General features: G+C 42.7%; 8 protein-coding genes across 13 annotated transcripts in view; 4 read left to right on the plus strand and 4 right to left on the minus strand.

Moving 5' to 3' along the window:
• Nucleotides 1-2,371, plus strand: part of nudt9 (nudix (nucleoside diphosphate linked moiety X)-type motif 9) — a 5,663-nt gene extending 3,292 nt beyond the window's left edge. The window contains exons 6-8 of the mRNA XM_072369532.1: nucleotides 1-38; nucleotides 351-435; nucleotides 679-2,371. The exon at nucleotides 1-38 is cut by the window's left edge and continues 111 nt beyond it. Of these exons, the coding sequence (XP_072225633.1) occupies nucleotides 1-38; nucleotides 351-435; nucleotides 679-824 (269 nt within the window). The 3' untranslated portion in view covers nucleotides 825-2,371. The remainder of the gene's footprint in view (nucleotides 39-350; nucleotides 436-678) is intronic.
• A 469-nt stretch (nucleotides 2,372-2,840) lies between these two features.
• Nucleotides 2,841-8,513, plus strand: LOC140273684 (uncharacterized). The gene is made up of 12 exons (XM_072369327.1): nucleotides 2,841-3,103; nucleotides 3,731-3,842; nucleotides 4,061-4,154; nucleotides 4,417-4,471; nucleotides 4,719-4,859; nucleotides 5,127-5,287; nucleotides 5,522-5,620; nucleotides 5,756-5,901; nucleotides 6,280-6,451; nucleotides 6,541-6,653; nucleotides 7,629-7,713; nucleotides 7,795-8,513. The coding sequence occupies exons 1-12, from the start codon at nucleotides 2,986-2,988 to the stop codon at nucleotides 7,852-7,854; spliced, it is 1,356 nt and encodes a 451-aa protein (XP_072225428.1). The 5' UTR covers nucleotides 2,841-2,985; the 3' UTR covers nucleotides 7,855-8,513.
• A 1,296-nt stretch (nucleotides 8,514-9,809) lies between these two features.
• Nucleotides 9,810-17,257, plus strand: rabep2 (rabaptin, RAB GTPase binding effector protein 2). Of its 2 annotated transcripts, XM_072368634.1 has the most exons (12): nucleotides 9,810-10,076; nucleotides 11,585-11,740; nucleotides 12,627-12,709; nucleotides 12,808-13,182; nucleotides 13,366-13,461; nucleotides 13,547-13,645; nucleotides 14,122-14,235; nucleotides 14,818-14,896; nucleotides 15,015-15,026; nucleotides 15,312-15,466; nucleotides 16,371-16,487; nucleotides 16,596-17,257. In XM_072368634.1, the coding sequence occupies exons 1-12, from the start codon at nucleotides 10,031-10,033 to the stop codon at nucleotides 16,698-16,700; spliced, it is 1,437 nt and encodes a 478-aa protein (XP_072224735.1). In that variant the 5' UTR covers nucleotides 9,810-10,030; the 3' UTR covers nucleotides 16,701-17,257. The 2 variants fall into 2 exon arrangements, with proteins under 2 accessions (XP_072224735.1, XP_072224736.1); XM_072368635.1 differs by lacking the exon at nucleotides 15,015-15,026 and having other exon boundaries at nucleotides 9,811-10,076.
• Nucleotides 17,258-17,577: 320 nt separating this feature from the next.
• atp2a1 (ATPase sarcoplasmic/endoplasmic reticulum Ca2+ transporting 1) lies at nucleotides 17,578-32,992 on the minus strand. Of its 2 annotated transcripts, XM_072368362.1 has the most exons (26): nucleotides 32,860-32,992; nucleotides 32,617-32,753; nucleotides 31,971-31,988; nucleotides 31,038-31,120; nucleotides 28,934-29,038; nucleotides 27,365-27,503; nucleotides 25,787-25,867; nucleotides 25,609-25,694; nucleotides 25,081-25,236; nucleotides 24,295-24,436; nucleotides 23,064-23,230; nucleotides 22,880-22,968; nucleotides 22,659-22,761; nucleotides 22,412-22,543; nucleotides 21,923-22,048; nucleotides 21,413-21,631; nucleotides 21,217-21,328; nucleotides 20,888-21,111; nucleotides 20,508-20,728; nucleotides 20,187-20,389; nucleotides 19,731-19,816; nucleotides 19,464-19,597; nucleotides 19,152-19,269; nucleotides 18,864-18,981; nucleotides 18,589-18,632; nucleotides 17,578-17,782 (listed from the first exon to the last, which is right to left on the minus strand). In XM_072368362.1, the coding sequence occupies exons 2-25, from the start codon at nucleotides 32,732-32,734 to the stop codon at nucleotides 18,628-18,630; spliced, it is 2,985 nt and encodes a 994-aa protein (XP_072224463.1). In that variant the 5' UTR covers nucleotides 32,735-32,753; nucleotides 32,860-32,992; the 3' UTR covers nucleotides 17,578-17,782; nucleotides 18,589-18,627. The 2 variants fall into 2 exon arrangements, with proteins under 2 accessions (XP_072224463.1, XP_072224462.1); XM_072368361.1 differs by lacking the exon at nucleotides 18,589-18,632.
• Nucleotides 32,993-45,660: 12,668 nt separating this feature from the next.
• On the minus strand, nucleotides 45,661-67,580 carry nherf1b (NHERF family PDZ scaffold protein 1b). The gene is made up of 6 exons (XM_072368638.1): nucleotides 66,582-67,580; nucleotides 53,105-53,275; nucleotides 51,416-51,569; nucleotides 49,189-49,232; nucleotides 47,101-47,220; nucleotides 45,661-46,998 (listed from the first exon to the last, which is right to left on the minus strand). Exons 1-6 carry the CDS (start codon nucleotides 67,191-67,193, stop codon nucleotides 46,861-46,863), a joined length of 1,239 nt encoding a protein of 412 aa, XP_072224739.1. The 5' UTR covers nucleotides 67,194-67,580; the 3' UTR covers nucleotides 45,661-46,860.
• Nucleotides 67,581-69,147: 1,567 nt separating this feature from the next.
• LOC140273179 (ras-related protein Rab-26-like) lies at nucleotides 69,148-80,251 on the minus strand. 4 transcript variants are annotated; one of them, XM_072368693.1, is made up of 9 exons: nucleotides 79,439-80,241; nucleotides 78,504-78,614; nucleotides 75,866-75,907; nucleotides 74,453-74,519; nucleotides 74,196-74,248; nucleotides 73,723-73,788; nucleotides 72,972-73,028; nucleotides 72,817-72,893; nucleotides 69,148-70,251 (listed from the first exon to the last, which is right to left on the minus strand). In XM_072368693.1, exons 1-9 carry the CDS (start codon nucleotides 79,547-79,549, stop codon nucleotides 70,146-70,148), a joined length of 690 nt encoding a protein of 229 aa, XP_072224794.1. In that variant the 5' UTR covers nucleotides 79,550-80,241; the 3' UTR covers nucleotides 69,148-70,145. The 4 variants fall into 4 exon arrangements, with proteins under 4 accessions (XP_072224794.1, XP_072224796.1, XP_072224797.1 ...); XM_072368695.1 differs by having other exon boundaries at nucleotides 69,148-70,247; nucleotides 72,813-72,893; nucleotides 79,439-80,239; XM_072368696.1 differs by lacking the exon at nucleotides 78,504-78,614 and having other exon boundaries at nucleotides 79,439-80,251.
• A 5,553-nt stretch (nucleotides 80,252-85,804) lies between these two features.
• Nucleotides 85,805-97,767, minus strand: xylt2 (xylosyltransferase II). The gene is made up of 11 exons (XM_072368562.1): nucleotides 97,613-97,767; nucleotides 93,100-93,643; nucleotides 92,809-92,984; nucleotides 91,004-91,206; nucleotides 90,763-90,843; nucleotides 90,419-90,635; nucleotides 90,006-90,182; nucleotides 89,610-89,866; nucleotides 89,305-89,500; nucleotides 88,838-89,171; nucleotides 85,805-88,357 (listed from the first exon to the last, which is right to left on the minus strand). The coding sequence occupies exons 1-11, from the start codon at nucleotides 97,742-97,744 to the stop codon at nucleotides 88,035-88,037; spliced, it is 2,640 nt and encodes an 879-aa protein (XP_072224663.1). The 5' UTR covers nucleotides 97,745-97,767; the 3' UTR covers nucleotides 85,805-88,034.
• A 2,241-nt stretch (nucleotides 97,768-100,008) lies between these two features.
• Nucleotides 100,009-108,652, plus strand: LOC140273919 (uncharacterized). Its single transcript, XM_072369581.1, has 6 exons — nucleotides 100,009-100,261; nucleotides 100,324-100,440; nucleotides 100,911-101,020; nucleotides 103,052-103,144; nucleotides 103,397-103,567; nucleotides 107,753-108,652. The coding sequence occupies exons 1-6, from the start codon at nucleotides 100,009-100,011 to the stop codon at nucleotides 107,891-107,893; spliced, it is 885 nt and encodes a 294-aa protein (XP_072225682.1). The 3' UTR covers nucleotides 107,894-108,652.
• Nucleotides 108,653-113,221: the final 4,569 nt, after the last annotated feature.

The following is a 113,221-nucleotide window of genomic DNA, read 5'->3' on the forward strand; positions in this document are numbered from 1 at the left end:
AGCGCATCAAGGAACTGTTCAGATCTCGAGGGTTTGAGGTCAGTAATAGATACAATAGCTTTTTTTTTTTTTTTACCATCATGTTTCAGTCATTAGGTGTTTGCATCAAGCTAAGGCTGCATTCAGACTGCAGAGAGATGGAAGCAATGTAGCAAAACAGCATAGTTCCACTTGTGAGTTGTCATCCTAACAGTAAAATTCGTAAAACTTTTATTATAAAAGCAACATTTGCAAAAGTTGAGTTTCATGATTTTTAAAATTTTTTTATTTTTTTTAATCCAAATTTTCCTAAATCAATCTGGGTGCGCCAAAAATGTATACAATTACTTTTCTTCACTTTTCCAATCCAGGTCTATAAAGGCTACGTCGATGATCCTAGAAACACTGACAATGCTTGGATGGAGACAGTTGCTGTCAACTTTCATGACGAGTCAGGTGTCTTTAACTACACTACATTTTTCTTATTACCTGTCCCGTGCACATTTTCTAAACTCTTCATTATCAATATTTCATTAAGGCTTCAGGGTTGCAGTATTAGCCAATCCAGGGTAATTTAGAGACCATTCACATTAACTTCCACATTAACGGTTGGTTTTTCCTCTCTGAGGACAACTAAAAGCAAGGTAGAGATGCCAGATTTTTCCAGACCTCGATGGGTTATCGGTGCTCTTTTTGTAGGTAACAGTGTGAGTGAGCTACCCCTGCAAGCTGGTGATGACGCGGGACAAGTCCAGTGGATTGACATCGACTCGTCTTTGGCCCTCTATGCAAGTCACTCCCATTTCCTGGAGCTGGTTGCCAAAGAGAGGAAAGCTCACTGGTAAACGAGGACAAGAGACTCTTCTGATATTACGATGAAGGAAATAAGAGCCTTAAGAGTACTTGTCCATTTAGCAAGCACTACACCTGAAGTGAAGTTTCCCTCGTTAAATTAGTCATAATAATCAGTTTTAATAATGAAAACCTAATACGCACCATCATCAATTAACATGATCACATAGGAATCACACACTGGAGATAACAAATACCATCTTAACAAAAAGGAAGAGGTCAGAATAAAAAAGTGGTACCTGATTTGATCCCTGCATGAGAAAAGGAGATGACATACAAGCTTAGTGGTCCACAATGAGTAATCGAAGACCAAAGATGATTGCTCTTCCAAACATCATCACACTGCTGGGGATAATTGGACCAGCGATGAAGGTTTATGCATGAAAGGGCTTTTTGGATTCCTGCTGCAAACGCTCATACATGGACCCCTGCATGCATAGTGGCTTGTCATTGTTTTCTCTTTTTACAACAAAATGTTTCTCCTTACACCAAATTAACAGATTTCATGAGAGATTATGTAAATTCACCGTGTGCAGCAAAGTTAGTGTGAGCGACCAGTGAGCATTTACAGGAACAGAAGAAGAATCTAACCGTAATTGGGTTTATTAAGTCAGAACCTTTTACAAGAAAAGCTTAATAGTATTAGAACCAGTTCTAGGAGGCGCCACAAATCCAATTAGTTGTCTTTATCTGCTCTCTGCGCTACTGGGACCACAACTTTTGCCTGTATGACTCGATATTCAGCTGATGTAAAGCTTGATCGTAGCAGCACTGAACGGGGAGCTTCTAGTGTTTGGTACATTACAAAGCAGGAACGTGAAATTCCTTACACCCATACAGATGCTCTTTTAGCTCTAGTAGAGTGCACTCGGGCCACTTTCCAGCACCACTGCAGTACAGTAGGAGCACTAATAGCATTTGTTCTTGTGGGAAGAGAGAGCTTCTCCCATCCAGAATTCCCCACTTGCGCCATTTGAACTAGCAACCACATAGTCGTTTGGATTTTATTGTTGTTGGGTTTTTTTTCTCTGACTGAGCTTTATTGCTGAAATTCTGCACGATTAACAGTGTCAACCATCTGAAGTATTATGGCTTTACTCATTGCATTGAATTCCTTTTAAATGAGCTAGGATGTGAAAATAAATAATAAGTACTTGCACTGAATCTTTGTTTGTCACTAAAATGTCTGAAACACGTGTTCCTCGTGATTACATGAAATTGTTAACCAATCTAAGGTACTGAAGTGATAGTCCAGTGGTTCAGGATGCGTTAACGTCACACCATGTTTACTGTAGCGATTGCCTTGCAGTATGCATAACAAGCTGATGATTTTGATGATCTTAGAGCTATAGTTACAGCTGATGCATACATTTTAAGGTGTCCATGTGCCAATAAAGAAAATACAAATATATGTTTGATTTGGACTAAACAGCAGCAAGACAAGTCCATTGTGTTCTGTCTTTCCTTAATATCTCGTCATCAGCATATTACTGTCTCCTAACACTTTCTATTGCAATATTAAAACTGAGGATATCAAGTGCCATTTTTATCTGTTTTGTTTTATTTCTATTATTTTATCTTTGTATGGATTTAAGACAGTTTAGATTGCAGAGAGCTTGTGAACTTGTAATTTTAAGCAGAAGTAAGCACGGGCCTTACATCATGAAGCGAATGGTTATCTATAGATTTACTCTAGACACACTCACATCGGTTTTTCACTTTGTCTGAGCAAAACTGAAAAATATTAAATGTTCTCATTACATCATCATAAGGGGCTCCATAGTGAATTTAGTCAGTTTTGATTTAACTCTGAAATACAAGGGGTCAAACAGGAAACACCTTTATCCCATCTCAGTCTATGATGGTAATGATTAATTAGCAATTCGCTGAATTCAAAGTATTATCAGAAAACCATGTTCCTCAGTCATTTCTAGCTCCACTATTAAGGGAGGCGATTTTCAACGGACGAACTACGTTTCCCAGAAGCCCGTGCAGCAGAAGCCGCCCAAGCTGACGACGTGGCTGACATACGTCTCAACCCGGGGTTTCAGTGAACCGGTGTGATTCAAATTGGCTAACCGGCTGCGCTTGTGTAGTACTTCAGGAGGGTCTAACAGAGTTATACTGACACTTTGACCCACTCACTGTGCAACCATGTCGGGAAAAATCAAGAACCGAAGTGCCGCTAATGCCGACTCGATAGCTGGTGGTGTGTCCTGTGATGAGCGCATTTTGCGGGATATTCATCAGTTGTACACGGATCCCGACAGTGGTGAGTTGGCTGACTCGGGTGGTCCCTCGTAAAATGAATAAAAACATAACTGAAAGTACTGTTAAGATAGCTAGTCTTCTGTCGACCAGTGGTTAGCTAGCTAACCTACTAACCTTGTGGGGGACGCAGGACGAGGGGAGGGGGGGCTAAGCGTTAGCTAAGTTTGCTAATAAGGATTTGAGCTTTGGCTGACGTTGCATTTATTAAAGCGTATGCCATTTATATTGCCCATCTGCATGCACTGCGTCGGCAGACTTTATAACATGCTTATTAGTGATGAGTCAGCAGCAGCGTTTGCTGATGTAACTTGAAACTTACGGTGTGTGTTCAGCTTGAAATATGTGTATATCTACGCCGGGTGGGTCGCTTGGAATGCTTGGTCCTATAAAGAAAAGAAAAAAGATAGGAAAAACAAACATGTCCATCCCTCATCCAAAACTGAAGAGTAAATAAGTTATTAAGAGGTGCAAAGAAAACCCACTCTTCCTCCATCCGCTGCAGGTGCAACCACAGCACACTGATGGGGCCCCAGTTTTTCTTCATCAATACAGACTCCATTTCTTTTTACACCGAAGTCCCAGTTTAAAAAGAGAAACTTGTGACGATAGAGATGTATTGTTTTAACAGGGTTGATTACGGTCGCCGAATCTGTCGGTGTGAAGTTGCTGCCACCCAGGAAAAAAATCACAGTGATGCTCATGGGCAACCACTCTGCAGGGAAGAGCTCCTTCATCAACTGGTAAGGTTCTGTAGGCTACTGAAGAGAAAGGAAAGAAAATGGCAAGCAATGCAGCCACCATGTTATCGTAGAAGACCCTGTGCTAAACCTAAACCCGTCCATCTTAATGGGTCTGAATCCCTCAGTATACAACACTGGAAAAATGACTAAGCAACCATCAAAAGATGGTAGGTTTCTTTCCTCTTTTGATTGCTCAGCTGTCTCTCTACTTACTACAGGTATGTGGAGGAGCACATCCAGCGCACTGGAGTGGCTATTGAGACGCAGGGCTTCAGCTTTATTACAAGTGGACGCAAGAGAGAATCTCTCACAGTGAGTGCAACAGTGCATTGTCTTTTTGATATCAGCATCGATAGTCCAGAAGCAAACACAGACATTTAATTTATGCTTGTGTTAATCCCAACAGAGGCCTTTTTATTTTTTTATTTTAAGCCATCACAGCAGCCAGCTGCTTTCCCTCCAAGTCAAGCCTCATTGTAGAGATCAAGTGAACCGTGAAGAGCTCTCTGGAGTAGTTGACATCTGCTTTACCCACCATCTCTGACAATCTTTTATTTGTTTTTTCTGTCTCTAGGGAAACGCCACCTTTCATCTTTATCCACATTTCAAGCCTCTGCAAGCGTTTAAAGGTGAGTGCTTTTCTTAAAGGGTTAACGGATGATATTTTAATCCATAACAAAGCAGTAAACCAGTATTTGCTATGTGAAGTAATCTCAATGTAATGGTGATCTTACCAGAGCGTGCAGCTCGTCTCTAAATTATTCTCTTTGTCAAAACATGATGATTGTTTGGCTCTGACATTTTGGAGTGTATTATCCTAATCGCTGTTGAAACCCAAATCTGATAATCTCTGCCCCCCACTGAATTGTTTTCCAGGTGTTTCAGAGTACCTGAGCACAGAGATCTGCACATCGCGGCAGAAACGGTTCAGTCTGGTGACATTTGTAGACTCTCCAGGCTTGGTGGACGGTGATATGAAGTATCCTTTTGACGTGGACGAGGTTATTCTATACCTCGGTAGGTTTCCATGCTTTCCTCTCAGCTGTTCATGTTATGTCAAATGGGAGGTTCGTTTTAAGGCTTTGTGGCAGATGTTTATTGAATTCTGTCTAAATGAGAAGAAATTTAAAACCCTAAACTAAACCAAATCAGTCAAAAGCGTAATGCCATAGCTTAATAATTCATCACTTTGCAGTATAATGTGATGGGAATACGTTTAAGCAGTTTGATCTTTGTAAATATTTGTAGGTGGTAAATAATGACTCTTCTCACTGTCCCTTTCAGGTGATCTGTGTGATCTTATCATGGTCTTCTTTGATCCCATGGGTCAGGCTCTGTGCAAGCGCACCCTCAACATTGTCGAGAGCCTGAATGAAAAACACGGCGACCGGCTGCGCTTTTACCTGAGCAAGGCTGATGAAGCAGGGGGCGAGTCGGACAGACAGGTAAACGCAGCAGAGTGTACGTTTGCTAACTGAAAGCGTGCGTTGTCTCCTTGTGAACCCGTGCCAGCAGTGCAGTTGTGCCTTTTTTGCACTGAACAGAAAGTGCACCGATTGATTGTTGTGTACAAGTATAGAAATGTTTCCCGTAAGCAGATGGGCATTCACTGCTTGAAAGGAAAGACTTCCCTGCAGTCTCTTTCTGACTCATTTACGTTTGGTGACTGGCTCTTTCAGAGAGTGATGATGCAGATTGTCCAGGAGCTCTGCAAGCGGCCTGGACTCAACAAGTGTGGTTTTGACATGCCCACCATCTACATCTCTAATCCAAGCAAGGTAAGAGTTGATATCTCATGAGTTCCAGATGACTTGAGTTTTATAGTCCTATACCTCCGGCTCTCCCCAGGTTCTGTACATTAATATGAAGTCGGTGGTATTTATTCAGCTTTTTCTTTGTGTTCTTGTCTTCAGCCCAGTCGCTGCATCAACCAAATTGAGGAGACTTGCCGTACCATCGAGAAAACTATCAACCAGACAGTACAGAATACCCTCAACTCTCTGGAGAGGGACTGTGAGCTCATCAGTGAAGCCATCACAGAGACGCTCAGCAGTGACAGGTGAAACACACATGCCTTCATTCTAATTCATGCTGCAGTGCTGTCCCATTCCGTTGAGTTCTGCTCATGGATTCAGTGGGATTTATGCGAGGGTAAATGTCAGTTCCCATTTGTCCCACAAAGAGAACAATAGGTCCATTTCTTTCTTGCTCTGTGCTGAGGAGGTGTGTGGGTATAAAGGCTTGGATTATTTGGGACTCTGAACTGGAAACACCGCTTATTTCCTCTGAGAGATTTGTGTTTGTAAAACGGTTTTCATTGAGTCTTGTTCATTTCAGCTGACTGTGGCCTGCTGCAGAGCATGACTGTAATAAAGACATATAAGAGCATCAGTCAGTGAGGCCTTCCGAGTGTAACCCTGACTCTTTGGTCTCGCAGACAGACCAGTGTGGAGAACCGACGTGCGCGCTGTAAGAGCTGCTTCCTGACTCTCTTGGGTTTCTGTGTCCCTCTGGCTCTGCTGGCCTTGCTGGTGCTGGGTGCTTTGTCCAAGGATCTCCTGGAGGTGGCTCTGGGCCACCAGGGGACCGAGGCGCTCTCACTCTACCTGGTGAGTGTCTTTCACTGCTCTGTCGTATCATTGCAAATTGTACTTGAGAGGAAGTAAAGTGCAGTCATGGCTGCTCTTGTATTGGACAGAAACCCATTGTGAGAGTATTTGACTCCCTGTCGGGGGAGCAGCAGCTTTACAGCTGTGCTGGACTGGTCCTTCTCTCCTTCCTGCTGCTCATCATCGCGCGCTTCTCCTTCAGGTACGAGACCTCAGTGCCATCAGAACATTTAGTGTGTTGGTACTGCACTGTTCAGGTCACTGTTTTCATTTTTTTAACTCTGTCCTTGCTTACTCTCTAACCCAAATGGACTTTTATTTTGTTCTTTATTTTATCAGTCTGCATTTTCCTGTTTTACCATCTTAGTTGGGTTACAGCTTTTGTTCTCCAAAAGGCATAAAGTTAAAGATCAAGCACACTTTTGAACTTGTTTAGCACTAATGGTGTATTATTGTTATAAGGGGGGGGGGGGGGGGGGGGGGGGGGGTTGAGCGCTAACTTTTGCTAAGGTCTCAGACCTTCAGTTCCTAGCGTGGGCTGTGGCTTGTTTCTAATCATCACGGTACAAATTTCAAGTTTTATTCTTTGTCTCAACAATGCACAGCCATCAGCTTTTCTAAGCAGCTGGTCAGCAGGCTACGGACGAAATTTTTTAAGGTAGATGCTCCATGGTTCACAATTTAGAAATGGCAATTAAGAAATGGCCGTTTGCAGCAACAGTCGCGGCAGCTAAGCTAATCTCCTGAGAGATCCTCTTTTAGGCTTACTGGAAATGCAAATCAAAATCCTGAAGCATTTTGGATGCGGGTCCTGCAAACTGTTAAAGTTGAAATGGAATATTTCGACTTCACAGAGCAAAGAGTTTGAGAAAAGAGGTTTTTGAGTGAAATAAGGTCCAGAATATAATAAAAAGAACTTTTGTCCGACCGTGAAGCTCAGGGTTGATGTTCCTGGGAAGAAATCATGGAAGTAAATATCATGTCATTTGTGAAAAAAGTACGAGTTGGAAAGAATGACTCTAAACGCAAATTAAAGTGCACGATATACAAAATCAAGGGTTGCAAGTTGAAAGCCGCTCAAAGTTCCTGTGAGCTGAAGTTCATCAAAAGAGCAGTGCATTGTAAGTTAGATACAAATGGAATTGATCTCTTGGATTTCCCCTTCAACTTTTTGCAGAACTCGGTCGACTCTATCAGGCAAACAGAAACGGCAACTGCAGGAGAAGCTGGAGTACGTTCAGGAGGTGGTGAAGTCCAAAAAGGTAGCGTCCGTGACTCACTCTGAAACGGTCCCGGCGGTAAATAAACTCTTGGTGTTTAACGGTCTACTTCTCTCCCTGTAGAAAAAGCTCTATGAGGAGTATCTACGCCAGAGTGTCAGCGATCAGGACATGGACCTGTAAAGATGTGTGCGAAGGCAATAACTTTGGACCAAATTTAATACTTTCTTTGCCAAGGTTTCACACATTCCGTGTAACTCGGACTACGCAATCATGCATCTTTATTTCTGTTACAAGGTGCAACCAAGATCTGATGCTTTGAGTGCCATAAAACCTGTTTACCTGTTAGACGATGTCACCTCTGTACGAACCACGAAAAATCCCTATTTGCAGATGGGATAGGCTTGTTGATCACATATTTACTTTGAGTATCTTCCATACTTGTATCCTGTGCCTCTGCTCCGCTCAAAGAAATCCAGGTGTGTACCACTTTAAGACGTGGAAGAGGATCCAAACTATTTATAACAACATATAGCACTGATTTGCGAGTCACTTTGTACACGTTACAGTTTTTGAGGACCTTCACCAGCATTTTATACCCTGTTTTGACTTCTTATCATATAGAAACGGTTTTGTATCGATCCAGTACACATGAATGTCTTTGGATTAGCTTCTGTTTAGAGTATTCAGTTATCTGCACAGATCCTGCTGTGATGATTGGGAGCAGAGCAGTTGAAACTGTTGCTAGAGAATGAACGTTTTGTATTTTCTCTATACATTGTGACCGTGTTTTATTTACAGCTGATTAAAGGAAAAAAAAATTATTCAATATAGAAAATGAAGAGGCTTTTTCTTGATGAGTTTTGAGGAAACGGGGTGCTTTAAAAGTGCATGCTTCAATGGAGGGGCGACGCAGGAAAAGTAGCACAGTCACCGACCGGCTGAAGTCGCTGGGCAGGTGATATTCATGTCGGTTGAAGACTGGGGCTCTGTCCCATCTGAACACCCTTAAAACTGAAGTATGTAAGAGTTCCTGCTCTTCTTCAGCAGCGCCTCCGCAAACTACTTTGATGCTGGCCAAAATCTTAGTGTAAGGCAGTCGATGAAATGCAAGTAAATCTAAAAGAGAAAGATGGTTTCACTGAGACTCTCCCTGTCTGTGTTGGCATGGTCACCTTCAATCATTCTGAACACTGACAGTCGAAATGAAAATTCAAGAATTGTCATGGGAACAGAAATGTAAAATGGCCTCATTACCAACAAACAAGACTCCTTTACAATACTAGTATTTCTCCAGCAGAGGGTATCCTTATTTAAAGTAAACTATAAGTGATCCTTATAATTACACCAACCTTTATTTATATAAAATATGGTCACATTATAGATATAACTATACATAGTTAAAAAAGAAAACTATTACAAATTAAATGTCAGGGTTCTCCAAAAAAGGCTGAAATGTTACAAATTGTTTCCATCTTCCAGAACATTAGGACTGTCATGGAGATAATACCATTCAAGCATGAAAATAACTCTAAGCATTCAACTCGATCATCAGTGAAGTGGTTTAAGGGGAAACATTGAAATGCCTGTCAAAGCCCAACTGAAAATGGAAGATATGACTTGAAGACTGACTGTACACCAGCCAAAATCATCCAGTTTTGAAGGAGCTTGACAGGTTTTGTCTTAAATAAATTGCCCCATAACCCCAGTGCTGAAATCAATTTCTAGTCCACATTTTGAGGAAATAAAGTAAGAAAAAGACGACCAAAAGTGGTAAATGCTATTGCAGAAGCACCTTTTTAGGATACATAATCTCCAGGGCAAAGAGGCCCACTTGTGATGTTAACCAGCATTTAAAAAAAACGGGTTGAAACATAATACCGCACAGGATTCAGTTTTTTTGTTCCGCTACACTGTCTGTGGGTCAGTTATGCAAATGAGCACATTTCATTGCATCTTATTTCCACATTTAAGCCTAAAGACAAAAATGGATTTTTCTTGACATAGCCAACACGCCATTTAAAAACCTTTTATTTCAGTGCGTCAACAAAATGTAAAGGGAATGTTGACCTTTACTCAGAGTTTCTGTCCTGTGCTAATTCTAACAAGTTTGATGCCCGATAAGCTCTGCGTCTCCGAAACAAGGCTGTCGGGTTTCTAAGGCTCTGCTGGTATTTGTGAACAGGAAGGAGGTTGACGTGTTTTCCGCAGGCTTAGACCGGGGAAAGTTGTTTCCTGAAGTTGACACTGTGCGGATGATATCCACCCCTATCTCTTGTGCTTTCAGAAGATGACTGAAACGAGTTTTCACGACTTTTGAGAGTTGTTTTTATTTCACCGCGCGTGCCCCTTGCCTCAGATGGAGCTATCGGACGAGAGGATGAGCTCGAAGAATGAAGACACAGGTAGTAAAAACACAGCAGCTTAAACTTTAATCTGCTTTATAACTCGCCGTGAGGCGGACAGCGACAACTTTACAGGCTGGGTTTTCTTTTGTTGCGACTGTCGCTAACTTGTTGCTTGTGTTCGGTGGAACCTGTTGGAGTTATGGCGTCGCCGGTAGAAGATAAACGGCCTGTTAGCATCGTTGACCGCAGAAATGAACTGACGCTGCTAGCCGCTAGCTAACACGCCAACGCTAACTTAGTGTACACACAGGCTCCATGGAGCATCTCTATAACAAAGTGAGATTTAAAGCTGTTTAGCTGTCATTTCACATTCAATCATTAGGAGTCACTTCTACTTTATCGTAGCTCTCCAATTAAGTCCATCAGTTACTGGTGTGGCAGTCTATAACATTAAAAAGTGGTACTTAACGCTTTTATTGACGCCCAAACAACAGCAGAAATGTTGACATACTGTCTATATCACATGTAGACGCGCTGCTTGTAAATGAAACCGAAAGTATCCATAAAAGACCATTGAATACTGTTACTGAAACCTTATTATTGATGCATAAACATGTCAGCGACTCTCTCCTGTTGGGAAAGTGCAATGATAGATAGATTAGATAAATACTTTATTGATCCCAAGCTGGGAAATTACAGTTCATCATATCTTATGGGTTTCAGTGTTTTTTTTGTTTTTTTTTGTTTGTTTTCTTGTACCATCTCGGCCTTTTCCTGCCAAACAAATGCACATTTCATTGAAACTTTTCATTGTAGAAAAGTAAAGAATGGGTCCTAAAAAATATAAACATAAACATAAATGTCTCCATTGTCACCTCATGGGCTTGGACTTGTGTAAGTGTGCTGTAAAGGCCCTTAGACATGCTGATGTAAGCAGTATTTTTTAGTGATAGCAAAAGTAAAACTGTGGCACACTGTGTGTGTGAGAGAGTAAGCTTATTGAGAATGTGAAGATCACCACCAGCTGTTCTCAGGATCCTTTTCCTTAACTGCATGTCTTTAAGGTTTGGGTCGCTGGTCAGATGAATAAGCAAACTAAAGATATGATTTACTTGCTAGACTTTCATAAGGGAAGGGAGTGTTGATTTCCCTTTCTGTCCTTAGGGTATGCAGATTTATCTAAAAGTTTTTTGTAAAACTTCTACAGTTTGCCTTTATGACAACCGTGACAGTGGAAATTGCAGCCTAGAATCACTTTGGTGTCTTTTTATAGCCTTAGCTGCTCTGCAGGCATCAATTAGCCTCATTTTGAGATTTTGAGGTTGCTTACAGGAAACTCTTTGAGCTTTACCATGAAGTTTAAAACATCAGACCTGTTGCACACCTCATAATTGCAGTTTTCTTTTTAAGTCACAAAAAAAAACAAAAAACAGTAATAGTGCATCACCATTTTGGAGAATTAGCAGGGGTGTTAACACTTGTTGCATTACTACGCACCAACGGAGCAAATGTCATTGAAAGAGCATAATGAAGGAAAAGCACGGCAACCTGTTTGTTGTTTTCAGCGGCGAGCCTGCGGGCCCAGCTAGCCGAGTGCCAGGCTCAGATCGAACACTGGCAGGGCGTGGCGACGATCTGTGAGATGAGCAAACAGGAGGAACTCACAGAGCTGCAGAAACAATGTGATCAAGAGATCCAGTCTCTGCAGGAGGCTCTCAGAGGTCAGTGTTTGTGTCTATTTGGCGCTCGCATTCAGTTGTGCTATATCAGCATTTGCGCAGGTTTACACACTAAACGGGGTTTCTTTGCTAGTTTTTTTTTTGTCCTGAGAAAGAAATCAGTCTGTGGACAGTTTGAATTTGGCCTCATGTGTCCCATCTATACCTTCGGACACTTTATATTGCTCAGTTATTGTCCACAGGGCTTTGCAGGTAGTTGCTGGTAGACTCCAATTTTTGGGCAAACACAGGAGCTAAATACGAGCATACATGCTTGCGTATATATATATCACATATGAATAAGTATTGGTTACAGTTTGAAGGAGAGTGAAAAGATTTTTAAGGATTTTTCACTAAAACATGGGGCTTAAAAGCGAAAGGTGACCAGTTACAAGTGAGACATTCTGAGGGACGTTGGCTGTTTTTCACTGAAGTCGCATATGTTCTGAGCTGGCATGTTTTTATAAGCATCAAAGAAAAAGTACAATTAAAATGTGACTTTCATTGCTATGTGAAAACCCTTTCTATTCACTAAGTGCTTATTGAATGTAACATGAAAAACCCTCATAATTCTACTCTTACCTTACTTGCCATAAGTGCACGTGCCTTTCTAATTGCAAGTGAGAAACCCCTCATTTATCTAAACTGTAGCAAGCTTTGATATTTATAGTACTTATAGCACTTTGAATTGCCTTGTGTACAAATTGTGCTCTATAAATAAACTTGCCTTGGCTTACTTTCAAACTTAGAAATGAAAAGTTGTAGAGTTTTGTAATGTTTGTTCGTGATCCTCAGGCCAAACCTTGGCATGACAGTTGACGCTGTATGTGAATCAGAGCTTGGGATGAACGGTCTCATCGTTATTCTATCACCCTGTTATATTTTTCAGAGACGGCAGCACAGTATGAGGCCAGGATAGCTGTTCTTCAGTCTCAGCCTGTGGACTGGAGGAGAAGCAGCGGGCATACCGTGGTCAGTGCCCAACTGTTTTTCTTTCTCTCAGTTTCTCTCCCAATTTTATATTTTGGTCGATATGTTCAACCCCGTCTCTTGTTGCTTGCGCCTGTTAGATCGGCGGCAGAAAGGGCAGGGTGGAGGCCGAGGTCTCCGCTAATGAATCCCAGATATCGATGAACAACAGCGTGGCAGAGGACGAGGCAACGTCGCCTTACAGAGGACAGAGTCAGGCAGCGGAGCTGGAGGTGGCGGCGGAAGGAGAAGGAGCCCCACTTTCGACTGAGGCGTACTACTCGCTCCAGCACGGTGACTCGGCCTCGTTGTCCTCCTTCTCCTTAGACACACCTTCTCTGCCCAGAAAACTCCTCGCTCAGGAGGACACCGACTCGCTGGTCTCCACAGGAACTCTGGTGCCTGAAGCTATTTATCTGCCGCCAGCCGGACACCGGCTTGTCACGCACAGCGACTGGGATGCACTCAATGCACAGGTAGGGATTTAAACCTTTTATACCACTTAATCTACTCTGCTTCCATATCAAAGAAAAAGCAGTTACAGACACTGGCATCTGTACACGTCAAACTGTGCAGTTTTCATTCTCTGAGCTTTTTGGTCTAATCTAAAGTGTCCCTGTGGACTTTGCTTTGTGATAAAATGGTGGTGTGTTGAGCAGCTGTCGGAGCTGCGAGGGGAAGTGAGTCGGCTGCAGGCTGAGAAGGAGGAGCTGGAAAACGAACTGGATACGCAGACCAGCCACACACACAAACAGGTGGACGACACCGCTCTGAATACACGTCCTCTGAGGCGATGTTCTCCAGACTTACTCACATGTTGATGCGTTTGTGTGTGGTCAGGTGTCAGTGCTCCAGTCTCAGGTCCAGACTTCAGAGGCCCTCCTGCAGGATTTGCAGAAATCCTTTAGCCTATCGCAGACTGCAGTCCAGAGCCGACTGGTGAGTGATGTGATGAAAGAAGACATTTTGGTCAACACAAACGTATGTAATTGTCACAGATTAAACAGACTACAGACTGAGTTGATTAACGATTTGTGGATTTGCTGTTGGGTGGCTGTGGTTACAGATCCAGACCAGATGATGCTTACAGTTACAGGTGCTTGCTCTAACTATGCAGCATTAGCCTGTTTTTGATCGTTTCAACGAACTCGAGAAAGCAAAAACAAGCTGGAAACACGCGGATTGGTTTTTACTTTAGTCAGCCAAAAACATAGATAATAACACAGCATTTACAAATATAATGTCATGCGTGGAATCAATTTGTACAGTGACTCATTCAGTCATCCCACAGTGACTAAAGCCAACAGTGCCAACAAGTTTCCAGAATTTCCTCTTAGATTTGTCTGCTTTGCATGAATGTTTTCACTTTGTTCAAGTCAGAGGAGTAGCATGAGGTTTTGTCTTTTTTTTTGCAGGCAGAGTTGTCCCTTTCTCAGCGGAAGATGTGCAGTGAACTGTCCAGACTGAAAGGGGAAGAGGTCGAGGAGGATGTGCCGGACACCAGCTCATCATTCCCAGCATCGCTGCATGTACAGTTGCCGCTTTAGCTTTTCCATTTGCAGTATATCTCCCCCACAGGTCACCCACAGGTCACCCACAGGTCACCCACAGGTCACCCACAGGTCACGGGTCTAAAATCCATTCCCACGTAGGGCTTCAGTACAGATGGTGAAAGAGTTCACATTGTGCACCAAACAACTTGTGGCTTTTACATGCTACTGTAAAGAGAACAGAAACCTGCGAGCAGCTTGTTTGTGTGTTTTGATTTCCTCTTTGTGAAGAAGTGCTACTTCTTGTCTTTCTCTCTGGAAGTTGTTTGAACAGCGGGATATAAGATCAAGCCTCTCCTCTACTGACTTTCACACTTGTCCAGATTGATATTTTTGTGAAATTTCATTTTGCCAGACGTAAAATAACTTCATCTTTAGATCATAGGTGATCTTTTGTTCGCTTTAGCTACGGACTACGTAGCAGGTGATGCTGTGCTGTTTTTGCTTGGATAGCTTTTATGAGTCGTGCAGAAAAGGCCGTTGTGCCAGGAGCGCCTCATTCCTGCACAGCTGTGCGCCTGTGGCTTCAGAGGGAATTAACTTTTTGACTCAATCCTGCAGGGGGCGCATTGTGAGGAGCGCCTTCGTATTGAGATTGTCAACTTGAGGGAGCAGCTGGACACTCGGACGGAGGAGAACGGTCGGTGGATTATTTTGATCTGTGTGGAATTATCTGTGCCGACTGTCTTGACGCTGAAACTGTTCCTTTGTTCCCCCTCTTGCCTATTGGCTGATCCCGCTTGCAATTACGCCATCAGAAGTTTTAGAGGGTGAGTGAACAACTCATACTTTATTATTAGACTGTTAAGCCAATTAGTAAGTCTTCTGGTTGGTGTAGGGTATCAATCAGAGTTATTCAACCTTTAAAAATTGTCCCCTCTTTGGTAAGTACAGTGATATCATAGCTGATGAAATAGATGAGCAAGCTTAGAAAACTGCTGATAAATTGTAAATGTCCTTTACTTCTGTAAATGTCCTTTAAACTATGTAGAGTGTGCTGGGATCAGTCGTGTAAAGTAAATTCAAGGAGCTTTGTTTTGTGATGGTGTGCACAGTGCAGCTTTCCACTCTGAGGACGGAGACAGAGAGGATCCAGGCTCAGAAGGACCAGCTGCAGGCTGAGCTGCTGGCCTGCCGCACTGAGCTGGAGGCCCTGCGGGTGGCGCTCACTCATGTACAGAGCACCAACAAAGCCGTCAGCAGCGACAAAGTAAATCTAGTTTGCTTTCTTCGTTAAACCTTGTTCTAAACTGTTGATTGTTTCCCAGTTGTTTGTGTCAGTCCCTTGTGTGGTTATTTAGACTGACGTTCAGATGAGCACATCGGCATCTTGTGTGAAAATACTGAGGCGGCAATGGGGGAGGGGTGTTGATCTGCTGTTTTTACACCTCTGAGCTGGCAAAGGAAGTAGTAACAGGCGAAATGGGCTGTGTGTGTGTGTGTGTGTGTGTGTGAGACAACAGGTTCACATCAAGAGCATCGTGCGCTGAGAGCGTGATTCCATGAGCATCCATAGAGTTTCGGCATGGTGCATCAGGGAAGCGCCTCTGAGCAGAATGCACAGCAAAAACATTTGTTGGTTATCATATTGACCTCATATCAGCGATCTAATCCATCTTACCCGTTACGGGGATAATTGAGGGTGACGATGAGTCATTTTTTAAGTTAATTTTAGCAGTTGCGTGTCGCTGCTCTCGAGTTACAGCTGGGCAACTTTCATGCCTTCACTCTTTGATTCGTATCAGTTGCGGATTTCACTAAACTTTGTGTGTTTATGAATAAGAACATCCAGCTGCGCTTAAGGGGAAAGCATTAACTCTAACCAGCTCTAGCCACTCAGCTGAGTCTGCAATGCCGGCCTGATGAAAGTAAGCACACAAGGTGCAGAACTGAGCCCCCTTCAGTCTGGCAGGTGTGACTTACGAAGGAGGAACAGCAGCAGGTTCTTTTTAGCCGATAAGCCACAACTGATTTGTAAAAGTGTTAATATCTAAATGTGTCCTCGTGTCTTATTTGATGCTGTTGATCATGTTCACGCCAAACAAACAGGGGATTTAACATCTGTTTTCTGCTGTTCATATCAGTTAATATAATGTTGGCTCTTTGTCCCCCAGGCAGCTCTGCACCAACAGTGTCTGGAGCTGCGTAGCCAAGTGATCAGCCTGCGCTCTCAGGTCGACACCAGCCAGGCCGTACAGAGAGACTTTGTCCAGCTCTCCCAGTCGCTGCAGGTACAGTAAGACACTGTGTTCAGCTTCACCAGAGGAGTCTGTTATCGTCTGCAGAAACAAATTAAATCGCTAGATTCTTCATTAGGAAGTGTCACTCTCCATCTTCAGGTGAAGCTGGAGTTGATTCGGCAGGCGGAGAGTCTGGAACAAGTCAAGGAAATCATGGAGGACGGAGCCCTTGAAGCTGCCTCCCATCCCTCAGACTCCTCATGAGTTGTAGAAAATGACGTTGGAACCAAAGAACACAGGACCAATCTTAAACCCCCCCCCCCCGAGAGCGACCAAGAGAAGTCCACAGGAGCCTTCGCTGCTGCTACTAACCCTTGTTGCGTGACACTGGAACTATTCCTGAACAGAAACATTATGAGGATGATATCACATTATCACTGTTTCTTAGTGACCAAAAGGATCTTTGGTGAACCATAAAAACTTTGGTAGCTCTCACACTCTATTTTTTTATCATGTCTTGTAACAAGTGTTTCCCTGTACAGTACTAACTCCTGCGTAAACAACTTTATAAAACTGACACGACTCCAGCAAAACACTCAACTGTCCAATATTTAATGTTCACCGTGTCAGTAAGTAAGATGCAAATGATCCATATTTCTCTGCTTCCTTGTCAGCGAGGGCCTCTTAAAGCACTCGAGCACAGTGCAATAAGAAATTGTCATGAAGTGCTATGAAATGGACTCTCCTAATTGTTCTCAAATGTAATATTTTATGTGTCTTGTTGTAATAAGTGATTATGGAAATATTACGTGTACCAGCAACCGTATTCCTGTCTTCATTATAAGCATAACATCCTGTAGACGCCATGCCGATGTTCGACTGTGGGTTTTTAGTGTCGATACACAGAGCAAACGAATGATATGGTGTGGAGTCCTTTGCCTCAGCTGTTAGGGTCACAGAGGTTTTTCAGTGCCAGGTTTAGAGCTCAGAACAGATGGGCCGCTTGGAAAATGAAGGGCTGGAGTTCACAGCTTCTTTAATACATACCTTTTATTCTTTAAGAATAGAATAAACAGAAAAGCTTTCTCATCCCTTAACTATATATTATTTTCAGTACATACACAGAAAAATACTTTGCAGCTTCTTTTTTTTGTTTGTTTTAAATGTATTTTCAGATGGCTGATGCGTCTTCTTTTGTAGTCGCGCCACTTGAGATTTTGATCGAGTGGCTTTTTGGCGCGCTCTCCTTCAGCTGGAGCGCTGCGCCTCCTCTTTTTTCGTCCTCTGTGTCTTCGTGCTCTCTTCGCTTCCTACTGTCCTGGTCGCACTTTGCCTTTAGACCTTCCCTGCACGCACAAAACAAAATAAAGGCTGGTCAGATCCGAGGTAGAAGCCCCGAGGACGACCACTAGATTCATTTCAAGTGAGCGTTTGGTTAGTTTTAGAGAGGAAGCCGGACATTGTGGAGAACAATATCCGCTCTCCAGTGAACATCTATTGCATTTGTGTGATAAGTAATACTGTAAATTGAACTATTGGCAGCTAATATGAGGGGTCCAGTTGCTCCAAAATGTCCAACTACTTATTCCTTTTAAGGCATAAGTTAATTCTCTTAATTTTTAGTGCATTGTTATGCTTCACACCAGCTTAAGATCTTGCTAAACTTTTTCCCAGCTTGCGATTGTGCATGAGGATAAAAAAAAAAAATAAATTCATGGGGTTACTTTTTAGTTTTACTATGAACAGATTTAAGAGGCAGCACGGTTTATTTTGAGACACATTCCAGCATAATCCAAGAACATTCCGTTTATGCTTTACCTTGTTAGCAGAAAGTGAAGTATTAGTTTGTTTACTGTAAAAGCATCATCAAAGCGTGCTAAACGGGATCACCATTATTGTACTACTACTTTTATTTAACAGCTACTTTGAGCGACCCACACAAGTCACAATTTTTTTCTCACTTCCAGCAAGAAACGGCGAGTGTGCAGAACTTAATATGATGCTGGGAGCAATTATTAGATTTCTACTGGCTGCTCAACTGATCACACCTACACTCTGGATCCAGACAGATCCAGACTAGTAGACGGAAACTTTCTGTCTCTGGAGATGGGCACGATGCAGAGGAAACCTCAAACTTGAGTCAGGGGAATACCTTGTTTTGTTACAGGGGTATGAAGAAAGGGAAACAGGTTTAGGCTGGATTGTCAGAAAGGGAGCAGTGAAGAAGAGCATCCACAGAGGGGTAAATTAGATCAAAGGCAACAGATTAGAGGAAAGAGGGTGGGAGATGATTAAAACTATCAGGAATATTTTAAAGGGAGAGGTTAACAGGTAAAGTAGATTAAGTACATTTAATTGGGGAGTCAAGTAATTTTTAACATGAATGTGCTCAACTATACAAAATTAAACAGGTCACACTGAGCTTACCCTCCAGATATGTGCGAGCGACAAACTTAAGAAGCTCATCCAGAAGAATGACTGGGAAGGAAAGTTTCAGCACCATCAGCCACTGCTCCACATTCAAATGAGTGAGCTTGAAAATCATCTGTGGATGAGAGCAGAAGCATGTTGTTCAAACGACAAAGCCAGACAGTATCCATGTTGGTGCTTTTCCCATTGAAGTATCGCAATGACAGCCTATGAGAGAACATGCAAGTCGGACAGCCAGTGTGCGATGTGGAAGCTACGTGGAGGAAGAGTGGAAGCCAGACTCACGGGCAGGGGGTCGACGTAGATGATCATGAAGTGAAGGGACATGGAGAGGGTCATGGCAGCCATCAGCCAGCCATTGCTCCAGGGGGGCATACGCACCAGGGACTGGTTCTCAGACAAGCTAAGGAAGCAAGAATGTGAGGGTTTGATGGGAAGGTAAAGGAGTACGTTAATGGAAATCCTCCAGTAGAAGTCTGTGACTGTGACTATAATGCCCCACCATAATAAGCTTACAGTATTAATTTGCTGTTTGTGTATGTTGCTGCTCATACTAAAGTAATCTCAATGCCCTATAGGTTCACAGTGTAGTACTACCTATTGAGAGCGTTGCACATCTCGATGGTAACCAGCACAGACAGAGCCATGGTCATTGGTGGAGCGGACTCAAACACATCACAGCGGACGTCAGCAAAGTCCTCGTTGTCCGGGCTGCACTGCATGAAGTGACACTGACAGGGAAGAAAGAAACAGAAGTTCTAATGCCGGAAAGTTTGAGGCAGTAATATGCCATTAAAAAATGTATCTGTATTGAGGTGTTGGATTTGTCTTCTGTGTAATCAGTTACAGACATTCAATACTAACCAGCTGGTAGAAGGTGACCATTGGACCTTCATCACAGTACAAGAACCACCAGGCAGCAGCTGCAACTGTTGCAGCACCGACATAACCTGGAAGAGATGTTATTGTGTTTGAACAGAGGTTTAAACCACAAAACTACCGCACATGTACGATAAAACATTCCAAGGAGGTGAATGTGCTACCATGGGAACTGTGTCGTACAGATGTCACATTTCTATGCTAAATAACTCTTGGGAAGTACTTCTTCTTTTTTTTTTTTGAGTATTAGATTTTTATGATACCAATGACAGGTTTATCTGCAGTATGAGCAATGGAAGCAAATTAAAGACACAACGCTTGAAAAAAAAAAAAAAAAAAACAAGCAGCAGGAGCTAAAAATACAAACTCTTACGTCAGTAGTAGTTTAACGGCACCATAAATGTTTCAGTAAATGAGACCAAAGAAAGAGCAAAGACCCACTTCCAATGGCCAGATATCTGAAGAAGAGCCAGCCAGAGATGAGGGGCTCTTTGGGAGAACGGGGGGCTTTGCCCATGATGTCCAAGTCAGGGGGGTTGAAGCCCAGGGCGGTGGCAGGCAGACCGTCAGTTACAAGGTTGACCCAGAGAAGCTGGACTGGGATCAGAGCCTCAGGCAGACCCAGAGCAGCAGTTAGGAAGATACTGTAGGAGAAAGAAAATAAAAACTTACATTGTTTTCATAGCTATGACGTCTTGACTTATTAGAACAAAGTTGATTTCTTTTGAATCATGAAAACAAAGTGCAGTATAACGTCCTCACCAGACGACCTCGCCTACGTTGGAGGAGATGAGGTAGCGGATGAACTGCTTCATGTTGTTGTAAATGGCTCTGCCCTCTTCAACAGCAGACACAATGGAGGAGAAGTTGTCGTCAGCCAGGACCATCTCAGAGGCAGACTTGGCAACGGCAGTGCCAGAGCCCATGGCGATGCCAATCTCCGCCTTTTTCAAGGCAGGGGCATCGTTCACTCCATCACCGGTCTTGGTGAAAAGTAGAGCAAAATCAAAGTGAAATTATCTATCAGCCAATGAAAGATTATCATGTTTGACTGCCTTTTTTTCCTTTTTTTTTCAAATGAAACTGATTCAGTCCTCTTTTATGTGCAATAAAGTCATCAGAAGTTGTCCTTTTCTTCTCACCATGGCAGTAATCTCATCAAAGCCCTGCAGGAACTCAACGATCTTTGACTTGTGGGAAGGCTCCACCCTGGCAAAGCAGCAACCCTTTCGGACAGCATTCTTCTGTTCAAATGGAGAGAGGTCATCAAACTCACGTCCCGTAAACGCTTTGCCAGCTACATCCTCATCCTCAGCGAAGATGCCAATGCGACGGCAGATGGCCACAGCTGTGCCTTTGTTGTCACCTGGAAGGAATAGGCAGGAAGGAAGATTTTGTATCCTCTGTTTAAATCTCAGCTTGAGTTCCTCAACATTAAGACTGGCATGCTGGGTATTATGCAGAGACTGACCAGTGATCATGATGACACGGATGCCTGCGGCCTTGCACAGCTCAATGGAGCTCATGACCTCCTTGCGAGGAGGGTCGAGCATACCAACGCAGCCAACAAAGGTCAAGTCAGTCTGGAGATAAAAAAGAAAACGTTTTAATCATTATTTGGATTAAAGTGGCTCTACAACCATTGCTGTAGTATCTAACTGACCCACCTCATAGTCTGCAAACTGGTTGGAGTCCTCCAGGTTCATCTCCTCCTTCCTCAGAGGTGAGTCGCGGGTTGCGAGTGCCAAACAGCGGAGGGTGTCACGCCCGGTGCCCCATTCCTTGATGACCGTCATGATGTGGTCTTTGACCGGGCCAGTCAGTGGTACACGGCTGGTGCCCACACGAACGTATGCACAACGGTCAATGACACCTTCTGGAGCGCCCTGATGGCACAGTAAACACACATTACTCAAGTTTTCCCCTTGTTGCTCTGGTTGCAATCAAATCATTGAAAGTAAATTATTGATTTTGGTCTGTAGTATTTAGAATGGAAACTCTAAATGTTGAATGAATTAGAATCAGTCTGAGTGTAACTAGCACACCTATATGTATATATGTGTGTGTCTGTGTCAAATCTTACTTGGAAGATTCAACACCACTGTTTGCTCATTTAAAGTGATGCTACTACTTCTTTGTCTTCTTCTTTATGTTAATGCCCTGTACCACACACTCACTTTGACAAACATCTTATTCCCCACAGGAGCTTTGGCTGACTTGGCAGGCGAGCAGTAGACCGACATGGACTTTCTGTCTCTGGAGAACTCCAGGGTAAACTCCTTTCGCATCAGCTGCTTGATGACCTGTTGGACAGTGAAAAAAAACAACAGGAGGTTACCTGGAGAGGCAGCGTCGAACCCATAAATGGAGATATCTGCTAAGCAGCTGTTTACAGCTGGTAACTGCATATGGAAATCAAGTGGGTCAAAGCAATGAAGTTACAAAGTGTGAAATTCAAATAATGGCCTTAAAGAACTTTTACTTTGGAACATAAGGGAACTGTGCAGCTGGTGCTTTTCTTCAGCATGTTGGCCACAATTATTAATGGAAAGTATTAATAATTTTGTTCACATTTTCCATTCTAAACCATAAAGGATTAGGTCACACTTTTAATTTGAACACAAATGTGATTCGCTAACGCTGCATGAGATCTTTTGTGGACTTACTGCACAGCAAGCGTTTGCCCTTTCCACCTTGGACAAACCACGCACTTCAGTGTTGAACACGTTCATCTTCTCCACCAAACAGCTCAGGGCTGTCTCAGTGGCCTCACCCACTTTCTCGTAAATACCCTTGGACTGCGCAGAGAGAAAGAATGGACCCAGAAGTACATTTTAAGGTGATCCAAAAGTAACTGGTAGCACATGAATATATGTGTCATGCATCAATACAAGTCCTAAATGCTCTGCGGACCTCATTGTAGTCCAGGGATGAGTCATTGCACAGAGCGCAGATGGTTGCCAGCTCCACTAATCCATCAAACTGTCCGCACTTCACAAGCGCACCATTCCTTGTGCTGGTGGAAAACATTTGGAAAAAGAAACAAGTGGTTTTTTTAGTAAAGGTTTATTGTTCAGTGATCAGAATGGTGCTCATGAGTGTTTTTGGTCTGTTTACATCCATTTGTCACTTACACTTCTCCTTCAGGGGTGTACTTCGAGCCTGAAATTTCAAACTGACCAAGGGAAACACTGTCTCCATCGACTTTGTCGATGACGAACATCTGCTCGAAAACATAAGAAAACATTCCCATTTACTCGTTCGGGTTTTGATTGCAAATGCGAGCAGGTACAGTTGTATATGTGTGTATGAACACACCTTGGTCACACACATCTGGTTGGTGGTGAGAGTACCAGTCTTGTCAGAGCAGATGACAGAGGTACAGCCCAGGGTCTCCACAGAGGGCAGGCTTCTGACGATGGCGTTCTTCTTGGCCATACGACGTGTTCCCAATGCCAAGCATGTGGTGATGACAGCTGGCAGGCCTGTGACGGACAAAGTGACAGAATTTGGGTGAATGCACCATGAAACAGTAAAGAGAAAGCAGAAACTTCTGTTCAAAACCATCTAAACTTTATGCTCACTGCAGTGATGGTCCAGTGCATCCAAACTACTGTGTTCTCAAAACATATTCTTATGGGACTGGCGAGTGCAAGACATTCAGTCTTCCTGTGCTTGGACTAAGAACCGTGCTCAGATTCTTGGCAAATATCAATTCCTACACTGGCATGTAGAAGGTCTGGAGATCATCCAATTTAGCTTTATCGTGGCATCCATATTTGCAGATGATGTTGTCCTTTTGGCATCATCATGCTGTGATCTCATGATGAATGTTGACACAGTTTACAGCTGACTTCAATGTGACGGTGAGGGGTGTGAGCCAAATCCAAAACAGTTTAGTTCCAGAAAATGTATTCAGTCATATTGACAAGACACAAACTAGGTAGCCGCAAGTCGTTCTTCTGTTCAAGAAGACGTTTGGTACATTAGGCGAGGTTATGGCCCTGGGGATAAAACTACATTTAAATCTAACTGAAAGGCTTGAAAAAAACAGCTGTAGTGAGCGGTGTATTTGACCTTGATGAGGACATTTAGTGTAAGCTCTTGATTTACGGGCTAAATATCTAATTCTCCTCTTTTCTTTGGGTTGGCTAGTGACCAAAAGACTTTTACAAGCTTTCACAAGTTGGGAAAATCCTGATGATTCGGGCAGTGAGTAATTATGCAACTTTAGGAGTGTATTGGGGAAGCAGACAAGGCTAATCGCAGGACTGAAAAAGAGAGTATACGTCACAACCAATGTGAGCCACTCATATAAATAGTACCATCCACTGACTCTTCCAATGACGTTGGAGCTTTAGAGCCGACACAAACAAAATGATGAATAAAACTGGACAAACAGATCGTAACCAACTTCGAAGAAATTAACCTGACAAACACGCTTATATATAGACTGGAAGCAGCATCACATAGACAAGCAACACATCGTGAGTATTAGGTATGACAACCTTCTCGGTTTACCAAACAGAAATGAATCCCTGGGACTTACCTTCAGGGATGGCAGCCACAGCCAAAGCCACTGCAATTTTGAAATAGTAGATGGCACCACGGATCCAGGAACCCCCATGGACGGGGTCATTGAAATGGCCAATGTTGATTATCCACACGGCCACACAAATTAGGGAGATGACCTGGAGAGGAGACAGTTAGTGTGATGTGCGTTAGTCATTGTTTTGTTTTATTAGAAATGTTCTATCTTAAACATAAAAACTTTGAATCTTAAAGAGCCTGTAGGATGCCTATTTAGAGGTTTGGGTGTCTATCAAACTTCAGATTTATTTAGAATGCTTTAGAAATTCAAAAATTTCTATTGCTGCAGCACCTTTTGTTATCTACTGAAAGAGATGCTTTATTTGAACTCCTATCCCTTAAAGACCCGCCTCCTGAAAGGTCAGGTTTGCTCTGATTGGTCAAAAAAAGGCAAAGCGCAAGGCTGCCGCTTGTTCTTTGTGTTTTGGTTTGTCAAACTAGATGCAAGTCAAGGATTATGCACATGTTTTTCATGATGCTGTCCATAAGAAACATATCAAAAGCCTTGGACTTGTGGAAGAGATTTCAGATAGCACTGCAGCACCGAGGATAACTGTAACAGATGGTAAATACTTCCTTTGGTGTGGACTCTGCAGGCATTTCACATGCATAAAAATCTTTAAATCCCTCTTTAGGCAAAGGGAAAACCAATAAAGTGTTTGTCCTTTCTAAAATGGTCATGATTTTGATAAATAAAACCAGCACTGAGTTTCAGGGAGGTGTCATGTATGACTGCATCACTCACCTTGGAGAGCTGCTCGCCAAACTCATCCAGTTTCTGCTGCAGAGGGGTCTTCTCCTGCTCGGTGGCTGCCATCTGGTCACGAATCTTACCGATCTCAGTGGAGACACCAGTTGCAACAGCAACGCCAACGGCTCTGCCAGCAGCAATGTTGGTGCCCTGATCAAGAGCATCAGAAGAGAGCGAGACAACCATTAGAGAGTTGGCCGACCAGTTTTGACTAAGGTTACAAAACTATCTTCACTACTACAGTACAGACTTAGAGGATGCATTCTCTTTGCCTAGGTGATCCAGTAGACATTTATGTACTAAAAATCACCGCAAAACTTCCATACTGCGACATATTTTTCCAAACTTTTGCTAATAAAAGCAGCTGCTGTCATGATCAACAAACTGTTTGAAGAAGCCCAGTTAAAAGTGTATAGAAGAAAATATGAGCAAAGGAATCAGGCAGTGGGTTTGTCTGATTTGATGGAAATATAAAAGTCAAGAGACGGCAAATAGGGGTGGGGAGGCAGGAAAAAGACTCACAGAGAACAGCATGTTCTTCTTGTCCTGGTTGACGGCTCGGGGGTCTGGGACGGCGTCAGTGTGCTTGATCACACTGACAGACTCGCCTGCAGACACGGGTCAGGTGGAGTGGTCAGGAGAGGTAGTGGGCATTCAAAACAGATAAATATTTCCGTCTCCTATCTGTGATGAAACATACCAGTAAGAATGGACTGGTCCACACGCAGCGTTGTAGACTTGATGGAGATGAGCCTGATGTCAGCTGGCACTTTGTCACCAACTTGCGTTCGGACAATCACACGCGGAGAAAAGCACACACAGACACTTTATTAATACTTTTACAACAATGTGCACTATTAAGCTCCTTCTGAGGTGATCTATTTCTTTTGTTGCTTTACAGTTCGAAGAATCTTAACAATCTGACAAGCAGCATTACAACAGGATGGAGGGGAAAGGGCGCAGGGTTGATTGACTGGTTTTAACACTGGATGGATGGTGTTGTTGAAAACTGATACCACAGTAAGTGTCAGAGGGAGAGGGAGACCTTGGGGAGATCATGAAATGAAAAGAACAGGTGGACAGGGAGAGACAGAGGACTGAGTCGATATCAAGTGCATTCACACTCAAGCTTTTTTTTTTTTTTTTTCCCAGAAAGTTCCCTCTCCACCCCTTTTCCTTTGTGACTGCCTTAAAAGGCCGGTGCTAATTTTGAGGGACATAACCGCATACTCACTCACGTGCATGTGATGGTAACTGAACAATTGTGATGAGGAGGCCGTTGGCTTCTTTGAGTTAAAGTTCCCATGAAAGTACTTGCAAAGTGCTGTTTACTTTCTCGCATTTAAGCTTGGGAGGTCACCCACTCCCAAAAAACACTGTCTGCGCTCCACTGACCATTCTGCATCCTCTGTTTTTATTGAATTTTGGATTAAAAAAAAAAAAAGTAAAAAATGAATTGTAAAATATCAGTATATGTCCACCAGTGCAGGAAGAATCACGAACAGTGTAAAACTGTTTTCCAGGAGATTACAGAATGTCTAAGACTGCTGACTTATAATTTGCTGCATCTACGTGTTATGCATCTAGCTATGTGTAGTGCAACACAGATCATCTAAAAACATTTAAACATGATCAGTCATTTTCCGGGTTTCGAGTTTGTGTTGCAAAAGCCAGAAATTATCATTCTAGTATGGATTTGTCTTTACAAGTCTGTAAAGTCTTGTAAGGTTGCGAAAAACCACGACAGTGACTTATCAGCAGGTTTGTTCCTGACATCAATAAACTGTGGAATATCTATTGCATAAACTATAAAAATACTGTTTGACTTTAACACACAAGTTCAAGGGCTCAAAGTTCAAGAAAAATATGCTTAAGGTTACATTTCCTGATACTGGCTGCTGCTTACCTTACCTACTGATAGTAAAGCACAATGTATTAACTGTGCTAGACCATTGCATGTTTCCTTATACCTTTCCATGCTGACTTTGCACCAGGAAACTGCCCATGAACTATAGTGTGCATATTAATATTGTGCAGTATGGAGAGGTGTTGGGTCAGTTGAGATGAATATTGTGACCATCAACCCAATATAGCTACATCTTCCCTACTTATCGATTTCTTTGGGTTCATACAGGAGTGTTAGAAAACACTGTCATCTAAGGATTAATCGTAGTTGTGTCTTATACATTTGTTGCACTCATGGTTTTTCTGGATTAATGGACTACAGCTAAATGCGGATAAAGTGGAAAGAAATGTGTCCATAACTGGTGAATCTTACCAGAAACCTCCACCACATCACCAGGAACAATCTCCCTGGCCTTGATTCTCTGCACGCTCTTCCTGTCCGCCCGGTAAACTTTCCCCATCTCGGGCTCATACTCCTTCAGGGCCTCAATGGCGCTCTCTGCATTCCGCTCCTGTTGCAAAAATAATGCACACAAATGATTAATCATTCTAGCATGTAACTTGACATGCCAGCACTGTGACATTCAGTGTTTTTTCAGAGCTTGATTTGTATCTACACAAATCTCAATTTTGACTTAGAGCTCTCCAGAACATCCCCTTTTCACTTAAAGAAATGGGGGTAAACATCTGTCAGCAGGATAGGACTGAGAATGTACATAAACAGAAGTACAAGTCACGTTCCAACATCCCATTTTCCTAAACTTCCTGTAATTATATGTGTGTGACGATTCTAACAAAACAGCTTTTACATGTTAAATCTTTACAGTTCTGCATGACTTCAATCAAAATGATCAAAGCTTGTCATGGTTGAGGCCATTTTTTATCCATTTTGTGTTTGCTTTTCCTGATTTTTTTTTATGGGTTATCTACGAACAAATGATTTTTTAAAATGTTTTCTGGCACTTTTGGCCTTTATTTGAAAGTGGGCAGAAAGGAAAGTGAGCTGAGAGAGGGGGATGACCACACACATATCTGGACTCAGAATTAAGCCTGCTGCATTGAGGACCCTCAGCCTCTTTACAGGGGTTCACTGCTCAAACGGCTCTATCAAGCTCTAAATATTCTGAAGGAAATTTTAGTGTACTATAAAGCATACAGAGAAGAGAGCACTGGAGCTAATCTATTCACTCACGACCTCATAGGCTTGCTGGTTTAGCATGTTGAGTTCAATTTAAAAACAACAGTTTGACATCCAGTAAATCTTCAATAATCACTACTCTGCTCAGTGAAAGCAGCCTCTGCTTGGACAACAGATAAATGGGAGAAGTCAAACACACTGATGTACAGCTCAGGCTGTCATTTTCTTCCGAGGCTGCCCCCCGATCGCCTCAAAGTGTAAAGTCCAATTTATGCCAGCTGCCCTCCCTCTCTCCACTCTCCTCCATACTCCCCATGTGTGAATCCTTGTGCATAGTTTCCAAATGACTGCCACAGGGTTGATATGAACCCCCTCAGCTCACACACACCTCAGGCCTGTGGTAATGTGATCGTCCCTCTGTATTTTTACAGTGGATTGCACAGTGTGGACTATAACGAAGCACACAGCACTTTAAACCTTCAAGGCAGCATGGGCTCCAGTCCCCCCCCCCCCCCCTTCCACTTGCTTTGTTGGCTTAACCTTTCACCTTTTCACCTCCACTTGACGTCATCCCTCTTGTTCTGGCTTCCCTTGAACTTTGAGGGAGCGTGCACTCTTCAACAAGGACGCGAGGCCTGAACAGTTCGCCGACGTGTGTGATTTATTGCGCGTGACTGTTTCTAAGTTTAAGTGTCTATTTAGGTGTGTGTAAAAGACAGCATTGAGGCACAGGTATGTGTCCTTGTGGCTGCAATTGTTCCAATGTGTACATGTGTGTGTGTTTCGTGTCGCAAGCTCGCTTACCTGCCACACCCCAACGATGGCATTTGCGATGAGGATAAGGAGGATGACGAAGGGCTCAACAAAGGCAGTGACGGTCTCTTCACCTTCCTCAAACATAGCCAGCACCTGAGATGGACAGAGACACGGAGAGTTAGAATCAGAGTGGATGAAAAATTAATTATTCCTGTCATTTGCTTTCAAAGTGTTCAAGTGGGGAAAAAGAGTTTTACACACTGAGAATGCATTAAATACATGTCTGCATAAGGCTTGCTTTTCTCCTAATTATAAAACATGTAAACATGTATATTTCTCTCTATATATATATACATGTGAAAATATACATACATATATATATACATACATACGTAGTTGTTGGGGTGACTTTTTCAAATAACTATTAATATAATATATCACCGCTTCAGCTTACCTTCTGTAAGTTTATTTGCACCTGTTACTCAGGGTGACCGTATTATCTTTAACTGCTGACTAGCATAAAACACAAATTTGTCCTGATGAGCAGCTATTTATGACAGCTCTGATCCATTGGTGGATCAAATTACATTAACCATTGTTGCTCCTACATCTTATGTCATCCTATGTGTGAGATCTCTCCTCTACAGTGCATGTGACTCGTCTCCAAACCTACAGTTCAACACGTGTGGGCCCCTGTGAATGGGAGTCCCGCTGTTATCGAGGCAGGTCTGTTTCGGAAAGGCTCAGTGTTGACATTGACACAGATTAGTTGCAGGCCAGCGAAGCACAGGCCTAACCGGGAGAAAAGTCAAGTCCTGCCATCCTTCTCTTGAAGCATTTTCACTCTGCATCATAATCCTCCTTGTTTTCCATTTGCCTGCTCTTCATCTCACATCTCATCGCACCTTATTCTTTTTTTAGCATTAGGCTCCATTGCTTCCTGCCTCTAGTCTGTCTTCACACTGCTTCTCTTCAAAGACACAATCGATCTCCAGACCGGGAGTCAGAGCTTGTCAGCACGTTGCAGTGATAGAACATTCCTGTGTATGAATATGATGAGCATGTGTCTCTAGTATTTAGTGTTCTCTCTTTTAGAAACCTTATACCACTCCGAATCTATTGCTCTCGTTTGTCATTGCAGCAAACAATGCCATTGTGCAACCCAATCCCTGACGCCCCCTCCACATCCCTCCTGCTGCTGCAAGCCATGCCTCGTTCCTTCCATCCTTGACCTTTGTCCAAGGATACGGTTTCTCATCCTGGCTTGAGACTTTCTTAAAATAAAGCAAGTGCCATGCATATGCATGTGCAGACATACACTGTCGCTCACTTTCTGTCTTTCTCTTTGTCTTGCTGTCTCTTTTATTTCCACTCGCAGCCATCAGGCCTTCTAAGGCCATGGTGACAGCTGCTCAGGGAGGGCACAGGGCAGAAATGGAGGATTAAGACAATGTGAGCACCTCACTCTGCTTTATAAAACTGTCCACTGTTTAGAGAGCAGCGGTGACATGGAGAGGGATTCCTTGTGCAAATGAGAATGGTCCAAATTAAATTTTTTACCTCAGTGATGTACGTGCTGTGTTTGGCAGCCTGAGTGTGTGTGTATTTGTATTTAATCACAACGATAACGGGTTTCATCACTGTTGCTCGTACCATTGGTTTCTCTCTTGTCACTGAACATGCTGCTTTGTAATGGCGTGTCTTGTTCTCCTGAGTCATTTTCAGATGAGTTTCTGTTTGGTTTGCGTCGTACCTCAACAGTATTATAGCATCATTATTTGTATTATCAAATTGCTAACCTTACCAACCTCTAACTGCTGAGCGAAAGCGTGAAAAATGCAGGGTTGTTTCTGTGGATTTTATTGTAAAGCACCTTGCTGAATCAGAAATAAAAGATTAAACCCCATATTTTGGGGTAGACTGATCTATTCTTTCAGGGTTTTTTCTCAGTACATTTAGAGTTCTTTGATTTTGTGGTTTTGTTTTTACTTTGTTCCTGATTTCCTTTTTTTTGTCACCTCAGTAAATGTAAAATATGGTGAAAAATAATCAGTTATGAAGCACCTTTACCTGAATGAAAACAAACCTTTGCTTGCATGTTACAGATGCACGTGCATTGTATCACGTCAATAGAAAATGTGGAATAACTCACAAAGGAGATGCACGCCGCCAGCAGCAGGATTCTGACCAACAGGTCCTCAAACTGCTCCACCACCAACTCCCAGATAGTCTTTCCTGATTAAAAAAAAAACAAACAAACAAAGTCACTTTCAGTATTAAATATATGTGTTCATGTGTAGTTTTTATAGATACATTATAGCTGTCACAATATCAGATGTTCACGAAATGATTATCGTGGCCAAAGGCATCCAGGATAACAATATTAACGCAATACCTACAATAATTGGACTAATTCACAATTGGTTTCTTGAGGCTTTTTTTCTTTATTTGACAGTTTATTACACACATAATGGGAGATAAGCCCCAGTTGCAATCAGCAATGTTTTATTCATCCAGTTGAAATCAAATCCCCTATGATTTCAGCTGTATTATAACATGATATTGATAATTTCTTTCAATATAATAACGGTTATCTCAAATACTGATACATCACAGCATCTGTAATCTCTGTGTTAAAATGTTACTTACTGTTAAAAGAGTGTTGTTTGATTATACGTGCAAGAATGATGTGAAAAACAAGGCAAAATGTAGGAAAAGTGATACTCAGTTGGTGGTCTTGCACCTATCTGACCTGTGTTGTGTGCTATCTTACACCACTTATTTTCTCATTGTCTTGCTTGTCATGAATGACAATAACAATGACAACAGTCCATTTGTAGTTTAAAAACACCACAGATGAGCATGGATGGACTCATTTGTGTAGTGTGAGCAAATCATTGGTTGTGTGGGTCTGCTTAGCTCTCCAAGTCTGTAGCACAGCAAGAATCCAGTGCTGGGTGTTAAACAAACAACTGCATTACTTGTCACCACAGGAAGGGAGGGGAACAGGCATGTCTGGGTGGCACAACATAAAAAGATGCACTCTGATCTACAGGACATGCGATTCAGACACAAATGGACTCACCTTCCTCTGCTGGCAGCTCTGTTGGTGGAAAGAGACAGAGAACATTAATAGAGTGAACCATTCATTTACTGCATTTGTACATTTGACATGATTTATTGCAACAATAAATCAGTGGAAAGCTCGAGGGACCTTGGCTTACTGGGACACTCAGTGTCAACAGTTAAATGCATGTAATCACGGTTGTGGTTTCATACAAATGCTTCCTTTGCCACCTGTGAAAGGTTGATATTTGCTCTGTTTGACAAGAGCTTACTCAGAGTATGGATTTGTCAGGAAATTTCATTTGCTTTACACTCCCTCACTCTGGACTCAAATTGCCTCAGTTTCAAATACAAACTAATTATCCTTGATCTAAAACCAGTAGTAGGCGTCAGAAACCTGACACCATAATGCACCTGTTCCACAAACGTAATTCACCCTTTGACACACGGTGCAAAATCATCTGTCAAATCCCACCACTCTTCCATCTTCGTCCTCCTTCTCCCTTCCATACTGCCTGCACTTCACCCTTCTTCAAACTCAAAACTAAATCCAGTTTAGGATACTGGGATTCCCCATCATGCGACCACAGCATTTGTTACAACTCTCTCTTTGCTCTCTTCAATGCTCCATCCATCCATCCCTTCCATCTCTTTCTCTCCCTCACCGTTATGGCCATACTTGTCCAGATTCTTCTTCACCTGCTCGGGAGACAGGCCGGTCTCCTCAGTGACGCCAAAGTAGCTCAGAACATCGTCCGACTCTTTGATGTGTGCGTTCTCCATCCTCACTGAAACGGAGAGGCTTCAGGAGAAAGGGATAAAGAAAAAACACAGATACTCACATCAATCTGAGCGGCCCAGCCGGCCTAATACCGAGACTCAAAACAAATGAAGCTGTGTGCACCCACCACTTTCCTGAAGTGTGAGACTGGGAATAAAAACTGGCGACCCCCCCTTCACACTTGCTCTCTCTCTGGGCAGTTGCTCTCCTCTTGGAGCCCTGGACTGACAGAAAGTGCAACCCGGCAAACTGTCCTGAAAAGTTTTATACACATGAAAAAGTGGCCTCATTGGTGCTTGCTCAACATGCTCTCACCCCTCATTGGATGAAAAACATCACAAACAGGTGGGCAGGGTGGGGGGGCCCTGTGGTAAAGAATAGGCAGAGAGGGAGGTGAGGAGGGGGGGCGCGGGAGAGGGTAACAACTGCAGAGGGGTCCACTGTCCAGCAAGCTGGAAATAAGATGTGCTGAAGAGAGTGTGCCTGGTTAGGACAAAGAAGAGAGGCTTTCTGAATAAAGGGGTCTGAGACACTGATGGGCCCATGTGGGCTCACATGTCTGCAGACACATGGACACTGAGAGTATGAACACAAACTTGTAATTATGTGAACATCAACAGACTTTCACTTCATGGAAAGCAGAATTTACAAAAGGTACTGCTCTCATGCAGTACTTTGATTTCCAGTTTATCATTGTTCTATTCCACCACAGTTCAGAGGGAGACACTGGACTTGTTTACATTCTTGGATTTTACATATACATTTATTTAAAAATGAGAAAATATCAAACCAAGTCTAACAGAAGGATGAGAAAGCATCAAGACTTCCAAAGTGATACATTTCAATCATCTGGTATTTCAGACATTTGGCACAAAATGTCCACATGTCTTGTGTGTTTAGCTGAGGTGGCAGGACTTGACAGCCAGAAATCCAGAAATGTACATTTCAACGCCCTGCGTTGTTATAGTATTTATTTTATTTGAAAGTCAATTACCTTGTTTTTAAGACCTAATATTAACAATTAGCTCGTAAAGCATAAAACAATAAAACACCAACTGAAAGTAAAGGGAGATTTCGACTAGGTGCAAAAATGACAATTTGAATTTATCTTGTGTCCTTTCGTTGACTCAAACCTCTAGATGGGAACGTTTGGACTAAACTATCTGTATATTAAGTACATAAACTAACCCCTCTTTAACAGCTTCCAACGGTAAAGTTCTGCTTACTTGAAATGCCAATGACCATCAGGAAATTTGACTTAGTTCTAAGAATATTTCTTGAATCTTTTTTATGCATTTTCGTCACCATAATTCAGGGGCTTGAATGAAAACAGAGCAGGTCATTATTTGGGGTATTTTTCCCCACACTTGTGAGAAAAGTGTTTGAGTCCTTTGAAATGAACAATGCCAAGATTTGTCTTCATCTTAGTTACAATCATAGGCAAACAGTTTCACAGCAAAATCAGTTTATCTGGAGGAATAAGAGAAACTGCTCCCCCAAACCAAAACAGTGTAATAAATGTAAAGCAGGGCGGAGAGAGTTCCAAAAGTTGCATCCAACAAAGACATGAAAATCGCTTTTTTATTAAGTAGTTTTATCACTCAAGCTATGCAGCGATTTGAAGTAAAGGGGGAGGCTTGATTGATCGCACTTGCAGATGAAGGCAGAGCAGAGGAAGGAAAAGGGTGACGTTGGGTGAAGGAGACTTCCAGTCATGGAATTTAGTTTCCTCATTACCCCGCCTCTCTTACTGCTGAAGAGAGACTGTCAACTCCATAGACAGGCAGTGATTGTTGGCGCGTATCAACAAAGAACAATTATTAGCAGCTGCTAATTATAAGTTTGTCATCCAGTACAAACAGTGTGCACATAATACTGTGACCCTTATTGCATTTACTGGCTCTGTCTCAGGTATCTTACAAAACGTATTCTTCAGTTTTCATGATAAATGTCATCATTATCATGCAAGAAAAATAAAACAACCGGAAGCTGACAGGTCACAGATAACTTTGTGGCTGATATCAAAGCTGCTCCGCTGTGTGTTTCCTCTCTGACCCCCCGTGCTGTTGTGGGCTCTGCTGTGGCAGTGAAAATCTCAAGGTGGCTCACTGACATTTAGCTCAATCTCCTGTTGGGATCAGGTTGCCTCAGCTCATTCTAAGCGCTGTGCACACAGCGCACAGGCACACGTGCACACACCCAGTGTTCTTGCACAGTGAGATGGCAGCTCCCGAAACACATTTTGAGATGATGACTGAGAACAAAAGGTGAGATGCGTGACCTTGACATACAATAAATGACCCATTAACTCCCACTAATAAAGGATTGTCTGTACTTGACTGACTTCATTTGGACTTTAGTTGCGTGGTTATTTCATGCTGTAGCTGCTGATCCACCTGCTGATTGTTGGCAGCTCGAGCTGTAAGTTGATTTTTTAAGGTGCAGTTGCTCACTGTCGTCATGTTTTGTGTTGCTGTTGACTTAAGGATATTTAGGCCATTGGGTAGCATGTCAAAGAAGGAGGACATGGTAATCTCAAAGCAGGATGTCCTTCACTGTTGACACCTAATCACGGACCTAAATGACTTAAATCATATCATTCATGAATACAGTGGGTTATGTGTTAATATTGGTTACTCAGTATAAATTAAACTATTGTGTGAATTTTATTTGTTAGGAATCTTAACCCCACTCTTTGAATCATCGTGCATACACTTAGGGCATAATGAGCTGATTGCTTTCTCTGCAAAATATGGAACACAGTACTGAAAATGATATTTATGAAATATTTATCAAATGGGACACATGAAAGCATCAAATCTTGATACACTGTTTGAGAAATAAGATCAACAGACATTTGATATTATTAAAAGAGCTGCTTGATTGCTTTTCCATTCACTTGATTCACAGACTAAGTAACTGTTACACCTCTGACTGTTGACTAAAAGTCAACAAAGGTTTCCCATCAAAATTACTTGCAAGGAATACTAAAAAGCATGACTGTTGATGATACACATTATGGTGCGGGGGCAATGTGCTATTGTTTCCTTTAAATGCTATGTGAAGAGAAGGAAAACCGACAGCAGCGATAAACTGTACAATGCTTGCCGAAAGGTAAAAGCTTATTTGGAATTTTCAGCAAGCAGCATGTTTCCAAAAAGGCTTTGACATGTTTACCTCTGCGTTGCATCGTCTCTTCTTTTGATACTGCTATATGATGCTTAACAGTTAACTGCTTCCTCACACGCACACTAATGGGATTTGGAAATAACATTTCTCGGCCTCAACAGTTTCAACATTTGATACGTTGAGTTTGATACTGTTTTCAACCGAATTATTTGATCTGATTATTAGTTTGAACTATTTCCCACATACCACTTTCCCATGAAATGATTATGCGAATAATGATTTATAGCTTGAGGGAAACAGGCTCACTCATGATGTAACCAGTGCGAGCGAGTGAGAGCTCATTGGCAGAAGCTCAATGTGGGAGGTAAGTATGTCAGGGCAGCACAGGGCGGCTCATCAGTGTGATAGATACAGGAAACGCTTTAAAGGAGGATGATCAGGGCTAAGGTCAGCAGCAGTGCCAGTACGAGTGTGCTTGTGTGTGTATATAGTGCATATGTTTCATTGTATTATTAGCTGAGGCAGGGCAGCTGGGGTTTGAAGAGCCTCACTGTAACTGTACCTATAGGAGCAGTTGTGCTCTTCTGGTAAAAATAGTGTGGTGGGCGTGTAGGCAGGCAGCTATGACACAATGGCAAAATTTGGGTGTTCTTTTGGGAAGGTTTGAGAATGTGACACCCTGCAGGGAAGGACCATTGTCGACGCTACGCTGAAGCTTGAAGGTTACACCAAGGTGAAGATCAGTGTCAGAGCGGCCACTTTGTTTTCCTGTATTAACCAGTAACCTGGTCATGAATTAGTCATAAAAGACTTAAGCTTAAGCTTTTTTTTAGGGTTTATTGGTTTCCCTGCTGGGTGAAAATGTCAGTGTCAGCACCCACGACAGAAGCTCAGCCTGATCCGGAAATAGACGATGCCTGTTCTGCTGTATGTTGGATCAAAAACTTTTGATCCCTGTCAGTGCTATTATTTAACGAATGCAGACCTGTCTAATGCCAGTAGTGGTTTGCTTCTGACGGGAGTTTGTTAGGAAGCAGATGCTCCACGTACACAAAAGCAGACACACAGAAAAACAGAGCATGGTCTGCACAGATGTTCTGACAATTCCTTTCAATTCTCTTGTTGTGTACATTGTACAGAATTCATTGCTCCAACCCACCCAGGCCTCAATGCAGCTTAACAGCCTCAAACTATGACACTACCACCACCATGTTTCGCAGATAGAAAAAGGTTTCACTTAAAAGTTCTTGTTTTTACTTTGGTGCTGATGTCCATTTTGCGTGGCAGGAATATTTCACAAAAAGGGATTCATGAGATTGTTTTCCTTTCTTTTATTTTTTTCTTTTAAAACAGGACATTAACTCCCACTTGGTTGTTAACCCATTGACTGAAAACACCTGAATTAATCTTTGAATTCACTGCTAAACCTGGACTTTCACAAACCTTTGCCACTCACAATTGTGTCGTATTGGACAAGATAAAGTATAATATTGTTGTAATTCTATTTTCTTTCCTTTTAGGGACTTGGTTACTGCACTTAAACCAATGAGGCAAATGTGTTAACTATGGGTCTCACTAATCTGAGGGGTAATACTGTAATATGGTGATAATTTACTGCTATCCATTAAAATACATATTCAATCAAGAATCATTTTTAAAATACTGTTTTGGGCCAAACAGTGCTGCCCTCACTCAGGCTCACTCTCTCTTTAAAATCTTGATCTAGAAATGACAAACCAAGCTTTGGTAACTTTCACAGTAGTGACAGCTGCATCCCAGTTCATATGGGTGAATGTGCTCCCATCTCCTGCCATCTCAACAATCTCTCACCTCAGATCTCCCTATTCTCTGTTTCCCCATCTTATGATATGTACTTTGTCCCGCACCCACTTCAGCACTTTGCGGCCACGTGCCCTGAAAAACCACCTCTGGAAGTAAACCAAGGCCTATCCGCTCTCAGTGTGTCCCCGAGGACATGAGGCGAGGACACACTTTAGGTTCTTGTGTTGCTCTGTTATGTCACCAGATCTTTTGGTAAGCTCCCCCGTCATCCTGATCCAAGGTAATATTTAGAAATGACAAAAGAGATCTATCTGCGGTTTGCTTAAAACTTAAAACAGAAGACTCACACTAACACACAGTTATATATGCAAACTCTGCACTGCGCCTGAATGATCCGCGTTATCACTCAGAAGAGGCCTTTCCAATCTGTTACACTTTTTAGAGAGATCAATTAATAGAAACTGTGTTGTTGTCTTTATTCGTTATGCATCACATATCTTTGAATTATGATTTGGTGTGTCAGCTCAAGAACTTTGGAAACTTGTCTTGCGTTGACATCATTTCAGCCTCAGCAACTGTGATCAAACTGCTGATCTGAAGCGTGTGTCAGAATGGCTTTCAAACAATTCCATCTCCTCTTCAATCACACTGGGTCTTCGGGTAAAGCTTCACTTTGAACTGACAATGAGAAGACAAGTGCTGTTCACGCTTTGAGTCTTATTTTAAATTGCAGTCAAGATGCCAAGATTTCCTAAATAACATTAGCAGTAGGTACCGTCGAGCTGTTTTTTTTTCTTATTTATCCAAAGGTTTTCCACAGTTGTTATGTGGCACTGCTCTTTTTATGAACTCATTCTTCTGTCTTTAGAATTCACAAGTTCAAAATTTACAGCATTCTTATCGTGAATAAAAAATAGGTGTTTGTATGAACTCTTAAGTGTTTACATGGACACTGAATAAAGAGATCGCAAAGTGTTTACATGCTGCAAAGCAATTAATCAAAGTAAAACGCTTTTGACATGCAAAAATAATTTGTTTTCCCATCTTTATTCTGTGATAGACTGGCGACCTGTCTGGGTAGACTCCAGCCCCCGTGTGACCTGAGAAGGATGAAGCAGGTATAGAAAATGTATGTCTAGATTAACTTAACTCCTAACTAAAAACCCAAAAGGCCATTTCCCCTGCTGTCTACAAACAAGTGGAGAGTGAAAGTGGATCTTCATAATGTTGAGTTTTCTTCAAGTGGAGCACTGTGATTATGTTTAGTCATGAAAATCCATAGCTTTTCTGAGTCTATAACAAAAAGAAAGTTAGGTTTGGCTGCCACCATGTTTCTACCTCCCCAAAAACTCTTGGCCTCCTCTTACTTCCAGTTGTTTTGAGCCTGTGCAGAAAGAAATTATCAGATTAAGAGTACACAGCTCCTGTTGATCAGATTATCAATATTTTCGCGCCACCCTTCTTGATCTGATTGAAAATTAATTCTGATCAAGCCAGATTGAATCAGTCTGAGGTGTTTCTATGTGGCATTTATTTCCTGAAAGGACGGCTATACTGATACTTTTACCAAGCCACCACCAAACATGAAGTCCCACATGTTTGCATAATTAATTCACCTAAATCAATGCATTGTTCTCTTTTCAATATTTAATTTCAAGTCCAGATACTTACAAAATAATGTTATTCAGAGTAACTCAGGATCAAATCAAGAGGATTACCTTATCATAAGATGAGGTTCATCCGTCCGAGCAAAGTGAAGTAAAGTGAGTCATGAAAAAGCATTATTTTACTGAAAATAGTAGTTCTTTTGTTGCCAAAGATACCCTTTTAGATTAGGATATCACATGTTTTTTTCAAGTTCTCATAGTCTGCAACGTTGCACCACGTTTCTACAGTTTCTCTGAACAGAAAAACAAAACAGCGACTCCAGAACAGATGCTTTTACATTTTTGCCACATGCACCAAAGGAGAGTGAGATGAGGATTAAACAGTTGATTGCAGTCTGCAACTTCCGGTTATTAGTCTGAAACACAGCAAAATGTGAAAAACCTGAAAGGATCTTGCAGTTATCCAATCAGATGACTTGATTTCAGTTCCAAACATATGTAAAATGTTTCAGACTCATCATTGTGTTTCAAATGGGGCCTGACTTACTGTTGGATATATTGTACAATTGTCTTTTGCTGTGGAGTGTATCATCATATGCCATCGTGGTGTCTTTTTCGGAAAGTTCTTCTTTGTTTCATCTGAATAATGCCAAACCACACTCTACATGTGTTACAACAGCATAACTGTAGTAAAATAGTCAAGGTGTTAAACTGTCCTGCCTGCAGACCAGAACTGTCACCCACTGAAAACATTTGGTGCATTACGTAACAAAGGAAGCCTGTAGAACAGCTGAAATCCTATATCGAAAACAAGAATGGGAAACTTTTTACATTCAGTGCTGGACCCCAATGCTTACAGAGTTTTGTTTGAAGAAGAGGTGATGTGACACAGTATAAAACTGTTTTTGTTTCTAAAAAGTTATGTTGACAAGGTATGAAATCCTACATCATACAGGCTTTTACCTGGATTTTTCTATTTGATGTGTGAAGCCACCATATGAAATATGGAATTGTTTCGAATCTTTCATGTTAGAAGTGCTTGTTAAAGATCACTGCAACACTGTGAAAATGCTTATGCTAATGAGACAATGGGCAAATGTGCACATTGTGTGTCCCTCTGCGCCTCGGTGCAACACCCTCTGACAGGTTAGCTGTGTTTGGCATTCTTGGAGCTTCAGAGTATATTTAACCCTGAGGTTCCCCTGCTGAATGGCTCCTCCATATACGGGCCGGAGCACTGGCAGACTGAGAATGTCTGTGTACAGAGGGTTGGAGAAACAGCAGCGATGACAGGGTGATGGATGAGTTTCAAGCAAGATGGAGGGAAGAAGCTGAAAGAGGGCAACAGAGGTTAAACAATAGAGCACAGCGATTTCCAGAGTTATCACTGTCATTGCTTGTTTTTTTTTTATTGACCAGCTGAGGAAGAAACTTGCCAGGCCTTTTCATTTCTTGAGGCAGACACACAGAGAAAGCAAAAAGCAGGAAAAGAAACTCAAAGCTCAAACAAGCAAACCTCAGAATATTTTTAGTCAATCTCTAAGCCATCAAACACACAAATGCAAAGTTTGACAGAAGCTGCCTGTCAGCGTGGATTCAGACTGCAGTCAGAGGACGGTAAGCATAAAAACGGCCATGTGAGAGAATATATAAATATGACCTTGCAAACACAAGTGTCAACATTTCTGAGCATGTCACAATGTGTTCAAGAGAGAGTGAGACAGACAGACAGAAAGACAGACAGAGAGAGCGTATGGTATGCATCAGGCAAGTGTGTGCGTGAACATGAAAGTGTAAGTCCACATGCATGTGTGTATGTGTGTGTCTTTGTGTGTGTGTGACAGGTGTTTTGGTGGAATGGTGCTAAGCTGTAAGTGCTGTCCCAACCCAAGCCCTATTCCTGGTGTGCGCAGATGCACAATCACACACAGACAAACACCATCATGTTAAAGTTTCAATTGACTGTTTGCTATACCCATCAGGCGTGCCAAGGTTTCTCTGTCATAACAGTGGTGTGTATTTTGCTGTGGTCAGACTGAGAGATGAAGTTTTTGGAAGCTGGGGTTCTTTTGTTTATATATACGTATATATATACATATGCAAGCATAAGCATATTTAATTGATTCAAAGCTTTCTTTTTTAATATCTAATTTACCCTTCACAAAAGTGATATATGAGTGTATCACTGGTTCCGAATATTATAGTGTCACCTACTGTTGAGGCTTGGTCCAGCTCAACTGGATCTATCGACGCACAACGCTGCAAAGTCATTATCTGGGATAGCAAAAATGTTTGCCAAGGAGATTAGTTAGCTGGTATCCTAAATGTTTTTTTTTATATTATTATCAAATGAAACAGAGATGAAGTGTTTGAAATCGGAAAAATTAGTTGAATGTAGCACCATACAGCTTTGTCACGACATTGTCATACATAATCCAGTACAAGAATATAGTCGACACTGGCATGCAGACGTCTGCACACCTCGGCTCAAAAACATCTGTTAAAAATGTTTTAGTTATGTTGTTAAACTGAGCTAAAGTTTAGTTTTATGTTCCATCAGAATGATTTTTTACTTTCTTGTGGATTATCTAGTAATGATACATTTTAGAAACTGATGTAATTTGGAAAGTTTTGCTCATTGTGCAGAATTTGACGAGAACAGCTCTCCGGCAGTGAAGGACAATAGTCGAGCTGGTCATTTAAAAAGGTGAGGTAAGGGGAACATGCCCTCCATGTGAATCCATTGTCCTTGTCTGAATTATCTTTCCATCATTTAATTTTACAAATAACAGAAGGACCCAGACATTTACATGCAACTGTATAATGCCAACTTCTTCAGTACCTTTTAAACATGAACATAGCAGTTCACTCACTTGTGTCACAGTTGACTCAGAATCATAGTTCCTCTCATTGATAGTGGATGCCAGTGGTGTATTTATGCAGTCAGACTTAGGGGAGAGGTGAGGCCAGGACCACTGGATGTTGAACCCGAGGCCTATAAATCAGCTGCAGTATGCGTGGAGTTTGATTACTGCACCAGAGTTGGAACCAAAAGGGCCCAGTGTTGAAAGAGGAGCCAAGTAAATAGTATAACAGCGTGTCCATCACTGCAGCTCTGCAACAATCCGCTGCGGGTGTTCATAAAGGACAGAGAACACTGGCCTCAGCCTTTTATCAAAAGAAGTCATAGACAGAGATTAATCAATTCGGTGCATGTTTGAATGTACTTTTTGGAATAGAAACGAATACTCTGTGTTTAAATATTTCATTTAATTCACAATGATTTGACCTATAATCATGTTGAAATCTTATGTGCAAGTATGTGTCCGCAGCATTCAGGAAACCTGTTTTATTGCTCTTAATAGTCTGGAAATTAGTTGCAATTGACAGTGTGAGGGGTCATGAGTACAAAGAACTGCAAAAATAGTTAGCTGACCAGAAGGTCCCATTTCTCCAGAGCCAGTTGACAACACTTCCTATTAATAGGGAGGATTGTCCTTGGGTATCTTTATAAAAGGAGTGTGCACGTGTGTGCATGAGGGAAATAAGGCAGAAATGGATAAGGATTTCTCAGAGAAGACAGACATGAAAAAGCTTGAATTACAGCAGCCACACGCACTGCTTGGCTCCTGCGTCAGACTTTGCCCTCACTCACTGGCTTGCATTACCATCCCAAACCTTCACCTCCGTCTCCCTCCATACAGTTGATATCACATATCCCATGTAGCTTTGTTTTTGTCCGTGATTTTCCTCGCTGTGGCTCGACACGCATGCACACACCCTGGGCCTATTTTTAGCATGCGGTGGAGTTTGAAGGTGGAGTTGTGTCGACCCCTTGTCTCACCCTAGCTCCAGTCCTTACAAGGACCCCCACAGTGGACACTGTTGCCCAGCAACCAGCGATGTTTGTGCCTAAGCTGTGAGGGTCCAGCGCACGACCCACACCTGCCCTTCATCATCTTAATCATCCGTGTCACCATCCTCCATCTTCTTCATGTTCTTACTGCTGATGTGTTAAATAAGCAGTTGTGTTATTATTATTATGCATTGAGATGTTCTGAGAAATCGATTAATATGGAGTCGACGGAGGGGTCAAAGCATTTACATGACAGCTGTAAAAAAAACAGTATGAAAAATGTATGTATGCTATCTCACGTCATTTAGCTGATTATGCAGTGTGAACACAAAGATTAGATTTTTTTAGCACGTCTCATCCTTCTCAGCACAACACAACAGCAGAAACTGTTTCCCACAGTTGATCGGATCTAGCAAACCCATAGCTTTAAACTGTGCAATCTTTAAACAAACAACAATCTTTTGCATTATTCCAACTCAGAAATGTTATATAATTTTTTTCTATATGACTCAAGTTGTCTATTTTCACATGTGAACTCCACACGTTTAGTAAAAGGCTCCTGAGAACAAGAGAAAGAATTTTTGCATGCTTTCTTCTTCTTTACAACAAGGTGCCTACTCTACCCACAAGGCAACTAAACAAGGAGCAGTACAACAGGAGATTCGGGTGTGCAATAAAAGGAGCTGATGCAAAGATCAGTACAATGTCACTTGTACTGTATGCAGCATTTATGTATCTTTGAAAAGGGGAGTTACATCATCAGTTACATAATCTTCAACTTCCGTGTTCTATGCATAAAGGGGGAAAATGCAATGTCTGCTCTCAGGTGTGTTGTGTCGCCTTTCAACAAATAAGAAAAGCACAATACCAGCCCACATTTAAAACGTGGATGTAGTCATCATGACATCACCCACTGGTTTGTCAGCTATCATTTCAAAGCTTCAACTTTGTGACTTGGCCATCACCTTTGGTGGGCTAAATGATCCAAGCTTGACCAGCTGTGACTTTGCTATAAGTTAGTTAAAGAGATGACCACAGCTCTTATCTTGTATAAAGCCACATATCAGTGCCTTGCCTTAACTCCAAACAAAAAAATCTATTTTATATTCAATGTCTCTCTTTCTTAAGTTTTTCCAATGATTTGTAACCATATTCTTGCAGTTATCGTCATAATGGCACTGCTGCTGCTTTCTTTGCTAACTTGATCATAATAAGCTATTATAGAAGCTATATCCGCAATACTAGAATTCTCCTCTGACAGTAACCATTTTACCTAATTTCACCCCTAATGCACCTCAGTGTCATAAAGTCCAATTAGAATAAAATTTCCCCAGAGATGAACACTGGGGAGCACAGGGTGTGACAGTGATTTGAGATAATGATGGCATTGCTGGAAGGAGAGTGGAGGAACGGATATGCCGAGGCTATTAATGAGAGACGTTTGCTGAAAATACAGCAACGTGCTGGAAGATCAGCACAGATGACACTGCTGTCCTGAGTTGTGTGGTAAATAAGACACAGTCTTAGGGCTAACAGAGGGAACTGATGAACACATTACGACAGTTACACATGACTGGTCAATCAAGTGTTCAGCTGGACGTTGTGTATAAATGAAGCTTTTACTTAAATCCTATAAGGAAGACCCCCCCAATTTCCCCCTTATTTTCTGGTGTATGAGCCTTTTATCCATCTAGTTTGTCACTTCTGATTTGTCACCTGTCATTTCTTATAATTTCTCACGCTGTCAAACTCACCTCATTCCAAATTCTGTTTTCACAACTCTGATCCAACAGCCTTCTTGCCTGCAACTTTTTGGAGCCAGTCAGTCTGATTGCCGTTCTTTATAAATGTCATCTGCTCCGTCGTTTCCCCTTCAGGCTGACATTCGCACGACCTATCTCTTTCCCATCACCACCTCTTCCTGATACCAGAGGAGCCTCATCAGAAGTATCTGCCACCTTCTATCTCTGCTCACCCACTTCCAGCATCTAGACTCCTTCCTTCAAGCATGTCACTGCTCCACAGACGTGATGCACCGATGTCTAGTTGCCCAACAAAATTGTCTCAAATTCAACTCTTGCACGTCAGTAAATTATGTTGCATCTTTTCATTTGATCCCGCAGTATTGAACACAATGTGGGAACTACTAAGTGGGAATTGTGTAGCTTTTCTGAACAAAGCAAGTTAATATTTCAGTTAATATTGTAAGTCAGTGTCCTGTCACAGAATCACAGCTGGTGATTCAAAGTGTCGAAACGCCCATCGGCAAGAAACTGAACCCCACATAGCTGATGATGGGGTATGGTTGGTGTGTGAGCGTAAGAAGTGTAAGAAGTTATGTGTGAGTGTGTCTGAACGGATGAATGTGGCTTGTGGTGTACAAGTGCTTCAATAGGTATGCAAGATAAGACCTGAAATGTAAAGCTTTGAAAATCTGATGTTTTAGCTTGTATTTTTGCAGAAATATAGAAAGTTGTTAAGTTTGAGAAATTTGCAAGCAGCACTGAAGGCCTCTCGTCTAAAGTTTCTGTAACACACAAGCAAACGCACCAGCTTCATTGGAGAATACTTTATTTATTCTCGGATGACAGGATAAAGTCAGGATGACTGACACATCACAGAATGGAAATTGCTCCTCGCTTACACAAACTACAAAACCTTTTTTCTCTTAATTCAATCGTTCACTTTTAAAATCACTTTTACTTTTCCCGGCACACGTATGATGCCGACAACCTACTGAGGCGTTCCCTGTGATGAACACAATCCAAAAAGACAGTTTTCAAAACATCGATCGAAACATAAGATCATCATATCTTTTGGAGCAATAAAAAATTCAGAGTGCTAAAACTTATTAACTGAGAAGCCAGTCAAAGTTATGGCTAATAAGGGTAACGTAAGCAATTCGTAATACACTATATTTCCCACGAATGGTATCAGTGGAATTTAAGTCGAAAGTGTAAAAAATAGACATGATACGAGGATGCACTTTAAAATATAGTTATTTCCAGTTTAAAGCCAGTGACTCTTTCAAGAGGTTCATGTCAAAAAACAGATTTCAGGAAAATGTTACAATATTTACCTTATTCTGGAATCATTTTCAAAATAGGACAAAGTAAGGCTCAAACAACATATCTATACAGATATGAGAGTAAAACTGCTCAAATAAATGTAATGGGGGGGGGCACGAAAGAGAATTCAAATCAATCCTCGCTCAGACACAAAAACTAAAAAAGGTAAACCAACTGATTGTCAGGCTGCTTTTAAGCTGTTCTGTTCGCTGTGTTTTAACTGAGGGCGGGCCACTGAATTCAGCGCGACGGTCAGCTCCTTTTTCAGGTTTCAACAGGCACCAAATGCAGCACGGACAGCCAGGGTCAGACACGGTCACACAGAAGCACTCACATACAAACGGAATCCATGCCCACTTAAAACTAACGCATGCACACAATTTCAACGTAGTCCAGTCACCTTGCATTGGCATATGCATCTCTGTGGTTAGTAGCACATTATACATAAACAGTATAATCAGTATAATTTTTGGGATAAAATAACATGAGGATTAATAATAAGAGGAATACTATATCTTACACAACAGCTTTAAGTTTGTCTGGTGTCTTTTTACGTCATAATAATAATAATAATAATAATAATAACGATTTAGAGACAAAAACTCTTTGTGATGTCTCTAGGAAAGAATCCTGATCATAAAAATCGGTATGTGTGTGTGTGTGTGTGTTAGTTGGCGTGAGGTGCCCTATAGATTGCTGAAGAGCTCATTTTTCTTGGTCCAGTCCATGGGTGGTGCTCGTTTGTTGGAGCGCTTCCTGTGGGCGAGCTCTTTGACCTGCTGCAGGCTGAGGCTGAGCGCCGGGATGGTGTCTGTGATCAAACCCTGAATAAGAAAACAAAACAGAGCAAATAATTCACCACGTTTTCAACGAGAACCCTTTTTTTTCAGATCAGGTAATGACATCGACTCTTCTCCGCCATGTACCTCGGGCGGTGTGCTCGCTGTCGGGGTTGTGAGTGAGGTGTTGGATGAAGCGTTGGATGGTGAAGGACTGACTGACAGCTTAGAGTCTCTCTCTGCCTCTTTGGCCACTTTGCCATTCACCTGTGAACACAAACACTCATCAGTATCCCTTCCTTACAATGACAAACACATGTATCGAATACCATCAAAGCTTCAGTTAAGAAACTGGGAAGCTTTCAAAGCCTCTTCAAGCACCAGATTTCACCACTTGGGGGCAGTCTTGGATTTGAGGTGTTCTGTTTTCTATTGTGGCTTAGTGCACTTCTCTCATACCCATCTTTCAAACATTTCAAGGAAAAGACTATGGATATGAATAAAGATAAGTTTCTAGGACTTAACATTAAAAACTGGGACTAATAGAGGGTTCTAAGCTCCATTTTTTGTTGTGTTTTGTAACTTAATGATAAAATAGCCACAGGTGCAGTGACCTCAGAAGTATTTAGTAAATGTGTGGGCTTAAAAAAGGAGTAAAATATTGAAGAATCAGTATAGGAGGTTTACCATAGACGTCAAACAAGAATTCTTTTGATAGAGACACTTCTTTCTTTCTGCCAGAATAACTTCGTCCAGCACCACATTCGGCATTAACATGAAACGTCTCCGGCTCAGTGATCAGAAGCCTGTAAAACCTGTCTGCAGTTTTTTAATCCAAAAAAAAGCACGTCTTTCACCTGACAGCCGACTTCTCCCTGACCTCCCTCTCCAACCCCTCCCTCTCAGCTCTTCAGCGCCTGTTGCACAACAATACATGGAACAAGTAACCCCTCTGCTGCACATACAGTTCCTGAGTAAACGGGAAGTGCCGGTCAGGCTTCGCTTTGCATATCTGGCCTAAAGCCCAATTCAAGGCTGCCAGCATTAACACTGAAGTGTCTTCTGATTTGTGTTCCTGAAAATCTGTCTTCATCTGTAATTCTAAACAACAATTTACAAGCAAGTGCATTTACATGGGAACACGACACTCTGGTGACATGAGAGGCATTAAAAATGCATTCTAATAATGTAAAAAAAACTACTTCTGACACTAATACAGAGTTTGAACTTTGCTGGAATATACAACCCCGAATATCAAAAAGAATACTCATTTTTGGAAAGCCAGTTTATTGCAGAGAATATCATATAAGGTAAATGAGGTGCAAATGAGTAAGGTAAATGAGTCATTTCATAGGTTTTCTTGACAAAGTTTCGGCCGGCAGATCTCAGCGTCTCACCTTTCTGCGCCTCATTCATTGCTAATTTTTCACTGGATTGGGTTGAAACTTATACTGCACTTCTTTAAAAATGCAAGGATCATTTACAATTAATGTTTTATGGCAATAGATTTCACTATCTTGCAAAAAACTTTGGATTCTGTGCAGTATTAATGTGGTTTTATTGTGTCCTCAGTTTTTCACAATCTGATCCTGAGAGCCCTCTGATTACTGACTATCTGCAGTCTGCTACTGCAGATAAAAAACACTGAGTGCTCCCAAGTAATTCACCTAATTACTGTCCAAATTTTGACAAAGCCTCACAAACTCTGTTCTGATTTTCACTTTACAAGCATGAAAGAATTACATTTTGTCCCAACTTTCCGCCACAGCATGAATGATTTTTTTTTTTTCAAACCCTTTCAATTCATTAAAGTGTAATGGAGAACTAGCTGGGTGGAGCTTTTGTTCACAACACCAAACAATGAGCACCTTCATTGTCGGACAATAACAGGAAAGTCAGTTCAGTGCACGTCTCTGATTTATAACCCACTTCACCAGCATCTCAATTCTCTGCTCCCCACGCCTGAAGAAAAATAAATAAAAAATTTGCTGTGCGTTGCTTTCGAATACTGTCCGACCTTGGCCTGTTGGGTTGTAGTGTGCCACAACAGAAGTATTTGAAGCAGGAGGGGGAACTATTATTGTCTCCTCCCTGGCAGGAAGGAGAGGAAGTTGCCTCTATCGGAGACTCACAATCTTTTCAAGTTCAAGTCTTACTCTTGGCTTTGCTCTAAAGCAGATTTTCAAGCTCCCAAGTCTGTCTCAGTGCAACATATCTTTTGTCTGTGTGTCTTACCTTCTCCTCCATTCCTCCATTGATGACAGGCACTGGCAGTGGACCTGCGGACAAGAAAACCACACAACAATCACTAATGGACTCCAAAACAGCCGTTTCTGTGTCTGTCAGGACGATAAAAGTAGTACGTCGTGTCGCTCAGTCTGACAGCAGCAGAGCAGAGAGCTGCACTGCAATCAACTGTCAACAGTCTGCAGCTCACCTTTCATTCCACTGACACCTATTCTATTACACAGCACAGGTATGAGCAAATGATCTATTATTCGTCTTATCTGAGATGGTCCTCCTCTTCCAGTGAATCAGCAGAACTTTGAACATTCAGGTAGCTTTTTTTTTTCGCCATAAAACTGCACTGACGCTGCCGCATAATCCCAATTTGAGACGCTTTAACCGAAGACCGACATCATACCGCTACCCTTACCTTCCATCCCTCTGATGCTCGGCACAGCCTGAGGGGTTTCAAGCCAATGTTAACCTATTATTTTAGACAGCAGCTGGTCCTTCAGATTTAATCTGAGGTCTTCGCTTTGTGTTAGTGTGTGTTTGTGCCTCCCAACTCTGAGAGTAGCCTCCTCGAGCCCCAACACAGCTTCAGTTCCAGGCTGAGAGGCCACTTAGAGTGGGCACCTTGGAAACCAAACAAAGGTGCTGGCCTACAAGGCTGCTTGGAGAGATGCAGCGGAGTGTGTCGATGTGAGCAGTGAGTGTAGGCAGGTGCCCTCTGAGTGGGCAGCATGTGAAGAGCAGGCAGTTACCTGGGAAACACCTCGCTGGAATCTCTCCCCTGTAGAGTTATTATTTCTAATCCTGGACTGAAGGGTGAGTGGATCTCACCACTGAGATGGAGAAAATTAAGCACACCACATTGCATTTTAGTGTTTTTCAGATGGAAAGTTCGTCCTTAAAAACACTGGACAGATGAGATGGAACCTCGTGTCACAGTTCAGCTCTTTTGAAGGTTCGCTGTCAAGACACTGACCCTCAAAGGTTTTGAGAAGCTTCAGTCTTGTTCTCCTTTTCTCCTCTTCCTTTAACACACTGATCCAGATGAGCCCTTTAAGAGAGACATGGCCCTTGAACTGAGAACCCCTAAACTAAAGTATCTCCTATAAAACATTTAAAAAGTTTAAAAACTGCAATGATTGACTTGTTTCTCATACAGCAACTGTTTTGAAAAATCAAGTCTTTTTTAGCAATTTTTTCCAGGAAAATACTCAAAACCAAACCTTGAATGCAGACATTTTTGTGACCCAATTATCTATCAATTTTTGAGCAATAGGAATGTAAATGCAGTGTTTTCACTATAGGCCTAATCTTTACTGACAAAACTACAAGCGTTTCCTTGTTTTAACTTGCCTTGAACATCTCTGCCTTGATGCAGAGTGCACATAATCCTTTTGTTTCCTGGTTGTTGCCATGCCAACTCTCTTATGGCAGGGTGACACTCAAACGCCCCACCAAACTCAGGAACATAGACATCCTACTCAACTGTGGGCAAGCTGCCACTCAGACATAGAAACCAGGACGTGGACTGTACTAGAGCTCCCCCTAGGGGTGTTTGTTGGTGTAGCGAGACCAGCACTGAGAGTCAGAATTATCGAGAAGGAAAATTGATCATTCTTTTAATCACATATTTCGGTTAAACGGGTTTGACGTTACATCACCGATTTTTGTCTGATGCAAAAATACATTGATACAAGGTCCCTGTTGTTTTCACTATCAGATTGAGTCATGTTAGTTTGACCACTTATCCCTACTGATGAGGCCTTCGGATGTGGACCTTGTTCTGTCAAACTATCCAATAACTGATTCATAAATAATTTTGCAGATCAAGTTGCAGTGTTAGAATAAATTCCAGGCTGAAAAAGCCCCACGTTAAATCCTTCAAACTCTACAAACAACCATCCGATCCGTCTGATCTGATGTATTTATGTCTAAAAGATTAAGTTTCTCTGCAGGGCATCAACAGTATGGTGGTGGGGCAGGAAGTGGCTTAGTGTCTCTGTCTATGATCCTTGGCAGGGAAAGAAAGAAAGAAAGGAGGGAGTGAGTAAGAGGAAAAAAGGCAAATAAAAGGAGGTGAGAGAAAATCAGAGGCATGACAGATTGTGTAGAGTCTGTAACGTGTCCATAGATGCAAGTGACAATGAACTTGTCATGAAACATCATGAGAGGTTGACAAGAAGCTTGTGCTGCCACACTTAGATGGGAGAAATCGTTCTCTCACCAGTTAGGTGCTCGGTGCTGGGGGTCACTCTGCACCTCTTGAAAAACACGTCTGTGTCGGGGTCCACCACCAGCAGCCGGGTCTCATGACCGCCGGCTCTAATGGCAGCCACCACATCTGAATGTGTCCTCCCCTCCACCGGCATGTTATTCACCTGAGGAGGAGAGAAGATGGATTTTGCAGCATGAATAGAAGTCCTTCAAAATTAAACGAAAACATCTCTTTGTGTTGTTTTCTTCTATGAGCTTTTGTGTGGATTTTCTCACAAAGAAGTGCGCTCTCAGGATTTCTTTCTCAACATTATCACTGCGTCTGCCGGAGGCTGCCGGGCAGGAAATCCTGTGTGTCCACACAGAAATCTGCATTCTTTTAACAATTTCTGCCCTTTTTACTAACTATTGTCCCTCATATTTACACCAAACTCAACTCATCACTAGTGTGACACTGGGACAGCGGCTCTTCTACTCTCTGGGTTGCGGTAACTCAAAACGTCAAACGGTGGCTGACTTGAGACCAGCTGAGTCCAGCGGTATGATATCTCCATGGGAAAGCATGTGAGAAATGTCTCGAAGGGTGTGTGACTGTGTGTGCGTGTGTTTAGGTCATAGGGTGGACCTGCACGTCTAAGCCAGGCCTACAGAGGAAGCTGGACAATAGATGCCTGGCCAGTAACAGCAGTAACAATGGCCGTCTGCTCCTTACAAAGCCCCCACTTCTCAGTGGGTGGTGTGGCTGTCTGGGGCCCTAAAAGGGACTGGAAATCCTATTCAAGACTCTATTACAGACTCTTTAGTCATTTAAGTCCATGGTTATCTTTTTTTTAATTCCATTTCTTGCTTTCATTTGAGAAGATTGCTAAGATTCAACCGCATTTAAACAAAAACCACACTGAAAGAGTCAGAGTTTGTGGCTTTCTTCTGTTTGCTGCCTGCTTTCATCATGTTCTCAGTCCACACTTTACATTGCAATTTCTACATATGTTGTTCAAAAATGAATCCATCTCTGCAGACCAGTAAACACTTGTCAGAGCTGTTAAGAAGCCAGGATGAGGGTGTTTCAGCAGGGGGGGATTGAGGACCCCACACAGACCCTGTTAGTTCACATCATATCCGCCTTAACACACTGTTGACTTTAGGAAAAGACTCGACCACAGCTTCAGCTCCGAGTACGATACCCATAAGACCTCACTGAAACACAACTGGAGATCGGTTCTCCCTCAGTAGAGGCAAAGAGTTTTGCATTACAGCCATGAAAAGGATCCTCAATCACACCCTGACTTGTAGCTGGACCACGAATCACTGGATCACATGAAAGTCATGAACATAAAACGTGAAAAGCTTCCTATCCCAAAACTCATTTCACGGGAGACCTGATCACATACCTAACTGTTGTTTTCTATTTTCATCCAAGTTTAAGAAAAAGAAAAAAAAAAGGGAGAAGAAAAGAAAATCACTCCAGGCTGTGTGGAGCGGAAGTACTGCAGACTAATCAGGATATGCCTACAGGGATAATGATAGTTTGTTTCTCATGAATATTGCGGCTTCTCTGTTTAAGGATAGCAGAACATCTCTTTATCCTACCAGACTAAGAATTCTTAATCATGCTAAATAATGTCCCATTTCATCTACCATATTGAATTACAGTCATGCATGACCTCACAGCACGCCAGCCTTCATTTTTTCAAAGTACCTGTACAATCCTGTCCTTGGGCAACAGGCCTGATCTCTCTGCTGGGGAATCTTCATCCACAGCTCTGATGTACTGGCCCGGCCGCGAACGCTCGCTGTGCAGGTTGAAGCCATACCCGTCATGACCTCGCTGAATCACGCAGAGACGTGGCCGCAGTTCAGTGCACACCTCCTGGAAGAGGCCACGGAGGAGAGAGAAGATATGTTAGCAACCTGAATGGGACACGATCAAAGTAAAATGTCAGCTTGCTCAAAAATACCTCCACCATGGGTTTCTCCTCAGGAAGAACAAGAGGAACAAAGATTACGGAGAGCTCCTGTGAGTCGTTTACCATGAATATAAAGCCGAGGTTGAACATGCAGATGGCTGCGGCATGCTGATGTGTTGTGCACTGTGTTTTTGACAATCACTGTAAACTGTAGCTGATATTTGAGTCCATGTGACTCCAGATGCTCAACAGGAAGGAAGGGGGTCTTGGAAGCATGGGATTGGTGGTCTGTTGGGAGAGTTTGTGGAGTATTTGTGGAGGGGTAGGTGGGGGCTCTAAAGGAAAGGACCGGTTCCCGTGTAGGCCGCAGCCCAACTCGGCTCCACGAAGGACAATGGAAGCTGGGCGTTGACCTCTGACCGCCTCCCCTTACTCTGTCCCATCAAGTCCTGCTCTGGGATGGCAGGAAGTGTTCGAGCTGTATTGTCATCCAGGAAAAAACTCAAGCCCGATCCCAGAACCTCCCTTCCGTAGTTTGGATGAAGCCGTTTCTTTATTTAGCCAAAGGGGGCTTTAACGGCTTTGTCATCAAAGAGTTATAAAAATTTTTAAAAAATATGGGGCCACATGCAAGACCTTCGGTCAGCGTGATCTTTGCCACCGTGACTAAATCTGACTTGAAGCTTCCTCCACATCAGAGCAGCTAAGTGCTCCCACCCTCCATCAACTGAACACACAAAGACAGTGACGTACCTGTATAAATATGCTGGTGGGAATGACTCGCTTTTCACAGAAATGATTGTCAGCAGCCCCACTGATTAAAAGCACTTAAAAGCATAAATGAACTGTGGACATTAAAATAACTGAGGCAGTCTGACTCAACATTTTCTCTCATAACACACAGAACCATGAGTGATTGTCGCTTCACTGTATTATCTAAGCCAAACTAACACCCCTCCCACTTCCATCAAAAGTGAACTGCTCCATTTCCCTCTGCGGAAAGCAGCTGAAACAGAGAATTTACCTTTGGTCTTATATGCAGGTTCAACAGATGGACATGTTAAGAGGAAGATACATTTGAAACATTTTAGATGATCTTATTAAATAACGTGCAAATAGTTAGGGAAATCTTTTAAAGGAAGCTTTCTAAACTCATGACTGCAAAACTGGGAACTTAATTTCTTAGAAATCATGTGCCGTGACAGACAAAACTGCCAGTGCTCGTGTTTTTATCATATACAGAGGGTTGTGACCTCCCTCTGCTCTTAAATGTCTGCTTTAGGAGCTGTAAACACTCTCTAAGCGTTCGCAAATTCATTCAATTCATATGACAGCGAAAATCTCATCATGTTAAACTAATTCACTGAGAAACTGTGTTCATTTTGCTCAATTTTATGCACGTTACAGTGAGAGAAACTAATGGTTACAAAGCTCGTAAGCTCTGACAGATGAGACGGGAAGCAAAGGCTGCAAGGTGCACAGACCTAAAGGTTGATATGGGGTTCGGTATTTTCAAACCAAAGATAAGATAAGGTTCCTAAAGTTTGTTTGGATTGGCTTCCAAACAAACTTTAGGAAAAACAGGGAAATAATCCCATTTTATCTTCTTCATACTTTAAGATTAACATGTTTTCGTTACACAGGCCCTGAGCAACAAAAGAGGAACAGGAATAACAGCTCCAATATTGGAGAGACCAATCACTCTTACACTGGAGGTTTGACTTTATCTCCTGCCAATTGAGTTTAAATGTGAGTGAACAATGAATTAAATATTCCTCCTCTCACAAGGCATTTGTGTATCAAGAAAGAGAAGCTTAACTTTAGCAAAACTGTCGGATCAAGCTCTAAAGGCAGTTTTGTAATCAATTCTCATCTGGGATGCAGGCCGACCATCTTTGTCCGTCTCAAGAACCTGTTGACCTGTAGCACTGAACACGTAATCAGTTGAACAATGTAGTCCTGATAGGAGTAGTTTCGTCACTCTGTTAAGTGATTATACAAAAAAAATGCTGTTTTTTTTTTTTTTTAAGCTCGCACTTTATCTTCTCCAGTAAAACCTTCCTTTATGAGTCCTTTAAACTTTAAAGATGCAGCAAAACAACAAAAAAAAGGAGGCTACCTTTTATTATACTTTGATGGTTTGAAATTAGCTAAGAGAGCACTTTTAGCTGTTCTGTTTAAAGCAGTTAAGCATTATCTGCCCGAAGGCTGATGCTATGCATAGATGTAATTCTTTTGACACAACAAAATACAAGAGTAACTCAGCCTATAACAGCAAGGTTCACTCAATGATTTACCACATGCCCAGTTTTGAAACCACAAAGGCAGATGGAGCTGTACTGAGTGTCATGAAGACACCTTGGCTTGGCACTGGACTTTCTGACACTTTCTGGCTGCCCGGCTGACGTTAGGCGTCCCTGGGCAGGGAGACGGGGTGCGAGAGGCCCTGGCAGAGGCAACAGAGAAGGGTTTGTGTCAGAGAGGAGTGGAGGGCCAAAGAATCTCCACGAGGGTCTGAAATCTGTGGAATCTGCTGAACACACATAACCAGGAGGGCAATCCAAGATGCAGCACTTGCCAAACATGTCTCTAAGAATGATTGTATTTCTGCTCGTACTTACTTACAACAACAACAAACTGAGAGTGAAACACAATGAATGCTGATGTTCAAGAGAAAATCTGATGATCAAGGTTAGACTGGACGTATCGGAAAGAACATTTTTGGAACGGAATGAAAAGTAATCTCAGAAACCACAGTCATCCGACATACAATCAGCTGGACTCAAACAGTGATATACTGGACTGTCTTATCTGTGCAGTGACACACAATTATGTACACTGAACTAAGCATTTGTTTCAAGCTGTCTCCATTTTGGCCCGGAGGTTAGCTTGCTTCAGGAACATTAATATACTCACTCTGACATTTTATTTGTTTTAAAGTGCTTCCCAGACCCTAAAGCATGTGAAATTGTATGTAAAGGGAAAACAGATTAATTCATCTACTTATGATGCTTCCTCAGATTTTGCCTACAAATGGGCTGCTGCAATCCTGAGTTTCCCTCTGTAAAACATGATAGTGCAACATCATCTCACCCATTTAAAGCTTTTAATCTTTGAAGGGATTTTTCAGAATTCGCAAAAATAAGCTCCCTTTTTGTGTCAACATCTTGAGTTCAAACACCCTCAAATCCCTATTATCAACATTTCTGTCACTATCCGTTTCGAAGTCACATGCTATCATTTTCTGTCGTCAGAAATGTTCCTCGGGGCTCTCATAGAAAAAAAAAAAAAGTTCTCAGATGAACACACACTCTCGATGACACAAACTTTCCTTTTGAGGAGGGAAGTGAAGCACAGGAACTGTTGACACATCTTCCCTCAATATGCTTCCCACTGTGTTGGCTCAACTTCCTAAAACGGACGACAAACTAATACACAAACAAGTAAATGCGCAAAAACACCAAACTTGTGCACACTGCTGTGAGACAAGAGAGTGCGTCATGACTTTTTATTGTGATTTCAAGCAAGAAAAACTGTGGCACCGTTTCTGGTAAAAAAAAAAAAGAAGGTCTGATTGGTCAAACCTACAGCAGCTGCTATTACTAAAGCATTACCACCACTGGCTTGGGTGGGTACAAAGTTAAGAAACACTGGGCAGTCCAAATAAAGCAAAAACTGTTTTGTCCTGTAGCTACAGAGCAGAGTTGCATAACATTTGTTTCCACAGACAAAAGAAATATCCACGGCATCAACTTTTCTCAGAGCTTTTCGCCCAGATATACCTTCTTTCAGGAAAGAGTTTATCTCCACTTCACAGAAAACCAACCGCAACCAGCTAATTAACGTCCTGCTTTATTATTCCACACACATTTTAAGGTAACACACAAGAAAACCACTACATCTGACACTCGGTGTCTCGCAGCATGGTGTCCTGCACTGTGTCTCAAAGATGCGCTGTTTACAGTCCTCAGGTTTACAGGGTGATGTGACCCTGTTTAAAACCTGTGCCTTGCTTTCCTCAGGAAGCTCTGATAACCAGGAGATGAGACACTGAGACAAAGTTCAGATCTCTGGCCTCTGACCAAGCAGCTGCTATAAGAATCAACTTGTCTGTTGCTCTAAATGTTTTGTCTATTTTGTGCTTCATGAAATGAGTCGGACAGAAAGTTATGTTCCAAAGTGTCTGAACAGGTCGCAATCCTCATATCACATCATGAGTCATTATCTATTTGTACTACAGCAAGTAGCTAACCTGATCAGTTTTGTTAGTTGGAATGCAGAGAAAATGCACAACACATAAACACCATAGGGTAATAATCTAGAGCAGGAGAACATAAAACCCTCGGCTGTGCTAAGATTGTGCGTCATATAAATTTAAGGAACACAGGAGCGCCCACGCTTTTTTTTTTTTTTTTAACATTTCACACTTCAGTTCATCATTTTTTGGTGATGATATATTTGGCCCTTAATTATTGATTAAGTTGCTGATTCTTCATCTGTGTCCTCTTCTTTTACAGTTTGAAATTATAGCCAATGTGTTGTGTGCATATGTGTGAAAAATGTTGTGTCTATGAATCCGTATATGCACATTTTATTGTTTGTATTGTATTTTCATTGTGAGAAGGACCTCGATATACATGTAGCATGTCAGCATTTGCTTACTAACACAAAACATAGCTGAGGCTGGGAGCATTTCCCTTTTTGTGGTGTGTTATGTCATCAAGGGCTTGACAAACTAAAATGTTCACCTCACGAATTGAAGTCAGTGGATCGTTACAGTTAAAAACTGAGGGAATTTAATGAAAATCCATCTGATAGTTGGATAAATAGTTCAGTCTGGACAAAAGTAGTTGGCCACCCAACCGATATTACCATACAAAGTCTTATTAGTCACCGTAGTGATTCAATTGGATTATATTTCAACAACAATTTTTGCTTTGGATATCCTACCAGGATAGTGACAAGCCAGATTGCCAAATGGGAATCTTACAAATGCAACATCCACCACAATTATAATAACTATCCATCATATTTATTACCCTATGATTTAGCCAGCTTTTCCGGCTGACACTGTCCAGCAGAGGAGAGTGGAGATGCGAGCCGTTCAGTCTGGCATGGATGAAGCAATCTGTGCGTGGGAGAGACGCCAGAGGCTGCAGCTCTGCCACTCAACCTGCCAGTCACTTCAGATGTTCTGTAACACTTGGCCGGCGGTTTGACGTGGAACTAAAGGCCGTAATGAAGGAGAACACACATGAAGGACATCCGTTACCGCAGGCTTTTGACATGCTTGCGCTGCTTCAGGTTCTTGTTCTGGACCGAGTAACATCAGCATGTGACAAGGAAAAAAATAAGTGAATACACAAACAAATAAAAAGGTGACGTGCTAACATTTCCTATATCACCACAATGATCTCCTTCTTTATCCAAACAGCCGCTGATGGCATGCACAGAACTCACAAGTTCTGCAAATCCTCAGCAACCTGTCACACTCAGCTGAGCTCTGAGCGCAGATATGTCATCTAATGTAGTCTCTCTTTCATCTCCCTACATCACTCTATTCACCCCCCCACGACGGCCCCCCTGTCGTTTTCATGCGAGACAGCACCTCTCCCTTCAGTTCTGCCTCTTTGATCAGCTTAACCAATAACCACTAAAGTCAGGCCGTGGTTACTCAGTGACATGGCAAACTATCGGCCTCTCGCTCCTCGTGATTGTCATGTGTAGCTGATGCAGATTAACAGCCTCAAGGTCAGAGTCAATAAAGCACAGGTTCTGTGCTGTTGAGTGTGGAGAGCACACCACTCTCTTGGGTAGTACAGGGGTGTTGGATTTCAAGCTGGACCATTGAACCAGCTGCAAAGCAACAAAAGGGGGAACAAAGCACCCTACTGTCCCCCCTTCTATTTGAGGATGGGACAAGCTGGCTCTTCAAAAGACAACAAAGTAAGGTTCTGCAGGGTTCTTATTACAATAGACTCTTTAGGGGAAAGGTCTGGAGATTAAAAAGTAATGTCACTCATCACAGCAGGGGCACTAACTCTGATAAGACCAAATGGAGCGGACTTGATTAGCAAAGAGGCAGAGCTAGCTGCTCAGTCTTCATTTTTAAAATAGCGATTGCATAAGATCAGCCCAGTGCTACCTGACAGTTTCATCCTCTCATAAGCCAAAAAGTCAACAACTTTTATCTCCTCAGCCAGTCTTCCTGTTCTTGACTCTCCCCCCTTGTAGGCCTGAACGCTGAATGAGTCCAACAAAACCCAAGTTCCTCTCTCATCTACAGAAAAAAAAACTGCATGAATCAATGTGGGAATAAGTTATGAACTCATTATGAAAAAGAAAGGAAAGCAAAGAAGAAGAAAAAAGAAGAAGTGAGTACATGACTTGGTCACACCCTTCACCCTTCACTACATTTGTGGCCTAATCTAACAACGAGATGCGAGCCGGAGGAGGCCAGGCGTTGGTGCACTCAACTGTGTGCTGGCATTAGCTCATATTTGGTGAGCAAATGGCTTCATTTGCTCAGGTTTTATTTGGGCTGAGAACTGGAAGCAACAGCAACAGCTGAATCTGGCTAAGATACAGACCTGCTTCAGTTTTCACTAAATATTGATGAAGCAAAGCCTGATGTCATCATTGAAAACATGTCAATCTTCAGTTTGTTCTGGCTGGGTGAGCAAGGACTAGTCACATGAAGCAGTTTAAAATTCCAGTTCCCTGAGCTGTGGGCAAAATGTGCTCTCAGCTCAACTGCACCAACATTGGTCATACAAAGGCCGTCAGGTTTATCATAAAGGAAATGTGCTCATTTATTACCTCATTTATGTTAGTGTTCATATCCACGCGTCATTGAGACTGAAGCCAAGTTGTTCTTGTTTTGTGGAAGACCAAAGACATCGAAGACTTGTAAAAGGCTCATCACACATCTTCACATCTAGACTCTCGTGGTGTTTGATCTGGTTTTGTGCTCAAGTCAGTCTTAACCCGGTTTACGTGACTAGCTCTTGCTCACTCGTGCAAAACAGCGGAAGACTGGCATGTTGGTTGTCAAAAGCACGAAATCTTGCTTCATCAACATTTTGTTTAACAAAAAAAAACACAGAAAAAGACAGCTTTTTTTTTATTTTTCATTACCTCCGCGCAATTTTATTAATTTCCAAGTAAAGTTCATCTAGGCTTGTTGCGTATAGATAATCTTAGGAGCTCCAGCGGTCAGATTCACTGGTCAAACATCAGAAACTTTAATCAAATTCCCCAAATTTCCTAATTGAATCATAGAAATCTGAGCAAACATGGATGTGAACTTAAATAGAACGGTTTGTGGGAGCCTACAACAGAAATATGGGAATTCTAGACAAAAAAAAAGATAATTCTACACAAACTCCAGTGTAAGACTGGTATAATTTACTCGTTCTTGGTGGGAAGGTCGTTAGACAGTAGGGGAGGGGGCGTTGATCTATTTCAGGGTGAGCAGCGACTCATTTCCCACTCCACCCCCGGCAGGGCGCGGTGGCGCTCCGGCTCATTGTCCGGCTGGGGTGGTGAACCTTTGACAAAATAAAGAGGGGGACATGGAATGCGGCATTGTGGAGTCTCCATCCAGTATCCCGTGAGACCCGATCACCAGCAACCCCACACACCCATGCACTGAGGGTTCAGGTTGTGGCCCTGGACTGGGCCACAGAGACCTCGGCTGAGGGGACAGTGGCCCTGTTGTTTGAACAAGTGTCATAAAGGTTTCAGTTGAGGGGGGCAATGGAAATCGCTCTGAGAAACTATCAAGATACGCTCTCGACATGAATTATTGATCACAAACCCTGATCGATACAACAGAGCACTGTTCTCCGGCAACACGACTGGATCCATCCTTTAGAGCGGACATTTAAACTGGTGCGCCTCCCAGCCGTTTACGACTGTTTGACATTTAAACAAAGGTTCACGAGTGCATGTGCTGATACAAAGAACGCTTTTGGAGACTCGTCTCGGGGTCCTAAGGGTTAAAAGCACTGACCACGACAGCTTCCCCGGTTGAAGGCCAGCTTCAGACTCTCTTCCTCCTCTCATTTCCTCTCATCCCTTTGCTGTTTGCAAAAAAATAAAAATGATATCCTAAAAATGTTAAAAAGACTAAAACTCTATGATGCTTCAAACATGTTGGCACGTATTGCTTTTGTGATGCTCCCTTCAAAATGTCGGTCTGTGTTTTCAGTGCTTTTATGTCCTCCTCACCTATTTCTTTGGCAAATATTGTAATGAGTTGTGCGTGAGTGTCTTGCAAAACATTGCTGATACTGATCTTACTTGATAATATTATCCTCCGAGTTCCCCTCTGATCCCCCCCCCCCATTTGGCACACATCAGCCGCTCTACATAAAAGCAGCAAAGTGTGCGCAAAGTGTTTCAGACGTCAGTTCTGGTGGCGTTTCATAACGAACCAACTCCACACATGTTGCACTGCATGTGCCTTTAAACACTATTCATAGAACTGCAATACTAGATATTTTGGATCTTCAAATAAACCTTTTATTGTTTGCTGTCAAACATCATTCTCGTGAGTTATTTCAACTTAGAATTGAACTTTTCATGTAAAACCATTTCAATGCGAGTTCTTCTAGCCTTTTACATCAGAGCGGCAGACAACTCCCAAACGTACTCACGCACACATGGAAGCACAAACACAGCCACACCAAGATATGCACACGCATTAATGTGAAAACACCCACACTAAACAAATAGATTTCAATGCACATCCAAGCGTATGACAAGCGAGACTTTGCACAGCCGTCCGGAATGAATCATGGATCTAATCCCGTCGGGCATAAACAATGACATGCACTTCATTTCCAAAACCAGACATGAATAATACCAAGCTTTGTCACAGCGGCTTTGATAATTACCAGATTGACAAACACAGTAAACCATCAGATGGACATACGGTTTACTTTGAACCACAACTGAGAATCTGCTGCTGGAACAACACGCTATTTAACCAAGTGTCCAATAAAGCTTGTGTTGCTATAGAAGCTGATTTATTGGCACACAAAAAAACCCCAACAACAACAACAAAACAAACAGCCAAACTGATTCCCCATCACCGAAACCTTAGTTTATTATCCTGGTTCGAGCTGCTGGGTCTATCCTGGGAAGATGGGTTAGATAGGGATCAAAACAAAGGAGGTGGGAGAATCCTCCATCGACAACAATGACAGGAAACCAGCACAAACGTCCTGAGGTCTGAGCACACAGGCCGAGCCTCTCCTGACCATCCTGGCTGGAATAGTTACTGTAGGTGTGGCCATTTCTGCCTCTAATGCAAATAATCACCGCAAGCTGACATCTGTTCTATTAACAGAGTCTTATCCGCAAGCGACTTCTTGACATCACATCAGATGTGTCACACGAATGTGAAGTTCCAACAAACACGAGAAGCATGCAAACTCCCATAACAAGGAAGTAAGCCTTCAAAGTCTTTGCTGATAAAAACGCATGCTTAACTTGACCGGCCCATACAAGTGAGGGCGCACACAGTGGTGCGTCTAAAAATATAGACAGAATCCTCCCACGCGACAGCGTGAGGATGATTTGTTTAGTGAAAACATGCCACTCTATCCAGCTTTCTATGTAAAGCGAGTGTAAAAAGTCAAGGGTGTGTGGGGATACAGCGGAGGTTTGGAGCTCTTTAATAAGCAGCGTTTATAGAAACGTGCAGATTACAGGAGAGAGGCGGCAAACACCGGGTGCTTTGTCATAAAGTCTGCTTCACGGCTCACTTTAGCCTTCTGCAATATGTGCTTTCCATGCGTTGGAGCGTCATTCGAGGTTGGTGGCTTACAGCACGCACTGACTGAGAGTTTATACTCATCTAGAGCTCATCTTAATTTTATTTGACACGTGCTCTCCTCCCAACCTGTAATTAGTGTTTAACGACAGGCTTATGGGAGCTGCCAGGAGTGAGGAAGGAAGATTCCCAAGACTTTCTCAACCCTCTCTTTCTGCCCTGTGAAGCAGAGACACTTCTAAACAAATCAAAAGAGGACTTTGGTTCTTTAAAAAAAAAAAAACGGAAAAAACCCAACTTTTTTTAACAATCATTTGGTATTTGTGCTGACAAAAGCTACTCACCGAGTTAACCAATCATCAAATTCCTGTTGATTCAACACTAACCGACTTCTTGTTTTGCTCCAATTTTTTTTCTTTTCATTTCATTTTTATTTCACCACCAAAAAACATGCAAAAGGCACACATCAGCACAAACCTCTTCCCACAGGTGTCGTTCAACTTCATTTCCAAAAAATCTGGGACACAATGATCTGAAAATGATTGCAGTTCTATATTTGACTGGATAATGGCTTCCTCTTGTTTGCAGGTGAGTAGGTTACCTGAACCGTGGTCACTAATACTCCCTCACACCATCTGGGACGCTTGTTTTTTTTAACTGTGTGCAGCGCTCTTCAGCCCAGAGGTCAAAGCATCCACGATTCTCCAAAGGAATTTGACAGTTTGATTCACATTGTCCAAAGTTTTATTTTCTCTTTTAAAACACGTTGCTGAAAAATAAATTCTAAACTAATGTTCAAACATCTAATAGGTCACTTGTTTCTTCTGTTTCTAATTTGAAAGAAAGGGAGTTAAAATTATCTGGAAGCAACGGTGTTCTGCTTTGAATTCCATTCCGCATGTCGCACGGCACCTTTTCGGTAATGGGAGGGTGTTCTGAGCTCAGAGGTAATGAGCATCCTCGGCACACTTCAGCACACAACTGCAAGGTAAAACTTTTACTGCCCGGTAAACAAAACAACGACCTTTGGAACCGATGAAGTGTTTCTTTTGTGCGTGTTTTGCGCCACAGTGACGACACTGGGTTTTTATTCGTCTCCCGGGGAGCGCTGAATGTTTTGACCTTAATCACTGCTCATCCATTTTTCGCACCTCCCTTGCGCTTTCCCACCTTCGCCTACCTTCATCCTCACACATATACTCGCTCCACATGGACTGCAAAGAGACACACACGTGCCTTCAACGTAACCATGGAAACCGTGAGCAGGGCTCCTCAGTTTCCGGAGAGGGCGTCGCCATTCGTACCCTCTTTTGTGTCTCTTTAAAGGTGAAGCCTGACAAGTGGAGAGCGGACGTCAGTGCGACTGCTAAACCAAATCTGTGCGCTGTCTATAAGTGTGGTTGGGCTGTCCGAGGGGTTTGTGTGCGTGTCATTGGCTGGGTGACAGGGCTCGGGCACAGGAATGCCGGACAGGATGTAGGAAGAAAATTCCAGAAACAGTGGAGTGGAAGCAGAAAAAAACAAAGAAACAACCTGAGGTTTCTCTGACTGCAGCACAGAGACACAGCTAAAATCATCCCCTGAGTCCAATTTACACTCCTGTATGCTCTGCTGTATCTTCTCTCTTTAAGTTACTTCCTCATCTTGGGGGAAAAAAAATCCCAACTGGGTTCATTACTCAGGATGATTTTTCCCATGGATCTCTTGCTTCGCATGTTTAACTCAGAGAAGTTGCCGAATGAAACAGAAAATGCAAGCACTGAACGTGTCCTGTTTTAATGCCGTTGTTTGTCTCGACTCCACTCCCTTGGTGCCCGCGTGAGCTGAACTGCCACGGCACCATTAGGCCATCTGTGGAGAGTATAGCGAGCAAACATAGGAACAATTGCTGTATATTCCTAGGACAAACAACACAACCCTGCAGTGCGTGAGTGCTGAGCAGAAGCAAGTGTGGGCTGCTGCTATTTTCATAATAGCTGTGAGAAAGAAAAAAAAAAAGAAACGAAATCCCTTAAAATAGCAGGAACATGATTCTAAACTGACTTGCCTGTATTGGAAATGCCAAAGCTTTCATTACACTGGCGTTATGAGAAAAGATGGATGCGAGGAAGCGTTGAGGCCTCTACTTTTAGAGTCTATTTAATCAAGATGAATGGTTGCGTTAAACCCTCCAAACTCAGAGCTTTCTTGGAATCTCAGAGTTTTGAACACTATGGATTCTCAGAACATATAATCACATATATCCCAGGGTACATATCGCATTCAAAATATCTAAACATGTCCACATCTTCCACACCATATTTGCCTATCACACCCAATTTGAGCCTGCTGATCTCTTATCAGCTCCAGGACAGCATGGCAAAGTGGGAAACCTTGTTTTGTGGTCCAGCCGGTATCGAATCAAACAAAAGAAGCTCAGCTGGTTACTCTCCTGCTTTTTTGTGAGAGCTGCCGGCTGCGCATTGTACGAGCCTTCCTCCCATCATGTGCTGGGGATGAGTGTCAGACACAGACAGAAACAGCCTCGGGGGTAAACACGCCACAGCGAGGGGGACAGATGTTCCAGACTGGAGGGACCCTCATCTCCTCCAGTGCTTTGAGTAAATTCACAGACAAAATAATAGTATAATATGACCACAATGTTCCACAGACAAAGCTAAAAGAATGAACAACAATAATAATAAAATAAATAAATCACTTAGTGGGATTCATTTTGTGGAGATAAAAAAAAAAAAGAAACCAAAGTATTTCCTGCTGTTTGTTGTGGAGGGTTTAGCAATGCCAGTTATTTGTTGTAGCTGTTTTCTACAGTGTGCAACATGGAGGCACAGGCTTTTCCCTTTGTCCTCGCAGATGGCTTTGGCCTCAACCTGCGGCCTGTTTCCTGCTGATTCAATGATTAACCTTCACGTATCAGATGCCACGATAGGCCTCGTATTTTCGATTGATTGCTCTTTGAGAGGGGGCATGAGAAACCAGTTATTCTAAAGGAGGAGGCTGAGCAACAGTTTGACAGAGGGGGTGCCTGTTTTCATGATCCCCAAGCCTGAACCTGATTTGTCCTCTCACACCCACAGCAAATGTCCAGCCAGCTGACCCTGCCCACAGCCTGGAAGCCACTGCTGCAGGAGCCTGCGGGGGCAGCTGCTCATGTTAACCATGCTGCTGACACAGAGCACCTATTCTCTGGAGGAACATTCCCTGACAGAGTCTGTCAATCACTCTATTTTTCTTGCAGAGCCCTTGTTCACAATGTTTTCAGATGTTTGTCTGCACCATCACCTGATTCTTCATGAATGGGTCCGCTTGTCATCAAGCTCTGCAACAAGTCAAATAACGAGCCATTCATTGGAATCAGGTGTGTTGGAACAGCAAAAAAAATCTTAAAAATGTAGGGCAAGAGGACTGAGCAGGATTGAATGAACGCGCTGAAACGTCAGCGTCCAGCTGGAGGCAGAAACTTTCCACTTGCACCTACTTTAACTCACCTTCTCTGAGTTGATGCTCAGCTTCTTCTCCACATGCTCGTGGATTTCTCCGTTACTCTCGGGCACCGGCGTGGACTCCCTGAGTGTCCCTTCGTGCTCCTCCACCATCACCACCACCACGTCCTCCTCTGCATCCTCCACCTCCTCCCGCTTCTCATGCCCGTTTGCTGTCCCGTGCGCCTGCTCGTTCTCGTCCTCCTCCTCCTCCTCCTCCACTACCACCTCCTCTTCCTCCTCTTCCACTGCCTCCTCCTCGTCGTCAAAGGGTAATGGGAGACCCTCGGAGACATACTCTTTCAGGCACTTCAAGTTGTGTTTCTTCAGCAGCTGCTCCGTCTCCGGGTCCACCACTATGAGCTCCAGCGAGCCCGCGGTGGCGCGTATCCGGGACACGACCTGCTGGTGGCTCTCGCTCTCCACGTCCTCCCCGTTGACGAACACCAGTCGGTCTCCGGAGCGGAGCCCCGAGGACTCGGCCGGGCTGTCGGGTTCCACTAGCCGGATGAATTGTCCCGTCTTGCCCTTCTCCCCGTGGAGGTGGAAGCCGTAGCCGTTGTCCCCCTTCTGCAGCGTGCAGAGTCGGGGGCGCAGATACTGGCTTTTGCTCGGCATGTTAGGCTTCACTCGCCTTCACAGTGCTGCTCAACCTGTTGCTCGCGCACACTGGAAATGACTAGAAAACCCACTCAGGATGCTGCTGAGGAGGATGTGTGTGGTGCAAATGAGTGGTAACCCTTAAAAAAAAACACACCCAACCCCCGCCCTGCTGGGGAAATAGGTCCTCAGGGAACGGTGCTGGTAACTGTCCCACTCTCTGCTCCACTTTCACACACAAGTTGATGGCTGTTTTGATCCTCACACCTGATGTAATCCAGCGTGGCTCCTGTGTGCAGTGAGGGTCCTGACTGGGTTGATGCTGATCAAACTCTTTACAGTCGCTGCCTTTTAGTGTTGCTGCAAAAGTGGAAAAGCCACTCAGGAAGGGGAGGTGCGTTCAAGGAACAGCCCAGCTGGCTACTCCATGCAAAGCAGGGAAGAGTGAACACAAACTGTAGCTATCCAGGAACGTGGGAATGAGATGTGTGGTGATTGGATGGATCTTTCATTCTTTTTTTGTTTTGTTTATCTTTTTTTTTTTTTTTAAATTTAGATTAGAGCAACAGCATTTATTCACGTCTCACAGTTCTGCCGTCAAATCTGGATTTATTCAAGTAGGGTTTGCATGCAATGGCCCAATCCAAAATCCTCCACGTGGCCTTACCCCTCCGTTTTTTCAGTCTTGTCGGTAGTTTAGATGCCACTTTTGGAAACCAAAGAGTATAGTAATCTAGACATTTAAACGTGTCACAAGGCCCCAGCTGAAATGCTGGATAAACCCTCTTGATCCCTAAAAGAAAAGGGGGACCTTACCCCTGCTAAATGGAAGAGCATGTGTAGGTGTGGGGATTGAAAGGAGGATTGGATGATTGAGTCGGCTGAACGACTGGTATTGTATAAAGGTACCCAGGTGAATCAGGCTGGTTGAAGGTACACAAGGCAGCTGTATTCTTATAGTGGCTCACTTGTTGAGCCAACTCTGGTCTGGGTTGCAATAATTTCTTATGCTTGTAGTGTGCGGACCTTGCTCAGTTTGAGTTTTTTGCACATTTAGCCTAATTTGGACCCATGTAGGCATGTTAAACTGGATGTAAACAAGAAAAAAAGAGAGAGAAAAAAACAGCCAGTTTGCTGGAGTTATTTCTTCTGGAGTTTTAGGCCATTATCAGATCTATACATTTCATGTACCTGGAAAGAAAGCTAGAGTTCCCGTTGCCAGAATATGTTGTGTTTTAATGATCTTAGCTTTACCAATTAAGTACGTTTTATATGTCTGATTAAGCAAATTGGGCATTTTTGGAGCTCCCCTCAGCTCAAATGTCACTTGCGCTTTTCTGCTTGTCAGTAATGCTAATCAGCATGAGCTTTAATCTCTACAGACCCTGGAGTATTTGAGTAAAACAGTTGTGAGAAGATGCTGAACTAAAACCACAGGCACATTATGACTTCAGCAGTAGGGGAAACGTTCATTCATAACTGTCACGGAAAGTCACACAAATTAAATTTTTTTAAACTTTTTTTACTGTGATGGACAGTAAACACACAGATTTCTTGGTTTGTGTGCAGTGTGACTCATACTGCATATGGATGTGAGTGGATCATGAGGATGTACCATGTAACTTCACACAATGCACTAGATTCAACCTCACTGCAAGCACAGCATTCACACAAACATCAAGATAAAAACACTAAGCACAGCTGTCCTGTCCACAGCAGTTTGCCTGTATAATGGCATAAAACAGTGTAGAATTCTGCCTCAACATACATATTGTTTTACTCTCTAATGGAAAAAAAAAGCTTTATTTTTTTTGTAGTTGTGCACAGTGGAGGATAAACAGGGAAGCTGCTGCCACACTGTGGCTCATTAACTTCAGTGCACCCTTTCTTTCACGAGAGGCTCCCAATCCTTTTCCGCAGCACACACACAAAGCAACAAGGACGAGACAGACTTCAATAAAACAACACCACATACATTACAAAATATACCTTTTATATATAGTATGATAACAAAGCACTTTAATGGCACTTTGTGATCAACGTGACGCCTCAGAAGAGGAACCAATTTGAACAAGCAAACATTCATAATGAACAGTGTACAAAGAAACGTGTTACACGATGTGGTGTATGAACAAATACAGCTTTGGCACCGTCTCAGCAACAACATCCATCTGTAAATGAAACAACAACGTGTGGGAATGCTGTGCTGTGTGCATCTGTGTGGAAAAGAGTCGAAATAAGCTATTTGTATGTCACAGGGTGCAACACGAACATGTATATTACTTTGGATGAACTTTTGATAAGCCCTGAATTGAATGTACAGACAGACACACAGTGAAGGAGCGCCCTTAAAACGTTGGCTTTATTCTATCTAACAGCAGTACAGATGTGAACAGATGGGATCATTTAGCGACAATCTGATTGTGAGACTGAAGTCCACTTCTCAAACGCACTAAACTCTCAAAGGTCAAAGATGAAGACTGTAAGGCCAAGAGGGGTTCAGATCACAGCCTGGTAAAACTGGGATGAAGCAAACTCAAAGCTGGATGGCAAAATGCTATATCCACATCAACAGTATGAACGCTTCATATAAAACTGCCAAGATGAGGATGACAAATGCGTTTTCCTTTTCGTCCCTTCAGATGGATATAGCATTTCAGACTGTTACTCCTGATTTGTATTTTGATACCGTCACCACAAAGATCACAAACATTTCTACACATGACACAAAACGATTTAAAATTCACATTTTAGATAAGGGGTGGCAGCGAATCCAGATTCACTTTCATTCAACCAAAAGCTCTATGGAGAAATCGAGTGCATCTGCTTCCCCGGGGTTTGGCGCTGGGATTGGCTTTTATAATAGAAAGCTGACATTTTTACCTCCTTCCCATCCTCCATCCCACCCTTCCTCCCCTCCATCTTTCATTAATCTGCGTGTGTCTTTCTCTGCCTGGTGTTCAGCTTCAGCTACACGAGGCCACAGCAGGCAGACTTGTGCTTCTTAGACTCGATGTAGTCGTGAATCTTGAACTTGGGGTCGTTAGGCTGCTGCGTCGCTCTGTGCTTCAGCTCCCTGGCAGAGAGAGAGAGAGAGAGAGAGAGGGACACACACAGGAAGTTAGATTCAGAGGGGGTGGATGTGTGGGATGAAGCACAGACTCGGTGAGCAAATCAAGAATATGAGAACGGGGGAGAGAGAAAAAGAGACCGAGCACAGTGTACTGAGATTTAATCAAAATGCCTCAGGCGTCATATCTTTTTATGCAGCTTCCACTTAAAACTGCTCTCACACGGAGAAAGCAAATCACCTACACTTAAGCCCAAAGGTATGTTTCATACCTATGCCTGATTTTGAGTCATGAAATGAAAATTAAATGAAAAAATGCTATATTATTCTCAATAGGAAATGATAATGTTTCAGTATATGTTTTTCCTCATAAGCTCTCATTGTGTACGGTTATTGCTGTGGATAGCTTCCCGTACTGTTCTGTGTTGTGCAGAGCTGAAGAAGCCTCTGACTGAACACACTTTGTTGTTTCATGACTGTGCAGTGGAGAGGGTTGGTAATTTAGTCCATTATGTTCATCAACTTGTGCAGCACTCCTCTTTGCACAATCATTTGCATGAACTCCAGAGCAGTCAACAGCACAGAGCCTGATGTCTTTAACAGTTTGTTCACTTTCTTTGACTCATTCACTCTGATGCTGCTGCCTCAACAGATGGCTGCAAAGCAGACTGCACTCTCCACCACAGATTTATAGAAGATATTCAGCATTTTGGTGTAGAAATGTAAGGACCTAAGTTTGCTTAACAAGTACAGTTTGGTGTCTGTAGTACTCAACTACCTCCACCTCTTCTCTCAGGATGGAGATAGTGTTTGACTTATTCCTGGTCCTCCAGAAATTTACAATCACATCTTATGTTTTCTTCATGTTTAAGATTTAATTACGGTTTCGTTTCCACACCATGCTACAAAGTGGTTGACCAGTTCCCTGTATTCAGATCCCTGTTTCGGTAGAAGGTGCAGTGTTTTGTGATACTTTCCAGAATCTTAATGTGGTCTTCGTTTTTTTGGGATGTCATTTACTCTACCAGAGTTGCCGGGCCCATTGGCAGGGAATTATCGTTTTTTGGGCTCTCCTTTCTTTGCTAAACAAACTCCTGTGTCTAAACGACTCAACTCAAAAAAGCTCTCGTGTCTCGGTCTTGGAAAAGTAAGTCCTTCCTTTTAAATGTCGATGGAGAACAGGCTTGTGCAGTATCCACTAGTGTATCTGCATAAAGGGAGGGCCTTTTTAACAATCCTTGGATTCAAACTCCCACTCTTGACTTACAGTGCAAGAGTTACTTTTGGCCTCATCCTTTAAATGTTTTTTTTCCCTTTTAAATGGATATATGTAAAATAATGTTTTAGTATGTTTTGTCATTTATTTATGTAATGTCCACCTAGAAGGAACCTGATTGAATAAAGATCACTATAAAACTAAAGCAGACATGAACGTGAATGGTTTCATACCAAACTGGACAGTCTGTTCTTCTGCAGCTCTGTGGACATGCTTAAAAAAAAAGCTATTTCAATGAGGCAGAACAGTCTTTTCTTATTTCCTGCCAAACAGCATTAAAGGCGCGCACACGTGGAAGACAGTTGCAAGCAGAAATTACACAGTAAATGACTGACATCCACAGGGAGCCTCAAACACATGCAATTCCATTATATGAAGACAACAGGAGCAGACACCAAATTAACCAAAAACTATTAGATGCAGGAGTCAGAGAAAGGATTAATAGGGTCAGTGCACAAAATATAACAATACACAACCCAGAGGAGAACACCATAGAACTCAAATGAGTCCGACTGCGTGCACGAAGATTAAAATACAATCCCCTAGCATGGAGCCATGGAGTGTTTATTAATATCGAAGCGTGACCTTCGTTAGATCAATTTAGCGTTCGTTTTTCTTTTGCAGGAGGACCAAGGTGGACAATCAAGTGCAATTTACAGGTAAATTAACTTTTGTCACTGCAGATGATTCTTTCTGTAAGAACAGATGGAGCTCTTCCATTCTAACACATGTAACAAGCTATTACTTGTGGGAGCCACTAGAAATTAAAAATGAGAAAATGTTACCTCAAATAAATCATGTTTATGTTACAGTTTTTCTTCAAATTATTTTTCAAAGCATAATTTGTGTTTTTTTTTTATTACGTATCTGATAACATCTGGCATATGGTCTGTTCTGTATTTCAAGCCTTGAATAAAGATATGACTGATTTTCAACTCATGTCCCTACAGAGTGTTCGAGTGTACAAGTTTGAATGTCAAAGACATATTAATTTGAGACACATTTGAGATTCTTTTTGGAAACCATGGGCGCTGCATCCTCCAGACTAAAGAGGAGAGAAACCAATCAGTTCAAAAGCCTGCAACTTGCAACTCTGATGGCACGGAGATGCACCGGTGCCGATGGAACTGATAGTTTGGTCATCTGGAACAAAAACATGCGTGTTAAGTTAATTGGTAACTCTAAACTGACCTGCCCGGGGTGTACCTTGCCTCTCGCCCAATAATAGCTGGGATAGGCTCCAGCGCCTCACCCCTGAATTGGGTTAAGTGGGTAACAGAAGCTTTTATACTTACTTTGCTATAGCGAGAAAAGCCAGCTCCACATTGACTCCTGTCTTCGCGCTGGTCTCCATAAATGGAACTCCATATTCCTAAGATGGAAAAACATTAGTGGAAAATGGGGGAGTCTGGTGATGGAAATGGGAGCACTTAAAGACATCCTACGTTACCTTCGCCAGCCTCTCTCCGTCCTCTTTCTTCACGACCCTCTCTGCAGTCATGTCTGACTGTAAGACAGCAGCGGGAAAAGAAAACAAGTCAACACAGAGAAGGGTCACAGTTTCACCATGCCATCAGCGACAGTGATGCACCATCCTGTCAGCCGGCGCGTCATCTTATCAGGCCGCCAGCTGCTGAGACAGAGCTCCCTCAGACTGATGAGATGTCAGAAACTCCACCTCTAGCAGAGGAGCCAAGCGCACACAGACTGATGCTACCAGTCCTGCTGCTTTCACAGCAAATGATCTAAGCTGCTGCTACGTGACATCCGCGACCCTCCAGAAAAGTGAGTCTTCTCTAAACCACCAGAGGGAGCTTTCAGATATATTTACAGTGACTGCTGGTGGCAATGAGACATGAGATTTTCTTTTCATCCCCAGCAGCACTGTACATAAATTGGCTTGTGCATCAGAGGTTTGAAGCAAATGAATAGAAGTCAGTCACAGTGCTGGGATAACATTGAGTGGGGGGATAGAATATAATAAAACACAAATCGGTAAGAACAAACAGACACCATTCAGGGAAGATTTCACTTTTAAGTGAAGAGTTGGCCTTCCTGCATCTGTGTCACACTGAAAGCCTTTTCTGGCTTTCAAAGCGTTCACGTCTGTCTGAGTGTGATAAGAGTGAGTTAAAATTGCACGAAAGAAACAGTTATCCTCCCCATCTTTTTATGCAACACTAAAAGGAAGCCATGCTCACCTTGTTGCCGAGCAACATGATGACCACATCCTTCTGGGCATACTCGTGTATTTCAGTCAGCCAAGCCTTCAAAAGTATAGAGGACAGACAAAAAAGAAGAGAAGAGATTGTTCTATAAGCAAAACAAATATCAGCACTCAAACGCTGCATGTCCTCTCTTTTGCAGAGCTATGTATTATAAATCATCTTCTAATCATTCATGGTGACACTGAATTACTCTCATCCTTGAACCCTTCTGTTGCTTTTTATTACTAAAACTGGGGACTGCGTGGCCACACAGATGATAACATCATGTAATTTTTAAATAGGTTTGTGGAGAAATGTTAAAGACCTCTGCAGTGCTTTGCATGTAAAGAGACAGAGAGAAGCGTTCGGCTTGAGAGGATTTAGGAACAGGAAGTTAAAATAAAGAGAGAGCGAGCAGAGTGACAGATAATGAAAGTGGGAGGAAAAGTAATTTAAGACAGTCTTACCCTGATATTGTCAAACGATGGCTTGCTGGTGATATCATAAAGCAGAAGTAGCGCTGTGAGAGCAAAGAGAAGAGCAGTTTGATTGTGCCTTTATTATCTTTACATACACGAAGAGAAGCTTTGTTTGCACAGTAATAAAAAGTACATATTTAATCAGGTTAATCCATCACCTTTCATTTGGGCTTTCCCCCACACACATACACACTCACATGCTCACACAAGGTATGAGGAAGTAAGATTCATATAAAGCAAATCACCTTGGGCATCTCTGTAGTAGGCGTGCGTTACGCTGCGGAATCTCTCCTGGCCGGCTGTATCCCAGATCTGACAACAAACCACACAATTACACAGCAGCCAATGTGGGTCGACATCCTGATGACATATTTGAGTACCTAATAGGTTACAACCACTTTCACATATCTGGTTGAAATAAGAATTCTCAACTAAATTATTGCGGACGTTGAGGTTTGCCTAATGCCACAAACATGTGCTTGGTATACAAGTCTGGGAAATTTCTTATACCTTAGAGTAATCATACCGGTTATAATAATCTCCTAATACTTTAATGACTTCAAGATTTGCTTTACAGAACATGTTCCTTCAGACAGATGGGACATCTACATTACACATTCATGTTTTTATCTTTTTAATTAAACTTTGTCAATTGGACTTTTATGTAGTTCAGGGCATATGTAATGAGCGAATAACTCATTTGCATATTTTGATTCAAAAGTCAAGAAAAATTGTCATGGAAAAAGTAAGTGTCAGTGTCTTTCATATCATATGTTTTTTCCTCCATATTTTCAAGAACAAAACGTTTATGCAATTAATGAAATAATTTCAAGGTAAAAGGTGATGATCTATGCATCTATGTGAAATTGAGACAAATCACAGTGTCATTTTAGCCATGCAAATACATTTTCAACCTGAATAACTATTTCTCTCCCATTTCTTTTCAAATGTGAAAAAATAAGACATTTTTCATACTTAACCTATCTATTCAGCTCGTGCTAAATCAAACCACCTGTGACCTTTAAAAAGCACAGATTCATTATAAAGTAAGAATATTATGACATATAGCAGCTGGACACTGCCAATGCTTTTTTTAAAAAAAAGAGCAGTGGGGTTTAAAATCTGACATGACAAGATAAATGAAAGCATCCCCTCTCACAGGTTTTTGCACTTTGTTCTGTCCAATTTTTGGGTGTCCGTGTCGGATAAAAGTCCCGAGGGACAGTGCAGATTCATCGTGGCACAATCTATTCTGTAATGCATCACAGAATTTTATCCTGCAGAAAGCTCGTGCAAGAGAGTAAAAGCTGAGGATTTACTCAAGCTACCGGAGGGATCTAATTTTGTCACCTCCCACTCAGTGTTGAATGAACAGGTCGTGGTACGAGACGGGTATGTGCCTTAGATTAGCAGCACGCTGCTGGCACACAATACAGCCGAGTCTCTGATAATATAAAATCACAACACAAGAATTTGATTGGATTTGACTGGAAATGAGAACAACAAGCAATTTTAAGCATACTGGTGTCAACCATTTTTGAATGACTTTATAGATAATTTCTAATTCTGCACAACCAACCAAAAATATTCAGTTGAATATTTAGTTTAGGATGAGCTGATATGATTTGAGAGGTGAGGAAAAAGGTGCACGTCCTCACCTGGAGCTTGACTTTCAGGTTGTCCACATCTACCACTTTATTCTGCAGAGACAAGAAGAAGCGTGAGAGACCATTCACCATATGTTTTGGAGACTGGAGTGCTGTGAGAATAGCACAGAAACAAACGATGAACCTCACAGCAGACTAAAAAAGCACAGAGGCTCAGCATGTGGCAAAAGAAACAAGGCAACTAAAAGTGGCTTTGAATGCTGGCAGAGAAAGTAATTTGCAACACCCACACAACAACAAGGTCCAAGGATTAGACTTAATTACACCACAGTGAGAAAGACGACTGGCAGCATAACAACCAACTCCCCCGTTAATTTCCTGCAGCCCTGTTGGGGTGCCCTCTGATTTCCTGTAGAGCAAAGACAGGCCTGAAAAAGTTTAGGCACCCAGGCTAAAAAAAAAAGTGTTGTGGCTGCATGTGCTGTGAGGGCTGGAAATAAAGGTGATGGCACACATCCAGCATTCTAAGACACATGTTATTTCATGCAATACCTTTATAATTCCCAGGTACCGTGACCTGCTGCAGCAGCAAACCAAGCCACAGCCATGTCTAAACTTTGCAGAGCGAAAACCGCAAAACAGAAACATGGCTGAGATGAAGGAAATGCGACTAGCAAATGCACTTCCTTAATCACACGGTATCAGTGACAGGTCATCACAAACAGCCCCTGTCTTTCCTGTGAACGCTGAACAAAAGCCCGAACACGTACTTCAAAAAATGCACACCAACTAACACGATAACAAAAGAAACCTGTGCGGTGTGTTGCAAAGCCGGCAGCCTGAGTCGCCACCTGCTGAATCCTCTGCCTTGGCAGAATGGACATGGTTCAACCCTTGCATTAGTTGCCATGGGTTTCCATTTTTCCCCCCCAATTATGACGTGAGAAGAGCCTGCATGCTGAGTAACTGCTACAAGGAAGCATGCCGAAAATAGACCAGCCATGTTACAAGCTGCCACAACAGCCTGCCTGCCTGCCTAACCAAGCACAGAGGACATCCTCAGCATATTGACTCAACTGTTTATCTCAGATTACTCTGTCACTAAGTGGCTTTTGCCCCCCTACTCATAAACAAACAGGTAATTACTTACATAATCAGCCATTTTTTTCTGAATGAGTACTCTAGATCTATTGTTTTCTTTTTTGTTTAAAAGAATGCTCGTTTCAACAAGTGTCGCTTTACTTTTTGATGTATTTTAGTCAAATCCTCCCCCCCGAAAAACCTGTTGCTGGAATGAGAGCAAAGTGACATGCTCAGGCTGCTGAATAGAAAGTGTCCATATATCTGTCAGACGTCCATTATGTTCCCACATGTCTACACTGCCATACAAAGAAGACAATACATCACTTTGGCTAATGCAACACAATTTCCTCTCAAACCGTGTTCCCCTACACTTGACTTGCCATTAGTGTGCGTGTTTTGCTTTGACAGGAGGAAAGCAGGAGGCAGTGGGGGGTGGGTGGTGGGGGTTAGTTCACTTGGGCCAAACAGCCTATTTTTGCTGTTTGCGCGCATAGAAGAAGATGTACAGCAGCCACAGTGTGGGTCTGTGTATGCGCGTGCAAGAGGTGCGTGTCACTGGGTAGGAGCTTGTCTGACAGCAGGGTGACTCCTCCAGGGCCGAGCTGAGCCGAAGCCAATCTTTCCAGGAGACAGGGACGTGGGCAGGCATCTGCCAAGACATTTATGAAGCCATCCAAAGCGCCTAGCAGCACAAGTGGTCTGCGAACTTGACTGATTGGCGAGAGGATTTGTACAATTGGTGCTATCATCGCAGAATGATAAAGTGTTCCGTGTGGAAATAGGTGATAATTGGGCCCATTTTACTCCTACCAACGGATCACGTGTTGTTTTGTAAATACCAGTAGGCTGTTTTTCAGATTAAAAACACTTCCTCATACCGTACTGTGCAAACACTTCTATCCACTCCTCATATCTTTATGCTGTGCTTCCAATGAACCAGACTGTTTTGGAATCTTTTTAAGCGGTCTTCAGGATTAGTTCTCTGGGCCTTCTGAGGGTTTTTCTTTGGCTGATTTTTCATTCAACTTCAGTTCAGCCTTTTTATCTAACCATTCTCAGAGAAATATGATTTGTTAAGCCATTTAACACAGAATCTGAAAAATTGTATTGTGATAAAAGCATTACAGACAACTTAGCAAGAAATTCTAAATTGTATTGTTAGATACTTTTTAAGCAGCCTGTCACACAGGCATACATTTTGTTTCCATTTCTTGAGTTGAATCTGTGAATCAATGTTCTCTGAAGCCTCATTAGAAATGGTTTCTGTGGAACGGTGGCTGTCAAGCAACTATTCTTAAGGAAGGGAAAAAAGGCAAAGGTGTGCCAAATGACACACAAACTGGACTGAAAATCAGTGGCAACAGGTCTTACAGAGGGATGAAACTCTGTTTCTGTCTTATACACTGACTACATTTACATGCATGTTTGCACTTTTTACAATAAATCATTGCACTTATTACTGTTTTCCTTTGACACAGAAAAACAAGACTTTTGCACAGCACTGTAAATATAAAATACAGTATAAAAACACAAACTATGGATGGTTGAATTCAGATATAACTGGTCCCTCTGTAAGTGCTGGACTTGTCTGCAGCATCTCTCTCACCCTAAAGTCTATTCCAACGGTGGCTATAAAGTTGCCTCCCAGAAATGCCCCATCTTTAAAGCGCACCAAGATGCACGTCTTCCCCACCGCCGAATCTCCAAGCAGCATCACCTAGAGCAAAGCCACCATCAGAGAAGAAGGACAACATGTCAGGTTACAGCTGGTCAAAGACATGGCTGACAGCCTACAGCAAACAAGACGGCACCGTCTTCCCTAAAGCTGGTAGATATTATTTTTCAACTGAGAAAGGGTTTGGATTTCACAAATGGGATCCTAATATTTAACTCAAATGCCATTATTGTGAAATACCCCATCTTGGGGAAGTGTAAGCATGTGTAAGCTTGTTAAAAAGAATGTGGCAGAGGCAGTTGTTCAAAGTGTTGTAATCTACTGACAGTATTGGAAAGAGGGATTTAAGATGAGTGCAAACAACTCTGTCATTTAAACCCTCACCATAAATATAATGACAACAGAGGAATGTGCAATTATACAATAATTAGCTGCAATTGATTAAAATATGTCTCCGGCACTGCGCTGATGAAGTCAGAGCAGATGGAAGTGGTGACAGTATTACATGTAACTTTTCCACTTGTCTTAGAAAGCAGTTTGGAGCCCGTGCCCCTTTGACAAATATTTAGAGATTGTTGGTAGCAACAAGTACACTGCAAATATTTGGAGCAGTTAGGGCAGCCAAAAAGGTTCCCCCACAACGAGGATGGGCAGTCTCACAGGGAGAATTATTAAAGACACATCCGTCAGCTGGCATTTAATGGTTAGATTACCAGAGAGCACTGAACATTGTCCAGATGTGCAGAGTCAATATGCTGCTGCAGTTACACCCAGTTGTTACAATGCACATCTACACTTGTTCGATCTGCAGCAGCCACACAGAAAAAAAATAATAATCACACACATGCCAAAACGGAAATACACACCTTGAAGGCAATATCATAATACTCGTTAATAGAGGCGCATCTCTCCAACACATATTTTGACGTGCCGTTTTTAGCCTGCTTGTCCGTCAACGATGTCTTTCTTGTGGACATCGCACTGCCAGCAAAATAGTAAAGGCTGGAGAGCCAAAAGCACAGTTATCTCCAAGATGTGTCCAAGAAAGACGCGCACGCTGTCTTGAGGGATCAGACCCAGGCTCCGCCGACCTCCAGCCCCTCTGCTCGCATACTGCGCGCTGCCACCAAATGATCACCGGGCGCTTCCCGTGGGGAAAAAAAAAAATCACACCTTAACAATCACTCTGTCAGGGAAAGAAAAAGAAAAAAAGAAAAGGATAAAAACAAAGACGGAAGCCACAATGAAAACTTGGGCAACAATCAGCTGGATATGAGACGGTGGTGCTGTTGGTGGTCGCGCGTCGGCGTCTACATCCAACATTCAAGGAAGCGGTAATGACAAACAGGCGGAAACATTTCTGCGATTTTGCAGAGCGGAGCCGTGCATCCTCGCGTGGGCAGATGATTAACTGGGCAGCTACGCGAGGACGTCGACAGCTACGACGAGGATTTTCTTATGGGTGACACTTGGCTCCAAAAAAACGCTGCAGGGGTCAGACTGGCCGATGGCTGATTTATCTGCCACAGGTGGTGCGCGACCACTGGGACGGTCAGTCACACACACGGAGAGGAGACGGGAAGGTGACCCGAGTTAACACCTCATCTACGATCATTCACTTTAACTATGGAAAAACTGTCCTTCAAAGTGTTCTTATATCAACACAAAGTGGTTGCGATCCATTTTAGCCCCTCCCAAATTATGCTTCCTCGGAGCAGGCAAATGATCAATTACCCCTGTCTCCTTCAGACGTGTCTAAAATGGTTTCACAGACTCAAATTCATAATAAAGCCTATGAATGAATCTCTAGTGGCAGTGTTTGTCTCCCCCTAGTGTCTCCACTTTGTGCCGTGAAAGCAGGAGTGACGGCACATCAAGCGGGGATGGGGGGGGTGGGGCATTTATGTTATAGAACTGACAATCAAACACTCCTTCATATATGCAATCATCCCTCCAGGCAGCTAGAGGTGACATCTCCAACATGTATTCACGTATGGCGCCGAATGAGTGGTGGTTCCATCCTGACCAGCATGGCAGGGATGGGGTAGTTATTTTAAGTCAGTACTTTACATCGCACCTGAAGTGCCATTCATAACAGATTGCAATGTTATCTCCCAGATAGACTCCCAGGTTTTACATATATTATCTTTGCAATCGCCACACACTGTGTGTATCATTTACAAATGTTTTCACGTTATGTCAGTCATAAAACCCAAAAGTTCTACAATACTGTGTAGGTATCTTCAGCTCCCCATTTATTTATATACTGGCTGGAAAACAGACAAATAGGTTTAGTGTCTTTTTTTCCTGCCTTAAGGTCATCGCTTTGAGATACTGTTAATCTGATAGTTTTAAGACTAAGTTTTTTTTTTATGCCTGTCAGACTGTTATCAATTAAGAGCCAAGAGATTTGAAAAAGGTTTTTATGCTAAGTTGTCTGTTATGTGCAGACACAGCATTGGTTTATCCCCTGAGCTTGGTTAATGGTTGCATGGTTCAAAGATCAGTGTCAAGTAGCTTAACGAACAAACAAACTAACAAAAAAACAACCACAGTCCTCTGAAAATTATTAGGCACACAAGCAGCCAATGTCCAAACAAAAACTTTGAGAGAACTGCAAAGAAGTCTGGAGAAGTATTGCCACTATTTATCACTTTGAAAGATCCCACAGAAAGTCTGGCTCCTTGGGGCAATCAAGAAAATAGGTTAAGCTGTTTCCAAGAAATCTCTAAAGATGAGAGAAGACCGAAATGCCTCGGAATGAGCAAAGAGACCAAAAAAAGCCTTTTTACATTCAAGGTAGAAAATGAATTCCAGCCATCAGAGCGCAACTCAAGACACAGTAGCGTCTAACGCGGGATGAATTTTCATGTTGTGTGTCTTGATAATCTCCACCGGGCCTTATCAAAACTGACTACACACCAAGAGAAACCTTGTCAAGGTATTTTTGCAGGCGCCGTCTCACCCCCTGACTTTAAATCCAGTGCACAGACGCAGCAAAGTGACTCATTTTTTATCTGTGCTGCATTTTTCTGCGGGATATTTTTAACCCTGAAATACATGCTCATGCACTCAGTGTAGGCAAACGTATGCTAAAGTGAAGTGGCAAACCCAATTTCATACTTTCTCGCTGGTTCCTGTCCCCTCGGCTTGTGATGGCAGCTTCACAAATCCAAAGTTATCAGTGCCACTGCAGAGAAATCACTCACTAAATAAGCTGGGGATCTCTTCTGCTTGCCTCCTTTTGCCTCTGCATGTCATAGTGTGCCACCACCACCACCCCCCACCCCACCCCACACACAAGCTTGTCACAAAGCATAAAATCAGTCCCATTCAGAGCAGCTTTGTTACACGTATTCGGGAGCAAAAGACATTCATTAGCTGTGGTCTCTTCCCAGTAATTTAATCGCAGCATTGGCATCGTTAACCACATTGATGCCCTTCAACAAAGTGTTAAGAATCGTAATGACTGCGGTGAGAAAATGCAACATCCCACACTGGAGAGCACCATTGATCCATGCTGCACCTCACTGACACACTGAGGGAGCCAAACACTCCTCGGCACACAAACAGACAGGATCCTGTTGTCATGTCACGACTTGAGAACAAACAGCCCATCAGAGCGAAATGTCCTTCTCACTTGGGTGAAGTCAACAACATAACAGGGAGGAGGGAAAACACCGACAGGACTGAGCATGAGAGAAACACTGAGTGAGGCAGAGCTGAGGCAGTGTGGGAGGGTGTGTGGAGGAGAGGAAGCGCTGGACTCACTGTGAAGCCGATGCCAACGGTGGAAGTAAAGGACCCCGGGATGAACTTGCCCTGGTCGTACTGAACCAACAGAGAGGTCTTGCCCACTCCGCTGTCTCCTACGAGGATCGTCTGCAGAGAGAGTCACACAGAGGAAAGTCATGATGTATCCAGGCTCCACTGCCTCTGCTTCACTCGTCGCCCGAGGCCGCTGCAGGCTATTACACTTCATGTTCATCTGTTGCTCAGCGTGGAGCTCTGTGATCTGTGATGCTTTGTGACAGCTGGAGGTTGTCTTAATGTCTCCATGAGGGAAGGACAGTGTGACAATGAAAGTTGGACCATGACTGGCTTCCAGATAAATTATTATGTCACAGAAGCTCCTCAAACACACACATTTTGCTCAGTCTCCACCTTCAGTGTCTTAACCTGTGCACAGACATCACAAACAATCTGTTTTTTTTTTTTGTTTGTTTGTTTTTTACAGAGTCTACGTAAATGATCTGGGCTACAAGGCAGTCCTCTTCGACAGGAATATGAACACTAACAACCATCGTCTCTCACCGTTGAGCATCACCTTCTGCTAATTTGTCACTGCAGCTTTGGATGTGGAGCACCAACTGGCTTTTTTCCCCACTGGGGGCTAGAATACCGATCCTGGAGCTCCTTGGCAGATGCTTGCCTCTTTTGTGGAAATTCATCACCTCACAGCCACCATCCTCGCTCTCACACACACACACACACACACACACACGCAACTCCTCCTCTTGCTTCTCCAGCAGACCTGAGCCTGCTGCCTGCTTCTTATCTGCAGTCTACAAGAGCCCACATGCAGCTCAGAGTGACAGCATGCAGGGCTCTGCAGCTTGTAATGCGCTTGCTTTAATCACTGACATTCGTGTCCTTTACTTTCACTTTGGTGTTCCATTAAGAACACGACTTGGCGACAGTTTGAGCAGATATACGGGCTGAAAATCAGAGACAATGGTAAATTGTTCACTTGCTCTTTTGGAGATGTTGTGTTCTAAAAATGCAGAGTAAAGCAACAGCACACATAGAACAAGCTTTTAAAGATCCAGCAAGTACACTGTGACATTTTCAGAGAAAAAAAAATACTATTACAAAAGGACACAAAGGCATCCAACGCACAGCAGCCAAACAACCCCAACAAAAAGTAAAGTAGCCAAAATGAGATAAACCTTTGCATGATATACAGCTTAAAATTCACAGTGACATCGGCTGTGATGTTTGGGTCTTTGGAGGGGCACGTTTGTGCCTGTGGGCCCAATTTTTACGCCGTCCATGTTGACCCAGGATGCTTTGGGTTTTTTTTTGTTGCTAAAACACATTCTGTTTTCTGCGGCAGATCGCAGACATCAGACAACCGTAGGAGCAGCTGCTGTACAAACTGTACTGGAAGTACAAATGATACAGAGCAGAATGGGAGTTGCGATGACTCAGTGTGAGGGACGCACTGTGCAGGGTTCAGGTGGCCCACGTGAAATCAACATATTACTATTTCATGCCTCCTACATCAAAATTTGATGCAGGCGTGTAAACATCCTCTGGACCGACGATGAAGAAGAAGAAGAAGAGAGCAGCAGTACTTTAGAGGTCTGCGTCCACAGCGCACTTGGTAGCGGAAGGTGTGCAGAGTCAGGATGGAGGAAGAGGTTTTTTTATGGCAAGGGCCCCAAAGCAGGGGTGGAAATGATGAATATGTCTCCATGGCAACATCAGATTTCTTTTGGCTTGTCAGTGATGTGTCATAACCCTGTCACCGAGGAAACCCAAGGCTCTCTCACAATGTAACAGACCATGGATCCAGCAGATGATAACAACTCACCCTCTGGCACGTCTTTGTTGGCCAGTAAATAACTCCCACATGGCTCAGTCTCCTTAGATAATCAGTGGTTTTTTTGTCGTTTTTCCTAAACAGATGTGATTTATTCAAACACTTACAGGTGAAGAAAAAACCCAGGTTTGCCTTTCAATATGAGCAACAATGCGTGGAACCTCTGAGAGGCTGGATTTTTCCTTTTGACACTGTAATTCCAGTGCAGGCGACTTTACCCGCTGAAAACTTGACATTGAACGGTCACATTTTATGTGTTTTATTGGCAATATGAAATTCAACAGAGAACGTCCTCCTGTGATCCTTCTTGTTTACCAATGAGCTGCTTTAAAAAGGGATGGTTTTACTATTCTTTTAGATTTTCATAAAGCTGTATTCACCCCAAATTTCCATTTCAGGACTTGAAAGTCTCCTCAACACTCAAGGAGCTGAGGGCAAACAAGCCAGCAAAAAGCTGGAAAAAGCCATCAGTATCAAGTGCACTCTGCCTGGCGGGGCTGCAACAGGCCAAAACAGCATATACAACCACAAATTTAATCAGTGAAGAAGCAGGGGCTTGATCCCGTCTCACCACAACACTTGTTTCACAAATATTCACTAATCTTGTTACTAGGCCCTTGAGGCATATAGAGGGATCAAACCATTAGGATAGCAGCAGTGTCAGAGCAATAAAATCCAGTCTGTGAGCGTTCCAAGAGGAAAGCTTCGACCCGCAGTCCTATTCATTTGAAGATGTGCAAGCGCGACATGAAGAAAAACAGATTGAGAAACAGCTGCCATTCTTGATGATCACTGCACATCAGTCTGGTTCCAGTGTTTAGTTAAATGAGTGTAAACTCTCCGCCTCACAACTTACGAGTGGAGGGATTTAGGCCAGAGACGCTGCGAGATTATCAGTGCTTTTTAGTTATTCAGAGCAAATTCCACTTCTTAGGAATTGGATGTGTTTAAAACTTGATAATTAACACCAGAACAGCGCCAAGTGAGTAACCTACCTTATGTGTCAGCTGTTCATTATAAGGGAAAGGGATGGATGGGGGTGTCTGTCCATCGTCTGTGTCTGAGTCAACAACAGATGACCCGTACGCGCTGTCCGAGGAAACCATCCTCACCTCCTCCTCCTTCATCTGTCTCTCGCAGAAATCATCCATCCTGCTCCACAGATCCACAGACTTCTGCTCAAAACCAACCGCAATCCTGCAGGTGAACTAAACATGCAAACTTCCTCCTCTCCCTTTTTGACAAGTTCCTTTCTCCCCGGTCACCACCACTCTGCCCCTCCTTCTCTGCAGGTGTCTTTTACTTCCGAGTGGTTTTTTTTTTTCCTTCTTTTAATCCAGTGTCGAGATGTAAAATGACCCGAATGTTGTGGGCGAGCAGGCGTAAACCTTAACATTTGTATATATGAGAGAGTTTGTTTTGGACAACGATGGATATGTCGCTTGCAGTATTTATGAGGTGAACCATGTTGAGGCTTTTCTTTAAGGAAGTGACAAGAAAGCGTTCAGCACCCTGGAGAACGCTTCTCCTCCTCGTAAATAAACCACGACCTTCCTTTTAGTAAAATAAACTGAAATGAACTGTCCATCCTAGTTTAGAAGAAACACTCCAGTATTACACCACAAGCTTTAACCTAAGGTGTTTATTGAATAGTCTCTCCTGTGAGCTCCTCCAACAGCATACAGTTACAGGCTCGAGTTCCCAACTCAGATAAGACCCACAGAGTGGAAGATGACTCACCAGCCAGACTGCTGCTGGCTATCACAGCAGCACGGACGGAAAAGCTCCCCCTCCCACCCCCACAGAAAACACGTGACACTGAACAGGTAGTGTCAGACATGACCCAACTTCAGAGCAGATGGAGGAGTGCTGAGAGAAGAACATACAACACACAGATTCTCTCAAACAGGATAGAAAAATAACATTTGCTCGACGCCGATTACTCTGCTCTTATTTCCATAAAACCAGTGCTTCACTGAAGCAAGTGTGTACTCTGCGAGGTAAACAAGGTCACTTGAACTCATGTGGCGGCCAATTATTATTCAAGAACACGCACGTTTGCATAAAACCATGTAAAAATCCAAATCAAGAGACGGACAGTGGGGGGGTCTCACAGGTCACACACTGGAAGCCGTTAGCTTACAGTAAACAATTCATCTTTTTTTTGACAAAGGCAGCTTTGATTCTCCCGATCACACTTAAATTAAAATCACTAGCGCACAGTGTATCGTTCACCATTTTTTTTGGTTTGGCGGACACAGAAAGTCGAAAACGAAGCCCACGTTAAGAACGGAACCATCCTGGGAGGCGAACGGACACACGAGTGTGATAAATACTGCATATACACGGGTACACAGGAGGTATAACGGTCTGCATTTTCCATGCCTTGCATTCGGAGGACATTTTGTGAATTTTGTACATTTGCCGTTTCGTTGCCACCTTCATTTACAGCAAAGTATGTAAAGAAACCAACTCAAACTGCTTGTTAGCTCAGCTCAGCTCAGCCTGGAGGAACAGAAAAAGAAGACGCTCGACTGTCTCGTAAAGGTCAAATCTACCCTGGACAGCATCTAAAGCTCACCAATGCACCACGTTTTAGTTTTCTGTATAAAAACATCTTCTCACAGTTAACTCCAGGTGAAATTGGTGTTCTTCATTTACATCATATTTTGCCAAGTGGCAGGTGCCAGGTGTAGAAAACAGATGGATGGAATCAAACAAGTGAGCCTTAAATGAGCTGGTGGATGGATTTGGTTTCATTTTCTGTCTGCTACCAGGCCACATGCTAAGCTAAGCTAAGCTAAGCTAACATACAAACAGGAGAGTTGGGTCAAGCTTACCGTCTCGCTCTGTAAAAATGTTCATTTTGTACATACTGTTGTGTTAAAACTGTTGAATGCAGCCTGCTTTGTTAATACAAAGCAGTCTAGGCACTTCCTTTGCCCAGAAAAACAACTCAGAGATATTTTTGCAACAATGGAGGGACTAATTAACACAAACACACACGACACACACATAAAAAAAAACAATTTCAGAAAACTTATTAGAAAAAAACCCTAAAAACTGCTTGTCACAGAAAACTCAATAAAAAAAAAAAAAAAACTCTTTAAAAACTCGCTCCTCGTTCTCGAACCGGAGTTACAGCCCGAGTGTGTGTAACTGATGTGTCGGTGCTAAAGGTGGTGTCTGTGCGGGTGTTTGAAAAAAGAGGAGGCGTGAGCTTTCACATGACCTACCGAGGTCTGCTTGCAACACTGTAACTGAGTGACCAATGTATAACATCATAATCTAATAGTAAAGTGCACTTCATCCATCTGTTCCATGTGCCGACACAATAATGCTTCAAAATAAGCACAATAATAAGACTCAGAGGTTCCACTCTCCCTTGAAATGAAGATAGAGCACAGCATGGAGCCTGAACAGTTCTCACAACTCCCTCCCGTTTCCTTCAAAGTGGAGGAAAACTGGAAGATGTACACTCAAAATTCTAACTTTTAACATATCCCTGCCAGGTAGTTGTGTGCCGGCTAAAAACACAACGACTCATCTGGCGTCCGTGTGCACACTTATCAAAAGAAGAACCAAAACATTTAAAAAATGATGTGATCGGTTTTTTTTTTTTGCTCTTGCAATCTTCAATGTGCAAATTTCCAGCAGTCATTCCCATGTCTCTCAAGTCTGTATCAACATTTCACTTCAAATGCTGTGACGCAGGACCATCGCTGCGTATGTGCTCTTAAGCTCTTGACTGACCTTCGGAGACAATGCTAAGTTCGTTCAGGTTCTCCTTGAAGTCTCCGATGTAGGCTCAACTGTCCCGCAGTCTTCCCAAGTCTGTAGTTTATGTTCTCTCTGGGCTACCTAATCCGCCCGTCACTTTTGACCGGGGCCAGTTCAGACTTTGGGTCTGGGGACAGGGTGCTCCAGGAAGTCTTAGAACAAGATCCCAAAGCTGGGCAAGCGGAAGTCTGCGTGGTACACAGGTCGCCTATAACCCAGAAGGTCCCCATGTTGCTGTCCACCCACGCCTCAAGGGGCTCTCCCACCAGCTGAGCGTTCCGCTGGGCTGCCTGCATGGCCGGCTCCTGGGGAGGCAGCTTCAGCACCGAGCTCAGCTGCTCGAAGCTCTGGTCCAGGTACAAGTTACCTGGAGGTCCTGAATGGAGCCAGCTGTCCTCCTCTGGAGCGGAGAAACAACAAGAAGAAATTAGCTCAACACAACACAAATTGCATGAAACATTCTAGCTTTATTTGAAAAGAAGTAGGAGGACGTTTACTATTGAAAATCTTTCAGTGTCACTAAATTCCCGTGAAAGACCTAAACTAAATGGAAAAAAAATCTCAGTTTTCTGTGCTTGAGAGCATATATTTGGGTGTCCAAAGTCACTCAAAACTCAAAGGTGTGTCATTAAGTGAGTCGTTCAGATGACTCATAATAAAGCTGTGCCGAAAAGAGGGATGGGTAGTGGTCCGGGGCGGGCTATTTACTGTATGCTCTCTCATACTGTATAATAACCTGCTCTAAGAGTCATGAAGGACTACAGACATCAAAAGAGGCCGATCCTGAGGAACAAAGGGGCGGAGTAGAGTCCAGTGGCTCAGGTATTAAGGTTTTGAGAGATGCAGTGGATGTGTTAAGTGCCATTTATCCACGTCTCACCTTTGCGCAGAGGCTCCTTATTATTAAAGGTTAACGGCATGACGAGGAAGCGAACTTCCGCCATGTGCTCCCATTGTTTTAGCACCCGTACTCTCCAGGTGCCGGGCCGCAGGGGGTGCTGCAGAGGCGGTTTGTACTGCGTGTACTCGGCGTCCACATCTACCGTAATGTCATAAGATGCTGCCACCACCAGAGCTGGGTCGATCCAAACAATGGTGGCTGTGAGATTAGGGCCACGCGCCCACTTCTGGACCGCCAGAGGTTCGTCGAAGGGGCCGACCACCCCACCGAAGTTACGGAAGATCCTTTCTTTGGGATCCCACTCTGTTCCGATCTGTTTGGGAGAAAGAAATTAAATTGGAATGAAAATGCTTTTCTTCCAATATCAAAATATAACAAAATGCTCCCAAAAACTTTTTAATTGGGGTGAAAAAAAGATTAATATCTCCCTCTCAAAGAGTGCTTACCTCCAGGTTCTTGAGCCTCTCGAACTCTCTCAGGTTTGTCTCAAGGACGAGCGTGGCCTGCGGAACGGCCCACACCTCTATCGTCTCCTTGTCCTTTGACCCCAGAGCCTGGACTTCCTGACGAACCAAGTACCCTTGGAAGCGGTCATCATAAAAGTACAAATGCACAGAGAGAGGGTAGCCTACCGCTTCAAACCTGCAACGGCAAGAAAAAAGGAAACAGCTCACCCACGAAGAATTCAAAGAGACCTGTATTTAACGTCATGTTCAGTCCAAGTATCAAGAAAATTAAGCAGACGGTCCACCTGCAGGCCTGCGTGTTGCTCTGAGAAGTCACCAGACTCTTCAGGCCCAAACGGGAGAAAGCAGAGTAGGCAGTGAGGGCCACGTCACTGAGGGAGCCCACACCGTCCAGCTGCTCGAACAAGCTCTCCCAGTATGCCTTAATGGCAGCAGTTCCAGGAGCATACTGCCCATACAGGTGGGTGTCCAGGATGTCTATGGCCTCCTGGTTCACTGTCGACTCAAACTTTCGGGCAAAGAATGTTGGACGGGTCAATTGCTGTGGGTGAAGAAAAAAATATATATATAATTTTATTAACACGAGACTGAGAAACAACGAGCCAAAGTGGGGAAAAAAAAAAAAAAAGAGAGAAATGACAAGTTTCTGGCTCTACGCTGCCCTCCTCTGGTGCACTCACCTGAATCCGAATGAGGTCTTGTGGTTTGAAATCGTTGGGAGAGCAGCCGCACCAGTCAACGATGTGCTTGTACTGGCATTTGCAACCCAGCTTACGATTCCAGTTGGTGACGCGCAAGTTGTTGTCCACCAGGGAGTCACACATATGACTGTTCCCAAGCACCGTGTGGAAGAAGGACTGGGAAGAAGGGGCAGAAGCAAATACAAGGTTTCTGCGAGGCTGCGCAAGGAAATAAACCGTAAGCTCTGTCATAATGAAGTTACTAAACTATCGAACAGACGCACGACCCGTCTCCAACCTCAAACTCTCAGTTACAAAAGGTCCCAACTCTACAGCAGTGCTGACTGCAGCTCCTCTTCAGAGACTAAACTACACGGTGGAGTAAGCCCGTGTCTCATCTGGCACCTTCTTACCTCAGCGGGGAGCAGAGCGTAGGTGTAGAACTGCTTCAGCCCTGAAACCAGCTCATCCTGGGAGTTCATGACATACTCCACAAAGTGACGGGTGAGAGCAAACCAGTCGGAGCCACCCGAGACCTCCAGGCCTTTTGGGATACTGCGTTCGCCCAGACGCCACATGTGGTTGTCGCACTCATGGAAGAGGCGGTCCAGGCCCTGCTTCTTAATAAACCTTGAACAAAGAGCAGAGTTGGATATGATGAATAGCAAAGATGAGGCAATTCTATTTGGAGCAGTTTCCAAAGTCAGTATTCGAGCCAACTTTTAGCAGGTGACTATTTTAGTGCTCCAATCCTCACCTTGCGTTCTCCCTCCCGTGGGACTTGAGGAAGTTCTTGTCTCTGTGCAGCGACAGGAACGCCACCAGTTCATCGTTGGTCCTGCATTACGGCGAGAGTTGAGGTGAGGAAAGGTTAAACCAGGCAAATGGCTGTCTGCCACTTTCTAATACTGCTAAAGTAACAGTTGAGCATAGAGCCCCATTTAATAGCTGGAAAGTGTATTATTAACCCTTCTGCTCCGTGCACGCATCCCACTAACCTAGTTGGGAAGTCTGTGGCGCTGAGATTGATGAAAAAATCCCACTTCCAGTCCAGCATGGACAGCAGGTCCTGCATGCTGCGCAGGTAGGCCTTCAGAAGGCTGGCTCCTCCCCAGATGGTGACCATGCGCCAGGGCGTGGCTCGTATGTTTGGGTACTGCAGAGCGATCTGCAGGACCTCCCGATGCATGTAGCCAGACCGCTGGAAGATTTGACAGCAAAAGATCAGTTCGGGAGTTCAATGACAGAAAACTGGTTCTGCAACAAACCGGAATCTAGTTGAAGCCTGCGATGGTTCCCTCAAATCTGCAGCTGCTGCTCCTAAGCAATCAGACAAAACTGGCTCACGTTGAAAGGGAATTTTGTCTGAGAAGACTACCAACCATGTGGGGCTGTGAGTCATCATGATAACCGAGGGTGAAAAATCTGAATCTGGTTATTTATGCCAGCTTTTCCTCCTTTAAATGTCTACTGTTGACAGAAACAGATTAATCAGCTAAGCCCGAGGTATAATTTGGAGCAACATCTGGAGCAGAGAAAAAGCTTTAGGAGGGAATAAAGGACAAGATCAAACAAGTTGAGGAGACGCAAATTTCCAGCTATATGCAGAGGCTCCGCAGAGGCTGATAAGATTAATTAATAGCTGATTAAGGAGCCGTCCAATATCCAACTAAACACAGCTACTAATGGTTCTGCAGCAATTAATGGGCAATTACGAGAAATAGGCAACTGAAAACGAATTGTTCAGGGTAAAAAAAAAGTCTAATCGTATTTGGTGAAGAACAAACAAGTTGTAATTAATCTGCCGTGAATGTTTAATAGAGGTCAGAGAGCGTTGACAATCGCAACAAGAACTTAAGGTACAGGCATGGTGGAGAACTTTTTTAACCCAAAATAAAGATAAAACTGAGATTCTGGTGTTCGGAACAAAGTAATCCCCTGCATGGACATGACAGTGTGATTGGTCCTCCGTCATATTTTGAAAACACGTAAACCATGTCCTTCCGGTAATTCTATTTGGGATTATTTTATCTGTGATGCAGTTATTTGTATTATGGAATGCAGTTGCTATTGTGAAGCACTTTGGTCAGCTGAGGTTCTTTTAATGTGCTATATAAATTCATTTGAACGTAAGATTCTGTCTGATCTGTGCGCACCTTTGCTGCATTCAGAAAATGAGGAAACGGGGAAGAAAAGGGAAGAGGGCGACTCTAAACTCAGTCCTCATGTGTAGAAAGTGGGACACAATAGAGGCTTGGGTGATAAATTACTGAGCAGCCTGTTGACAGACTCCAATACAAACTGACCTGTATTCTCTCCTCATTTCTCAAACCGAGTTTTGCCACAGAGATGGATGAGGTAAGGCCTGCAAAGAGTCTAATATGGCATCTGTGGTGCGACTGTCCCACTGACTTATTGTTACTGCCTCCAGTGAGCCGCTCCATTGTCACTTGGCAGCAGAACAGAGCGACTTCCTACGACACCGCGACCTCTCCAACTACAACAGGTGCGCCGACTACAGGAACCACGTATCCCACGTCTCTGCTCAACACATCCGCGCAACTGTCTTTTGCCGTCCACCGACACACACACGTTAGCAACCTTTCCTCCGCTAAATCCAACCCCCAAGAATAACCACAGGTAACTTTATCCAGGCTAATCCCCTTGACCACACTGCGAGAACAGCGGGATGAACTCAACCCACCGCAGTGCTCAGAGATCTAACCACATTTGGGCCTTAAATGTTGCCTAAACATGAAGCTATGACTATTGATTACAGAGCCGTGTGGTAAATCCACCGTACCTTGTCCACGTGGATGTAGTAATAGTGGTCTCTGTGGTATATGGCTTTGATGAGACGCTTGAGCTGCCGCACGGCGCGGCCATGGACCATCAGAACAAAAGCCACTCGGACAGGGTTTTCCACCTTGGACAGACTGAGGTCCAGTTCGGTAGCAGCCTGAACCGACTGCGATACACCTGGCCCAAGAGGACAGAGACATAAAGGACTGATTTAACGGTGTCTGGGGAAATGAGAAAACGAAAACTTTAGCGTGAATAGCCAAACATCTGAGTATTTTTAAAGCATTCTCACCTAGCTGGGGGCAGAACTGAGGGAGGGCAGAGGGCATGAGCTGGCCGGCTTGATGCTGGCACACGATGTTGGCGATCTCCTGCCTGCACTGCTGTGACATGGCGCGGTGGAGAGCAGACAGCGCATCCTTGCCTGTGATGTCACATTTCGGCAAAAAGTCATTGTTAAGGGCTTGGTGTGCGCCGTCCACACTGCCTGGCTCCCCTGGTAAGGCAGCAGCTGGTAGTTTAGCCGCTCCTTCCACCCCACCGCGGTTCTCGCTGAAGTTGCGGCTGCTGGATAGGTCGTGAGCGACTACGCCATCTAAACCAGCCGCCGCCATCCCTCGCTCCTGGAGAGCCTTCTGCTTGGTGTTGGGCTTTCCTGCTCGGCGGCTGCTCCCCTTCCTCTGCGTGCTGGCTGCTGTGCCCCCCGTCCTCTCGAACCTGGCACTCCATCTGCCCCTGCTCCTCCCAGATATAGAATTCGGTTTCTCCCAAAGTGCGCCGTCTCTCTTTGGGTCCTGGCTGTTGTGGTCGGGCAGCTTAGACCGTCTGGTTTTTCTCTGCAGAGAGCAGAGAAAGAGATGACACACATTTCAAATCTGGATCTATCGTCGGTAATTGCGTGAGAACGTCTTGGCTGAACATTACCAAGAGGAGGAGTTGAATCATAATTCAGAAAATGACATCAGATAAACAAAGCAGAAAGAGTCCCAGAGGGAAGGATGTGTTTACTTGTTATTTTGATTTATCTCATCAGGGTTATTTTTAGCCGAGCCTCTGTCTTTTTTGTGGAGCTGCAAAGCTGGATAGTCGCACACTCCACAGCCAATCCAGTGATTCAGCTGCAGACCTCAACAAACACCAGTCTGCTGGCAAAAAACTGCAGAGAAAACGCGTGTAAATGTGGGACTTTAAGATGTGCGTCTCACTTTTTGCACCGCAGTGGGAAAATAATCTCGTACAACTCACAGTTACTCTGAACGCTGAAACTTTTCATTCTTAATTACTCAACAAAAAAAAGTAATCCCTGCAAAGTGGACAAGTGCGAAGGATAAATAGGATTAATGCAGACATACATCACTTCTGCCGGGTACCACCTTGCTTTTCTTTATCATCGTTATGGGATTTAAAACTCAACATCGCACTGTATCATCTTCACTTTGTGTTTCGAGTGGAAGGATATGAAAAGCTGCATTTTAGAACTTTTTAAAGGCTCCTTAAAACTTACAGACATCGTCTTCTTCAATCACAAGGCTTAAAATCCAGTAACCTAAACATTGTGTAGTCCGGGCTCATTTTCCCCAGTGCTGTGTGAGACTTGGCCTCAAAGCAGAGCTGTGAGGAGGATCAGTCACAGCAGAGCACAAAATCACACATCCACAAGCGAAAAGCAAAAAAAAAAAAAAAAACTTAATTCAAGACACTTTTAAGCCTTCTTGCCAGATAGCATCACAGCGCTGGCACACTAGATTACCGGATGGCACTAAAGCGTCTTGAGAATATACACATCGGGAAGAGGGAGGGTGAACAGTGAGTGGGCTGAGAGATCTGAGCCTCTTTACAGCAATGTGGCAGAATGTGGGTTTACTCGCCTCACACCGCTGGCACGCCGACAGCCCAGAGATGGGTGGGAACGCGAGACGAACCGGGCCTGTGCAGTGAGAACCGGAGCCAGATGATACGCTGCCAACCAATACAGCACAGTCAGAGCCGCTGATTGTAGCGGTACAGTAAGAGGCACTGGGAAGCAGCTACATTTCTTTGCTGCAGACCCAGCAAACTGCAGTTTACATGCACAGAAGTAAGAGGTTGCTTTCTGCAGAGGAAGCCCAGTTTCTCTGGTTCTGTACACATGAAGTTGGGTCATTTCATGGACAAGAACAGCAACTCCGGGGTTAGGACTGTGCAGGTTCTGCGTGGACAGGAAAGGTTTTTGGCTAGTGACGTCAGACTGGGCGTCGCTATCTCTTTGGTCCGACATCAGAGTGTGCACCAAATTCCCCGCCGTTGACATGGCAACAGGAGACGCCTGCAAGATAATGCTGACCTTGTTAACTAGGAGGAGATCAAGTTACACGGCAAAGACCGCACCGCGACTTTTACTTTCCCCCACATGTGTGTAAATGGTTTTTCCGTTTTGAACAGCATGTCTTACAACTCGTTTTATGAGATTCTCAACAACTTTTGTTGGAAACAAAGACTTTGTTTCACACGAGAGCAAAGGAGGAGCATCAACTATCAGGACAACCGTTTGCTGAGGATCATTTGAATTCAGTGCCAATTCTAATCTTGGTCTCAGTGTCAAATTGGCAGGCAGTTTCTCTTTTGAGAAATGTTTATCTTAAGATAGCTGTTTTGTTTCACATTTCCAAACAATAGCGCCACATTATCTGTCAGTTATGACTGCAAACGGTATAAAAAAAGTTCTTGTACATGAGCTGAGCATGCTGCAGAGGCCAATATTTCAATTTCCCTTATCGCTCCCTTTCACGGATTTTAATTAAGACCATAATGTCAAAAACGTACTGATTCAAAGACAAGCTCTTTAGTGTCCAATTCAAAGTCAAGTGAAATCACATCAGCCTCCCCATCTGCTGAAGTGCGACTCAGCAGCAAGCACTCAGCTCTGCGGGAGGAGGCGCGTAAGCGCGACAGACTCATCTTCTTCTGTCCTCGCAAGATTCCCTTCGCTTTTTCCACACAAGGAGCTTAAAATATAATGCCCACGATGGCACTCGCATACGCAAAGCAGCCCGCTGATTAGAGCAGATGCAAGATAACACAGAGACTGCTGAGCACGAAGGAAGCGTTCGGTTGCAGCGATGATGAATATCCACTCTCAAGACTGAAATTTGAGTCTGCTCCTCCGAGTCCAGCGACATCCAATGACCTCGTGCTGACATTTGCATAGATGTCTGCCAACACAGGTGAATAAAAGGCATTGACACATGCGATGAGGAACGGTGACACATGTCTGAGGCCATGATTCACAGGAAATCATGGGAATCATGGGAAATCTGATTACTGGTATTCAAATAATCTGTCCCCCCACTACTAATCATTCCAACTAGTATTCCTTTGTCCAAACTACCAACCAGGAAGACATTTATGCCCCCCCCACAAAATTCTACATGGACTACGATCAACCACCGCGCCTAAAAGACATTTCTTTGCTGAGGCATGTTCAAGCTTGAATACATCTGATAAGGCAGCAGAAAGCCTGAGGGGTTATTGTGCAAACAGGTGGCAAAAGTCAAAAAGACTCTCAGCAATATGATGAAAAACAAGTCATGTTTCTTCAGTGGCACATTCGAAGGAAATGGATTGCTTCATCCATGCTGGCATCATTTTTATTAGGCGAGGCACCTGAGAATGAAGCTCTGGCTTCACCGATTAGCTCACGGTTTAAACTGGAGTGATCCCCAACTAATAATCCCTCTTAGTGGTCATGGGGAGGCTGCTATCTACCAAGTACTGATCCTTATTTTCCCTCGTCTGTGGCAAAGGTTGCACATCTCTTCCCAGGTAAAGCCACTGTAACATTTGCTGCCCGTCACAAGAATATCATGCATGCATACATAGAGAAACAGCAGGGTTCCAGCTTCAGGCTTCAGCTTGCATTCCTGAACTCTCACAGCCCTCCACAGGTGACATCTGTTAGCAGCTCACCTTACGCTGTATACGGAGGGAGAAATGGAGCAGCCACTGCCTCAAGGTAGTGCAACTCCAGGTGTGTGTGGGAGACAGAGGGATGAAATTTCCACAGAAAGCTTAGCTTATGTCGGATCCATTGTACGAGTGGTATGTTGTGGGGGCAACACGCTGCTTCGCTTCAGCCTTCATCCCTGTGATATTTTCAAGCTAAATAAAGGTCGTAGAGACTTAGCACCCCATCGTTAAAGGCCATTGGTGGATATAAATAAGAAGAATACAAAAAAATAAATAATACAACAGAGCAGGAAGTGGATATTCGCGGACAGCGATGAGAGGCAGCTCATCCGTGTTAACTATTTTTCAATCAATACATCTTCACTCACTATTCTAAGCTGCTCAGTCAGAGTTAAATGACTTCATAACTTCCTTCATCTTAGATATGTAGAGTGGGTCCTCAGTCTGAATTTCATTGCGATTTATCAACAACAAAGACATAACATGACAACGACTGAGGACTACTACTGCTTTTTTGAAAAAAAAAAATTTAATTAAATTAAAACTTAACTGCCATTTAACTATTTCAATGAGTAAGTGTATTGTTGTAGTGAACTGAACATGAAGCATATTTTACAATGTCCTGAGTGTCGCGGATAGTGATACAAGAGCAATAAGACAGACTGCCGGGACGGGGCTGGTCCAGTTGTACAAATATGTTTCGGAACGCCGCTCTTCTCCAACTGCTAACCGCTAGCATCAGCTAGCGTCGCCGTATAATAACACACAACGAGCTAAGCTAAGCGCTAACGGCTAGCTCTACAATTAAACCCAACGGAACCACAGTGATGACAAAGATAATCAGCGGGGCTGTTTCTTACCTCTGCCTCGCCTTCCTCCAGACTTCTCAGACTCCATACCACAAGGCCTTGAATTAAGAGGATAGTTAATGCGGCGGCGATCGCTAGTTTGTATCGTCGGAGCAGCTTTTGCACTCGCACGCTGGCCACCATTTTTCCGTTTCCAATTCACTGGGAGCGCGTGCCGGGCGAATTCTGAACCGCGCGCCCACGCGGGGTCGTTCCGTGGCTCACCGTTGCTGGAAGAAAACCAAACTAAACACAACAAAGACGCAAAAGACTAAACAAAGCATGTCAGTATAGGTTTTTATAGTCAGGGATAAGGCATTTTGTTAGCATAATTTAATTAAAATATTCACAACCGAGACAGAAGTCAAGTGACTTTAATTACAAGCATACGAATTCATTTTCAGGTGTTTGGAAAAGTCTTTCAAATAAAAGAATCATGCCCAATATTGAGCATTACACTCTTGTTTTTATGTTATCAATTTCAATTCAATGTATCTTCATTAATGGGAAATTATTGTGCTGCAGCATTATTTTTTATTAAATACGTGCCAAAATAATATAGAAATCAACTGACAAGGAAGTAGTAAGTTGAAGTGTAGCAGAAAGGAAGGTGTGGTAGAACTCTTATGAGGTTGCCATCAGTGGGTTGGGGTGTTGTTGTTTTTTGTAGCCTGGCAACAACTTAACTGATGAGTGCACATACAACATTGGCAGGTAACGCAGGTGAACTCTCAGTAGACAACACAGGCAGACACGCACAGCCGACAGTTTCCCATCTGGGGTGCAGAGTCCGCCCTTTCTCGGTGACATGTCCAGGATCGCACCATCTGTTGTTAGCAAGCACTGTAAACCTCCTCCTTCAGTTACCTCACTGTCTGTCTTAAAGCTGAGTTCAAAGGTGTTAGAGCTGCTCCTGCAGCCATCTAAAAAAAATCTCACTTCCCAAGATGATCAAACGGAAGAAATAGTTTTCCCTCTTTAATCTTTTTCTCCATTTTCTGCCTGCTATGCATCCGAGATGTCTCCTCTTTAATTCATCTTCATTTGGGGGTCCAGTCATTACTTAGGCTTTGGAAAGCCCACTTTCCTGTCACCATGGTTACACATCATAACAGATGTGAAAATTGCCACTTACCAGTCCTTACTGCAGCATATATATTTTTTTTAAATCTAGCTTTTCACACAAAAAAAACTTTTCATTGAAAAGTGGAAAATCTCAAGACGATAAAAAGAAGACACAGTGTGTCTGGAGGTGCTGCAGCAGGCTGCCTGCCTCTATGTTATAATAATATATTATGTTATGTTAGGATTTAGCAGACATGTTGAAAACCTTTGGTCTCTTGTTCTTTTTGCTGCAATTCTAGTCTTTTCTGCAGAGCTAACTACCTTATCTCCTCCACCACAAAGACAAAGATCACATAGACTTACAAATGGCCTCTCTACTGTTGAATTGACCCTTTCTTTAACTTACAGAGCAACATATATTCTGTACATTATATACTCAACAGTAAATGGCAGAACAAACTGCCATTAGAGTGTTATATTCTCATAAGCATAAACTCGTTTTCAGATTCCCATCTTCAATATCCTCTGAATTCAATATGTTTTAGGCTTGAGCTAAAAAAAACCAAAACATAGATAGGTCAAGGTAGGTAGTGTTTAATAGCGGTGACCACTTCCTTCTTTAAAAATGCAACAAAAAAAGAGCTCAATGAAGTTTATTCCATAACACCAATAATTATACATTTATTAGAAACACCCATAGTTGTGCTGGAGCTTAGCATCTCATCTGACCAGTCAACAGCTACTTTCTTCACCTCTAATGATGCACAATATACAGAATGCATGACTAATCTCTCTTTGCTGTCTGTAGTCTATTGTATTTACAGCAAATTCAGGGAGTCTGGGCCAAAGCCTAATACATAGAATGCATACAAAAGAGATCTAGTTGGGACAGAGGATATCAATGTCTCTACATGAATTTGACAGAATTTATGATCACCCCCCAATATTCTGAATTGGCCTGTCTTACAATTAACCAAATGATGTGGAAGCCTTCAATAGTTTATTGGGTGTTGTCTGGCAGTTTAAGTAGGAACAAGTAATGTTTTCCATCGTTTCCATCCATGAATACTAATGCTACATTTAGGCTCTTTGTCTGGAAGCAAATCCTCTCAGGATGGGACCCCACTGTCTCCGGGGTAACGGGACTCCGGCTTAGGCATCTATGTGTTAACCTACAACTCTGGATACTATCAATTAAACAGCAGAGGAAGCAGTTGTGTGCTTTGGATATAAGCCTAGATAACGCACCAAGACAGACATAGTCGTTTTATGAGCCATGTCAGTGATTTCCTCTGCACACAAAGAGAATCAGCAGAAAAATCCATGTCAATTAGCTTTGGGTAATGAGTCCGCTGGCCCGTGCGGGTGCTGCTCCCTGCCAGCGTTCAGTCCATAAAGCAAAACCTGCTGCTGTCGAGCTCAGAGCCGAAGCAACGTCACGCGGTTTGGAGAGGACGTCGGTGCGCCTTTACGCGCTCTTATACGCTGTTGGCACGTTTACCCAGCGAGGAGAGTTTGAGATCCTACTTCCAGAGCTCAAGTGGACTGTCATCATGTCCCAGACCGAACGGGCGATTAAGAGGAGCGACAGAGCTAGTGTGCGCCTATTTTTCTGATGCGTAAGATGAGAGTCTTTGTGTTGAGGCTTATGAGTACAGGAGGATTTCTGAAGAAAACTTTAACGGTTTACACAGAGGAGATGTCCACAACTGCCAGTCCAACCACTCTACCCTCACAGCTGACACCAGAACAAGTCATAGTGGTGGCTGCGTCCTGTAAGTAAACCGTTAATCCTGTCACAAAGTGTCCGGTTGAATGTTTATCCGCAACTATTTCTTTCAACGGATCGGAATGCGAGAAACATCTTGGAAACAATGTTATTAGCAATTTTGTTGCACTGTGATAAGGGATGCATAGTCATACACGAATGTTTTTCATGTTTAGTGATTTGGTGTAAGAGCATCAAATGTGATTGCCACAGCTCAGCACTCAAAACTGTTGAGCCATTTACTGTTATTCACAAAATTACACAACCATGTCTGTTACTTTTAAGCTTTTGTTCTTGACATAGAGTTACAGTTTGTTCCATGGGAAGGAACTCAAATTCCCAGATATATCTGATGAAAGAGAACAAGCTTATAATTATATGTTAAATTCAACTCAAGTCAAAGAAGTTGCTCTATATAAATGAACTTTGACTGTGACTGTGACTTAACTGTGACTCTCCTCTCCTTCTTTCAAACAGTTTCTTCTCTGGTGTTCTTTGTGGCTATTGTGGTGCTGCTGTCCATTATTTACCGCAAGGATCCACAGTGCTGCAATCACCGCTCCTATCAGGAGCCACATGCAGATATGGTGAGATGTTGGCAAATACAACAGCAACGACAGGGTGAACGCAGCTTTTGTGCTGAGTTTTCTTTTGAATGTGACCCGTACGTTCAGTTCTGCAGTGCAGCACTTGAGACCACACCAAGAGAGGTTCATGAGCAGCACCACTGAGAAGTGTCAGACTGAATTTGCTTGGCTGTTGCAAAAGAAGTTGAATAAACTTGATATGATCATTGTGAGGCAATGGATTCGCCTCAGTTTGAATTAGCTGCCCTCAAGAAACTCTAATGGAATTGGAGAGGATTAGCACTTACCACGCATATTGATGCAAGTTCAGCACCGCTGTAATTAAATCAGTACAAATCGCATTTTTCTTCCAACGTTGGCTCTGTGTGCGAAACAACATAGATTAATCTTTTAGATCTTTGCAGTCTCTGTGTGTGTGTGTGTGTGTGTGACATTATTAATCAAATCTTTTTAGATTTCACACCTCCAACATCTTATCTTTTTCTATCCACTAGAGATAATACTTGAATATCTGTGAAGCTGTAGGAGGTGGTGCAGGATGAATTGGAAGAGGAAATGCAAATGGACCAAAGACGTTAACTGCTCAGTGGTTGTCCATTCTCTTAACTTCCCTTTCCTGACTTTTCCTTCTCACCTCCAATAGTCCCAGGGGTGCAGTGTGAGTGTTATCTCTGGACTGCAGAGCCACAACTCCTCCACAGAACCTCCCTAATTTAACAGACAGGAAGCTCGGCTCAGCTGTGGTTTTCATAGAAACGTTCTGTTCTCTTAGTTCTCTAAGGAGCCAAGTTGAATTTGAGTCGCTGCAAGAATAAAAAAAGAGGCTTTCATTTTAGTAAGTATCAGTGAGGGAAAGTTCTGTCTGAGTGGCAAACACACAAAAACTCTCTTTCATTGTGTTTCAGTGGGACATTTCACATCTTCAACTTCACAGTCACATACCTTTCCCTGCCTCAGTTTGCTGAGTGAATAGAGTGCAGACCCTGCTGTGGGTGTTGGGGACACAACAGGGACAATGGATCTCCTTTAGGTTGCGGCGATGGAAAAAAAAGCGCGGCACTGCAAGGATCCTCCCCCGACTTCAACACTGATTTTACACGGTTGTGCTTTTTCACACTGGCTGAATCAATGGCAGGCGACAAAAGAACAACCCCTCTTTTCTTTTTCTCTTTCCTGAGGACGTTCTTTTGCTTCTTTAAAGTACAAACCAGGAGGGAAACCTGACCTTTGCCATCACCTTTTTGGTGTCCTCTATCACTTATTTAAAAGTTGTAAGGGTTATGGCAAAGGTCATCGCTGTACGTCATACTCAGTGTGAGTGATGTCATTGTTTAATCTGGCTTGGGAAAACTGAAAACTGAGGGAGATTCTTCAGTATTAGCTGTAACTACTCATAATATCTCTTGTCCACTTCATGATGGATTTGATTTCAGTCAAGCAACAAATTGACGTTGTTATAATGCCCTCCCAAATGACATACAAGACCATAATGTGTACTGGAGTGTGATCGTTAACAGCTACCTGCTGTAGTTACAAGGGGAACAGAAAGCCTCTGAAAAGACCTCTCTGTGTGGTTTGTTGCCTGGGGACCAAGATGACACAGTTGGACATCACATTGTTCTCCTCACAAAGGAGACTTATTTAGACCCAAGGCAATTAACTGTTTTTTTCCCTGGCAGCCTTTTATTAGGATCTCTGCACCTCATACAGTGAGACACTGTCATCTCTTGTTTTTAAGGGGGGTGTCAAGGGGAGGAGGCACGGAAATCAGAGGGTGGTAGTCTTATTGATCGGATAATTTATGGTACTGCTAAACAAACCGGTGTCTACAGGGATTAAACAAGGCATGAAAATTGGTCAATTGAGCTGAAATTAGTGAATCTCTTAGTAATTACAGATGGGGAAACAAGATCCTGTAGTGTTTCGCACTTAGTTAAAATACAAACTGACAAATTCTTGTATAAAAGCTAAAAAAATAACTACGATTCGCATGTGCTTCACCTACTGAACTCAGAACTGTTTGTATTCCAGGACGCTCCTCCTCAGTACTACAGCAGCAGGCAGACCCTGGTGGGATCCCCTTGTTCAGAGCAGACTCACATCATTGCTGACAGCAACACTCAGGTGAGAATACAGTGTGTTGGGAGGATCTGCTTTAAGCCAGGCAAGGCATCAGTGTTCTCCTTTGCATACGCCTGCTGTACAATTCACACACCATTGGATAAACGGAATAATCTTCACCACAAAGTTCAAGTGTGTTGCTGTTCGATGTGGCTATCACTGATAGGGCTTGTTTGGACCAATATCCATCCTCAGTAGATGAAAGCTTCTGTTTCCTGTCCCTCTGTGTTTTGTGGCCTTTGTGCCACTTACCAGGCAGCTGATCTGTTCTATGTTGGCCTGCCCTCAAGCTACAGCCTGCCCACACTGGAGGCGCCCCTGCCGAGGCTCCCCTCCTATGAGAGTGTCCGAAAAAAGGACCGCCAGAGGCAGATCCACATGATGATTGCAGACCGCTTTGGCCTCAATGGACCCATTGTGACAGAGGTAGGGTAAATTGGGATTTAAGACCTTGTCACTGCAATTGATACAGTCAAAAACACTTTAACAATGCTGCTCTTCAGGGGCTGTTGTTACACTTCTAAGGGTGGGGTTTGGGGATGATATTTTGCTTCTATTATAGTTTCAATTAAGTTTTAATGAATGCCTGGTTATCATCTGTACACTTTAACAATGACGAGAGAGTGTAACAAGTAGGCTCTGTTGAGTATTAATTTCTGCCACACAATATTGTAACTGGACCTTGTTCAAAGACGAGGCAGCGTTTAGAGAACTCCAAACAAGATGCACTATCAGCTCATCTCATGCTTGCTGCCTCTTTGTGCTGGTGGCCGCATTTCGAGGTTTTAACCGTGTTGATCTTTCGCTGAGCTTTTGGTTCACACAACGCTTGAGCAAACATGGTAATGAGAAAAAGCACATCAAACATTATTAAAGCCTGCATCCACGAGTGCAAACAGTGCCCAAGAATGCACCTTTGTGCTCCTGTCTTCTCCTGCTTCTTCTTCTTTGACCTTCCCTCCTTTTTCTTGGCCAAATACATGACACACATACATGGACATACACATAAAAACACATTAACAGAGAGCTCTCTCTAGCCATCACATTACTAGTCTATGGATAGCATCCCTCCTCCCCTTTTAGCCTATTAGGGGAGTTCAGATGATGGTCCCTTAATTCCCCTGTCTGTCCAGCAGCCTGAGGCAGGATAGTGGTAAAAGACTTCTGCCTGTTACGTGTGGTTTGGGTGTCAGACAGAGGGCAGGGTTGTAGGCTTGCTCTTGTCGCCTGAAGGCCCCCAAGCAATTAAAAGATAAGAGGACTCAGTCAGGGAGTCTGAATCTGCTCAATTTGATCAGGAAGATAATGAACAAAAAAATGTTCCAACCAGCTGAAGTGGGAACAGATTAATTGGTAATGTAAATACAAACATGTTCCAGTTAGTCTAAGGAGTAGATTTCAAGCCTTCCAGGCATCAGGACGATTTCTAAAGTGCATTGCAGACATGGAAAATGTAATATTAATGGCTTTAATATTCTGTATTAACTACATTTGGTCATTTGTGTGAAATATACCCACAAGAGTGACAAAGAAAGCCATGGTGCACATGCCATATTTGTCATTTGCACGATATTTGACAGAACAATGGGTATAACACCAAAGCCCTTTAGGCTGGTCTCGCATGTATGTCAATGGTCTCATGTCTCATTCACTTTGCATTGGGTGATGTCTCGCATTGCGAAATTGAATTCTGGGCCTGTTGCTTTGCTAGTGTAGCTTGTGGTGGACACTTAAGAATAGTTTGATAGCAGTGGAGGCGCCAGCCAATTAAATCGCCTGACTTCGCATGTGTTTGATCTTGGGACTCAGTGTCACTACAATTCCAAACATCAGGCCCGTCTACTGTTGAACATGAATTCATCACATCTGACTGAAGAGACTCAGTTGTGTCGTTAGTATGTGGACTAGATGCAGTGCAGTGCAGTGCTGTCCATTTTGTTAAGCATCTTGTTCAACATTCTTCTTTGCATAATCTCTTCCAGGGGCTCCAGAGCAGTCACTTGCATTGAGCCAGACTTCTTTACAAGTTTGTACAGTTTCCAGTGTAGCAATGGCTCTAGAAAAAAACCCCAAAACTAATGTTTTAGTCTGATCAAAAGCAGACTTTTAAAATGCATGCAAACATGGTTTCGTACAGCCCAAACTGTATGAAACTGAACTACCCAGACTGTCACGTGTCACAAAACGGATATAGCACGACACAGAAAACAGTTCAGGTGAAGAAACGGTGTTTAATAACCAGCAGAGGTCAAACCAGGTAGTAACACAGCGTAGCAAACAAATCCAGTAAGAGCAGGCAAAAGGGAAGGTCCAAAGTCCAAAAAGGCAGGTCAATACACTAACACTCAGAATCAGAATGACAAGTTACTAGATAGCTGGGGAAACACACAAGACAATCTGGCAAAGAACTTAGGGAAATGGACCGGTACATATACACTGAGGGGCTGATTCGCTGATGAGGAGCAGGTGAGTATGGAGATGGGGCAGGCCAGGTGAATGAAATCAGCAAGTAATGCAGAGCAGGAGGGAGTGGCAGAATCTGAAATGACATGAGAGTGATGCTGGGCTTACACCAAACGATTTTCACAGTCCCAGACTCTCGTCATGTCGATCGTTAAGTTTAACGTGGTAATCTGCAGTCTGCGAAAGCGTTTCATACCAGTCTTTCCCTAGTCTTGGGCTTGGGATCATATCAAACGTGTTTGATATTATCACAGGTCTCAGTGACGTAACACAATCAACAACCAAGATGAGCACTGACAAAATCGGAAACAGGAAAGCAGACAGTCAATAACAAACATGTCGGCGGACGTAGAAGAACGAGCAATATTCTGTGGCGTTTTCTCATCTTTTTGTTGGGTTTTTCACTACAAGCCACTGCACAGACGAGCAGCTGTAGCTAAAAAGCTGCTTCTCCTCCATTTTTGTAAAACTTCTGTTGAGCATGATGGGTAAAAAATTGCATGATGGGAAAATTTAAAAAAAAAATCTAGTTGTAGTCTTGTAAATAGTGACCCTACAAGATTCACAGTCTTTGTAAAATCTTTAGTCTGAGGCTAGTCTGGGACTAAAAACACTAGTCTTTAGATGTGAGATGATAGTCTTTCAGAGTCTTTTCTAAGTCTTTCCAAAGTCTTCTGGTGTGTGGGTAGCATTAGTGTGGCAAAACAGGAGACAGACAAATGATAAACTAAAGCCTGTGACACAGACAGGACTAACACACCCAGATACTGCTGTTGTAGCTTGATTCACCTCTGCACATTTAGTCAGAAGACTAAATATGTCAGAATCTGGGATTAAAAATCAGCCCCGTCGTTTAAAGCATTTTCAGGCTGTCTCTCTGCTCTAATAAAACCCTGATTTTATAACCACAGCATCATCTGACAAAATCACGATTCAAGTTACTCAAAAACATCTGAGCAATGAATTTAGCCATACTTATGTGTGCAATTATCTCCCACAGAGAAAGTAAGAAGCGCAGAATGTCTTATACCTTTTGTGACACAGTCCTCAGCATCTTGGCATAAGACGTGCTTCAGTCAGTAATTTATTTCCTTTCCTGTGCATGTAAACAGTTGCAAGAATGATGGTCTACTTAGATGGCCCAATTGAGCTGCAACCGCAGCTCAAGTCAGCTGTGCATGGTTACATGCATATGCATCTCTCTCCCTTTATTTTAGTCTGTTGTCCAAGTAAACCCTGAGTTATCCGTAGTCCTTTACTGCTCCCGCCTCTTTTCCACAGATGAAGCGAGTCTTTTTCTTATTTCAGGTCGACCAAAAACCATCATCTTTGTCTTACTCACATTCAGAATGAGGTGATTGTTCCCACACCATGCCACATAGCGGCCCACTCGTTCCCTGCTCCCACTGCTGCTTAGTCATCTGAGTATTTCTGCAGATGATAGCACTCTCAGAGTACAGTCATGGTAGAAAAAAACATGTGAAAAAAAACTGTCAGCAAAAGTGTTATTTATTTAAACTGAGGAATGGTTACCGTAAGTCTCTATGAGGGCGTGTTTCATTCCAGACACACATGCAGACAATTGAGGGCACTGCGGGTGTGTGGTCACTCAATATCTTGAGAATCATGTATCTCATGCATGTGTGCTAAAAATCAACTCTGCGTGTCTGCAAACAGGTATATATGTGGACGTCTGATCAGAGCCGCTCTCACACCTACACACTTGCAGATGTACAAGATATAACATCTGCCCAAGAGTTGCAGCTTGTCATTGTGGGGCACTGAGGTCATGCTACACAGAGCGTGAATATGCTGATGAACTATTTGTTTTGTGTCATGTATTTGGACAAATGATGAATCTAAATCCAGTGCTCACTCACTTTAAGCTCCTCATAGATTTTCACTTTATTTACTGAGCATGTGGCTCCCTTAAGTGCTAAATGTTTCTTTGGGTTTATCAGCGACTTTGTTTGTGGTTTGCTGTCAAAGTTAAAGCAGCTACTTGCAGTAGCTGAAGACTGAATGAGAACAGTTCAGTCGTAGGCCTCAAAACCAAAACAGTGAGCTGAAAACTTAAAGTGAAGAAGCTGCTTCTAAACCTGTTTTGCTCAAGAACTCTGTTTTGTTTTTTTTCATCAATCCCTGCAGCCTCCTCCCACATACGAAGAGAGTATTCGCCAGTCTGTGGAGCTGCCATACAGCATCCTCTCATCCAGCTTGGACATCTCCCCTCCTCAGAGTTGTTACACCAACACAGAACTTGTTGTTCAAACCGACACAGCTCACTGAGTCGGCTCTGTGTGGTTCTACCTGCTGTGTGATGTTGAGCAAGCTCGTCGATAAATGTGAGAAAAAAAATGTGAAAAAAAACTTGATAGCTTTCATGCAGAAGAGGTTACCAGATCAGATCATGATCATGGACTTGATCCTGCACACTTTCCACTTCAGATACCTCAAGTCTATTTGCTGGGGGACGGCTAATGTTGATCATGAGCTGAGGAGCAACCAAAGATTGCAGAACACATCACTGGCATATTTGAATGTTGAAAACACTCATAGAACATTGGACATTCTTAAAGTAAGGTGGCTGGAACATCTTGAGGAAAGTAGGGATGATGAGACCACAGGACTGAAACGTACCACTATGTTGACTTCATGAACATTTTTTTTTTGTTTTGTTTTGTTTATTCTACTGCTCCTGAACTAGAAACCACATCCTCGTCTTTTATTTTCAGGACTGTTTAATTAGGAGCTGCTGTAAAGTGGGTGTCTTTACCCTGCCGAGTTGGGACCACACTGTTCCAGCATAAACCTGAAGGAAGGAGGGTTAAAAAGGTGCTAATGAGATTATAATAATGAATTTACTTTGTCACCACTTTATGTATTATATTGCCACTACTGATTTTGTCTGTAAAGCAAGATTGACTTCTTTTTTTTTTTCATAATTTTTCTCTCTTTTTGTTTTGGGTCAAATGTATTTCATGTAACTTACCATGTGCACAAGCCATATTTTTGTCATGCGTAAGTCTTGTACTTTATTTATTGAAGAAAAAACACTGCCATTACGTCAACTCTCTGTGGAAATAAAGGCTTCTATGGCTTTGTTGATGGAGTATTGTAATTACACAGCAGCAGTTTATGCATATTTAACAAAAAAGCTCCGAATGACGCATGAATTTGAAAGATATGCGTGTACAATAAGTGACATGACAGAGAAGGAAATTTCCAATGAGACTGTTGTCAACAAATGTTCTCCTAAACTGACTGATCTGAAGCTAAAACTCCTTCTGTGCTGGAAAATAACAACATTTTGTTGACTGTATATTTCCCATAGGAAGATTGTTTTAAATGTCCTCCTTTTTTTCATAAGAAACATGTTCCTATTCATTGCAGATCAACCTGAACCTGACCAGATCAACCTGTGCAAAAATGTGGAAAATAATTGTGTTCATACTTACAGAGACATTTTTTTAATTTTCTGTGTCAAACGTTTAAAGTAATGTATTTGAGCGGCAGATATCTGCTGTGTCAGCACCATGTTTAAGGTCTTTTGCACAACAGCGAGACGGTAAGCCAGAAAAAGCTGAATGTATGCGGCATGTGTTGTGAGAGAATCTGTTTTAGGGCAAGACATCTTAGATTCCAAACCCTAAAAACCCCTGTTTTGTAAAAACCTAATCAAGGAGATTCCCTTCCTAAACCTAATCAATTACTCTTCAGTGCGTAAACCTAACCAGTGTGTGACTAACAATACAACTTGTGTTTTAAACTGTGAGACACCTTGGATTCAGACATGAGACAAACTCAAATTTTCAGAGTGACAATCATGTGTAACTCTTGACTGTGAAACCCGGAGTTTTCTGTCTATTCTGACTGACAAACACTCCTTCGGTGACAGTGTCAGATAAACTGTGAATAAAACTATATGCATTTTTTTGAGACCTTGAGAGAAATTTGTCTTCCTGGACAAAAATCAATAGTTAATCCTTCATAACCTTCATAAAATTATATATATATGTATATATACACATATGATGTTGGTGGTGTAATGGATCGCATTACACTTAAAACTGTACATCCTACTAACAACAATCAACACTAATAAATATAATGCAGGATTATCACAAAGTTATCTAAAAACTGATGTTTACTGCATTTGGTTTAAACGATATACCTATAAAGCTGCTTATGGGTGTAGGTACCATGAAGAGAAACGGTTTAAATAAAAATATGCAAATCCCTAGCCTAGAAGTATGTAAACACCAGCTTTTTTTATAATACAGGAAGTAAGAGTGATGTAACTTCCTGTAACTCTTTTTAAAATCGTAATTAAACGTGTCCACATCTTTTATAACTATATCTATGTCATACCACACGGACAAGTGAAAACTAGTGAAAGTATTCATTTCTCAAAATTCAAGCTTCTTCATTCAGGTGGAAAATGAGTTCTTGTCATTATCTTTAATGTATAACATCCACAAACACCTGGTTAGTTGTAAAATGTGTGATTGATGAGGATTAAATAGAATCAAATCAATGAAATAAAAAAAGGTTTGTCTGCGGTGGTCAAATAATTTGTAGTAGAGTTTTGGTAAGGGTCTGTAAGTTTTTTTGTAAAAAAATAGAATTTCTTTTGTTATTTTTATTTTGCCATGAAAAGCAGCAAAACTAACTGGGACGGTTCAGTAAGTTGGTGTGAAATGACCTTTAAATGCTTACTTGAAAAAATATATATATATCTATCTTTTTTTAAATCCAAAAATATCCCCTATTTAACAGTGCAGGAAGAAAACATTGTGATGTCCATATTGCCTGCAGGCAAATGAGACTAGCATCTCTAGACAAGACAAGGACCTTACTGTTTGTGACTATCTGGAATTCCCCTCATAAAATGTGGAAGTCTCAGTGTCAATCACTGGTATCAATATTTAATTAAAGTTTTTTTTAACGTGACTTAACACGTTACATGTACATTCTCATGAACTTTCACGATGACATGTCAGGACACATTGAAAGCAATCCCAGCTTCTGTGGCAATCCGCACTGACTTAAATTTTTATGCGTGTTATAAACACAAAATAATCTGAAATAAACAGGAATAAATGAGTATGCTTGAATCCAATGGAAATTTATGGCACTCTTCAAAAACTTTTGTGCGCAAGCTAACGACCAAGACTGACAGATATGAACAACATCACAAAGCAAAGTAGTTAATTCAGTAATTCATTCAATAAAGCTATGCGCAGATGTGAAATCACTCTGGCAAAGCTGGAATTTAATGCTCCTCAATGTAAAATTCTTCAAAATCTCCAAATGCAAAATTCAGTTCTGCACTGAAACGTAAAAGGCTCATCTGTTGGCCATGCGCCAGCTTGGTGGTTTTTACGAAACTTGCATAGTGACAGAAAAACAAACTGCAACAATCACATACCTTCTTACAGGTTTTCCCCTTAGTGGAGGGGAAAGTCACAAGAATGTGTCTTTTACATTCAGAATAGCTTTCACAGTAAACTGTACAAATAATGACCCCTGCTGACCAAATCTGAAAAGCCACCAAGCTTTATCCAGTCCCAGCTTCAAGACTCAGTAAGTTTCAGTTGATATGTGTGTATTCATGATTGGTCAACATTTGTCCCAGGTTTTGAGGCAACACTTTTGAGGCAGCATTCCCGGGCTTAAAAAGGTAGAACCTTGAAATTTAGATTTAGTCTCTGAATATTTTTTGTCTATCAACCAAAAGTATTACGCAATATTTTACAAGCTGTTTATAGATTTTGTGATTCCATTAAATGAAAATTGTTTATTCCAATTCACGGTTGTAGGGGCGTCGGAGACTGTCCCAGCTGCCATTGGGTGATGTAGTTCGAGTGTTGAAAATAGGATATAGACAGTCCCTAACTTAAGTAACAGTAATTGTTTGCATATTGCCGTTGGAATTTATTCATTTGTTTCTCCAAAAATTCACCAAAAAGTCTTTATTTAGGAGCTCATTTTACCAAGTTTTCTCATGTTCATAAATCCATCCTCCATGCTTTGTTTCAACCACCAGCCACCATAGTCTTAGGTGCAATGGATGTCACAAATCCCTCCACAGCAGTTGAGTCAGATTCAAATGTCAAGCATCTTTATCTTTGACTCATTCCTCAGGAGCCGGATCTTTGCCAATATGTTGACTGACAAACTGCAGTGTTAAGTTTGACTGAAGCGGAATGAATATATTTCAACAGAAACAGTTGCAAGAGTTATATCCTGTGATGAAATATTGGGGCTCGTGGAGGCTTTCAGTCAAACAATCAGTTCTTTGGTTAAATTTACTTCAGGAGCCTATTACAGCATCTTAATTGACTGTCCCTCAGAAATAAAAAGCAAAAGCGTGTGAAGATGAAATGGATTTTGTTCAAATCAAGTTCATATGCAGCCCAGAAAGGGACAGGGGGAGATGTTTTTCTTTTTGCGTTACCTCACAATAAGATCTGCGTTATCTCGTGATACGAATGATTTTCCTGGCTCAGTTCATGTGACACCGAGGAGAACGAGATGCATCTGAAGTTGACTTCCGAGTCAGCTCCTAAAGCTTGAATGAAAGGGACATGCATAAAGAGCCTTTTCCCAGCTTTATTTGGCCGTTAGAACAGCCTACATTATGTCCTGTATGAACACCACAATACTCAGACTGAACAAATCTGGACTTCACATAGGATATAAATTCTATGCCTAAAACAATGTGGAAAGTCTGGATGGTCACATCCTAACAGAGAATAGAGGAAGAAGCCACAGTGCAGATGGAGCAGATACTGAAGACACTGCTCAGACCAGGGATGGAGAATATGGCAGAGATGTAAAAAATTAAATGTGACAGGAGAAACTGTATAGTTGAAAAAAAGTTTAACATAATACAAAGGAAAGAGAGAAAGAGAAGACTATGCTTAACAAAGGCAGTAAGGATTGAATGGCTGAATACATCGAGGCTCGTAACTATGAGCATTAGTGTTTGTACAGAGCCAAATGATCCCAGGGAGCCAGAAGCTCAGTGTAGATTCTGTAGTTTCCATCTTGCCCTCCAAAAATGTCATGTAAGTCTGACAAGAGAGGAGTGATCTGCAGTAAAACCAGATGACAGCGAAGGACACAGAGTGTTAAGGAAAGGACGGGCTGACCTTCTGAGCCACAAAATAGGCAATGTGGACTAATATTGCATCTTTTCATTCATGACATACAAAGTCAAATGTAGTCAGTCTCAAATGGCTGTGTTGTGAAGTTGTGAGAAAAATTTAGCAGAGGTTGACCATTAGCAGATACAAGAAATGTGAGAGAACGAGAGTCAATCATTTCAGATAAAAAAAATGAAAACATGACTAACAAAATTACCAAGATATAAAGAATCTCCTCAGTAATACAAAACAATAAGATGCTTTACCCTTTTTTTGTGAGAATCAGGAGGTCTTCATGCAAATAACGAATGTCATTGAAAGATGAGGACTTCTGTTCATTTTGGGTTAAAGAAATGTTGAGCAATCACAAAGTGTCTTTTAATGAATCTGTATCCTCTGCAGAATAATTTGGTCCAGAATTGTACAGTCTTCAGTTATCATTGTGGTTTACATACAGGACCTAGTG

The sequence above is a fragment of the Leuresthes tenuis genome, unplaced genomic scaffold, assembly GCF_036924035.1.
Source record: "Leuresthes tenuis unplaced genomic scaffold, fLeuTen1.0.hap1 SCAF_17, whole genome shotgun sequence".
NCBI classification, from domain to species: Eukaryota; Metazoa; Chordata; class Actinopteri; order Atheriniformes; family Atherinopsidae; genus Leuresthes; species Leuresthes tenuis.

Bases quoted from the DNA above. Each gene is read 5' to 3' on its own strand.
- LOC140273684 (XM_072369327.1), top strand. From the start codon at position 2,986: ATGTCGGGAAAAATCAAGAACCGAAGTGCCGCTAATGCCGACTCGATA. The intron at 4,155-4,416 runs GTGAGTGCAACA...TTCTGTCTCTAG, and splicing joins GCAAGAGAGAATCTCTCACA to GGAAACGCCACCTTTCATCT. The intron at 4,860-5,126 runs GTAGGTTTCCAT...TGTCCCTTTCAG, and splicing joins CGAGGTTATTCTATACCTCG to GTGATCTGTGTGATCTTATC.
- rabep2 (XM_072368634.1), top strand. From the start codon at position 10,031: ATGGAGCTATCGGACGAGAGGATGAGCTCGAAGAATGAAGACACAG. The intron at 11,741-12,626 runs GTCAGTGTTTGT...TATATTTTTCAG, and splicing joins TCTGCAGGAGGCTCTCAGAG to AGACGGCAGCACAGTATGAG. The intron at 13,183-13,365 runs GTAGGGATTTAA...TGTGTTGAGCAG, and splicing joins GGGATGCACTCAATGCACAG to CTGTCGGAGCTGCGAGGGGA.
- atp2a1 (XM_072368361.1), bottom strand. From the start codon at position 32,734: ATGGAGAACGCACACATCAAAGAGTCGGACGATGTTCTGAGCTACTTT. The intron at 25,695-25,786 runs GTATGTTTCATC...CCGTGTCTGCAG, and splicing joins GGACCAGTCCATTCTTACTG to GCGAGTCTGTCAGTGTGATC. The intron at 18,982-19,151 runs GTGAGTCTGGCT...TCTCATCCACAG, and splicing joins TCTACGTCGACCCCCTGCCC to ATGATTTTCAAGCTCACTCA.
- nherf1b (XM_072368638.1), bottom strand. From the start codon at position 67,193: ATGCCGAGCAAAAGCCAGTATCTGCGCCCCCGACTCTGCACGCTGCAG. The intron at 53,276-66,581 runs GTGAGTTAAAGT...GGCCTCTTCCAG, and splicing joins TGAGCATCAACTCAGAGAAG to GAGGTGTGCACTGAACTGCG. The intron at 46,999-47,100 runs GTACATGGCGGA...TTTCTTATTCAG, and splicing joins CAGCGAGCACACCGCCCGAG to GGTTTGATCACAGACACCAT.
- LOC140273179 (XM_072368693.1), bottom strand. From the start codon at position 79,549: ATGTCCACAAGAAAGACATCGTTGACGGACAAGCAGGCTAAAAACGGC. The intron at 75,908-78,503 runs GTGAGAGAGATG...TTGTCTCTGCAG, and splicing joins CCGTTGGAATAGACTTTAGG to AATAAAGTGGTAGATGTGGA. The intron at 72,894-72,971 runs GTAACGTAGGAT...TTTCCATCTTAG, and splicing joins ACGGAGAGAGGCTGGCGAAG to GAATATGGAGTTCCATTTAT.
- xylt2 (XM_072368562.1), bottom strand. From the start codon at position 97,744: ATGGTGGCCAGCGTGCGAGTGCAAAAGCTGCTCCGACGATACAAACTA. The intron at 90,183-90,418 runs GTAAGAAGGTGC...CCTTCTTCCCAG, and splicing joins ACGCTCTGCTCCCCGCTGAG to TCCTTCTTCCACACGGTGCT. The intron at 89,867-90,005 runs GTGAGTGCACCA...CTTCACCCACAG, and splicing joins AAGACCTCATTCGGATTCAG to CAATTGACCCGTCCAACATT.
- LOC140273919 (XM_072369581.1), top strand. From the start codon at position 100,009: ATGAGTCCGCTGGCCCGTGCGGGTGCTGCTCCCTGCCAGCGTTCAGTC. The intron at 100,441-100,910 runs GTAAGTAAACCG...TCTTTCAAACAG, and splicing joins CATAGTGGTGGCTGCGTCCT to TTTCTTCTCTGGTGTTCTTT. The intron at 103,145-103,396 runs GTGAGAATACAG...GCCACTTACCAG, and splicing joins TTGCTGACAGCAACACTCAG to GCAGCTGATCTGTTCTATGT.